Genomic DNA, 142,814 nt, shown 5'->3' with positions numbered 1-142,814 from the left:
GCCTCGCAGTGATCCTTCTGCTACTGCGGGACAGTGGTGCCCAGCAGGACACCAGTCCCAGGCTCTACCATGGCTGGAGCAGTGGGATGCCCAGGAGTTACTGCCAGCTGCCAGCTGCATGTGACTGCATGGCACATGGGAAGCAGGAACAATGAGCAGAGAACACAGTGGAAGGGTCAGTGGGGTTGCCTTACATAAGCTCCCCCGATAAACAACATGTGTTAGGAATTTCAGACAAGATTGCAAAACCCCAGTGGTTGGGCGTGGGCGAAAACAGTACTGCTCCCCCTGGGCCTCTCTGCAAACTACAAGCCTACCCTCCCAGCAGGGTCCTGTCAATCCCTGTGTCCACTCAGCAAAAGCACGGGGCTCATGCAGGGGCTTCTCTCCCTCCTGAACATTCCTGCCAGTCACCACTCTGCCTGGCCTGGAAACATCCCAGCCCAGGCTGCACGGGATGAGCTCCCGACACAGCACACATCAAACATGGCTCAGCCTTGCTAAGCAGGTATATTCCTCAACCCCAAGGTCTCTATCCCTCTTACAGAGCCAGCTCTGTGGGGAATGATGCATACTGGTGTGTCCTCTCGCTCTCCCCCATCCCCTTCCTCGGCGCGTGGCCAGCCCGAGGTGTTTGGGAAGCCCCTGGCACATAGGGGAGCTAGTATGAATCAGTAAATAACAACAGCACAATTGGGGAACACGGTTCCAACGTGCTTTGGTTGCATCTGCCCTGCAGGACTGGAGCATGTGTAACCATGTTGCGGTGCTGTCATATCATAGCTGGGTCCTGTGACACAGTAAATGGGACCAATGGGTGGGAGATTTGGGTTCTGTTCAGTGCATGCTCCTGGGCTCACTGAGCTGTGGCTTGTCCACATGGGGAGGGTTTTGCAGATGATCATATGGACTTTTGCAGAATAACTAATCCAAAAGAAGAGGGGCCATGCAGCCAGCCTTGACCCATCTCTCCCTGCATCAGCTCACAGCATTCTGGGCATGTGTCGCAAGGTGCATTGTCCCACTGATGGGCGCTATTACTCTGGGATTCTTCTCATAGTGTATTGTGGGATACCTTCAGAAAACCATTGGAATTCTGGGACTTCGGGTCAAACTAGCACAGTCAAGTGATTCCGCTGTCTCTTTGGGGAGGAGGAGAAAGGGCTGGACTAGAAGGGCACAGTGGCAGGTATGTGGGTGAGCATCTGGGACTGGAATCCATCACTGGATGAGCTGTAACTTAGGGCTGGCGACAAGGGACACAGGGATGGCGCCAAGTTGTGTGCAGGGGGGCAGGAAGTGAGTGGCACTGTCATGCTGAATAGGGCTAGTGCCTCCACGTGCAATGCTGGGTCTTCTCAGCTTGCCCTGCAGGTGGCTGGTGTCTCTGCAGAGGATGTGGTGCATGGCTGGTACTGCCCAAAGCAGCTGGTGCTGCTATGGAGAGGCACAGAACAACTTGCTGCATGTCTGCAGGAGATGCCCCATGGGACTGGCACCTCTGTGGATCCAGTACAGTGGCGGAAGGGCTGCATATGGCTGGAGCCATGGAGCAGGGGACTGTGGCACTTCAGGGGAGGGGGCTGCACATGGCCAGCATCATGCGGGGGGGGGGGGGGCTGCACATGGCTAGCACCCACAGTGCAAGGGGCTGCACCTGGTTGGCAGCACGGTGAAGGGGGCTGCCACCAGGGGAGGGGGTTGCACGTGGCCAGCACTGCAGCCGTGGGTACAGGGTACCAGTTACATGCCTGGGGTCGCTCCGGATGCTCTGATCTAAGTGGCAGCAGGGGTCAGAGTGGTAGACGGGTCTGTGCAGCGCACAGAGGCCCAGCTGGGTGGTTGAGCGGGGCCCTGATGCCATGGGGTTTCTCCTTTCAGCTTCAGCCCCTTGGCATTTAACCCCACGTGGGACTCTGGCTGAATGGACGTGTGTCCCCAAAACCCGGCTCTTCCCCAGATCAGCTGTTCAAGGCGTTGCAGGGGAAGTGCAGGGTGCCGCAGATCAGCCATGTTCAGGGACCGAAGCAGTGATAAGGGGACATGGCCGGGGCTGGGACCCACCCAGCCAATAGGGCAAGGGGCAATGGAGGCACCGCCAGCAAACCGGGTTGCTGAAGGGCTGCAGACTTGCTCATGCCTCCTGCCCCACAGGGTGAATGGCACTGAATGGCACAATGCTCCTGCAAGGAATGTCCTGCTGGGGCAGCAGGAATAACTCTCACCACAGGGGCTGGAACTGTATGGGGCCCCTGCAGGGGAGAATCCCACCTGCCCAACCCTCCTGGCACACTTGTGTCCTTTTCCCATCTGCAAGGAGCACAGGGGCCTCCCCAGCCTGACCAGCGTTTATTGTGGATTCCAGAGAGAGAGCGCGAACTGGGCATCTGCACCATGCCAGTCTGCACTGAGCCCAGCACAATGGGCACAGCCAGGCAATTGACAGGGGCAGTGCACAGGAGGTGGAAGCTGAAGGGTTACACGGCCATACTGCAACAGTGTAAGGAGAGCAGGGCTTCCTCATGGGGGCCCACAGCCCCTCTGGGGACAGCAACAAGAGCAAGCACCGAATCAGGTAAGAGGAGCGAGGCAGTAGCAGTGAGGTGCAGCTGGGCAGGGGATCCCGCAGGAGAGCATGGGGGCAATGATTGATTAGCCACTGGGCCAATGGGGCCCATGCCCAGGGGCCCTGGCCAATATGGGGTCCCCAGAAAAATGGGTGCCCTTGTGCCCTGACCCGCTCTGCCTGCCTGGTGCTCTTGCTGGCCGCACCCCAATCCCACTCCTTGGCAGGAGCACGGAAGGGGTTGGGGAGGACTGCAGGAGGAAGGGATGGGGAGCGGGCCCCACTGCTCTAGCGCAGGACCCCACAAAACCCAAATCCGCCTTTGTGTGGTAGTATCATGTGGAAGAGACATGAGCCTGGGGAGTGAGGGGGAGCAAGGGCGGGGAGTGAGGGGGAGCAAGGGCTGGGAGTGAACAAACACTAGGGTTAGGGCTACAGAGGAGACCCCAATCCCACCCCTTCATCACTCCCTTGGCCCAGCGTCCACCTGGAGCTTCCCAGCACTGGCTGAATAACTGGGCCACAGAATTCACTGGCAGCTCCCATGGCCAGGCCCCTGCGCTCAGTATGCCTGCAGACATGGCTGGTTGGCTCCCGCAGTCTCTGGCATTTCCCTCTTCACCTAAATCTTCGTTTCTGGAAAGCAAATAGAGAGGGGCTGAGGGGAGGGGCACCACCTGGGCACTGCCAAGGGCTGCAGCCACCTTCCACTGCCCTTCAGTCAGTTTTCCTCTGATGAGATAAGAGACGTCCTTCAGAGCCAATGATGGGGACTGGAGAAATGCCTCCTTATCCCAAAACATTAATGAGAGGGGTATGAGCCCCCTGCCCTGAAACGGACCCTGTTTCCCCCCTGCCAGGGAGCCCCCATCTCATGTGATCCTGTCCCCCATACTCCAAGGAGCCCCACCTCTTCTGACCCTGTCCTCCACGCTCCAGAGAGCCTCCCCATCTGACCCCATTCCCCATACCCCAAGGAGTTCTACCCCTTTTGACCCTGTCCCCCATGCCCCAGGGAGCCCCCTCATCTGGTCCCATCCCTTACACCCCAAGGAGCCCCACCCCTTCTGACCCTGTCCCCCATGCCCCAGGGAGCCCCCTCATCTGGTCCCATCCCTTACACCCCAAGGAGCCCCACCCCTTCTGACCCTGTCCCCCATGCCCCAGGGAGCCCCCTCATCTGATCCCATCCCTCACACACCAAGGAGCCCCACCCCTTCTGACCCTGTCCCCCATGCCCCAGGGAGCCCCCTCATCTGGTCCCATCCCTTACACCCCAAGGAGCCCCACCCCTTCTGACCCTGTCCCCCATGCCCCAGGGAGCCCCCTCATCTGATCCCATCCCTCACACACCAAGGAGCCCCACCCCTTCTGACCCTGTCCCCCATGCCCCAGGGAGCCCCCTCATCTGATCCCATCCCTCACACACCAAGGAGCCCCACCCCTTCTGACCCTGTCCCCCATGCCCCAGGGAGCCCTCTGTGACATTCTATATCTTGGGGGCAGGGTCGCCCTTAGGATTTATGGGGCCTTATGCACTATTATTAAACTGGTGCCCCTATGCTCCACTGAAGGCTGTCCCCAGCCGGCGCCGCTGACCCCAGTGTGTCGAGGGGGCACAGCTACCACCCCCGCCCACGGATCCCCAACCCCCCCACCTCTGCCATTGCTGACACACACGGAGCTTCATAGGCAGCAGATGCTGCGGTAGAGGCTCAAGGCCGGCTTCGCGCTGTCACATGGCGGCTGCATCTTGCCACAGCCCACGTCCCTCCTGCAGCCCCTTGCCACCTGGCTCACCACAGCATTTTGGCAGGAAATACCAAGCAGTAATAACATCAAAAATAATGTGTGTGTGCGTGTGTGTGTGTGTGTGAGAGAGAGAGACAGACAGACAGTGTGTTGGGGAGTGTGAGACTGTGTGTGTGTGACAAAGTGTATTGGGGGACTGTGACTCTTGTATGTGGGTGTGAGAGCCAGTCTGTGTGAGAGAGACAGAGTGTGTGTGTGTTAGGGAAGTGTGAGAGACAGTGAGCGCACTGTCACTTTAAGTCTCCCCCTGCCTAACATGGAAGTTTTGCTCCTCCTGTCCTGGCAGCGCCAGTCCTGCCAGAGACCCAGCGGCGCAGGCAGGCAGGGTCCAGGGCGGACTCCTCCAGGCGCGGTGGGCCGAGGCCGGGGCTGGGCCGCTGAGGAGCGAGGGAGGGAGCAGGGGAGAAGCCCGCCGGCCTCGTGCGGGGCAGGGGCCGGAGAAGGGAGGATTCCAGCCATGGCCAGTGAGGGGAATGGGGCCCCAGATTTTCGGATGCCCTCTGCAGCCATATATGCTGCGTATGCCGAAGGCCGGCCCTGCTTGGGGGAGAGTCCTGTAACCCCCATAGTCCTCATTTATACATAATTGTGATCTTGCATATAAAGCATGCCATGTAAGGTATCAGGTATCTGCTGAATGCCATTGTTCTATCTAAATCTGTGTATCATCAATGCATATGAAATTATATGAACTGTGTTGTATGGTTGTCACTAAAACATGCTGTGGTTTGGGAAGCACCCAGATACTAGCTCTCCAGGGTCAATGACAAGGGAAGAGGTGTGTGTGTGTTGCTTCACCTTGGGACTCAGCAACGCCCCCCAGACGTGCCTGGACTTGTGTTCTCCAAGCACATGGACTAAGGATGTAAAACAGAACACAGGGGCCCACTGCTGGGTCTTTCTCCTGCCCCCAACTTACAGGGCTGTCCCTAGATATTGTGGTCCCCTACACAGCCCCCCTGCGGGGGGGAAGGGGGCTGGCCCCAGGCCTCTGCAGGGGGGCATCCTCAGGCCTCTGTGCTGCACTCTATCGGAGGCAGGAGCAGGCTTAGGGGCATGGGGGAACCACCCCCCCCCAGCACGAGCTGGCGGAGCAGGTTGGGGCCGGGTTGCTCCACTTCCTGCTGCCCATTGTTTGCAGGTTGCGCCCGACTCCTGCTGCAGTCCCCCGGGGGCTGGAGAGGAGCAGGGGTGGGAAGAGGCAGGGCGGGGGTGCGGCAGGAGCAGGGGCAGCTTTCCTGGTGGGCTCAGCCAGCCAGGGGATCAGGCTGGCCACTGGAGCAGCACACAGCTACGTAGGGCACCAGGAAATTTGGGGCAATTTAGTGCTCCAAATTTCCTGGTGCCCTGTGCAGCTGCGTAGTTTGCGTATGGGTAAGGACGGCCCTGCCAACTTATGCTGCAAGCAACAAGGACATTCTGAAGACTGAAGACTCCAACAGAGGAGACTGGCCCCCCCCACATCTCACCCCATCCCCCCACCCCAGGGAGTCCACTCAGACACCAGTTTGTGGTCCATGGGGGAGCTGCCTGAGGCTGGCATTAGGTGACAGGAAGGAGACTTTTCCACTTCCTTCCCTCTGCTCTCCCTGCTGAGTTGGGGCTGCACAATCCTATCCCACCCGCTAGGCCTTGCAGGCTGATGGGGGACGTGGGGGGCACTTGTCCTGCCGGCCGGGTCTTGGGGGGTTGTAACTCACCATCGAGCAGATGAAATTGATCTGTGGACTCACAGAACCCTGCAACAAAGGCCACATGTCAGTGTCTAGCACCCCACCTGTCCCCAAAGCACAGGGCAGGTCCACTGCCCCACGCCTTGCGCTGATGTGAACTGGCATCGCTGTATTGAAGCGAATGGATACCAGCTACACCCATTTACACCTGGCCCATGGATGTGAGGGGCACACTGGGCTTTCATGTCAAGAGACCACGGGTCAACTGATATAGACCACAAGGCAAAGTGCCAATGAGTTGTCCCTAGCTCATGGGCACACACCCCTTACAACTCGGGCACACTCAGTAGCTCCTCTCCCCGGGAATTCCCAGGCTGGAGCAAATCCTGCTGTTTCCTGCCCACCTCTGCACTAGTGGGTCAGGGCTCCTTAGCCCACACCTCTCACAACCGCTCGCAGCAGCCTCTGGGCCTGCTCACCTGCTGCTGCTAAGAAATCATTGTGCTGCCCCATGCAGGCCTCGAGCACATCCTAAAAGGGCACAGTAGCTCAGGGCCATGGGAGCTTGGGGGCTCAGCTTTACCAACACCTCCTAAAATCGGCGTCCCAACTCCCTGACCAGCTGTCCTGCCACAACCTCCTTCTGCTTCTGTCTGGAAAGATGCCCACCAGCAACGACAAGTTCCCCAGTGCCCCCCACCCCATCTGAGTCTACACAGTGCCCCACAGAGCCTGCACTGCTTTAGACTCTGAGCTCTGGCAACCTTCTGTTTGGCCAGGTCCAGCATGACCCTCACCAGGGCCTTTGGGTGCTACAGTAATAATGCTTTACAGGGTGTTTCTGGGCTTTGATGACTCCCAGACTGCAGGTGGCCAAGCTAAGCTAAGATGGGTCCTCAAGCCCATCTTCATAGACTCACAGACTAAGGCCAGAAGGGATCATCCTTGTGATCATCTAGTCTGACCCACCGCTCATCACAGGCCACAGAACCTCACCCACCCACTCCTGTACTAGGCCCAGAACCTCTAGTTTAAAGCAGCAAATCACTCATGCCATAGGTGCCGACTCTGTGGGTGCTCCAGGAGCACCCACGGAGAAAAATTAGCAGGTGCTCAGCACCGACTGGCTGCCAAGCTCCCCCCTCTCCCACACGCCCCCCAGCACCTCTCCCCTGCTGGTGGCCCTGCTGATCACTCCCCCCCTCCCTCCTAGCGCCTCCTGCCCACCGTGAAGAGCTGTTTCACAGTGTGCAGTGCAGGTTGGTTTCAGGAGAGAGGGGGAGGAGCAAGGATGGGGGTGATCAGGAGAGAGGGAAGAACGAGGTGGGGAAGAGGTAGGGCGGGGGAGCAGGGGTGGAAAGAGGTGGGGCGGGGGCTTGGGGGAAGGAGTGTAGTGGGGTGGAGCGGGGACGGAGCAGGGGCAGGAAGGGGTGGCGTGGGGGTGGGGCCTGGGTGGAAGCGGGGTTGAGCACCTTCCGGGTAAAGGGGAAGTTGGCGCCTATGACCCATGCCCTAAGTTCCTTCTAAGCTGCGCGGCCGCGCAGCAAGCTATCAAGGGCCGTGCAGATGCATAGCGGGGAGAGGTGCCTCTCATCCAGCCCTGGAGCTGCCTCGGCCAGGGAGAGGCACCTCTCATAGAATCTCAGGGTTGGAAGAGACCTCAGGAGATCATCTAGTCCCACCCCCTGCTCAAAACAGGACCAATCCCCAACTAAATCATCCCAGCCAGGGCTTTGTCAAGCCTGACCTTAAAAACTTCTAAGGATGGTGATTCCACCACCTCCCTAGGTAACGCATTCCAGTGCTTCACCACCCTCCTAGTGAAATAGTGTTTCCTAATGTCCAACCTAGACCTCCCCCACTGCAACTTGAGACCATTGCTCCTTGTATTGTCATCTGCTACCACTGAGAACAGCCAAGCTCCATCCTCTTTGGAATCCCCCTTCAGGTAGTTGAAAACAGCTATCAAATCCCCCCCTCACTCTTCTCTTCTGCAGACTAAACAACCCCAGTTCCCTCAGCCTCTCCTCGCAAGTCATGTGCCCCAGCCCCCTAATCATTTTCATTGCCTTCTGCTGGACTCTCTCCAATTTGTCCACATCCCTTCTGTAGTGGGGGGGACCTAAACTGGATGCAATACTCCAGGATGTGGCCTCACCAGTGCCAAATAGAGGGGAATAATCACTTCCCGCGATCTGCCATGGCGGGGAGAAACTCTCTACCCCAGCCCCAGGCTGCTGTGGCGAGAAAGGGCTGGGGGGGAGTCCTCTCTCCCCATCACAGTCCCAGGGCATCTCGCTACCCAACCCCCTCATCCCTGGCCCCACCCCAGAGCCTGCACCCCCAGCCAAAGCCCTCTCCCCTGCCCGCATCGCAATCCTCTGCCCCATCCCTGAGCCCCCTCCCACACTCCCAACCCCTCGGCCCCACTCCCACCATACATCATCTCCATATCAGTGCACATAACAAAATTCTTTCCACACATGGATATAAACATTAGAGGGACCATTGCCTGTGCCCCAGGCTGCAGAGGAAGACGAAACCCCCCCATTGCACTGAGTAGTGTGACGACCAGGACTCACCATAAGTGGGGAAGTAGTAGGTGAAGTCCTCGTTCATGTTCATCTCTGTGATGCGCTGCTCGAATTTACCCATGATGGCGTCACTGACCCGGATGCTGCGTCCTTTGGGAGGGGTGAAATAAAGAGAATCCAATGGCAGGCACTGTGTTTGGCCCCAGGACACCAGTGACTGTGGAGAGTGGGTCAGGAACCATTCCATGGAATGTTTCTTGTCAGAAATGCCAATTTGTTGAAAGCGAAATTTTCCCAGGGAAAGGGGCAATTTTGACAAATATTTCCACTAAGAAATTTTTTTTTAAATTGTTGAAATGTTTCATTTTGATATTTTCTAAAGAAAACATTCCAGTTTCTCTGTTTCAAAGCAACTCTACATTTAGAGGTATAATCTACTTATACTAAAGAAACCCACATTTTAAATAGTCAAAATTTAAATGAAACATTTTGATTGATGCAGTCGACATTTTTTTCTGATGTTTAGTTTGTGAACATTTTCGAGATTTCCATTTTTTATCTCTGTTCTGGATGGGGCCATTTTTCAACATTTCAAACATGTTTGTGGGGCAGGAAAAGCATTTCAAGCCCAGCTCTAGCCCTAGGCTAGTGATCTTCCATCCAGTGTCTGGAGCCACCAGACCAAATTCAGCCCTCACATGAGCAAGTGTGATTCCTACTGCACAATTGAGCCCAGCCTCAAACCAAGACATTTGCAGCCTCCAGGAAGTATTGCTGCCACGTGAAATAGAATCAGCCCCAAAGCCCCACTGCCATCACATCGTCTCACAGCAGAGCCCTACCCCTCCGGCACAGTGCCACCCCTATGTGCGGGGAGCAGCTGGAGCACGAACAGTGCTGGTTCTGGACCCCATGGCTATAGCCCTGAACTAGGAGGGAGCAGCCTGGAGGAAATGCCCTATGACACAAGATGGGGTGCTGAGCAAAGTCACCCCAATCTAACCTGTAAGCAAACAAAACTTGGGGCAGCTTGTCTGGGCCCTACCCAATGAGGGCCACTAGTGCCTGCTGGGTCCAAACATTCCCCCCAGTCTGACAGCCTGCCCCACTGTGCCTCAGTGCCCCACCATGGGGAGGCAATTCCCCAGGGAAGCTAATGGCAAGGCCATGAGCCTGCACACCCACCATAGAGCTTGATGGAGATCTTCCGGAGCTTCTGGTAGTACAGGATGGCATAGCTGTTGTAGTCTGTCTCCCCCACCACCACATCCACGTTGCTGCCACGGCCTAGGAGCCAAAGCCATGGGATAGCGAATTATGGATTGGTCTCATGGTAGTGTGTAGGGACCCTGTGCAGGGACCAGGGACCAGGGCACCATTGTGCTAGACTCTGTACTAACTGCAGTGACACTAGCTAGACAAGAAAGGCTGGCCAGGGAGAGAAAGGGTGGTTCAGTGGTTACGGCATGTGCTTAGGACTCAGGACACCTGGCGTTGAGGCCCCACCCCACCCTGTGCTTTATGGGTGCCCTTGCACAATACAAGTTAGGGGCCCAAGTACTTTAAAACCCTGGTCCTTAGCCTGACTGTGCCTCAGTTCCCCATCTGTACAATGGGGTAATAGCCCAGCCCTGCCTCCCAGGGATATGTGAGGAGAAATACATGAAGAACTGTTGCAGAGTTGTTGTAGCTGTGTTGGTCCCAGTGTATGAGAGAGACAAGGTTGTGGAGGTGATTTATTGAACTAGCATCTGGTGGTGGAAGGGACAAGCTTGCAAGCTTCACAAGAAGAGCTCTGTGGAGCTCGAAAGCTTGTCCGGATAGGCCCATCAGTAGATGGAGGATATGGTCATCAGTGGCTATTAGCCAAGATGGTCAGGGACAAAACTCCATGTTGTGGCTGTCCTTAAGCCTCTGACTGCCAGAAGCTGGGAGGGGACGACAGGACGACTCAATGATTGTTCTGTTCATTTCCTCTGAAGCTCCTGGCATGGGCCATTGTCGAAAGACAGGATACTGGGTTAGATGGACCACTGGTCTGACCCAGTATGGCCATTCTTAGGTTCTAATACAAGCTACCTCCTTGTCTTTTCCATTACAGATTGTGAGATGTTCACATACTATGCTGATGGGGGCCAGAGAATTAACACGGGCCTCTCCATCCACAAGCTATGCCCTGATCATCAGCTGGAGTCCCTATGGGAACAAACATCAATAGAAGGGCAAACAACAGCTTGGCGAAGCAGAATTGCCCCATGCTCGCTAGCCTCCATATTTCCTGCCATGCTAATAACAGGCAGATCTGGGAGCTCAACCAGCACATGCCTTGCCTCTTCCAACCCCAGCTCCTCACTCACCTTTCAGGAGGAATTGCCCCTTGGCCTTGGTGGAGTGGTATTGCTGCTTAATCTCCCAGCATACTCCATCTCTGTGCATGTAAAGGGAGAAAGACAGCATGTGTGTTAGATTCCTCTGACCCAGCCAGAGAAAAGCCACCGCTTGGCAAGGACCTATCAAAGAGCAAAGGTTTCAGATGTGATGCATTCCACTCTCGTGGCTGCACCATGCTGCTGTTTTCTTTATTACCCTGGTTTACGTATTACTCATTTGCTGGTGTTACTTTTACACGCTCAAAACGTGTTACAGGGAGAGTCAATGCAGGGGGCAAGGTCTGTGTTCTAATATTGACTCAGCACTGTGGGAGCTTGGGTAAGTTACATAGGGCCAGAGTTTCATCTGGGTGCTGAGCTCTTTGGAAAATGCGTCTGTCATAGTGGGAGCTGCTGGGGGCTGAGCACTTGAAAACTCTGGCCCTGAGTTCTGAAATCTGGCCACACTGGCCTCTAAGTTAGTTCCCTCCATCCTGGGTGCCCAGCTTTAGACACCCAGGTATCTAATATCAGACACCTAAATCTCACCCAAAGTGAGGATGTGTGCCTGATCTGTAAACAGAGGCTGATAAGCCTCCCCCACTTTGCGAAAGGGCCTCAGGGACTATGGAGGCAGCTGTGCAATGAAGTGTTAATATGAAACATTGTTACGTTCCTCCTTTCTAAGTGCGTAGAGCACTGGGCTGGGACTCAGGAGACCTGGGGTCTGCTGCTGGCCTGTTGTGTGACTCTGGGCAACTCACTTTCCCACTCTGTGCCTCAGTTTCCCCCATCTGTACAATGGGGATAATGATACTGACCTTCTTTGGAAAGCGCTTTGAGCTCCATGGATGACAAGTGCTAGATGGCAGTGAGGTGGTATTACCTACCTGCCAGCATTACCCACACACTGTGGACAGCCTTCATTTAAACAATAGAACTGAAAGTGCCAAGAAATGTGGGTTTCTGAAGCAGCCATCATTTTGACACCCCTTATGGGATGGGGAAGGGGGCTGGGCTAGGTGTCTGGTGACAGTTTAGGCGAAGAGAGTCATAGAATCATAGTATCTCAGGGTTGGAAGGGACCTCAGGAGGTCATCTAGTCCAACCCCCTGCTCAAAGCAGGACCAATCCCCAACTCAATCATCCCAGCCAGGGCTTTGTCAAGCCGGGCCTTAAAAATTTCTAAGGATGGAGATTCCACCACCTCCTTAGATAACCCATTCCAGTGCTTCACCACCCTCCTACTGAAATAGTGTTTCCTAATATCCAGCCTAGAGCTCCCCCACTGCAACTTGAGACCATTGCTCCTCGTTCTGTCATCTGCTACCACTGAGAACAGTCTAGATCCATCCTCTTTGGAACCCCCTTTCAGGTAGTTGAAAGCAGCTATCAAATCCCCCCCCATTCGTCTCTTCCGCAAACTAATCAATCCCAGTTCCCTCAGCCTCTCCTCAGAAGTCATGTGTTCTAGTCTCCTAATCATTTTTGTTGCCCTCCGCTGGACGCTTTCCAATTTTTCCACATCCTTCTTCTAGTGTGGGGCCCAAAACTGGACACAGTAGTCCAGATGAGGCCTCACCAATGCCAAATAGAGGGGAATGATCATGTCCCTCCATCTGCTGGCAATGCTCCTATTTATACAGCCCAAAATGCCATTAGCCTTCTTGGCAACAAGGGCACACTGTTGACCCATATCCAGCTTCTCGTCTACTGTAACCCTTAGGTCCTTTTCTGCAGAACTGGTGCCTAGCCATTCGGTTCCTGTAGCAGTGCATGGGATTCTTCCATCCTAAGTGCAAGACTTTGCACTTGTCCTTGTTGAACCTCATCAGATTTCTTTTGTCCCAATCCTCTAATTTGTCTAGGTCCCTCTGTATCCTATCCCTATCATCCAGCATATCTACCACTCCTCCCAGTTTAGTGTCATCTGCAAACTTGCTGAGGGTGCAATCCACACCATTCTCCAGATCATTAATGAAGATATTGAACAAAACCGGCCCCAGGACTGACCCTTGGGGCACTTCGCTTGATACTGGCTGCCAACTAGACATGGAGTCATTGATCACTACCCATTGAGCCCAACAATCTAGCCAGCTTTCTATCTACCTTATAGTCCATTCATCCAGCCCATACTTCTTTAACTTGCTGGCAAGAATACTGTGGGAGACCATATCAAAAGCTTTGCTAAAGTCAAGGAATAATACGTCCACTGCTTTCCCCTCATCCACAGAGACCTGTTTCAGGGCCTAGCAAGTCATACACTAGCTGGCTCTAAATTAATATCCACAGCTACATGGTAGTGAGTTCCAAGCTAAACTCCCACTGAGGTCAGGGTCACTAGGGAGTATAGGCTTTTGGGTGAAGTTCTGGGCTCACTGAAGTCAATGGTTTTTTCATTGACCTCAGTGGGCCCAGGATTTTAGCAATTGTTTTTATCACATTACATCAAACATCCCAGGGAAAGAAGTGACCACATGTATAGCCAGGCACTGCCTGACCTCTGGCTCACTTGCCAGCTCCGAACCAAAGATGAGCCAGAAAGTGCCCGGAGGCAGTGCCCTGTGCGCTCACGCAAAAAAAAGGGAAAGGTCAGAGAAAGGCACGTTTGGGGACACTATGAAAGGGAACGTGGCCAGGAAATAATGAGCAATCCCCCTCCCCACCCCCAGCCAAAGCACTGAAGAGAATCAGCCTGCAAGGCCTGTGAGTGGGTATGACATTCTGTATCTTGGGGGAGCACCCTCTAACCCCCCCATATTCCTCATCTGTATATAATCGTGATCTTACGTCTAAAGCATGCCTTGTAAGGTATCAGGGGAAAGGTTATGATCTGCTGAAAGTCATTTATCTATCCATAGATGTGTATCATTAATGCATATGGAGTTATGAGATTGTGTTGTATGGTGGTCACTAAAACATGCTGTAAGTTGGGGAATCAGGCAGATGTTAGCTCTCCAGAGGCAACAGCAAGGAAAGTAACCAACAGCCGGGCAGGATGTCAAACAACCCATCAGCAGCCATTGTCCAGCAAAAGAGCTACAATTCAATGACTGACCTGCATGAGGCTACACCAGGGATATTATTCAACCTTGCCTGGAGACTCAGCAATGCCCTCCAGACATGCCTGGACTTGTGTTCTAAAAGCACATGGACTGAAGGTATAAAACTGAACACACGGGGCCCAGGCTTGATCTTTCTCCTGCCCCCACCTACGCTGCAAGCAACAAAGGCACTGCGAAAAAGACTGAAGACTGCAACAGAGGAGACTGGCCCAGATTTAAGGGACAAATCTGTATATTAAGGACTGCAATACCAGTGGGGTGAGAAAAACTCCTTAAACTAGTTGTTGCCCAGTCTAATTGGGTTGAGAGGTTAGGCTGCTTGGTTATATTTTATTTCTTTTGGTAACTAACTCTGACTTTTTGCCTATCACTTAGTATCACTTAAAATCTATCTTTTATAGTCAATACATTTGTTTAACTGTTTATCTTTACCAGTGAGTCTGTATGAAGTGTGTGGCAAATCTGCTCCGTTTTGCAAAGGCAGGTGTATGTCCACTTTCCATTGATGAAGTGGGGAACCAATTAACAAATTTGCACTATTCATCTTGAGCAGTTCAAGCTGGTATATTCCTGGGGTACAGTGCTAGGAGCTGGGGGATTTGGCTGGTGCCTTTCTCTGTGTGATTCATGAGTGACTCTGGGAGCATTCATGCAATCTAGCTGGGTGTGGGGTCTCCACATGCGGTGGTGCTGAGTGATAACAGCACCTGGAGGGGTTTGCTGCTGGTCACCAGCAAGGAGTGTGAGAGACAGCCCAGCTTGGAGAGAGTTCAGGGAGCACAGCGATCCCACAGTCCCAGGCTGCAGCCAGGGATCCCATCACAGTGGGACTGTACTTGAGGTGTATGCCTCAAGGGGACAGATGCCTGCCTGCAGCATCACCACACTACACACAGGAGTAGGCTGAGGCTTTGGGGGAAGGGTAGTGCGGTGACTCCTTTGGGCCTGAGTTTTCAATGTGTGTGCCTGTGCACACATGTGTGTTCATGTGAATGCGTGTGTGTGTGCCATGGGTAGCATCGTTAGGCCCCCAAGCTGCAGCGTCTCCTCCCTTACCAGGGATAGTTTTTTCTCTCTCCTCATATTCCAGGTTCTCTCTGCAGGCAAATACTCACCAGCAACCACACACCACACAACAGAACCACTAACCCAGGAACCTATCCTTGCAACAAAGCCCGTTGCCAACTCTGTCCACATATCTATTCAGGGGACACCATCATAGGGCCTAATCACATCAGCCACACTATCAGTGGCTCGTTCACCTGCGCATCTACCAATGTGATATATGCCATCATGTGCCAGCAATGCCCCTCTGCCATGAACATTGGTCAAACTGGACAGTCTCTACGTAAAAGAATGAATGGACACAAATCAGACGTCAAGAATTATAACATTCAAAAACCAGTTGGAGAACACTTCAATCTCTTTGGTCACTCGATTACAGACCTAAGAGTGACTATTCTTCAACAAAAAACTTCAAAAACAGACTCCAAGGAGAGACTGCTGAATTGAAATTAATTTGCAAACTGGATACAATTAACTTAGGCTTGAATAGAGACTGGGAGTGGATGAGTCATTACACAAAGTAAAACTATTTCCCCATGTTATTCCCCCCCCCCCACACACACACACTATTCCTCAGACGTTCTTGTCAACTGCTGGAAATGGCCCACCTTGATTATCACCACAAAAGGTTTTCTTCCTCCACGCCCCCTCCTGCTGGTAATAGCTCATCTTAAGTGATCACTCTCTTTATAGTGTGTATGATAAAACCCATTGTTTCATGTTCTCTGTTTCATAGTAGCAGCCGTGTTAGTCTGTATTCACAAAAAGAAAAGCAGTACTTGTGGCACCTTAGAGACTAACAAATTTATTAGAGCATAAGCTTTCGTGAGCTACAGCTCTGTGTGTGTGTATATAAATCTCCCCACTGTATTTTCCACTGTATGCATCCGATGTAGTTCATGAAATCTTATGCTCAAATAAATTTGTTAGTCTCTAAGGTGCCACAAGTACTCCTTTTCTTTCTGCAGGCAAAGGGGCTGGGAAGTGACTGAGATTCTCCTCTCCATTTCTAATCACGCCAAAGCAGCCTGGTGGGGTGGAGGGGAATCTTGCCTTAGCAGGGTGGGCAGCAGGTAACACACTGGCCCAGTGCTCCCGGGCTGCAACGCACTCTCTGCATTACCAGCTCAGCAGTGACCCCATGTCTTGCCTTCAGCCTTAATGGAGGGCTTTGTTGCTGTGGGCCCCGAACAAGCCCAGTTCTTAGCCACGTGTGCTTGAGCCCACTGAAGTCAAGCATGTGCTTTGTAAAATGGGGCTGAGTCCTTTTGCTTAAAGCCAAGTATGTGCTTAATTGCTGTGCTGAATCAGGGCCACACTTCCCAACCTCACCGCCTTCCCTTCCAGTTTGTTCTTCTTTTCCTTGAATGAGGAGCTCCCTGCAGAGGAACTGCAAAGGCGGGCCGAACCCTACACACTGGGCGGGAATATCTTCTGGGTAGAGCCAGACAGAAGCTGTTTGCAGGCCCTGCCATGGGGCCCCCAGACTGCTGACTTCACAATAGAGGTCCCTTCGCTGCAGAGCCGCTGCCACCCACAGGAGACTCAGAAAAGCTGACTGGAATTAAGAGCTTTAATTACAAGCTTTATTTTCAAGCAAAGTTCACAGTTTTCCCTTGGCACTGGTGCGAGGTAAGGAGGTAGCCACCTGTCTTGTAGTAATTGAATGGAACGGGTGAGCATAACTGCAGTACCTATTTGAGAACACTAGGAGGTGCTAAGGAAGCTGCTCAAAGGAAGCAGAACAAGCTGCAGTGGAGCTGCCAGTGCTTTGGAGACGGGGCACTGGGGTAGCACGGCACCTCACACAGACAGGCATCAGCACCACTGAGCTGTTGGTGCTCTCACACGGGGAGTCAGGCCTGGTCGCCTGGGGTGAGGAAGGGCTGCAGCTGAGCCCCAGGGGTCATAAAGCAGGTCCTACAAGCTGGGCTCAGAGCACACAGCATGGGAGGTCAGGGTGTCTGATCCCAGCTCAGCCTCCCAGCCCAACACATGTTCCTCAATGGGCCACTTACAGTTTCCGGAAGGTACTGATGGCCAGCGACTTTCCTTCAGAGGCAGACACCACCATGGTTGTTGCTTCCAGCTGGTGATTATATTCTCTTAGGTAGTCACATTTGGAGGCCACACCAACCAGGAACCACTTCCCTGAAAACTACAAGAGAAGGGGGGTGGCACAATGCAGTCATCTTTGCCCCATCCCTCCCGCAGCAAGGCAAAACTCTGGCTGCTGCTGGGTCTTGAAGCAAGGATCCTGAGGAGCCAAAGGCAGGAGCTGCAGCATCTGAGCTGGTGGAATCTCTCCCTCTCATGGCTGATGGTGGCAAAAGTGCTTATTGGTGACTATCCATCGGGGCAAGACCCTGACATATAGGCTCCGAGCTCAGCTCCACACACTTACACAAGGAGCGGTTTTAGGGCACCGTAGTTTTGGCGGAGGTGCTGTCCCCATGGGCTTAACAAGTGCCTGCTTCCCCAACTGCCAAATGAATTACACAAGGAGCAATGGATTGGGTGCAGGTTACAGTTAGGCAAAAATGCAGAATTCTTTTGGGTGACATTTGCAAACAATATTTATAGTTTTGTTCCTGGCTACTTCGCAGCCCCCCAAATTTTGTTTTTTGACCCTGCACCTCCAACGTGCTCATGAAATGACACTTCTGGCATCAAAACACATAGACACGCCGCTGGACACTGAACCATAATTTCTACATCTGTTCTCTGAAATGCTGCAGTTTTTGTTTGAGTGTCTAAATTACAGAACTGACCAGATTCTGAGCAAAAAAGTTAAATTTTGTGAGATTTCAGCTACATTTATCCTATTTCTCAAAATAGAAATTAAATGCACAGATCTGATGTTATGACACATACATAACAGTAGCAGCTGATACCCTCCCTGAGACGAGGCCCCATTGAGCATGGGGCTGTACACGCCCAGGGAGAGGCAGTCCCTGCCTCAAAGAGCTCACATTCAGGGAAACAGGGAGAAGAGCTGCCTAAGCTCACAGGGCACAGTAGGAACTACCACCTGGATCTGCTGTCTCAAAGACTAGTGCCTTGCCCACTAGCCCTGTGCAGAAACCCCCCCCCCCGGGGGTGATAAGGTTATCGGGGGGCTCAGGGCCGTGGCCAGCCAGGTAGGGCAGGGCAGCAGTGGGGAGAACGCGCAGGCCTGGAAGTCCCCAGTAGTTGGGGCAGGGGTACAGCCCAGCCCTGCCCCAGCAACAGGATTCCCTGCACTCTCCTTGCTGCTGCCCTGGCCTGGCCCGGATACCCTGCCAGCCCCAGCCCCAAGTATTTTAACCCTCCGCAGCCTGTGGGAGTGAGAGGCTCTTGGCAGGGGGAAGGGCAGGTGAGGAGCCCCAGGCCACTCTGCACCGTGCTGCCATGGGCTCCTCCAGGGATGGAGCCAGACAAGTCCTGCTGCTGCCCTGGGTGTGAGCTGTCTGCACCCCTTGGTGAGTCACTTTCTGCCCAGATTTGAGGAGGCTGTTCTGTGACTCCCATGGAGAAGGGGGTGCAGCAGAAAAAAGTTGGGGAACCTATGCTTGAGGCCAGTCTGCTTGATAAGACAGGCCTGATCAGTATGGCGCTGGGGCCCCAGTTATCAATGTTGCCCTCTGGGTGGGAGTGGGGGTGTCTGGGCAAAGGGGGGTCCATGGCTGGGCTCTGGTGGGCAGATATCTGGGCAAGGGGGGGCTGTGGCTGGACTTTGGCGGGGAGAGACATGGGTATCTGGTTCGTGGGGGCCCTGCAGCTGGGCTCTGGGGGTTAGGGGGTTGGGTGTATTGGCTTGGGGGGGCATGGCTGGGCTCTGGGAGGTGGACAAGGGGGCAGAGAAACAGGAACTGGGTTGTCATAGGGTTTTCTTTAACTCTCTACTCCTGGGGAGTTGTTGTGTGTGTGTGTGTGCAGAATTTTTAATTTTTTGACCCAGAATGCCCCCAGGAGTAGGCATATAGTGTGGCCAGGGCTTGGGAAGCCTATTGCTTGGGCTGGTGGCCAGCCCCTGGCATAAGGGCATCACAGTGGCCTCAGGGCAGCTTGTGGGGACTTGGATTCCCTTCCTCCACCCACAGCTCTCCAGCACAAAGCCCTTTCCCTGTGGCTTTGTGGAGGGAGGTTGGATCTGGCCCCATGTTTCTATAGCATCTCCCAGCTGTAGCTTTCTAGGCACCTCAGCAATCACACAGGAGCTCCCTAGGGACTGCAGCAGGTTAGCTGTTGAGATCCAGAAGCTGGGGCAGGGGAAAGCGCTGTCTTTCCACATGTCCTTTCTCTGTTTGTCCTCAAGGGCACGTGCACCCCGCTGCCCGCCTAAGAAACACCAGGCTGGATCAGGAGTGCTGGAGACTGGGCCCCTGGCTGGGGTTCTCTGCGGATGGGCATACCACAAACAGCAGCAGAGTGAACTCCCCTCCTAACCAATCTCAGACCCCTGCAGCACACACACACACCTAATGGCCCCCTGAGTACTTAGAGTCTCTGCTGAGGCTATGGGGGGGAAACTGGGTGAGACTGCAGACCACTGAGTGTTCAGCATGTTCAGCTTGAGGAGCCTTGGGACCCTTCACTGACACCCTGCTGAGGTACCCCCAGTGCATCACAGCCACAGAGGAGATTTCAGCCCTCCTAAGCAGTCCAGAATCTTTAGCATTCACTGTAGCAGCTCGTGCTTTTCACTCTGGAGGTCCCCGGTTCAATCCTGATTGAATATTGTCCAAGATAGCAGCCATCACCCAAGTCCGTCTCTTCGGGCTGGGCACCAGAGCAGAAGGGCAAACCCAACCACCTGCCTGGCAAGTTATGGAGCAGGTGAGCAGCTCTAGGACAGAGGACCCCCTGGGGAGCTGTGCCAGTGCCTGGGATGCCCAGCGTTCCCTAGTCTCTCCCTCACCTGCTGGAGGTCAAAGTTCTCCTGTATCTTGATCTTCTCAAAGTGACTCTCCAGGGCTGGGGGCCTCCTTTGTCTCTTCCCAGGAGCAAGTGAAGCAAGAAGGAGCATGAGGAGCAGGATGGGTGCAGCAGACACCATGTTCTCTCCCCAAGACCATCTAAGCACCTTGGTAAATCCGGCTGTGGTTGGTGAGGCCCGGAGGGAGGGGAGGGCTGGGCTGGTTGGTTATTAAGCCACTCTGCTTCTCTTACTGGAAGTGACCAGAAGCAAATCTCTAGGCTGTTTACATAGCGGGGGACTGTGTTACTAAAACTCCACCATCCCCGCAAACTATGACCTGCACAAGGGAACAGCCGTGCAGTCCAGGAGTCCCTGAACATCCAGGCAGCTCTCCCAACCCTTGGTCACGTGTCTCAGGCCTCTCCCCAGCCCAGCATGCCAAAGGTAACATCCCATAATGCACCTCCCTGTGCAATACTCTGGTAGAGCCAGAACCTGAGTTACCTCGTGCAGAGGGAGAGCTGAGCAGCGAGAGCCATGCTGCTGCACACTGCGAGAAGACCGGGAAGAGCTGACATTGACTTCCTACAAATGACAAGTGACAGAGAGACCACCTGGGGAAAGGGGCTCACCTAGCAAAGCCAGAAACTGGGCTGACTTCCAGCAAGCCTAAGGCCCACACTCAGCAAAGCACTTCAGCACATGCTTCAATCCAACCCTAGTCAGCACTTAAGCACATGCTTAACTGTAAGCACTGAAGGTAATGGGGCTTCTTTGCTGACTGGGATCCTTCTAGCTTTCACTTCAGTAAAGCAAATTTTGCTCCACCTTCCTGGTATTTTCTCTGAATTACTCTTCCTGGTATTTTCCTATATTACTTCCTGATGTCTGGTCAGCTTTATGCCAGGAAGCATGAGGACTGCTAACCTGGAGACTTATCACTCAGGGGTGGCAGGTTTGTAGAAATTTTGGTGGTGCCCAGAACCCGCCCCCACCCAAACTCCACCCCCCACCTGCCCAAGGCTCTGAGAGGGAGCTTGGGTGGAGGAGGAGGTCTGGGGTTCATGCCCTAGGCTGGGGCAGGGGATTTAAACAGCCTGGCTGTTTAAAAATAGCCGGAGCCTCGCGAACCAGCTGAGCGGCAGCGAAGCAGCGGAGCAGCGGGGACAGCAGAGCAGCTCACAGCAGGAGTTTGCCTGGGAGTTCGCCTGGAGCGAGCCCAGTGAGGCTTACATCTTGCCAACGTCTCTGAGGAAGCTCCGTAGTAGGTAGGTGATATGGAAGGGGGGAATTCAGCTGTTGTGACCTGCACTGGATGTGCCATGTTTGTCTTTCTTCCACAGGACAGAAGCGACTTTGTCTGTACAAAGTGCAAGCTGGTCTCCATATTGGAAGAGAAGATTGAAGGTCTGGAGCAACAGGTAACGACCCTGCGTTGTATACGAGAGACTGAGGATTTTCTGGACCAAACTCAGGATAGCCTTCTAGGGGCACAAAGCTCTAAAGATGTAGAGCAGGTTACACAGAGGAGCCAAGAGGCCAGTGAAGAAGCTTGGCAACATGTGACCTCCAGAAGAGGTAAGCGGAATGTCCGGGTTCCAGTAACACAGACACAGGTAACTAACCGCTTTCATGTTCTCTCCACAGGTACCAATGCGGAGAGTGGACCAGATGATATGTCTGGGGGGAGAAAGCAGAAGGAGACTCCGCTGGTTGGGAGGCATGAGATGCGATGTCCTGAGGTTGGAGGTTCCACGACCACCACTCCCAAGAGGAGAAGGCGGGTGGTGGTGGTCGGGGACTCTCTCCTCCGGGGGACTGAGTCATCTATCTGCCGCCCTGACCGGGAAAACCGAGAAGTCTGCTGCTTGCCAGGGGCTAAGATTCGTGATGTGACGGAGAGACTGCCGAGACTCATCAAGCCCTCGGATCGCTACCCCTTCCTGCTTCTCCACGTGGGCACCAATGATACTGCCAAGAATGACCTTGAGCGGATCACTGCGGACTATGTGGCTCTGGGAAGAAGGATAAAGGAGTTGGAGGCGCAAGTGGTGTTCTCGTCCATCCTCCCCGTGGAAGGAAAAGGCCTGGGTAGGGACCGTCGAATCGTGGAGGTCAACGAATGGCTACGCAGGTGGTGTCGGAGAGAAGGCTTTGGATTCTTTGACCATGGGATGGTGTTCCATGAAGGAGGAGTGCTGGGCAGAGACGGGCTCCATCTTACGAAGAGAGGGAAGAACATCTTTGCCAGCAGGCTGGCTAACCTAGTGAGGAGGGCTTTAAACTAGGTTCACCGGGGGAAGGAGACCAAAGCCCTGAGGTAAGTGGGAAAGCGGGATACCGGGAGGAAGCACAGGCAGGAAGGTCTGTGAGGGGAGGGCTCCTGCCTCATACTGGAATGAGGGGCGATCAACAGGTTATCTCAAGTGCTTATATACAAATGCACAAAGCCTTGGAAACAAGCAGGGAGAACTGGAGGTCCTGGTGATGTCAAGGAATTATGACGTGATTGGAATAACAGAGACTTGGTGGGATAACTCACATGACTGGAGTACAGTCATGGATGGTTATAAACTGTTCAGGAAGGACAGGCAGGGCAGAAAAGGTGGGGGAGTAGCACTGTATGTAAGGGAGCAGTATGACTGCTCAGAGCTCCGGTACGAAACTGTGGAAAAACCTGAGTGTCTCTGGATTAAGTTTAGAAGTGTGTGCAACAAGAGTGATGTCATGGTGGGAGTCTGCTATAGACCACCGGACCAGGGGGATGAGGTGGATGAGGCTTTCTTCCGGCAACTCACGGAAGCTACTAGATCGCATGCCCTGATTCTCATGGGTGACTTTAATTTTCCTGATATCTGCTGGGAGAGCAATACAGCGGTGCATAGACAATCCAGGAAGTTTTTGGAAAGCGTAGGGGACAATTTCCTGGTGCAAGTGCTAGGGGAGCCAACTAGGGGGAGCGCTTTTCTTGACCTGCTGCTCACAAACCGGGTAGAATTAGTGGGGGAAGCAAAAGTGGATGGGAATCTGGGAGGCAGTGACCATGAGTTGGTTGAGTTCAGGATCCTGACGCAGGGAAGAAAGGTAAGCAGCAGGATACGGACCCTGGACTTCAGGAAAGCAGACTTTGACTCCCTCAGGGAACAGATGGCCAGGATCCCCTGGGGGACTAACATGAAAGGGAAGGGAGTCCAGGAGAGCTGGCTGTATTTCAAGGAATCCCTGTTGAGGTTACAGGGACAAACCATCCCGATGAGTCGAAAGAATAGTAAATATGGCAGGCGACCAGCTTGGCTTAATGGTGAAATCCTAGCGGATCTTAAACATAAAAAAGAAGCTTACAAGAAGTGGAAGGTTGGACATATGACCAGGGAAGAGTATAAAAATATTGCTCGGGCATGTAGGAAAGATATCAGGAGGGCCAAATCGCACCTGGAGCTGCAGCTAGCAAGAGATGTCAAGAGTAACAAGAAGGGTTTCTTCAGGTATGTTGGCAACAAGAAGAAAGCCAAGGAAAGTGTGGGCCCTTACTGAATGAGGGAGGCAAGCTAGTGACAGAGGATGTGGAAAAAGCTAATGTACTCAATGCTTTTTTTGCCTCTGTTTTCACTAACAAGGTCAGCTCCCAGACTGCTGTGCTGGGCAACACAAAATGGGGAAGAGATGGCCAGCCCTCTGTAGAGATAGAGGTGGTTAGGGACTATTTAGAAAAGCTGGACGTGCACAAGTCCATGGGGCCGGACGAATTGCATCCGAGAGTGCTGAAGGAATTGGCGGCTGTGATTGCAGAGCCCTTGGCCATTATCTTTGAAAACTCGTGGCGAACGGGGGAAGTCCCGGATGACTGGAAAAAGGCTAATGTAGTGCCCATCTTTAAAAAAGGGAAGAAGGAGGATCCTGGGAACTACAGGCCGGTCAGCCTCACCTCAGTCCCTGGAAAAATCATGGAGCAGGTCCTCAAAGAATCAATCCTGAAGCACTTAGAGGAGAGGAAAGTGATCAGGAACAGTCAGCATGGATTCACCAAGGGAAGGTCATGCCTGACTAATCTAATCGCCTTTTATGATGAGATTACTGGTTCTGTGGATGAAGGGAAAGCAGTGGATGTATTGTTTCTTGACTTTAGCAAAGCTTTTGACACGGTCTCCCACAGCATTCTTGTCAGCAAGTTAAGGAAGTATGGGCTGGATGAATGCACTATAAGGTGGGTAGAAAGCTGGCTAGATTGTCGGGCTCAACGGGTAGTGATCAATGGCTCCATGTCTAGTTGGCAGCCGGTGTCAAGTGGAGTGCCCCAGGGGTCGGTCCTGGGGCCCGTTTTGTTCAATATCTTCATAAATGATCTGGAGGATGGTGTGGATTGCACTCTCAGCAAATTTGCGGATGATACCAAACTGGGAGGAGTGGTAGATACGCTGGAGGGGAGGGATAGGATACAGAAGGACCTAGACAAATTGGAGGATTGGGCCAAAAGAAATCTAATGAGGTTCAATAAGGATAAATGCAGGGTCCTGCACTTAGGATGGAAGAATCCAATGCACCGCTACAGACTAGGGACCGAATGGCTCGGCAGCAGTTCTGCGGAAAAGGACCTAGGGGTGACAGTGGACGAGAAGCTGGATATGAGTCAGCAGTGTGCCCTTGTTGCCAAGAAGGCCAATGGCATTTTGGGTTGTATAAGTAGGGGCATAGCGAGCAGATCGAGGGACGTGATCGTTCCCCTCTATTCGACACTGGTGAGGCCTCATCTGGAGTACTGTGTCCAGTTTTGGGCCCCACACTACAGGAAGGATGTGGATAAATTGGAAAGAGTACAACGAAGGGCAACGAAAATGATTAGGGGTCTAGAGCACATGACTTATGAGGAGAGGCTGAGGGAGCTGGGATTGTTTAGTCTGCAGAAGAGAAGAATGAGGGGGGATTTGATAGCTGCTTTCAACTACCTGAAAGGGGGTTTCAAAGAGGATGGCTCTAGACTGTTCTCAATGGTAGCAGATGACAGAACGAGGAGTAATGGTCTCAAGTTGCAATGGGGGAGGTTTAGATTGGATATTAGGAAAAACTTTTTCACTAAGAGGGTGGTGAAACACTGGAATGCGTTACCTAGGGAGGTGGTAGAATCTCCTTCCTTAGAGGTTTTTAAGGTCAGGCTTGACAAAGCCCTAGCTGGGATGATTTAACTGGGACTTGGTCCTGCTTTGAGCAGGGGGTTGGACTAGATGACCTTCTGGGGTCCCTTCCAACCCTGATATTCTATGATTCTATGATTCTATGATTGGGGTGCAGGCTCTGGGAGGGGGTGTGGAGGGAGGGGGTGCAGGTTCTAGGAGGGAGTTTGGGGATGGGAGGGGGCGCAGAGGTGAGAGCTGTGGGGTGTGGCTGCAGATGAGGGGTTTAGGGTATGGGATGGGCTCTGGACAAGAGTAGGGGTATAGGGGTGAGGACTCTGGAGCTGGGAATGAGTGCTTTGGGATGTGGGAGGGGTTCAGGGTGAGAGGAGTGTGGGGGGTGAGGGCTCTCTGTGGCTGAGGGGTTTGGGGGTTAGAAAGGCTCAGGGCTGGGAGAGAGGGTTGGGGTCCAGGGGGATGAGGGCTCTGGCTGGGGCTGGAGATGAGGGGTTTTTGGTGTTGGAGGGGGCTCACGGCTGGGACAGAAAGTTGGGGTGCAGGTGAATGATGGCTCTGGCTGGGACTGGGGATAAGGTGTTTGGGCTGTGGGAGGGGCTCAGGGTTGGGGCAGAGGGTTGGGGTGCAGGGGGACGAGAGCTCTGGCTGGGACTGGGAATAAGGTGTTTGGAGTGTGGGAGGGGCTCAGGGCTGGGGCAGAGGGTTGGGGTGTGGGGGGATGAGGGCTGGGGCTGGAGATGTGGGGTTTCTGGTATTGGAGGGAGCTCAGGGCTGGGGCAGAGGGTGGGGTGCAGGGGGATTAGGGCTCTGGCTGGAGTGTGGGCTCTGGGGTGGGGCAGGGCTGGGGATGAGTTTGGGGTGCAGGCAGGCTGCTCCGGGACAAGGGCCAGAGAGGAGGACTCCCCCCAGCCCTTTCCCTGCCGGCAGCAGCAAGCTCTGGGGGAGGACCCCCCCTTTCCCGCCCCCCATCAGCACACTCCCCCCCCTCCACTGTCACTGCACGTGCTCCTAGGGCCCCTCTCAGGTCCAGGAATCTCCCTCGCCTCCCCCAGGATGGGTGCCAGGGGGAGCTGCATGTGCCTCCTCCCCTGCTGTTGCCCCTGCCTGTAGCCTCACTGGGGGCAAGGGATGGGGCTGCCCCTTTCCCAGTGTGGGGCAGGAGTGGTGACTGCGGGCGGAGGAGGCCCTTTACTGGTGGAGGGTCCCACCCGAAAAGGGAAGGGTCTGAGGTGGAAGGGCAGGCTCAGAGCCAGTCTGCCCTGGCAGTGGTTCATGGGAGGCACTAGGACCCTGCATTAACTGCTGCTGCAGGGAGGCAGCATGGAGCTGCAGGGGAGAGGCAGAGACGCTCTGCTCCAGGGCCGGGGGCAGCAAGGGGGGGCTGGGGGACACTCAGGGGCGGCAGGTAAGGCGGGGGGGACACCCTGCCCCAAATATGGGTAGAGCTGGTCCCCTGGTCTCTAAATATTGCTGGTGCCAAGGCACCACATGGAGATATAACTTGCCGCCCCTGCTGTCACTGTTATATTTTGACAGGTTTCAGAGTAGCAGCCGTGTTAGTCTGTATCCGCAAAAAGAAAAGGAGTACTTGTGGCACCTTAGAGACTAACAAATTTATTTGAGCATAAGCTTTCGTGAGCTATAGCTCACTTCATTGGATGCATACAGTGGAAAATACAGAGGGGAGATTTATATACGCAGAGAACATGAAACAATGGGTGTTACCATACGCACTGTAAGGAGAGTGATCACTTAAGGTGAGCTAGTACCAGCAGGAGAGCGGGTGGTGGGGGGGTGGGGAACCTTTTGTAGTGATAATCAAGGTGGGCCATTTCCAGCAGTTGACAAGAACATCTGTGGAACAGTGGCGGGTGGGGGTGGGAATAAACATGGGGAAATAGTTTTACTTTTTGTAATGACCCATCCATTCCCAGTCTCTATTCAAACCTAAGTTAATTGTATCCAGTTTGCAAATTAATTCCAATTCAGCAGTCTCTCATTAGAGTCTGTTTTTGAAGTTTTTTTGTTGAACGATAGCCACTCTCAGGTCTGTAATTGAGTGACCAGAGAGATTGAAGTGTTCTCCGACTGGTTTTTGAATGTTATAATTCTTGACGTCTGATTTGTCTCCATTTATTCTTTTACGTAGAGACTGTCCAGTTTGACCAATGTACATGGCAGAGGGGCATTGCTGGCACATGATGGCATATATCACATTGGTAGATGCGCAGGTGAACGAGCCACTGATAGTGTGGCTGATGTGATTAGGCCATACGATGGTGTCCCCTGAATAGATATGTGGACAGAGTTGGCAACGGGCTTTGTTGCAAGGATAGGTTCCTGGGTTAGTGGTTCTGTTGTGTGGTTGCTGGTGAGTATTTGCTTCAGGTTGGGGGGCTGTCTGTAAGCAAGGACTGGCCTGTCTCCCAAGATCTGTGAGAGTGATGGGTCGTCCTTCAGGATAGGTTGTAGATCCTTGATGATGCGTTGGAGAGGTTTTAGTTGGGGGCCAAAGGTGATGGCTAGTGGCGTTCTGTTATTTTCTTTGTTGGGCCTGTCCTGTAGCAGGTGACTTCTGGGTACTCTTCTGGCTCTGTCAATCTGTTTCTTCACTTCAGCAGGTGGGTATTGTAGTTGTAGGAATGCATGATAGAGATCTTGTAGGTGTTTGTCTCTGTCTGAGGGGTTGGAGCAAATGCGGTTATATCGTAGAGCTTGGCTGTAGACAATGGATTGTGTGGTGTGATCTGGATGAAAGCTGGAGGCATGTTGGTAGCAATAGCGATCAGTAGGTTTCCGATATAGGGTGGTGTTTATGTGACCATCGCTTATTAGCACCGTAGTGTCCAGGAAGTGGATCTCTTGTGTGGACTGGTCCAGGCTGAGATTGATGGTGGGATGGAAATTGTTGAAATCATGGTGGAATTCCTCAAGGGCTTCTTTTCCATGGGTCCAGATGATGATGATGTCATCAATGTAGCGCAAGTAGAGTAGGGGCATTAGGGGATGAGAGCTGAGGAAGCGTTGTTCTAAGTCCGCCATAAAAATGTTGGCATACTGTGGGGCCATGTGGGTACCCATCGCAGTGCCGCTGATTTGAAGGTATACATTAATTTGCAAACTGGATACAATTAACTTAGGCTTTAATAGAGACTGGGAGTGGATGAGTCATTACATAAAGTAAAACTATTTCCCCATGTTATTTCTCCCCCCACCCCACCCCTCACTGTTCCTCAGACGTTCTTGTTAACTGCTGGAAGTGGCCCACCTTGATTATCACCACAAAAGGTTTTCCTCCTTCCCCCCCCCCCCCACTTCCTGCTGGTAATAGCTCATCTTAAGTGATCACTTTCCTTACAGTGTGTATGATAAAACCCATTGTTTCATGTTCTCTGTGTGTGTATATAAATCTCCCCACTGTATTTTCCACCGAATGCATTCGATGAAGTGAGCTGTAGCTCACAAAAGCTTATGCTCAAATAAATTTGTTAGCCCCTAAGGTGCCACAAGTACTCCTTTTCTTTTTTTGCGAATACAGACTAACACGGCTGCTACTCTGAAAACAGTTTATTCCTGCCCCAGTAACAGAGAAACTGGGGCTCCTACAGCAGCCAAAGTGACCATCTAGGCAGGGTGGATGTGCCTATGCAAATGAGATCAGCCCCTGAAGTTCTTTTCCACAACCCACCATGACTCACCACCAGACTTCAGGGTAGAGCTCATCCTGACTCTGTTTACATCATTCTCCCAGGGGATCCTGCCCATCAGTTAGATTCATAGATACTAAGGTCAGAAGGGACCATTCTGATCATCTAGTCCGACCTCCTGCACAGCGCAGGCCACAGAATCTCACCCAGTTCCCTGAGGTTGTCAAAGTCTGCTTTTCTGAAGACCAGGGTCCATATTCTGCTGCTCTCCTTTCTTCCTTGTGTCAGGATCCTGAACTCGACCATCTCATGGTCACTGCCTCCCACGTTCCCATCCACTTTTGCTTCCCCTACTAATTCTTCCCGGTTTGCGAGCAGCAGGTCAAGAAGAGCTCTGCCCCTAGTTGGTTCCTCCAGCACTTGCACCAGGAAATTGTCCCCTACACTTTCCAAAAACTTCCTGGATTGTCTGTGCACCGCTGTATTGCTCTCCCAGCAGATATCAGGGTGATTGAAGTCTCCCATGAGAACCAGAGCCTGTGATCTAGTAACTTCTGTGAGTTGCCAGAAGAAAGCCTCGTCCACCTCATCCCCCTGGTCAGGTGGTCTATAGCAGACTCCCACCACGACATCACCCTTTTTGCTCACACTTCTAAACTTAATCTAGAGACACTCAGGTTTTTCTGCAGTTTCATACCGGAGCTCTGAGCAGTCATACTGCTCCCTTACATACAATCCCTCACCTTTTCTGCCCTGCCTGTCCTTCCTGAACAGTTTATATCCATCCATGATAGTACTTCAGTCATGTGAGTTATCCCACCAAGTCTCTATTATTCCAATCACATCATAATTCCTTGACTATGCCAGGACTTCCAGTTCTCCCTGCTTGTTTCCCAGGCTTCTTGCATTTGTGTATAGGCACTTGAGATAACTTGCTGTTTGTCCTGCTTTCTTAGTATGAGGCAGGAGCCCTCCCCTTTCACGTTTTCCTGCTCGTGCTTCCTCCCGGTATCCCACATCCCCACTTACCTGAGGGCTTTGGTCTCCTTCCCCCGGTGAACCTAGTTTAAAGCCCTCCTCATTAGGTTAGCCAGCCTGCTTCTGAAGATGCTCTTCCCTCTCTTCGTTAGGTGGAGTCCATCTCTGGCTAGCACTCCTCCTTCTTGGAACACCATCCTGTGGTCAAAGAATCCAAAACCTTCTCTCCGACACCACCTGTGTAGCCATTCATTGACTTCCAGGATTCAACGGTCTCTACCTGGGCCTTTTCCTTCCATGGGGAGGATGGGTGAGAACACCACTTGCACCTCAAACTCCTTTATCCTTCTTCTCAGAGCCACGTAGTCTGCAGTGATCCACTCAAGGTTATTCTTGGCAGTATCATTGGTGCCCACGTGGAGAAGCAGGAAGGGGTAGCGATCCAAGGGCTTGATGAGTTTCGGCAGTCTCTCCGTCACATCATGAATCCTAGCTCCTGGCAAGCAGCAACTTCTCGGTGTTCCAGGTCAGGGCAGCAGAAAGATGACTCAGTACCCTGAGAAGAGAGTCCCCGACCACCACTACCCGCCTCCTTCTCTTGGGAGCGGTGGTCGTGGAACCCCCATCCCTAGGACAGTGCATCTCATGCCTTCCAATCGGTGGAGTTTCCTTCTGTTCCCTTCCCTCAGATTTATCATCTAGTCCACTCTCTGCATTAGTACCTGTGTAGAGAACATGAAAACGGTTGCTTACCTGTATCTGCACTGCTGATACATGAACGCTCCCCTTTCTTTTTCTTCTGCAGGTCACATGCTGCCAAATTTCTTCACCGTCCTCCTGTCCCCGCTGTGCAGCCTGCTCTGAATCTTCAGAACATTGTGCCCATAGAAGCATATCCTGACATCTGTCCAGGAAATCTTCAGGTTCTCTTATGCAACACAGGGTCGATACTTGTTTCTCCAGACCTTGAACCTTCTCTTCCAATATGGAGACCAGATTGCACTTTGTACAGACAAAGTTGCTTCTGTCCTGTGGAAGAAAGACAAACATGGCACATCCAGTGCAGGTCACAACAACTGAACGCTCCCCATCCATATTACCTTCCTTCTACGAGCTTCCTCAGGAGTTGTAGTAACTACTCAGAGAAGCTGGCAAGATGTAAGCCTCGGTGGGCTCTCCCCAGGTGAACTCCCAGGCAAACTCCCTCTGTTAGCCTCTCTGCTATTCACTGCTCACTGGCTTTTTATAATAGTCAGGCCCACTCAAGGCTCACCTGGAACAAAGCACTCCCAATTCACACTTTTCAAACAAACAACCAATCAAGCACACTGTCAAACTGTCCCCACAACAGACACTCAGATAGTCACCAACACAGCCTCCCTAATGCAGCCCTTAACGTACCTCCTCTCAGACAGATCCCAGGCAAACTCCCTCTGTTAGCCTCTCTGCTGTTCGCCGCCCAGTTCTGGAACAGCCTTCCAAGGAAAGCAGTGAGGGCAAAAGACCTATCTGGCTTCAAGATTAAACTTGATAAGTTTATGGTGGAGATGGTATGATGAGATAACATGATTTTGGCAATTAATTGATCTTTAACTATTCATGGTAAATAGGCCCAATGGCCTGTGATGGGATGTTAGATGGGGTGGGATCTGAGTTACTACAGAGAATTCTTTCCTGGGAATCTTGCTGGTGAATCTTGCCCACGTGCTCAGGGTTCAGCTGGTTGCCATATTTGGGGTCGGGAAGGAATTTTCCTCCAGGGCAGATTGGAAGATGCCTTGGGGGTTTTTTGCCTTCCTCTGTAGCATGGGGTATACATCACTTGCTGGAGGATTCTCTGTACCTTGAAGTCTTTAAACCATGATTTGAGGACTTCAATAGCTCAGACATAGGTGAGAGATTTATTGCAGGAGTGGGTGGGTGAGATTCTGTGGCCTGCATTATGCAGGAGGTCAGACTAGATTATCACAATGGTCCCTTCTGACCTTAACATCTATGAATCTATGAGTCTATTAGACTCAGCAAGGTATGCAAGGGCACGTGACCAGGCCACATGACTCATGACTCCATTTTGGGATGTCTGTATTTTTCCACAAACTGGTCTAGGAACCAAGTTTAAAACAAAGGGTTCCCACCATACGCTAAAGCTATAAAAGGCTGGGAGTGATATCATCTGTTGTTCTTCACTCCCCACAGAAGAGGACTCCTGGAAACACATGAGGAACAGAGATGGAACTGGGGGAAGTGCTGGACCCAGGCTAAAGAAATTTATAGCCTGTGTATGGAAACTGGGGAAACCCAAGCTGCAAACCAAAGGCAGCTTGTGCCTTGAGAATCTGTGAGCCTGCTTGTATCATCACTCAGGGTGAGAGACTGTTAATTCAAATCCTATCCTTCTAGCATGTTAAGCTTAGTTTGTGTTTTTATTTATTTGCTAAGTAATCTGCTTTGATCTGTTTGCTATAATTTATAATCACTTAAAATCTATCTTTTGTAGTTAATAAACTTATTTTATGTTTTAATCTAAACCAGTAAATTTGGAGTGAAGTTTTTGGGAATCTTAGCTCGAGGGACAGGGGCTGTTGCATTTCCTCTCCACATTGATGAGGAGGCAAACTGGATAATAAATTCATACTGGTCAGGGTTTTGACAGCTCTGGGGTTCTAGACTGGGAAGCTGATGGTTATTTTGGCTATAGCATCTCTATTGTTGGTTCATGCAGCTGCTGGTCAGCCTGTGTGGGTCCCTACCTATGTGAATGCTGGTGGAAGTGTAGGACTGGGAGTGAGCCTGTAGCTTGTCACAGCAGCACAGTGTGAGAGGGAGCCGAGACTGGTGAGTCAGAGGGCTCAGTGGTACCCCAGTTACAGTTGGCACCCCAGGGAGAACCCATCACAACTGGAATGTGCATTTGATTTTTTCTTCCTAAGTGAAGAGCTTTGCACTTCCTAGAATAGAATATCAGGGTTGGAAGGGACCTCAGGAGATTATCTAGTCCAACTCCCTGCTCAAAGCAGGACCAATCCCCACTTGTCTTTATTGAATTTCATCTTGTTGATTTCAGATCAATTCTCCAATTTGTCGAGGTTGTTTTGAATTCTAATCCTGTCCTCCAAAGTGCTTGCAACCCCTCCCAGTTTGGTGTCATTCAAAAATGTTATTAGCATACTCTTCACTCCATTATCCAAGTTGTTAATGAAAGCCCTGAGCTATTTGGGATTCTGAGCTATGGAGAACCATTGCAACTTCAGAGCAGAATACTTCTCACATGGAAGATAGGATGGGTCCAGTACTGCTATGGCGCTGCAGGGCGTCTTCCCACTCTGCGGGATTTAGTGGCTGAGGTTTACAGTGGCACTATCTTCTGTTATGCCAGTAGCATCTAGAGGCCTCAGCCAACAGCATGGTCCCATTGTGGCAGGTGCTGTACAAACACAGAGTGAGAGACCATCCCTGCCCCAAACAGCTTGCAATCTAAATAGACAATACAGACAAAGGGTGAGGGGAAACAGAGGCTCAGAGAGAGGAAATGACTTGCCCGTGATCATTCAGGAGCTCCATGACAGACCCAGAAACAGAGACACTATTACTGAGATGCTTCTCATTCCTTATAGACAGGTTATTTTTGAGAGGGCCCCATAACTTGGTCCTAGAAGAAGTGGTTTGAGAGACTTTGAAAATAGATATAAGGGGTTAGGCTGCCAGCTGTCCTGCCCAGCAGGAGTCACTGTTGGACAGGCCAGCTTTGAGTATCCCGACCATTGGCTGTAGATGTGGGAGCAGAGACTCCTACAATGTATATGGTCCATCAGATGTGATCCTCCAGCAGGCCTGTAAGTTACAGACATTATACCGCCCGCAGCCCCACCACTGTGTATTGGGCTGCAGTTAGAATGTATCAGATAAGTAGCCATGGGCCTGGGCAGTTGGTGGAAAGGAGGCCTCACCTGGCTATTCTTGTCTCTCTTGAATTAACACTCGACTCTGGTGCTATTGGAGATCTGCTAAGATCCTGATTGTTAATAATTGATAGCGCTTTTCACGTAGTATGAACTGTGAGTTCTTGTAATAGTATTCTTACTCCTGAAATCCCTGGTAGTTTCAGTAGCAGATGGTATGCTTCTGAATGTACTGTTTTACAATATTACATAGTGTTGCTGTGCGCTGTTAAATAGCTCCTGTATTCCACCCCAGAGATGGCTGCAATCCAGTGTTTTCCTAAGTGAATTGATTAACTTTTGCAAAGTGCTTTGATTACCCTGGCTTAAAGGTGCATTGTTATTATGATTACTCCAGAGTTCCACACGATGGCGCCTGTGTTCTGGCCTCTGGACTTCTGTCCAGGCCCCACTGGGAGAATGTTACCAGAGAGTTTGTAAATAAAAAACCTAGCATGGGATTATTATTGGTGCCTTGTTATCCACGGGGACTTGGGCTGCACCACCAAGTAGAAACAGCATTAGAAAAAAAGGGAAAGGAATGTGAGATTTTATTCTACGTTGCAGCCGCAGGCCACAAAGTGCCTGTATTCTGCATCTTGTGCTGGCCCAAGCACATTGTCAGCACTTAATAAAAACAGAATTAATAATAAATCATATGACTTAATAATAAATGAAATTTAGCTATGACTCAATAATGCACTTTTTATCAGGAGATTTCAAAGCACTTTACACAGGAGGTTGGGCTCATTATCCCCATTTTACATATGGGAAAAACTGAAGTACAGACAGGGGAAGTAACTTGCCCAAGGCCACCCAGGAAGTCAGTGGCAGAGCTAGGAATAGAACCCAGGTCTGCCAACTCCCAGTCCAGTGCTCTAGCCCTTAGAAGTGCCCCTCCCCTGATTGACATTATACACGTGCCTACCCAGCTGGCCCCATCTGCCCACCTCCCTGACATCCACAATGCTGCCCTCCCTCTATCCCCACCAACCCAGCTGCCCCTAGATTCTCCCCCAAGCCAGCTAGCAACCCCCTTGGGCATTCCCACAATCATCCACTGTCCCCCTCGGGTGCCACCCAAGCTCTGCCCCCCAACTTTTCCCAGCCACCATCCTCATCTGTCTCCATCTTCCTCCCTTTCCCTGCATAGCACCACAGTCAGCTTTCTATCCTACTGCTCCCCCACTGGCCCCTGGATACCTCTACAAGTCCAGTGTCCCTTAATTGCCCCTGGCTTTCCCCAGCTACCTCTCCCCATATAGCCCCCCAATTACCCCTAGTTTCTGCCCGGGTACTTCTACAAACCCATCTGCCCTAGCTTTCTCTCCCTGCAGCATGCACCAAGCTGCCAAGTTTTGTGCAACTCCCTGCCTTCTCCCCGGGCTCAGGCAGGGAATATTACCCTTAAACTATAGATTTATACATTCTGAGGCCAGAACTAAGGGACCATTGTGATCATCCAGTCTGACCCCCTGTATAACATGGGCCAGAGACATGCTCTGAATTCATTCCTGCTTGAACCAGAGCAGAGCTTTTAGAAGAAAACATTTCTGATTTAAAAACTGACAATGCTGAAGATTCCACCACAACCCTTAGTAAGCTGTTCCAATGGATAATTCCCCTCCCTGTCAAAAATGTACATCTTACCCCAGTCTGGCTTCAATTTCCAGCCATTGCATACTGTTCAACCTTTCTCCGCTAGACTGAAAAACCTGCTGTTATCAAATTTCTGTTCCCCATATAGGTACTTACAACAGTCACACCTCTTCTTAAATTAAATAGATTGAGCTCCTTGAGTCTATCTCTATAAGGCAGGTTTTCCAATCCTTTAATCATTCTTCTGGCTCTGCTCTCAACCCTCTTCAATTTGTCAACATCCTTCTTAAATTCTGGGTACCAGAGCTGGACACAGTATTCCAGCAGTGGTCACACCAGTGCCAAATACAGGGGTAAAAGTAACCTCACTAGTAAAATGTTTTTAATCCTCAGTCCCAATTATCAGTCATAGTTTTCTGTTTAAATTCTTTCTCCCATCTGATTTGGCTCATATTGTTTTCAGTTTTGTGAAACTGGCCCTTTTAAAGCACCAAGTATATGTATTACTGGCTTGGACTTTATTCTGTTTGCATGTAATATAAGTTTGCATGTAAAGTACCACTAATATTTAGTTCTGTGATAAATTCCTCTTTATCTCCCAAGATAAGGTCTAATATAAAAGAATTTCCCCATGTTGGATGCAACACTTTTTGAATTAGGAAATTGTCATCTATATAAAGGCTAGAAATTCTGCAGATTTTTAGTACTGTCTGCATGAGCCCTCCAGCATGTCACTCAGATTGAAGTCCCCCATGATCACATAGCTTTTTTCCCATTATAGTTAGGTGCTTAATGAGCAGGTTGTCCTCTTCCCTAGTATGATTTGGTGCTTTACAGCAGACAACAACTCGTACCCCTTGTGATGCTGGCAGCCCAGATGCCAGCTCTTGCCCGGGCTGCAGACATTCGCTAAGAACTGACAACCTCAGAACTGGAGACCAGATCAAGTCACCTGTGTGTTGCTTTTGCTCAAAATAGATATTAATCTTTTAAGAATGTATTTAGTGTTTTAAACTCTGAAATGCTTGTGTGTTGCTGCCTGCATTAATCTCACTGATAATATCTATATCCCCTGTTATAAATTTAAGTGTTTGCTCTGAAAATGTAAACCCTCCCCCCAGTCAGGAGAGACACATTGGCAAGTGTAAAATACTAGTTTGACAGAGGTTTTATCTTCTGCCCAACAAAAGAAGGCCCATAGACACCAGACAAGCCCTTGTGAAACATCAGAGGAGAAAAGACTTTGTGTTTGCTCCCCTGCCCACCGTTGAAGAGCAGAAGTATAAGTGAACTCATCTCATCATCCTGAACTCTGGGAGAAGGCTCTTCCAGCACTGTAAAAAAACTACCCCAAGGGGAGTAGCTACCAGCACTGGGCCCAGTGCTGGTGCACTGTCTACACTGCCACTTTACACACTGAAATTTGCAGCGCTCAGGGTGTGTTTTTTCACACCCCTGAGCAACAAAGTTGCAGCACTGTAAAGTGGCATTGTAGATAAGCCCTAAGAATAGACAGATTACTACAATGCTGTCACTTTTAGGCTCTAGATGGTTACTCATTTGTGTGTGTTAGGTTGCTTTAACGGGTAAATAACTCTCTTATTCCTTTCTCCTAGGTAATAAACCTTTCGACAGCTTATTACAGGATTGGCTACAGGTGTTGTTCTTGGCATAAGATGTAGGGTACTAATTGGTCTGGGGTAAGTGACTGGTCTCTTGGGACTGGAAGCAACCTGAACGTGGTGTGATTTTTAAGTGACCATTTATCACTAAGTCCAGATTGTCTGGGTAGCAAGATAGATAGGAGAGTACAAGGCAATGATCCCCAAACTGTGGGGCACACCCCCCCAGACAGACATGGAGAAACTTTTTTGAGGGGGTGGGGGTGCACAGCAGGGCCAGGGCCAGCCCCCACAGGAGGTGGGGAAAGAGCATCATGCTTCCAGACCCACTCCGCCCCCAGCCTCACTCCTGTTCCCCAACCCCATTCGCCCCCAGCGCTGGGCCTCCAGGCCCAGCTCCACCCTCATTCCTTCAGACCAGCTCTGCCCCCAGCCACAGCTCCACTCCACCCACTGCTTCAGCCCCAGCACCACTCTGCCCTCAGCATTCCCTCTCCACCCTCAGACCAGCTCCCCCTCTAGCCCCAGCTCCTCTCCCATCCCCAGTTCCGCCTTCTGCCCAAGGTTGGTTGCTGAAGAAACCTTGGCTATGCAGTAATCAGGGGTGGGGCATGGACAGTTTCCGTTATTGGCATGTGGGGTTGTGACTGAAAAAGTTTGAGCACCACTGGTCTAAGGGGATTGTCTGTGACTCCAGGGTAAGAAGTTTGCCCATGAACTTTCCTAAATAAACACCTAGCTCTTGGGCAGTGCTTTTCATCACTGCATCTCAAAGCACTTAGAGGAGAGGAAAGTGATCAGGAACAGTCAGCATGGATTCATCAAGGGCAAGTCACGTCTGACTAATCTAATTGCCTTTTATAACGAGATAACTGGCTCTGTGGATGCGGGGAAAGCAGTGGACATGTTGTTCCTTGACTTTAGCAAAGCTTTTGACACGGTCTCCCACAGTATTCTTGCCAGTAAGTTAAAGAAGTATGAGATGGATGAATGGATGATAAGGTGGATAGAAAGCTGGCTAGATTGTCGGGCTCAATGGGTAGTGATCAATGGCTTCATGTCTAGCTGGCAGCCGGTATCAAGTGGAGTGCCCCAAGGATTGGTCCTGGGGCCAGTTTTGTTCAATATCTTCCTTAATGATCTGGAGGATGGTGTGGATTGCACCCTCAGGAAGTTTGCAAATGACACTAAACTGGGAGGAGAGGTAGATACTCTGGAGGGTAGGGATAGGATACAGAGGGCCCTAGACAAATGAGAGGACTGGGCCAAAAGAAATCTGATGAGGTTCAACAAGGACAAGTGCAGAGTCCTGCACTTAGGACGGAAGAATCCCATGCACCACTACAGACTAGGGACCGAATGGCTAGGCAGCAGTTCTGCAGAAAAGGACCTAGGGGTTACAGTGGACAAGAAGCTGGATATGAGTCAACAGTGTGCCCTTGTTGCCAAGATGGCCAATGGCATTTTGGGATGTATAAGTAGGGGTATTGCCAGCAGATCGAGGGACGTGATCGTTCCCCTCTATTTGACATTGGTGAGGCCTCATCTGGAGTACTGTGTCCAGTTTTCAAAAAGAAAAGGAGTACTTGTGGCACCTTAGAGACTAACAAATTTATTAGAGCATAAGCTTTCGTGAGCTACAGCTCACTTCATCGGATGCATTTGGTGTTGACAGATTTCCACTCTATACGGCTAAATTCAGTGCCTTGCATAATCACAGGTTTCAGAGTAGCAGCCGTGTTAGTCTGTATTCTCAAAAGAAAAGGAGTACTTGTGGCACCTTAGAGACTAACAAATTTATTAGAGCATAAGCTTTCGTGAGCTACAGCTCACTTCATCGGATGCATTTGGTGTTGACAGATTTCCACTCTATACGGCTAAATTCAGTGCCTTGCATAATCACAGGTTTCAGAGTAGCAGCCGTGTTAGTCTGTATCTCAAAAAGAAAAGGAGTACTTGTGGCACCTTAGAGACTAACAAATTTATTAGAGCATAAGCTTTCGTGAGCTACAGCTCACTTCATCGGATGCATTTGGTGTTGACAGATTCCACTCTATACGGCTAAATTCAGTGCCTTGCATAATCACAGGTTTCAGAGTAGCAGCCGTGTTAGTCTGTATTCTCAAAAGAAAAGGAGTACTTGTGGCACCTTAGAGACTAACAAATTTATTAGAGCATAAGCTTTCGTGAGCTACAGCTCACTTCATCGGATGCATTTGGTGTTGACAGATTTCCACTCTATACGGCTAAATTCAGTGCCTTGCATAATCACAGGTTTCAGAGTAGCAGCCGTGTTAGTCTGTATTCTCAAAAGAAAAGGAGTACTTGTGGCACCTTAGAGACTAACAAATTTATTAGAGCATAAGCTTTCGTGAGCTACAGCTCACTTCATCGGATGCATTTGGTGTTGACAGATTTCCACTCTATACGGCTAAATTCAGTGCCTTGCATAATCACAGGTTTCAGAGTAGCAGCCGTGTTAGTCTGTATTCTCAAAAAGAAAAGGAGTACTTGTGGCACCTTAGAGACTAACAAATTATTAGAGCATAAGCTTTCGTGAGCTACAGCTCACTTCATCGGATGCATTTGGTGTTGACAGATTTCCACTCTATACGGCTAAATTCAGTGCCTTGCATAATCACAGGTTTCAGAGTAGCAGCCGTGTTAGTCTGTATTCTCAAAAAGAAAGGAGTACTTGTGGCACCTTAGAGACTAACAAATTTATTAGAGCATAAGCTTTCGTGAGCTACAGCTCACTTCATCGGATGCATTTGGTGTTGACAGATTTCCACTCTATACGGCTAAATTCAGTGCCTTGCATAATCACAGGTTTCAGAGTAGCAGCCGTGTTAGTCTGTATTCTCAAAAAGAAAAGGAGTACTTGTGGCACCTTAGAGACTAACAAATTTATTAGAGCATAAGCTTTCGTGAGCTACAGCTCACTTCATCGGATGCATTTGGTGTTGACAGATTTCCACTCTATACGGCTAAATTCAGTGCCTTGCATAATCACAGGTTTCAGAGTAGCAGCCGTGTTAGTCTGTATTCTCAAAAAGAAAAGGAGTACTTGTGGCACCTTAGAGACTAACAAATTTATTAGAGCATAAGCTTTCGTGAGCTACAGCTCACTTCATCGGATGCATTTGGTGTTGACAGATTTCCACTCTATACGGCTAAATTCAGTGCCTTGCATAATCACAGGTTTCAGAGTAGCAGCCGTGTTAGTCTGTATTCTCAAAAAGAAAAGGAGTACTTGTGGCACCTTAGAGACTAACAAATTTATTAGAGCATAAGCTTTCGTGAGCTACAGCTCACTTCATCGGATGCATTTGGTGTTGACAGATTTCCACTCTATACGGCTAAATTCAGTGCCTTGCATAATCACAGGTTTCAGAGTAGCAGCCGTGTTAGTCTGTATTCTCAAAAAGAAAAGGAGTACTTGTGGCACCTTAGAGACTAACAAATTTATTAGAGCATAAGCTTTCGTGAGCTACAGCTCACTTCATCGGATGCATTTGGTGTTGACAGATTTCCACTCTATACGGCTAAATTCAGTGCCTTGCATAATCACAGGTTTCAGAGTAGCAGCCGTGTTAGTCTGTATTCTCAAAAAGAAAAGGAGTACTTGTGGCACCTTAGAGACTAACAAATTTATTAGAGCATAAGCTTTCGTGAGCTACAGCTCACTTCATCGCATGCATTTGGTGTTGACAGATTTCCACTCTATACGGCTAAATTCAGTGCCTTGCATAATCACAGGTTTCAGAGTAGCAGCCGTGTTAGTCTGTATTCTCAAAAAGAAAAGGAGTACTTGTGGCACCTTAGAGACTAACAAATTTATTAGAGCATAAGCTTTCGTGAGCTACAGCTCACTTCATCGCATGCATTTTGGTGTTGACAGATTTCCACTCTATACGGCTAAATTCAGTGCCTTGCATAATCACAGGTTTTCAGAGTAGCAGCCGTGTTAGTCTGTATTCTCAAAAAGAAAAGGAGTACTTGTGGCACCTTAGAGACTAACAAATTTATTAGAGCATAAGCTTTCGTGAGCTACAGCTCACTTCATCGGATGCATTTGGTGTTGACAGATTTCCCACTCTATACGGCTAAATTCAGTGCCTTGCATAATCACAGGTTCAGAGTAGCAGCCGTGTTAGTCTGTATTCTCAAAAAGAAAAGGAGTACTTGTGGCCACCTTAGAGACTAACAAATTTATTAGAGCATAAGCTTTCGTGAGCTACAGCTCACTTCATCGGATGCATTTGGTGTTGACAGATTTCCACTCTATACGGCTAAATTCAGTGCCTTGCATAATCACAGGTTTCAGAGTAGCAGCCGTGTTAGTCTGTATTATCAAAAAGAAAAGGAGTACTTGTGGCACCTTAGAGACTAACAAATTTATTAGAGCATAAGCTTTCGTGAGCTACAGCTCACTTCATCGGATGCATTTGGTGTTGACAGATTTCCACTCTATACGGCTAAATTCAGTGCCTTGCATAATCACAGGTTTCAGAGTAGCAGCCGTGTTAGTCTGTATTCTCAAAAGAAAAGGAGTACTTGTGGCACCTTAGAGACTAACAAATTTATTAGAGCATAAGCTTTCGTGAGCTACAGCTCACTTCATCGGATGCATTTGGTGTTGACAGATTTCCACTCTATACGGCTAAATTCAGTGCCTTGCATAATCACAGGTTTCAGAGTAGCAGCCGTGTTAGTCTGTATTCTCAAAAGAAAAGGAGTACTTGTGGCACCTTAGAGACTAACAAATTTATTAGAGCATAAGCTTTCGTGAGCTACAGCTCACTTCATCGGATGCATTTGGTGTTGACAGATTTCCACTCTATACGGCTAAATTCAGTGCCTTGCATAATCACAGGTTTCAGAGTAGCAGCCGTGTTAGTCTGTATTCTCAAAAGAAAAGGAGTACTTGTGGCACCTTAGAGACTAACAAATTTATTAGAGCATAAGCTTTCGTGAGCTACAGCTCACTTCATCGGATGCATTTGGTGTTGACAGATTTCCACTCTATACGGCTAAATTCAGTGCCTTGCATAATCACAGGTTTCAGAGTAGCAGCCGTGTTAGTCTGTATTCTCAAAAAGAAAAGGAAGTACTTGTGGCACCTTAGAGACTAACAAATTTATTAGAGCATAAGCTTTCGTGAGCTACAGCTCACTTCATCGGATGCATTTGGTGTTGACAGATTTCCACTCTATACGGCTAAATTCAGTGCCTTGCATAATCACAGGTTTCAGAGTAGCAGCCGTGTTAGTCTGTATTCTCAAAAGAAAAGGGAGTACTTGTGGCACCTTAGAGACTAACAAATTTATTAGAGCATAAGCTTTCGTGAGCTACAGCTCACTTCATCGGATGCATTTGGTGTTGACAGATTTCCACTCTATACGGCTAAATTCAGTGCCTTGCATAATCACAGGTTTCAGAGTAGCAGCCGTGTTAGTCTGTATTCTCAAAAAGAAAAGGAGTACTTGTGGCACCTTAGAGACTAACAAATTTATTAGAGCATAAGCTTTCGTGAGCTACAGCTCACTTCATCGGATGCATTTGGTGTTGACAGATTTCCACTCTATACGGCTAAATTCAGTGCCTTGCATAATCACAGGTTTCAGAGTAGCAGCCGTGTTAGTCTGTATTCTCAAAAAGAAAAGGAGTACTTGTGGCACCTTAGAGACTAACAAATTTATTAGAGCATAAGCTTTCGTGAGCTACAGCTCACTTCATCGGATGCATTTGGTGTTGACAGATTTCCACTCTATACGGCTAAATTCAGTGCCTTGCATAATCACAGGTTTCAGAGTAGCAGCCGTGTTAGTCTGTATTCTCAAAAAGAAAAGGAGTACTTGTGGCACCTTAGAGACTAACAAATTTATTAGAGCATAAGCTTTCGTGAGCTACAGCTCACTTCATCGCATGCATTTGGTGTTGACAGATTTCCACTCTATACGGCTAAATTCAGTGCCTTGCATAATCACAGGTTTCAGAGTAGCAGCCGTGTTAGTCTGTATTCTCAAAAAGAAAAGGAGTACTTGTGGCACCTTAGAGACTAACAAATTTATTAGAGCATAAGCTTTCGTGAGCTACAGCTCACTTCATCGGATGCATTTGGTGTTGACAGATTTCCACTCTATACGGCTAAATTCAGTGCCTTGCATAATCACAGGTTTCAGAGTAGCAGCCGTGTTAGTCTGTATTCTCAAAAAGAAAAGGAGTACTTGTGGCACCTTAGAGACTAACAAATTTATTAGAGCATAAGCTTTCGTGAGCTACAGCTCACTTCATCGGATGCATTTGGTGTTGACAGATTTCCACTCTATACGGCTAAATTCAGTGCCTTGCATAATCACAGGTTTCAGAGTAGCAGCCGTGTTAGTCTGTATTCTCAAAAAGAAAAGGAGTACTTGTGGCACCTTAGAGACTAACAAATTTATTAGAGCATAAGCTTTCGTGAGCTACAGCTCACTTCATCGGATGCATTTGGTGTTGACAGATTTCCACTCTATACGGCTAAATTCAGTGCCTTGCATAATCACAGGTTTCAGAGTAGCAGCCGTGTTAGTCTGTATTCTCAAAAGAAAAGGAGTACTTGTGGCACCTTAGAGACTAACAAATTTATTAGAGCATAAGCTTTCGTGAGCTACAGCTCACTTCATCGGATGCATTTGGTGTTGACAGATTTCCACTCTATACGGCTAAATTCAGTGCCTTGCATAATCACAGGTTTCAGAGTAGCAGCCGTGTTAGTCTGTATTCTCAAAAAGAAAAGGAGTACTTGTGGCACCTTAGAGACTAACAAATTTATTAGAGCATAAGCTTTCGTGAGCTACAGCTCACTTCATCGGATGCATTTGGTGTTGACAGATTTCCACTCTATACGGCTAAATTCAGTGCCTTGCATAATCACAGTTTTCAGAGTAGCAGCCGTGTTAGTCTGTATTCTCAAAAAGAAAAGGAGTACTTGTGGCACCTTAGAGACTAACAAATTTATTAGAGCATAAGCTTTCGTGAGCTACAGCTCACTTCATCGGATGCATTTGGTGTTGACAGATTTCCACTCTATACGGCTAAATTCAGTGCCTTGCATAATCACAGGTTTCAGAGTAGCAGCCGTGTTAGTCTGTATTCTCAAAAGAAAAGGAGTACTTGTGGCACCTAGAGACTAACAAATTTATTAGAGCATAAGCTTTCGTGAGCTACAGCTCACTTCATCGCATGCATTTGGTGTTGACAGATTTCCACTCTATACGGCTAAATTCAGTGCCTTGCATAATCACAGGTTTCAGAGTAGCAGCCGTGTTAGTCTGTATTCTCAAAAAGAAAAGGAGTACTTGTGGCACCTTAGAGACTAACAAATTTATTAGAGCATAAGCTTTCGTGAGCTACAGCTCACTTCATCGGATGCATTTGGTGTTGACAGATTTCCACTCTATACGGCTAAATTCAGTGCCTTGCATAATCACAGGTTTCAGAGTAGCAGCCGTGTTAGTCTGTATTCTCAAAAAGAAAGGAGTACTTGTGGCACCTTAGAGACTAACAAATTTATTAGAGCATAAGCTTTCGTGAGCTACAGCTCACTTCATCGGATGCATTTGGTGTTGACAGATTTCCACTCTATACGGCTAAATTCAGTGCCTTGCATAATCACAGGTTTCAGAGTAGCAGCCGTGTTAGTCTGTATTCTCAAAAAGAAAAGGAGTACTTGTGGCACCTTAGAGACTAACAAATTTATTAGAGCATAAGCTTTCGTGAGCTACAGCTCACTCATCGGATGCATTTGGTGTTGACAGATTTCCACTCTATACGGCTAAATTCAGTGCCTTGCATAATCACAGGTTTCAGAGTAGCAGCCGTGTTAGTCTGTATTCTCAAAAAGAAAAGGAGTACTTGTGGCACCTTAGAGACTAACAAATTTATTAGAGCATAAGCTTTCGTGAGCTACAGCTCACTTCATCGGATGCATTTGGTGTTGACAGATTTCCACTCTATACGGCTAAATTCAGTGCCTTGCATAATCACAGGTTTCAGAGTAGCAGCCGTGTTAGTCTGTATTCTCAAAAGAAAAGGAGTACTTGTGGCACCTTAGAGACTAACAAATTTATTAGAGCATAAGCTTTCGTGAGCTACAGCTCACTTCATCTGATGCATTTGGTTTTGACAGATTTCCACTCTATACGGCTAAATTCAGTGCCTTGCATAATCACAGGTTTCAGAGTAGCAGCCGTGTTAGTCTGTATTCTCAAAAAGAAAAGGAGTACTTGTGGCACCTTAGAGACTAACAAATTTATTAGAGCATAAGCTTTCGTGAGCTACAGCTCACTTCATCGCATGCATTTGGTGTTGACAGATTTCCACTCTATACGGCTAAATTCAGTGCCTTGCATAATCACAGGTTTCAGAGTAGCAGCCGTGTTAGTCTGTATTCTCAAAAAGAAAAGGAGTACTTGTGGCACCTTAGAGACTAACAAATTTATTAGAGCATAAGCTTTCGTGAGCTACAGCTCACTTCATCGGATGCATTTGGTGTTGACAGATTTCCACTCTATACGGCTAAATTCAGTGCCTTGCATAATCACAGGTTTCAGAGTAGCAGCCGTGTTAGTCTGTATTCTCAAAAAGAAAAGGAGTACTTGTGGCACCTTAGAGACTAACAAATTTATTAGAGCATAAGCTTTCGTGAGCTACAGCTCACTTCATCGGATGCATTTGGTGTTGACAGATTTCCACTCTATACGGCTAAATTCAGTGCCTTGCATAATCACAGGTTTCAGAGTAGCAGCCGTGTTAGTCTGTATTCTCAAAAGAAAGGAGTACTTGTGGCACCTTAGAGACTAACAAATTTATTAGAGCATAAGCTTCGTGAGCTACAGCTCACTTCATCGGATGCTTTGGTGTTGACAGATTTCCCCTCTATACGGCTAAATTCAGTGCCTTGCATAATCACAGGTTTCAGAGTAGCAGCCGTGTTAGTCTGTATTCTCAAAAAGAAAAGGAGTACTTGTGGCACCTTAGAGACTAACAAATTTATTAGAGCATAAGCTTTCGTGAGCTACAGCTCACTTCATCGGATGCATTTGGTGTGACAGATTTCACTCTATACGGCTAAATTCAGTGCCTTGCATAATCACAGGTTTCAGAGTAGCAGCCGTGTTAGTCTGTATTCTCAAAAAGAAAAGGCGTACTTTGTGGCACCTTAGAGACGAACAAATTTATTAGAGCATAAGCTTTCGTGAGCTACAGCTCACTTCATCGGATGCATTTGGTGTTGACAGATTTCCACTCTATACGGCTAAATTCAGTGCCTTGCATAATCACAGGTTTCAGAGTAGCAGCCGTGTTAGTCTGTATTCTCAAAAAGAAAAGGAGTACTTGTGGCACCTTAGAGACTAACAAATTTATTAGAGCATAAGCTTTCGTGAGCTACAGCTCACTTCATCGGATGCATTTGGTGTGACAGATTTTCCACTCTATACGGCTAAATTCAGTGCCTTGCATAATCACAGGTTTCAGAGTAGCAGCCGTTAGTCTGTATTCTCAAAAAGAAAAGAAAAGGAGTACTTGTGGCACCTTAGAGACTAAACAAATTATTAGAGCATAAGCTTTCGTGAGCTACAGCTCACTTCATCGGATGCATTTGGTGTTGACAGATTTCCACTCTATACGGCTAAATTCAGTGCCTTGCATAATCACAGGTTTCAGAGTAGCAGCCGTGTTAGTCTGTATCTCAAAAAGAAAAGGAGTACTTGTGGCACCTTAGAGACTAACAAATTATTAGAGCATAAGCTTTCGTGAGCTACAGCTCACTTCATCGGATGCATTGGTGTTGACAGATTTCCACTCTATACGGCTAAATTCAGTGCCTTGCATATCACAGGTTTCAGAGTAGCAGCCGTGTTAGTCTGTATTCTCAAAAGAAAAGGAGTACTTGTGGCACCTTAGAGACTAACAAATTTATTAGAGCATAAGCTTTCGTGAGCTACAGCTCACTTCATCGGATGCATTTGGTGTTGACAGATTTCCACTCTATACGGCTAAATTCAGTGCCTTGCATAATCACAGGTTTCAGAGTAGCAGCCGTGTTAGTCTGTATTCTCAAAAAGAAAAGGAGTACTTGTGGCACCTTAGAGACTAACAAATTTATTAGAGCATAAGCTTTCGTGAGCTACAGCTCACTTCATCGGATGCATTTGGTGTGACAGATTTCCACTCTATACGGCTAAATTCAGTGCCTTGCATAATCACAGGTTTCAGAGTAGCAGCCGTGTTAGTCTGTATTCTCAAAAAGAAAAGGAGTACTTGTGGCACCTTAGAGACTAACAAATTTATTAGAGCATAAGCTTTCGTGAGCTACAGCTCACTTCATCGGCATGCATTTGGTGTTGACAGATTTCCACTCTATACGGCTAAATTCAGTGCCTTGCATAATCACCGGTTTCAGAGTAGCAGCCGTGTTAGTCTGTATTCTCAAAAAGAAAAGGAGTACTTGTGGCACCTTAGAGACTAACAAATTTATTAGAGCATAAGCTTTCGTGAGCTACAGCTCACTCATCGGATGCATTGGTGTTGACAGATTTCACTCTATACGGCTAAATCAGTGCCTTGCATAATCACAGGTTTCAGAGTAGCAGCCGTGTTAGTCTGTATTCTCAAAAAGAAAAGGAGTACTTGTGGCACCTTAGAGACTAACAAATTTATTAGAGCATAAGCTTTGTGAGCTACAGCTCACTTCATCGGATGCATTTGGTGGTTGACAGATTTCCACTCTATACGGCTAAATTCAGTGCTTGCATAATCACAGGTTTCAGAGTAGCAGCCGTGTTAGTCTGTATTCTCAAAAAGAAAAAGGAGTACTTGTGGACTTAGAGACTAACAAATTTATTAGGAGCATAAGCTTTCGTGAGCTACAGCTCACTTCATCGGATGCATTTGGTGTTGACAGATTTTCCACTCTATACGGCTAAATTCAGTGCCTTGCATAATCACAGGTTTCAGAGTAGCAGCCGTGTTAGTCTGTATTCTCAAAAAGAAAAGGAGTACTTGTGGCACCTTAGAGACTAACAAATTTATTAGAGCATAAGCTTTCGTGAGCTACAGCTCACTTCATCGGATGCATTTGGTGTTGACAGATTTCCACTCTATACGGCTAAATTCAGTGCCTTGCATAATCACAGGTTTCAGAGTAGCAGGCCGTGTTAGTCTGTATTCTCAAAAAGAAAAGGAGTACTTGTGGCACCTTAGAGACTAACAAATTTATTAGAGCATAAGCTTTCGTGAGCTACAGCTCACTTCATCGGATGCATTTGGTGTTGACAGATTTCCACTCTATACGGCTAAATTCAGTGCCTTGCATAATCACAGGTTTCAGAGTAGCAGCCGTGTTTAGTCTGTATTCTCAAAAAGAAAAAGAGAGTACTTGTGGCACCTTAGAGACTAACAAATTTATTAGAGCATAAGCTTTCGTGAGCTACAGCTCACTTCATCGGATGCATTTGGTGTTGACAGATTTCCACTCTATACGGCTAAATTCAGTGCCTTGCATAATCACAGGTTTCAGAGTAGCAGCCGTGTTAGTCTGTATTCTCAAAAAGAAAAGGAGTACTTGTGGCACCTTAGAGACTAACAAATTATTTAGAGCATAAGCTTTCGTGAGCTACAGCTCACTTCATCGCGATGCATTGGTGTTGGACAGATTCCACTCTATACGGCTAAATTCAGTGCCTTGCATAATCACAGGTTTCAGAGTAGCAGCCGTGTAGTCTGTATTCTCAAAAAGAAAAGGAGTACTTGTTGGCACCTTAGAGACTAACAAATTTATTAGAGCATAAGCTTTCGTGAGCTACAGCTCACTTCATCGGATGCATTTGGTGTTGACAGATTTCCACTCTATACGGCTAAATTCAGTGCCTTGCATAATCACAGGTTTCAGAGTAGCAGCCGTGTTAGTCTGTATTCTCAAAAAGAAAAGGAGTACTTGTGGCACCTTAGAGACTAACAAATTTATTAGAGCATAAGCTTTCGTGAGCTACAGCTCACTTCATCGGATGCATTTGGTGTTGACAGATTTCCACTCTATACGGCTAAATTCAGTGCCTTGCATAATCACAGGTTTCAGAGTAGCAGCCGTGTTAGTCTGTATTCTCAAAAAGAAAAGGAGTACTTGTGGCACCTTAGAGACTAACAAATTTATTAGAGCATAAGCTTTCGTGAGCTACAGCTCACTTCATCGGATGCATTTGGTGTTGACAGATTTCCACTCTATACGGCTAAATTCAGTGCCTTGCATAATCACAGGTTTCAGAGTAGCAGCCGTGTTAGTCTGTATTCTCAAAAAGAAAAGGAGTACTTGTGGCACCTTAGAGACTAACAAATTTTATTAGAGCATAAGCTTTCGTGAGCTACAGCTCACTTCATCGGATGCATTGGTGTTGACAGATTTCCACTCTATACGGCTAAATTCAGTGCCTTGCATAATCACAGGTTTCAGAGTAGCAGCCGTGTTAGTCTGTATTCTCAAAAAGAAAAGGAGTACTTGTGGCACCTTAGAGACTAACAAATTTATTAGAGCATAAGCTTTCGTGAGCTACAGCTCACTTCATCGGATGCATTTGGTGTTGACAGATTTCCACTCTATACGGCTAAATTCAGTGCCTTGCATAATCACAGGTTTCAGAGTAGCAGCCGTGTTAGTCTGTATTCTCAAAAAGAAAAGGAGTACTTGTGGCACCTTAGAGACTAACAAATTTATTAGAGCATAAGCTTTCGTGAGCTACAGCTCACTTCATCGGATGCATTTGGTGTTGACAGATTTCCACTCTATACGGCTAAATTCAGTGCCTTGCATAATCACAGGTTTCAGAGTAGCAGCCGTGTTAGTCTGTATTCTCAAAAGAAAAGGAGTACTTGTGGCACCTTAGAGACTAACAAATTTATTAGAGCATAAGCTTTCGTGAGCTACAGCTCACTTCATCGGATGCATTTGGTGTGACAGATTTCCACTCTATACGGCTAAATTCAGTGCCTTGCATAATCACAGGTTTCAGAGTAGCAGCCGTGTTAGTCTGTATTCTCAAAAAGAAAAGGAGTACTTGTGGCACCTTAGAGACTAACAAATTTATTAGAGCATAAGCTTTCGTGAGCTACAGCTCACTTCATCGGATGCATTTGGTGTTGACAGATTTCCACTCTATACGGCTAAATTCAGTGCCTTGCATAATCACAGGTTTCAGAGTAGCAGCCGTGTTAGTCTGTATTCTCAAAAAGAAAAGGAGTACTTGTGGCACCTTAGAGACTAACAAATTATTAGAGCATAAGCTTTCGTGAGCTACAGCTCACTTCATCGGATGCATTTGGTGTTGACAGATTTCCACTCTATACGGCTAAATTCAGTGCCTTGCATAATCACAGGTTTCAGAGTAGCAGCCGTGTTAGTCTGTATTCTCAAAAAGAAAAGGAGTACTTGTGGCACCTTAGAGACTAACAAATTTATTAGAGCATAAGCTTTCGTGAGCTACAGCTCACTTCATCGGATGCATTTGGTGTTGACAGATTTCCACTCTATACGGCTAAATTCAGTGCCTTGCATAATCACAGGTTTCAGAGTAGCAGCCGTGTAGTCTGTATTCTCAAAAAGAAAAGGAGTACTTGTGGCACCTTAGAGACTAACAAATTTATTAGAGCATAAGCTTTCGTGAGCTACAGCTCACTTCATCGGATGCATTTGGTGTTGACAGATTTCCACTCTATACGGCTAAATTCAGTGCCTTGCATAATCACAGGTTTCAGAGTAGCAGCCGTGTTAGTCTGTATTCTCAAAAAGAAAAGGAGTACTTGTGGCACCTTAGAGACTAACAAATTATTAGAGCATAAGCTTTCGTGAGCTACAGCTCACTTCATCGGATGCATTTGGTGTTGACAGATTTCCACTCTATACGGCTAAATTCAGTGCCTTGCATAATCACAGGTTTCAGAGTAGCAGCCGTGTTAGTCTGTATTCTCAAAAAGAAAAGGAGTACTTGTGGCACCTTAGAGACTAACAAATTTATTAGAGCATAAGCTTTCGTGAGCTACAGCTCACTTCATCGGATGCATTTGGTGTTGACAGATTTCCACTCTATACGGCTAAATTCAGTGCCTTGCATAATCACAGGTTTCAGAGTAGCAGCCGTGTTAGTCTGTATTCTCAAAAGAAAAGGAGTACTTGTGGCACCTTAGAGACTAACAAATTTATTAGAGCATAAGCTTTCGTGAGCTACAGCTCACTTCATCGGATGCATTTGGTGTTGACAGATTTCCACTCTATACGGCTAAATTCAGTGCCTTGCATAATCACAGGTTTCAGAGTAGCAGCCGTGTTAGTCTGTATTCTCAAAAAGAAAAGGAGTACTTGTGGCACCTTAGAGACTAACAAATTTATTAGAGCATAAGCTTTCGTGAGCTACAGCTCACTTCATCGGATGCATTTGGTGTTGACAGATTTCCACTCTATACGGCTAAATTCAGTGCCTTGCATAATCACAGGTTTCAGAGTAGCAGCCGTGTTAGTCTGTATTCTCAAAAGAAAAGGAGTACTTGTGGCACCTTAGAGACTAACAAATTTATTAGAGCATAAGCTTTCGTGAGCTACAGCTCACTTCATCGGATGCATTTGGTGTTGACAGATTTCCACTCTATACGGCTAAATTCAGTGCCTTGCATAATCACAGGTTTCAGAGTAGCAGCCGTGTTAGTCTGTATTCTCAAAAAGAAAAGGAGTACTTGTGGCACCTTAGAGACTAACAAATTTATTAGAGCATAAGCTTTCGTGAGCTACAGCTCACTTCATCGGATGCATTTGGTGTTGACAGATTTCCACTCTATACGGCTAAATTCAGTGCCTTGCATAATCACAGGTTTCAGAGTAGCAGCCGTGTTAGTCTGTATTCTCAAAAAGAAAAGGAGTACTTGTGGCACCTTAGAGGACTAACAAATTTATTAGAGCATAAGCTTTCGTGAGCTACAGCTCACTTCATCGGATGCATTTGGTGTTGACAGATTTCCACTCTATACGGCTAAATTCAGTGCCTTGCATAATCACAGGTTTCAGAGTAGCAGCCGTGTTAGTCTGTATTCTCAAAAAGAAAAGGAGTACTTGTGGCACCTTAGAGACTAACAAATTATTAGAGCATAAGCTTTCGTGAGCTACAGCTCACTTCATCGGATGCATTTGGTGTTGACAGATTTCCACTCTATACGGCTAAATTCAGTGCCTTGCATAATCACAGGTTTCAGAGTAGCAGCCGTGTTAGTCTGTATTCTCAAAAAGAAAAGGAGTACTTGTGGCACCTTAGAGACTAACAAATTTATTAGAGCATAAGCTTTCGTGAGCTACAGCTCACTTCATCGGATGCATTTGGTGTTGACAGATTTCCACTCTATACGGCTAAATTCAGTGCCTTGCATAATCACAGGTTTCAGAGTAGCAGCCGTGTTAGTCTGTATTCTCACAAAGAAAAGGAGTACTTGTGGCACCTTAGAGACTAACAAATTTATTAGAGCATAAGCTTTCGTGAGCTACAGCTCACTTCATCGGATGCATTTGGTGTTGACAGATTTCCACTCTATACGGCTAAATTCAGTGCCTTGCATAATCACAGGTTTCAGAGTAGCAGCCGTGTTAGTCTGTATTCTCAAAAAGAAAAGGAGTACTTGTGGCACCTTAGAGACTAACAAATTTATTAGAGCATAAGCTTTCGTGAGCTACAGCTCACTTCATCGGATGCATTTGGTGTTGACAGATTTCCACTCTATACGGCTAAATTCAGTGCCTTGCATAATCACAGGTTTCAGAGTAGCAGCCGTGTTAGTCTGTATTCTCAAAAAGAAAAGGAGTACTTGTGGCACCTTAGAGACTAACAAATTTATTAGAGCATAAGCTTTCGTGAGCTACAGCTCACTTCATCGGATGCATTTGGTGTTGACAGATTTCCACTCTATACGGCTAAATTCAGTGCCTTGCATAATCACAGGTTTCAGAGTAGCAGCCGTGTTAGTCTGTATTCTCAAAAAGAAAAGGAGTACTTGTGGCACCTTAGAGACTAACAAATTTATTAGAGCATAAGCTTTCGTGAGCTACAAGCTCACTTCATCGCATGCATTTGGTGTTGACAGATTTCCACTCTATACGGCTAAATTCAGTGCCTTGCATAATCACAGGTTTCAGAGTAGCAGCCGTGTTAGTCTGTATTCTCAAAAAGAAAAGGAGTACTTGTGGCACCTTAGAGACTAACAAATTTATTAGAGCATAAGCTTTCGTGAGCTACAGCTCACTTCATCGGATGCATTTGGTGTTGACAGATTTCCACTCTATACGGCTAAATTCAGTGCCTTGCATAATCACAGGTTTCAGAGTAGCAGCCGTGTTAGTCTGTATTCTCAAAAAGAAAAGGAGTACTTGTGGCACCTTAGAGACTAACAAATTTATTAGAGCATAAGCTTTCGTGAGCTACAGCTCACTTCATCGGATGCATTTGGTGTTGACAGATTTCCACTCTATACGGCTAAATTCAGTGCCTTGCATAATCACAGGTTTCAGAGTAGCAGCCGTGTTAGTCTGTATTCTCAAAAAGAAAAGGAGTACTTGTGGCACCTTAGAGACTATGAAGTGAGCTGTAGCTCACGAAAGCTTATGCTCTAATAAATTTGTTAGTCTCTAAGGTGCCACAAGTACTCCTTTTCTTTTTGAGAATACAGACTAACACGGCTGCTACTCTGAAACCTGTGATTATGCAAGGCACTGAATTTAGCGTATAGAGTGGAAATCTGTCAACACCAAATGCATCCGATGAAGTGAGCTGTAGCTCACGAAAGCTTATGCTCTAATAAATTTGTTAGTCTCTAAGGTGCCACAAGTACTCCTTTTCTTTTTGAGAATACAGACTAACACGGCTGCTACTCTGAAACCTGTGATTATGCAAGGCACTGAATTTAGCCGTATAGAGTGGAAATCTGTCAACACAAATGCATCCGATGAAGTGAGCTGTAGCTCACGAAAGCTTATGCTCTAATAAATTTGTTAGTCTCTAAGGTGCCACAAGTACTCCTTTTCTTTTTGAGAATACAGACTAACACGGCTGCTACTCTGAAACCTGTGATTATGCAAGGCACTGAATTTAGCCGTATAGAGTGGAAATCTGTCAACACCAAATGCATCCGATGAAGTGAGCTGTAGCTCACGAAAGCTTATGCTCTAATAAATTTGTTAGTCTCTAAGGTGCCACAAGTACTCCTTTTCTTTTTGAGAATACAGACTAACACGGCTGCTACTCTGAAACCTGTGATTATGCAAGGCACTGAATTTAGCCGTATAGAGTGGAAATCTGTCAACACCAAATGCATCCGATGAAGTGAGCTGTAGCTCACGAAAGCTTATGCTCTAATAAATTTGTTAGTCTCTAAGGTGCCACAAGTACTCCTTTTCTTTTTGAGAATACAGACTAACACGGCTGCTACTCTGAAACCTGTGATTATGCAAGGCACTGAATTTAGCCGTATAGAGTGGAAATCTGTCAACACCAAATGCATCCGATGAAGTGAGCTGTAGCTCACGAAAGCTTATGCTCTAATAAATTTGTTAGTCTCTAAGGTGCCACAAGTACTCCTTTTCTTTTTGAGAATACAGACTAACACGGCTGCTACTCTGAAACCTGTGATTATGCAAGGCACTGAATTTAGCCGTATAGAGTGGAAATCTGTCAACACCAAATGCATCCGATGAAGTGAGCTGTAGCTCACGAAAGCTTATGCTCTAATAAATTTGTTAGTCTCTAAGGTGCCACAAGTACTCCTTTTCTTTTTGAGAATACAGACTAACACGGCTGCTACTCTGAAACCTGTGATTATGCAAGGCACTGAATTTAGCCGTATAGAGTGGAAATCTGTCAACACCAAATGCATCCGATGAAGTGAGCTGTAGCTCACGAAAGCTTATGCTCTAATAAATTTGTTAGTCTCTAAGGTGCCACAAGTACTCCTTTTCTTTTTGAGAATACAGACTAACACGGCTGCTACTCTGAAACCTGTGATTATGCAAGGCACTGAATTTAGCCGTATAGAGTGGAAATCTGTCAACACCAAATGCATCCGATGAAGTGAGCTGTAGCTCACGAAAGCTTATGCTCTAATAAATTTGTTAGTCTCTAAGGTGCCACAAGTACTCCTTTTCTTTTTGAGAATACAGACTAACACGGCTGCTACTCTGAAACCTGTGATTATGCAAGGCACTGAATTTAGCCGTATAGAGTGGAAATCTGTCAACACCAAATGCATCCGATGAAGTGAGCTGTAGCTCACGAAAGCTTATGCTCTAATAAATTTGTTAGTCTCTAAGGTGCCACAAGTACTCCTTTTCTTTTTGAGAATACAGACTAACACGGCTGCTACTCTGAAACCTGTGTCCAGTTTTGGGTCCCATGCCACAAGAAGGATGTGGAAAAATTGGAAAACATCCAGCGGAGGGCAACAAAAATGATTAGGGGACTGGAACACATGACTTCTGAGGAGAGGCTGAGGGAACTGGGATTGTTTAGTCTGCGGAAGAGACAAATGGGGGGGATTTGAAGCTGCTTTCAACTACCTGAAAGGGGGTTCCAAAGAGGATGGATCTAGACTGTTCTCAGTGGTAGCAGATGACAGAACGAGGAGTAATGGTCTCAAGTTGCAGTGGGGGAGGTTTAGGTTGGATATTAGGAAAAACTTTTTCACTAGGAGGAGGGTGAAACACTGGAATGCGTTCCCTAGGGAGGTGGTGGAATCTCCTTCCTTCGAGGTTTTTAAGGTCAGGCTTGACAAAGCCCTGGCTGGGATGATTTAGTTGGGGATTGGTCCTGCTTTGAGCAGGGGTGGGACTAGATGACCTCCTGAGGTCCCTTCCAACCCTGAGAGTCTATGATTGTATGAAAACTCAGTATTATTATCTCCATTTTACATTGGGGAAACTGAGGCATGGAGCAGTTAAAGTGACTTGCACAAGGGCACTGGTACCTGCTATATAGGCAGGAATAGAACCTAGCTCTCCTGAGTCCCACTTGAATGCACTATCCACTCGTCCTCACTGCCTCTCACAGAGCAGGCTCTAACCATTGACTTTAACATTCCAGTCATGCCAAGCTTCGCATCGGGTTGCAGTAACCTCAGCTAGGCCACACACAGGAGCAGCTCCAATTCCCCTGGCCCCTAGCAGTGGTGCCCAGGCCGGGAAAGCATTTCTTCTCGTCTTGCCCGCGGTGTCTTAATTTCGCTCTTGACGTCCCGATTGTGTGCGAAACGCTGCACCTTTGTGTCCCCTTTTCCCCCTCCCCTTTGGGGGTTACTTTACGGCCGGGGTTCTGATTTGCATACTTAGACATTGATATGCACAGATGCCAGCCAATGAGCAGCTGTGCACCAATGGGCCAGGCTGGGTGCCCGAGCCCTCTGCCCCCAGCCCGGGGCCCAGGCGGGAGACGCAGGGAACGACAGGCTTGTGCCACGTGAGTGCCTGCGGGCATGGGCGATGCTGGGCTCCATTAGTCCGGCCTGGGCAGGGTGGGGCCTCTGGGATGGAACCATCTGGCCTGGGGGGGCGGGGCTGCGGACCATAGAGAGGGGCTAGAGTGGCTCGAGCCGCTCGGCCGGAGCGGAAGCGAGGAGCGGGAGGGCCGGAAGCCAGCGGCGTGGGGAGGAGCTGGGGCTGGAGCTGAGGTGGGAGATCCGGCCGGGGGCCTGGCTCGTGGGCGGGGGGAGCCTGGGACGAGGGGGATCCTGATTTGGGGGCTGGGGCCTCTTCCGCCCTAGAGGGCTGGCTGGGGGGCTGGGGCCAAGAAATGGCCGAAGTGGGGGGTGCCGGGGGCCCTGGCGGGGCCCAGAGGGGGCAGGCGCCTGCCTGCCTGCCTCGCTCTCTGCCCCTGGCACGGAGCTGCCAGACACGCCGGGGCCGTGTGTGTCAAGCAGCTGGCAGAGCCAGGAGCTGGCTGAAAGCAGCAGGGTGGGGATTGGTGATTTAAGGGTTCAGCTCATGAATTCTCCCAGGGCAGGCTGGAAATGGGAGAGACTGTGTCGGGTTAGAGGGACCCCAGGAGGAATGGGAGCTCAGCATCTAATCTCCCTAGACCACTTCTCTGTAGTGGGGATGCTAAGACATAGACACACTTGTACCCGCGTTGGGGCGAGTGGGAGCCCTACTGTAGGCTGGGTTCTGGTAGCTTGGGGCATTTTCATCACTATCTTAATTAAGCCTGCTGAGCTGTTGGAAACATCTCTATACAGCTCCCTAGTGGAGAGGTGGTCTCTGGGGCTCCTTGCATCTTGCGCCAAGGCCATGCTGTCTGCATCTGGGGTCATTATCTTATCATGTCCCTCTTTCTACCTGTAGCCCGGTATCCGTGACCACTGCTCTCCTGGCTACATGCCCAGGAGAAGATGAGGTTTTTCTAAGTACTACCACAATTCCAAGCTTCTGAGGGGTTGTTACGAACTGTGAGTCAAAGGTATATATGCTGTTTAACCTGTTGTTCCGGGTTACAAAAAGTTCTCAATTGGCTACAGCCTATATTTACAGTCCATATTCTCGTTTTTGAAATCCACCTGTAGTCCATCAAGATGAAAGAGCAAAGAGGGAATATTGTCAGGTGGCTATAGCAGGAGAATAGTTTTGCTTCTGATTTATTGTATGGCATTAGCCAATTCACTGGTTTGTGCCTCAGTTTCCCCAGCTGCAAAATGGATACCTTCATCATAATACCTGTTTCACAAGAGGGGGGGTGAGAATTAATGAATGTTTGTTTGTAAAGGTCTTTAGGATCCCAAGATGAAAGGTGCTATAGGCATGCACACTGTTATTAAAGGATAGTGTGGTGTTAATGCAGATAATTGAAAAAGACTCGGGGCTCAATCCTTCTCCCAGTGAATTCAGTGGAAGCAGGAGCAGGCCCTAAAAGTGAAGCAGCAGCAGCAAATTCTGGCTACGTGCGAGTACCCCATTGAAGTCACAGTCCACCATGGGCCATCAGCAGTGTTTGAACCTGGAACCTTCAGCACCAAAGCTTAGATGTCTACCTCCTAAGTTAAAGGACAAGGTCCATTAATTATCAGCAGTAGCAGGCTGTGCCTCTTCTGTGGACCGCTCCCAGAGCGAGAGACACTGCCCACTTTACAAATGTGTTCTATGTTATCCCCCCAGCAGGGTAAGCCTCTCAAGAGTGTCTGAGCTGGCCTAGAGTTTGGGTCTGTTTAGATGCCAGTTCTATAATAGCCTCTGCTTTGGGCCAATAGCTGGGGTTGAAACCCAAAATATAGACCTTTACCCTTCTCTGAGGAGGAAAGATAACAAGGTTGTAAAGGGTGAGTAATTGCTCTTATTGGACCAATTTCTATTGGTGAGAGAGACAAGCTTTTGAGCCACACAAAGCTGCTCTTATGGAAGTCTTATCTACCAGTAAAAGATATTACTTCCCCCACTTTGTCTGGCTAATATCCTGGGACCAACACCCTGCATTACCACCCCACCCGGGGTTGGCCCATGCAGAGTGTAGCTGCCTCCTACTGCCCCCAGCTAATAGATCTTGTTCTTTAGCTGACGTACTAGAAGCTGTGCTTTTGTGCTGAAAGTCCCAGGGTCAAATGCTGCTGACAGCCTGTGTTGGGGGGTCACTGTATGAATATGTGCATGAATACAGCTAGGCCCGTATGTGAGCATTTGTAGTGACTGATCTTTCACATGTGAACAATTTCATAATAAATGTTAGTATCTGTCTTGGTACTATGGAGCCTTAAAGAGTTGCTACATTAAAAAATAAAAGTAGAAAATTCATTAAGAAGCCATTTCTGTTTGTGGACAAAAAAATAGAAGAAAATCATTAAGTCAAAGAGAATTTTTAAAAAAACAGCAACACAGCACACCACCAAATGTTATGGTACAAACGCCAGTGATTGGTAATGTGAATTTTAGAAATCTCTCACTTTCCCTGTGCGGTTGTTTGCTGCTTCCTGTAAAAAGCTGCTGTTCCTTCCTTCTATGACTCTGAATAAGTTTGTTCAGACAGGAGAACCTTGCTACTCTGCATGACCCCAAACTGGGATGTTTCTACCTTCTGTGATGAGCAGGCACCAACTTCCCCACTGTGTTTATTTTCAGAGCCCTTTGGTGACAGAATGACAGTATGGATGTTGGGGATAGTCCCTGTCTCCCAGACTGCATCCTCTATGAGATTTTCCTGTACCTGGACCACGTAGATGTGCTCTCGGTGGGGTTGGTGTGTCGGCAATGGCATGCGGTGGCCCGGGATGAGTTCCTGTGGAAGGAGCTGTTCTATAGATACTACAGGGTCTCTCGGGAAGTGCCACGGCATCCAGGTCTGGTATTTTTAACTATGTTTAGTAAGTTATCAATTTTGCACTGTTGAAAAGGGCTGGGTTAGCTGACTGATAGACCACAGACCTGTTAATTCCCAAAACAGGAACAGCATTGGCAGCAGCACAAGATTTCCTCCATGCAGCCCTGCCAATTTGCCCCACTCTGACCTATAGGGACCCCATCTCTGACTGATGGTATTCTATAAAGGCCCATCCCTGGAGAGCTAAGCACCAAGATGTGTGCGGGACATACAGCTCCCCGTAAATTATTTAATCCTTGGCCTCTTGGACAGGTCAGATGTGACATGGACACTGGTCCATGTGACATGAACAAGGGATTGCAGTCCAGGGAACATCAGCCATCACATAGTGACCTAGAGGGGAAAGGGTCTATTGCTCATCAGACCCTGTTGAAAAATGTGGAATGGAATTTGCTGAAAATTCAGAATTCCCCTCCCCCCTATCCACGTCTAAAATTTAAAGATTTTTTTTTTTTAAACCCTTCTGCAGACTGTCAGTTTCTTACAATACCTAGACTAGGCTGCTGGGTAATTATTGTCCCTTTAAGAAGGGCATAAGCAGGTACAACGAATCTCATGTTTATGGTGGTGGTGTATTATCCACTTTCAAATGTGTGTCTCACTTGGCCTTGCACCTGAACATCTGCAACCACTGGTTGAGGACTGGCCAAGGAAGACAACAGTGGTCCTTAACCATGGATCACCAGCTCATGTTCCTAGTGTAGAAAGATCCTTGTTGCTGAGAGGACTCAGGGACTGGGCATTACCAAGATGCATACAAGTACCAGCTGGGAGGTGCAGGCTTTATCATGATTCTGCAGAACTCTGCTCCCCACCGTGTGACATGTACAGCAGCCATGTGCTCATCCTTCAGTTCCACTCCCATGGAAGAGAGTGGGAAATCAAGCGGATGCAGAGGCAGAGAATGTCTGACCTTCCAGCTGTGTGAGGCAGGAGAGTCATGCTGTAAAGAATGAGTGAGCAAAGAACCCATTCTTGGGGGAGGGAGAATGAAGTACAAAACTGGGACTGCAAAAATCCACTTGGCTTCAACCCTGCAGCCTTTAGGATGTGTAGCTCCAGCATGGGGCTGCTGCCTGTTTTCTGAAGGTGTATTTAATATTTCCATGTTAGTTTTGTTTGACTTGTGCATGTGCTCCTCTAATTCCTGTTTACTCTGTGGCCATAGCTGGCAAACCTGTTTGTTAGCTGCTGTTATGTCATTGGACCCATTAGTGCGGTAGAGCAAGTCCAGGAATTTGGTTGGGTACTTCCCCAGCTGTGCAGGGAGCTGAAAACAAAATACCTGGAGCACTTGGTGCACTGGCCTGTGCTGCTTTCCCCGTGTGACATACCTGTGACAAGAGGCGGATATTAAAGGATACTGCCAACAAAATGAGTGGCTGAACTGGAGTTTCAAAGAGATCATCCACCCTAGGGGACTGATGGAAAGGAGCAGAGCCCCCCAGTCTGATCAGTAGGTAGATCTGCCTGTGTCAAGCTGCCCCGTTGAGAAGGGACTACAATATCAGGGTTCCAGTTCAAACCTAGGGAGAAGCATCATGTCTGTAGGCTCAGTAAATGGGATCCAGGGGCTGCTGTGACTAGGAGCATTAGTGGAATGCCAGATTAGAGCTGTGACCCATCTAGCCCGCTCTTCTGTCGAGCAGGGGCCAGTGCTGGATACTACAGAGGAAAGTGGAAGATCCCTTAATGGACAGTTGTGGAATATGCTGCCCATGAGTTTCTTCCTAGCCCTCAGTTAGTGGCTGCTTCATACCCTGCAGCGGGAGAGTTGATATCCCTAACTTTTGAACTCCTATCTAACATAACTATGGATGTTCTCATTACGTATATAAAGGTCAACTCCTCCTCTGAATCCTTGGCCTCGTCAGGCCTCAAACTGGCCTGTGGAACTCACTGCCACAAATTATGCATTTGTATAAAAAAAAAATCTTACTTTTGAGTCTTAAGCTTGTGACCTTTCATTTTCACTAAATGTCCCCAGGCTCTTATATTGTGAGAGGTCCTGATGTATTTTTGTGCACCTCTGTCGCATCTCCTCTCTAAATTAAACAGGCCCTGTTCTTCAGTCCCACTTCATCTAGAAGCCTCTTCAGACCATTTCTGGAGTTCTCATTTTTTCTATCTTATTGTTGGCAGAGGGAACAGAACGGAACTCAGCATTTCAAATGAGGGTCCCCAATTAATGTATATAGCTACCCCAACAGTAGGACAATGGCACAGACGCCTAGGGAAGTCATGGAAGCTCCTTCACTGGAGGTTTTCAAAAGGAGGCTGGACAGCCATCTATCTTGGATGGTTTAGACACAACAAATCCTGTGTGTTGGCAGGGGGTTAGACTAGCTCAGTGGCTCTCAGCCTTTCCAGACTACTGTGCCCCTTTCAGGAGTCTGATTTGTCTTGCGTGCCCCCCGATTTCACACACTTAAAAAATACTTGCTTTCAAAATTGGACACAAAAATACAAAAGTGTCAGCCACACTATTACTGAAACATTGCTTCCTTTCTCATTTTTACCATATAATTATAAAATAAATCCATTGGAATATAAATACTTCCATTTCAGTGTATATAGAGCAGTATAAACAAGTCATTTTATGAAATTTTAGTTTGTACTGACTTCGCTAGTGCTTTTGATGTAGCCCGTTGTAAAACTAGGCACATATCTAGATGAGTTGATGTACCTCCTGGAAGACCTCTGCATACCCCCCTGGGTTAATCGTACCCTTGGTTGAAAACCACTGGACTAGATGACCCTTGTGGTCCCTTCTAATCCTGTGGTTCTATGATGATGTAATATTCTTACTAATGTCTATCCCTTCCTTATGCATCCTAACATGTGGTTTGCACCTTAACCTCTGCTCAGGGCTCAACAATAGGCATTCATTGGACTCTCCATGGTGATCCCTACATCTCACTGTGTGGCTGAGAACCCACCAATGTTTCTGAATTAAAATCCTTCCAATAGATGTTTCCTTGTATTAAGATGGTCAGAGAAAATCTGATTACCAATGGCTGTGGCTATGGCAGCCTTGTCTATACTTGGGCTCCTGCCATTGCTAACGCTAGTGAGAAATGTTGAGTCCCTGTTATAGACAAGTCATGTGGCTTTATGGCTTCCACTTATGCTGAGCTTTGACTCCTCCCTCCTATCCGCATGTGTTGTAGCTGCTGTTTCCTGGTACGAGGACTTCCAGAGGCTCTATGACACCATCCCCTGTGTTGAAGTGCAGACCCTGACGGAGCACAATGACCAGGTCTTGCACCTTAGCTTCTCCCACACAGGTTACCTGTTTGCATCCTGCTCCAAGGACTGCACAGTTAAGGTAAAGGGCATGCAGCTGTTGTTCTGCGGGGTTTATTCACTCATCTAGGCTGGCCACATTCAGGTTCCAGCTGTGAAAATCTTCCATTGAGCTCTGATATGCTGACCCTCTCTGGTTAGTGCTGTCAGGCCTTCTAGTCAGGAGCTGTGGGGAGGGATTCTGGGGCTGAAACTTCTTAGTGTCCAGAAAGCAGAGAAGGCATGATGGGCAGGTCAGGAGCATCTGAGTTTGTGGGGCTTTGGGTCATCCGGACTGCTCAATCTGTCCTTCTCCGAGTGGCTGGTTATCACTGCAACTTCTGGGACTCCTTTACTAGACCTCTTTTTTGCTTCCTTTACAGGGCTTGGTGCATTTCTTGTATGACATGGCTCTCCTAAATGTATAGGAAATCAAGGAGGGGAAGCAGGGGTTGTGGAGGTTATGGGCAGGTTGCACAGGGACAAGGGTTTGGCTGGGGAAGGAGTGGGAGTTGGAAGTGGGTTTGCAAAGCAATCTCTGGATACCATAGACTGTAAGGCCAGAAGGGACCATCATGATCAGTTAGTCTGACCCCCTGCTCATCACAGGCCACTGACCCTTCCCCACCCACTCCTGTAACAGACCCCTAATCTAATTCCCTTGCCTGAGCTCTCCCTCGCTGAGATTTCTGACCTAAGCCCCAAGCCATGTGCTGTCACCCCAGCATGAGCAATGATTGGGCAGGGATTAGGAGAGTAGGAAGGGGACCCAGGAAACAAGTGAGACATAGACATAGAATATCAGGGTTGGAAGGGACCTCAGGAGGTCATCTAGTCCAACCCCCTGCTCAGAGCAGGACCAGTCCCCAATTTTTGCCCTAGATCCCTAAATGGCCCCCTCAAGGATTGAACTCAAAACCCTGGGTTTAGCAGGACAATGCTCAAACCACTGAGCTATCCCTCAGTGGTGTGAACAGTTTTGTGGGTCTAGGTGTCAGGGCTCCTGACTCTGCTACTGACTCGCTGTCTCTGTGGGTGGGTCATGTCCCCTCCCTGTGCCTCATCTGGGGGGCTCTGCACATTGACTGGGTTCACTTGGCCTTGACCTGGGGAAAGCTGGCTGGGTGCATCGGGGTCCAGCCTGACTGTTGAGGTGGCCAGTGGCGATGTGGAGGTTGGAAGGTGGACTAAGTTAAGGCCTGGTGTCCCTACCTAGACACCAACTCCATTGCCAGGAACCAGGGGAGTCCTGTCAGACTGCAGTGACTTCTGCTAGCATAGGGCCTGGGCCCAGCTCCAATTCCACTCGCATTGCACTGGGGCCCAGTACAGTCAGAAATGAAGATAGTCACAGGCCCTTCCCCCCAGCCGGGGGATGTGACCAGTGTTCCCTCTTATTGCTTACGCCCATGTGCGGAATGAGTTTTGTTATGGACACCAATATGGAGATGATGTGTGACATGACCCTATGTGACACATCACCTTCATATTGGTGCCCATAACAAAATTCATGTGCTGGGCGTGGGGCCGAGGGGTTCAGAGTATGGGAGGGGGCTCAGGGCTGGGGCACAGGGTTGGGATGTATGTGGGGGGGGGTACAGGCTCAGGGTGGGGGTGGGGATAAGGGGTTTGGGGTGCGGGAGGGGGCTTTGGGCTGAGGCAGACGGTTGGGAAGGGTGAGCAGGGGTGCTCTGGGGTGGGGCCGGGGAGGAGGGATGCAGGCTGCACTGAGGCCGCAGTGGGAAAAGAGGACTCTCCCCAGCCCTTTCTCACCTCAGCAGCTCGGGACCAGGGGAGAGGTACTTCTCCCCGGCCCCAGCAGCTCCAGTGGGGCTGGGCTGGGCTGAGAGAAGGGCTCCTCTCCCTGGCAGCTCCGGCAGGCCGAGGGAGGGGCTCCTCTCTTCCGGCTGCGGCAAGTCCACGGCAGGTCCACACTGGGTTCAGTGTGGAGGGGCGCCTCTCCCCGCCGCAGCCCCGAGCCCCTGCACATGGCTTAATAGGGGGCTGCACAGTTTAGAGGGAACCTAGGATCTGACCCTAAAATGAACCAGGAGGCAGACCTGAGCTCTCAGAGGAACAACTGTCCTGGGTGCTGCAAAGCACCAGCCCTTGGAGGCTGAGGGAATGATAGTAACGGGGGCAGTGCACTGGTTGGGGCCAAATTCATCGAAGATCTTCATAGCAATGACTGCAAACCCTCCAGTTCCCTTCTGAATGGCTTTCTGGCAGCGAGGCTGGGGTTAGCACATCTCCATCTGTTTGCTTCCATGCCTCCTGACTGGTACTCTGTGAATCCTGGTTATCTAATGACATGCTCTGAGTGAAACAGCCTGCCCTGTCCCCTTTCTCCTCAGATCTGGAACAACGAGCTGGCCATTTCCCTGCTCCACAGCTCCAACATGAGGCTGTACAACTGGAGCTACACCCAGTTCTCCCAGTTCAACTCGGATGACTCCCTCCTCCTGGTGTCAGGGGTCTTTGTGGGGCCTCGCAACTCCTCATCAGGAGAGATCGCTGTCATTAGCCTGGGTAATGCTCATTTCAGCTTGGCTCTGCCTTGGTGTGAGTGTGGAACTGGCTGGATGGCCGCAGATTCAAATTGCCCTAGGAAAGCTGAAGGTGGCAATATGGAGGGGTTGTGATTGACCTATGGCTTGGAAAGGGAATGGATGGGTTTTTCATGTCCCTTTTTAAAAGGGACCTTTGGCAGACTCTAATGCTGTTGAAAGTGAGGCACTGATGCCATAGTCAGGCAGCAGGAGAGCAGGCAGTGGGCAAGCTTTCCCCCACAGCTCAGTCCTGAGGCCACCCCATCTCTGCCAATAGCCCCTGAGTCACAAAACCATTAGCTGGTCTTTTCCTGTCATCACACACAGCTTTGCTGATGCATATCCCTCTTGGCCTGGATTGCCCTCTGCTGCTCCAGTCCTGGGACCATATTAGTCTTGAATCACAGTATCTCATGGCACCTTAGAGACTAACAAATTTATTAGAGCATAAGCTTTCGTGAGCTACAGCTCACTTCATCGGATGCATTCCGAAATGCATCCGATGAAGTGAGCTGTAGCTCACGAAAGCTTATGCTCAAATAAATTTGTTAGTCTCTAAGGTGCCACAAGTACTCCTTTTCTTTTTGCGAATACAGACTAACACGGCTGCTACTCTGAAAAGTATCTCATGCTATCTCTATCCTGGGTTCCCTACCCAAGTGGAGGGTTCTTACAGGGATGGATTGGCTCAAAACCTGTGGGTCCTTGTTAATCGACAGGGACGCTCACTGCGTCGAGAAAGAGAGAGAGCCCCTATATGATCTAGACGAATATCTTGGCTGCTAGTTACCACAGAGCCACTGAAAGGCAGAGTGTGTCGGGAATCCACACTGATAACAAGCTGTAAGAGGGACCATCCATCTTTACATCCACTCTGCTTCAGGGATCAGCTGGGCCTCTGACTTGAATCCCTGTCCTGTGTGTCCTGTCTCTTGCTTCACTGGGGTCCTTTCCGTGGAGCTATATTATCCTCCCCCTTTCTCCTTCCCTACAGAGAACTTCACACTCCTCTCCAGGGTGAGGAATAAGCCCTATGATGTCTTTGGCTGCTGGCTGAATGAAACCAACTTGATTTCCGGCAACCTGCACCGAATTGGGCACATCACCTCCTGCTCTGTGCTGTGGCTGAACAATGCCTTCCAGGTGTGTCCCAGGGCCATGCTTCTCCAGGCTCTGGGTTGTTTAATAGCCTGGACAGTTCCTGTCAGCTGGGTGTGAGACATTGACTCTTTGACGTCACTGCTGAGGCTCCTTTTTGGGGGATGATGCCTTAGAGAAATCTGGGCACTGCCAACGGGTGAGGAACAGAGCGCTCTCCCACGATCATGCCTCCTGTAGTGGGAGTTAGGGTCATTCTGGGAGCAAATACAGTGATAACATGAACTTGGGAGAAGGTTAAGAGAGGTGGAGAGCTTAGGCTCAAGGTAGAGTTGGCTCAAGGCGGCCCTCCAGTACCCAGCTGCCTCCCTGGCACAGCACCCGTTGCAGTGGGCACTTCCCATGTGGCTCTGTGCTGTCTGCTTCCATGCACTCGTGTCGTGTTAATGGGAATGGAGACGAGTCCAGCCCAGGGTCTCATTCTGGAAGGGACCAGAGGATGAGCCACGGTGAGCAGGTGGGTTAAGAGTCATTGGATGCCTTGATGGGTCCTGTGAAAGCTGGGTGCCTGGGGCTGCTGGAGTCTGTCAGCTGTTGCCAACCTGCCATCATATCTGGGTGCTTGGCCTTATGGGACATGGGTGCTCACTGGACAGGGAATTAATATGGCCACAGATGGGCCAAAGAATCCTCCTTGCTAGAGGAAATGAGGGAAGTGAATGACATGTGACTTGTTGGAGGAAGTGCCGTCTCGCACTTTGTGGCTGCCAATGAGTGGGATCCAAGCACTGCTCCTGCTCTGTCACGAGTTCTCTGTGACCTGTGGAATTTACTTACCCACTGTGCCTCAGTTTCCTCCTTGGTGAAATAGGGAGAACAGTTCCTCCCCCTGGGGGGGCAGGTGTTGGATAGGGAGGTTGAGCTCTTGTCTGCTTGTTGCGCTTTGAGATCCTCGTTTGACAGGCACTATCTGTTTGTACAGCTCTCCTCACTGAGCCTTACTACAGCAGGCTCTTCTATTGGCAGGCTGACCCCTTGCTTCTCCATAGCAGACGGGAGCATTATTATTAGTTTGCCACTTGTGCCCTTCCCCTCAGTTCTTTAGGCTCACGCATGCTCTATTCCATCTGCCACCTCTTTCATTAGTTACTACAAACTGCCCCGGAGAAGGTGGACAAACAGTGCCTGGCAGCCCATCACTGTCTTGTTGCTGGCCCTGGCAGCCCTATAGAATGAGAATAGCTCCTTCATCTTTCACTGGGTGCTATGAAACCTCAGTCTTTATTATACAAGCACCAGGGAGCTCTCAGTGCTGAGCAAACATTGAATTGTTAATCCTTGCAGCCCCTAAGAGGTAAGGATTTAATTCCCCCGTTTTACAGATGACGGAAAATGAAGCCTGGATGTTGAGTTGCCCAAGTTCTGAGCCAGACCCTGCAAGTCCTTTCTCTACCCATTAGCCTGTGCTCCCTTTTTAGTGGTGTTGACAATTTGCATGCCCAAAGAAGTGGAGCATTCATGTCACTAGCAGCCTATGTCAGTGCAGATTGCGAGATGAAGCAGCTTGCAGGATGAAGTAGCTGCAGTGAAATTCTCCCAAAGGAAGGAAATGGAGGAAACAAACTCTAGGAAGCAAACTGGTAATTGTTTTTCTGCTCCTAGAATGGCCAGTCAGCTGGCACCAATCACACTGAACCTGTGGTCAGAATAGAAGCTTTGTTCCTGAACCTATATTTGTTAGGACAGGCGGTGTCAGCTAGAGGACTAAAGCAGAGAACTCTGGGTTCTATTCCCAGCTCTGCCGCTGTCTGGCTGTGTGACCCTGGGTAAGTCACTTCCCATCTTACAGGTGGGGAAACTGAGGCACAGAGGGGAACTGCTATACTGGACCATCTCCAGGGGGCTCCATTCACCATCACTTGTAAAGTGCTTTGACAGCCTCTGTTGAAAGGCCCTAAAGGGCACAGTGCTGTTTAGAGAGGGTTCTCTTGAGAGGGTTTGGGACTCCTATGAAGTCTGTTGTAGAAGTGATCCTGAGCTCTTTCGTGCTCTCTGGTACTGTTTGGTCACAGCGAGAAGGCATCTGCGCACTCTCTTCCCTCTGTTAACAGGGCATAGAGTCTGAGAATGTGAATGTAGTGAAGAGACTATTCAAAATCCAGAACTTGAATGCCAGTACCATCCGGACAGTGATGGTGGCAGACTGCAGCCGCTACGACGCCCCGGATCTGCTCCTGGACTACAAGGAGCAGCTGGCTGCTGCCACCTCTCCCTACCAGGTCTTTGATCTTGGCAGTGACAGTGAGGAAGAGGAGGTGAAGCCCAAGCAGAAAGTGATGCCAGAGCCAGTGGCGCAGGCATCGCTGGATGGTGGGAGCGGGACAGCAGAGGATGGGCTGCAGCAGTTCCTGGATGACATCCTTGAAGGCCGTGTGATGCCCGTCCTGAGTGAGAGAGAGCTGGAGACAAAGGTGGCAGAGCTGCTTGCTAGGAACCGGACTAAACCACCTGAGCTAAACCAGCTCCCCACAGAGGCCAGCAACAAGAAGAAGTACTTAATCTTCACCACAGGATGCCTCACCTACTCTCCACATCAGATAGGTGAGTAGCAGAGCTCTGCCTTGCTCGGGCTCCCACTGGGCTCTGACGTTCACAGCACAGTCTGAGGGAAAAGCTGGGCAATGACTGTCCACTTGCTAACTCAGTGCCTTATTGTAAGTGAGCTGCTGTTTTAGTGAAGAGGCTCTGGTCACCTCCTAGCACAGTGGATTTCTGTTAGGTGCCTTCTGTAGTTAAGGTTTCAAAACTGCTTCCATTATAACCCCTTTCCAAAATGCTTCCCACCAGGCTTTATTTTTCTAGGCTTGGTCACTGGCTAAAGGTGAAACTTTCTGGGAAGTTTATGCAAAATCCTGTCAGCTGTTTTGAGATAAAAAAAAATTCAACTCCCTAGAACTTTTTTTTTTAAATAAAAATCTAGCCACCCCTTTTATTTAGTTGCAGCTAGAGAAAAAATGTCTGGGTTTGAAATGTAAATCTCGTCATAGCCATGGACCTGTCTGAGGGCTCGAGCCCTTGCTGGGTTTAAGAGCTCCGAGCATCTGCAAGCTACATACCGAGCATGCTCAGCAGATGTATTTTTATTTTTTCTTTCTGTGGTACTTAGAAAACTGCAGGTGCAATCAGTTATATGGGAGCTCTTGGCAATACTGACAGCTAATATGTCTCTGATTCTCCCAGTTTGGCTTGTTCAGAGATCCCATTGAAACTCAGGGCAGGTTGGAAGAGGATCAGCTCAGATCTGAGTGCTCAGGCCTCCAGCATATTAGGGCTTTGCACATTCAGCCAATGCTTGCTTTAAAGCATTCCCACAAACAGCACTCTCTAAAGTCTGGATCCCCACTTTTAAGTGGTCTAATTGTAGAAGGTTCAGTGATTTCCAGCCCCTGCCTCATTTCCTCGCGGAGACGCAGCCACAGCCACAACACTAGCCCTGGTGGCTGACTGCCAGAGTCCTAGGTGACAGCCTCTTTGGAAGGGGTCTTTCCCTCCACTTTTCCATCCATGCTGGAGCCTTGAGTGGGAAGAGCCCTGGGGAGCTAGGGCAAATGCTAGAGCAGTGAGGAGTGTCACCACCAGGAATGGGAGTGGGGACAGCTGATCCTCCCCCCACCTATCCCCCAGCTTCTTTTCAAAAGGTCCCTAAGAAACCGAGCCTAAGACCAGGGAGGAACCAACCATGTCTAGTACAAGCAGAAGGGGAGGGAGCAGGAAGCTGCTCTTGGTCTCCCTGCTCTGCATCTGTTGTGAAGCCACCAGGGTGAAGCGAACTTTGCATCTTCCTGGTTCCTTCCCCTGCCTGCACTCCCCAATTCAACCTCCATCCCCTCCTGCTGCTGGCTCTCCTGGCTCTGATCTGATTTTGCCACCTGCCTGAGCCAGAAGGAAAGGCTTTCCAGGTTCTAAGTTTGTAGAAAATAGTTAAGATGAGCCATTTGGGAAATAGTCTTCGATCATATAATTGAAGCCTGACTCCTAGTGCATGGTATACACAAGGGGACGAGTTAAGGTCATGTGTCCAACCCTAGCTTTGGCATTTTGTGACTTTACCTGTGCACTGTAACACTGCAATAATGTAGATCTAGCATCTCTAGGTTTCACCACCACCACCAGCAGGCTGTAATTGTCTGCCATCTGGTCTTGTGTTGGTGTTGAGAAAAGTACAGCCCATCCTCCAACCTGGCCTGACATCACCTTTTCAGCTTGGGCCCTGGTGGCTACAGGATGCTCCATCTGGATGTGAGCAGTCAGGTCCCTTGGATCAAGGCTGCATATTGCATGCTGGGACCTGTAGTTTACATAGGCTGAAGCACCATGTGAAAAATGGAAAACAACTGCAAATTATGTGCAGTCCTTGGGCTCCTGTAAAGCTGCCAGCATAGCCCTCTGTTGGACAGTTATGGTGCCTTTGAATTAAAGGGATTTCTTAACTTGGAACTGTTGCCTAAAGCAGAGAGAGTGATCCTATACCAGGGCAAACCACTGGCTTCTTCCTCTCCCAATGGCAGGCATCACAGAATATTTGCTGAAAGGTTTGTGTGTAGAACAGGCCTCCTGCATCTGCTCTCTGCCCCAAGGACTTGGTATTTAAATTTACTCGCTGCATGTTTGGAGCACACCGCTCCGATGGGTTGGGTGCACTATTGAAAGTCCTACATGCCCCACTGGTATGTCATTGACTCACGTGAGACCAGAGTTTAGTCCTGCTACCAAAGGTCTCGGCTTCACTCATCTGACCTGTGCTGCTCTCCGGCAGGGGCTTTGGTGGCTTCCCTTTCCTCCCACACTGCAGGATTTCTCTGCCAGACCTAGCTTTGAATCCAGGAAATGTGCTACTTAGTCTAATATTCAAATGAAACCTGTCACAGGAGCCAGGGAAGCCACTTTTCTTATTGAGCTCCAGGCAGAGTTGTGAGCCAGGGCCTGTTATAGGCTCTCGGCTGTGTCTCATTTGGGCTGCTGGGATGGATTTCCCCAGCCACCTCCCAGACAGGACCTCAAAGCTGGAATTCAGCTGTCATGGTGCTGTGCTCATATGGTAAAACATCCCTTAGGGAACCTATTTGGTGCCCCTTTATGGCGTACAGAAGACAGGTGTGACTGGGGTCCTAGTGGGGGCCAGCTGTGGTCACTCAATTAGGGTGAACCGCAAAGAACGGGACAGACAAACCCCCAAAAGCTGGTGGATATTCCAATACTTAGATTTACCAAGCCAGCATAAAACAGCTTCTTTATTACCTTACTGGTTACTCAGAAGTCCAAACAACACAGTTCCCTTAAAGTGATCCAGCGTCAGGCCTCCATCCAGGTACCCACATCAGATATGATGAAATTAATGTAAATCTTACTTCATCATATAAAAGAAAAGGATCTACCAATCCCAAAGAATCGGACACATTGTCTCCCAGGTTAATGAATATTCCAGATCTTACCCAAATACACGCTACAGCCAAGTCTTGTTAACTAAAGTTTATTAAAAAACGAGAGAGAGAGAGAGAGAGAGAGAGTAGGGTTAAAAGACCGACAGACAGACAGGAGTTCAATTCATTGAGGTGCAGATTGACGGCAGAGATGGTGAGCTTCATAGCTGCAAAGAGTTCTTTCAGAAATAGGTTATAGTCCAATGACCTCTGTCCAAATATCATATTCAGGGCGTTCCAGCATAACTGGGACCTCAGTCTTGCGACTCAAACTTCCCCTGATGAAGCCTAAGCAGATCTGAGATGACAGAATCGGGACCCAAGGACCTTTTATGCAATGTCATGTCTTTTGACAAGTTGGAGTTCAAAAGGTTATTAGCAGACTTTGAAGGAGGTCCATCACCGGTACTTAGCTATAGAATTAACATAAGGCAGTTTGTTGTTCCTCCACCATTCACAGTACATTTCAAAGAGAGATGAATACCGAGATATCCCATGTTTACAATTCATTTAAATGCTAGGATGTTCTTTTGACCTCTGAATTATCTGAATACAGCATAGGCAGGGACTGTTGATTATGTTGTTGACCCTACTCATACATATGTAAATACACAAAAACACAAACATTCTCTCCCCACATGTCATATGAGGGTTATTTATTTTGCAGGACATTTAACCCTTTCTAGCGATGTGTCACAACAGGCCTTTCATGTGACTCTTGTCCTGCCCACAAGCTGATGCATTGTGGGCACAATCATTGAGGGCTTGTAAATTGCCTTGATCGACAGATAAAAATCACCAGGCACAACCAGTGTCCCTTAATTTAAATAATAACAATAATGCCAGCTCTTACAGTGCTTTTCATCAGCAGATCTCAAAGCACTTTACACACCTGGTCAGTATCATCCCCATGAGGAGTGAACTGGAAACATGGCCCGAAAAGGCTGGCAATTGGGGCACTTCCACACTTCTCTGTGCTTCTCTACACTTAAAATGCAGCTGTAGCACTTCAGTGAAGATACTACCTATGCTGATGGCAGGGGTTCTCCCATCCACCTCCCTGAGAGGTGATAGCTATGTTGACAGCGTGAGGTTGATGGGAAATTCTCCTATGCGAACCGGTCAGTATAACTGTCACTCAGGGATGGGGATTTTTCACGCCCCTTAGCAATGTAGTTATACCAATCTAATTTCCTAGTGTAGACAGGGCCTCTACCTCTAGAAGGCCTGAAGTGTGTTTACTGAGAACTGATAATGGTGTCGAGTGTGATCGTCCCAGGACTGATCCAGCTTGGAGGACTCAGAGCTGTGGCTTGGGATCTTTCTGCCAGTTACTGAAGGGGTTGGTGCGAGATCCTTAGCACAGAGCTGCTTCTTTCAAGAGTGAGTTTAAAAAGGTGTAAACCAAATGTCTGACTACACCCCCCCTCCCCCAACTCTATCGTCTCTGCATACAGGGACTGTCCTGCTATATTTGCCTTTGCAGGACGCCTCTGAGGAATCTGTTGCAAATGACTAAGGTTAAGATTCTGTCATAGGTATTTTTAGTAAAAGTCTAGGGCAGGTGTGTGACATTATTGACATGAACTGTGATCATATAGATCGTTGTTGCAACCAAGGTCATGTAGTGGCACCAAATCTTGTACAAAGAAGGTCAAGTAAGATGTCTATGAAAAGGTTATGATTGATTATGGTATCTGTAGGCATGTATCATTTTTGTATTTAAAGTTGTAAGTATCGGCTCTATACTGTCTGTATTTCAAACTTGTGCTATGCTTCTGGGTGACACCCCCAGCCAATTTGGCATCAGCACTGCCTAGCCTGCTTGATGGCCCATTAAGGCCCATCAGCTACACAGCTGACCCACTGAGAAAAGAGTGACTCAGCAGGGCATGCAAGGGCCTGCCTATGGACAGAACTCTGAGGTTTTTCCAGGCCATGTGCTGGGCAGCTTGTGTTTGGAACAGAGGAAGCACAAGCCACGTGGCAAAAGGACTATAAAAGGCAGCTGCATCACCTCCATTTTTTTTCTTCAATCCTGCTTCTTACTCCTGGAGGAACTTTGCTCCACTGAAGCTCTGAAACACCAGTAACCAAATCTGTCCTTAGACCCTGAAGCAAAGCACAAGGTTGAAATACAGACAGAGCGAACACTTAACTTTAAATACAAAAATGGTACATGCCTACAGATAGCATAATCATAACCAGCAAATCATAATCTTTTCATAGACACCTTACTTGACCTCCTTTGTACAAGATTTGGTGCCACTACATGACTTTGGTTGCAACAACGATCTATATGGTCACAGTTCATATTAATAACATCACAAGGTGTGAGCAATAAACAAAAATTCACAGAAGGCTGCATCCTGTCCCTGACTTTTACTAAGATACACTTGGGGGGGGACTAACAGTCAGAGCGCTGCCAGGGGCCAAACTCTGGCAGCTGCTCCAGTCCCGCCACTGCTCCTGTGGCAAGGGCTGATGGCTGCCGCTCCAGCCCCATGGGAGTGGACCCAGCCCCACAGGGCTGCAGCTCTAGCAGCCAGCCAGCCAGCAGCTCTGCCACTCCGGGGCCAGCCACCACTGTGGAAGCAGTCAGAGGTCCTGGAAAGTAATAGAATCCATGACCTTCATGACAGAATCGTACCCTTACAACTGAGTTTGTTCCCAGGCAGCAGGGAAGGGACCTTCTCTCAGGACTGCATCAGGAAACCACCACTGCAGTAACTGTCTGGTCCCGGTTAAACCTAGTTCCAAGGAGATTATAGCCATTGAAAGGAAGTGTTTTGTGTTTACTTTTGGAATTGCTCTGGCTGTAAACAGTGGGAGTGAAGAGACTAAACACCCCCATCCTAGCTGCAAACCTCACTGGAAGGGCACAAATGATGCTTTGGGCTGGTGCCACAGGAATAGCCAGCAAAAGAGAGAGTGCCAAGAGACTGATGCCCTGTACTGTGCCATGACTCTCAGTCCCCACCCGAGCCTTGTCATAAGGGAGTCAGTTCCCAGCCAGGGTCCCCCATGTGGGTTTCCTCTCTCCTAGCAGCTTGTAATAAGGTTTCAGAGGGATGCTCCTTGCTCTGGAGCCTGTGGGAAGCTCCCCTCAGTCCTTTGGCTTTTGCATATTACTTACGAGTCAGGCAGCAGCAGTGCCCTATTGCAGAGCAGACTAATCCCCCTTTCTGCCTCCCTTTCCCCTGAAGGGATTAAGCAGATCTTGCCTCATCAGATGACGACTGCTGGACCGGTGCTTGGGGAGGAGAGACGTTCGGACGAGTTCTTTGATTCACTGGATCATGTCATCGACATCCACGGTCACATTATTGGGATGGGCCTTTCTCCTGATCACAGGTGGGTGTGGCGGGATGCAAGGCACAGCAGAGCAGAGGGTCTGCCATGGGGATGGAGCCACTGGCCACCTGATGATCACTTCAACTGTAGTTAGTATGTGGGGGGGGGGAGGGGCCAGAGTTTGGTGACTTATTTAAGAAGAGCAAAGGGATTGTCCCCTGCCTCCATGCGTGTACACAGGCACAGACTAGATAGGCCCTTGGTATTTGAGATCTCTTCTCCCGCCCCCTGGCACAAAGCAAAATGCATGGAACTTAATGTGTCTTTTAGCAGAGTGATAAGCCAAGTTGGCTCTGCTGGGGTCTAACCCTGGGGTCTGAAAACCATCAACTACAGCACTGTGCAGAGGAATGCCTCCGTTCCAGCAAGGAAGTGACCCTGCAGCCAGGCAGAGCATGCCTAAGCTGCTCCATGCCAGAGGCTGCAATAATGGGGCACTGGACCCAGAGGGTGTTTCGGAGCATAAATGGCTCTTGCATGTAATCATGGTGGTGCTTTGCTCACGTGCACAGAGTTAAACTGATCACAGGATCTGGGGTCAGGAAGGAATTCCCCTCTCAAGCAAATCAGGGAGAGAGTTGAGAGGACTCTCCATTAGCTTAGCTGAGTGTAGCTTGCTCTTGAGTGCAGGGACTGGGGAGCTTGGGCTTTCCTCGTCTTGTGTTTCTGTTTCGTGTGTGTGTGACGGGGGGGAGGGGCACTTGGTTTAGCCCCCACCAGGGAAGAGGTGGCCAGGAGTCTTGGCTGGGAGGGATAGGAATGGAATTGGGGACGAGCTAGATGCTGATTTTAGTAACTGCATGCAGGAGCCCCCATCTGGAGCATCTGCATGCAGGAGCCCCCCCATAAGGAGATGTGTTTTCCCCATCTGTGTGCTCGTGCTCTGGCTCTGTACCTGGGCCAGGCCCTCGGAGTGGCTGGCTCGATAGAGGAACTTGGTGTATAAAATGAACTCTCCTTGGAGTTTCTCAGCAGCATGTACTTAAAGGCCCCTTGTTAGGCCCCTGGGGGGTTCCGACTTGCAGGGCTGGAAATGGCTCAATTGAAATCTTAAAAATAATTCATATAAACGGCTGTTTCCAAAACTCCAGCCTGCTCCTCCTCCTCCAGAGTCTGTAACCCAAACAACACAGCTGCGAGCTTGCACTGGAGAGCCAGGCAGTGAAACCAGCCAGTGCCCTAGCACAGTCACGCCAGAGTGGTTTTCTAGACCGGATGGTAATGCAGTTACTGGAGCAGTGACCCAGCAGTGTAACCTCTCCTCTCCTGTCCCCTAGGTACCTGTATGTGAACAGCCGGTCCTGGCCGCGGGACTGTGTGATCTCTGATCCCATGCAGCCACCCCCCATCGCAGAGGAGATTGACCTGCATGTGTTTGATCTGAAGACTATGAAGGAGGTGAAGCGAGCCCTCCGCGCGCACCGGGCCTACACCCCCAACGATGAATGCTTCTTCATCTTCCTTGACGTCAGCAGGGACTTCGTAGCCAGGTGCCCAGTGGGCCCGTCTCTCTTGGCCGCAAAGCTAGTGGGATGGGAGGGGAGAGAAACCCAGTATCCCTGACCTCTGTACTGTGCTCCTTGGGCCCCTGGGTTTGTTGTTATAGTGCTAGGTCTGTGGCTGAGATGGGGTAGATTCTGCAGCACAAGGCATAGCCTTGGAGGCACTAAGAGGGCAATTCCTGCAGCAGCATGACTTACCTGAAAAACTGTAGGCTTGTACCAAATGGGATGACTGGCAACCACATGCTCAGTGCAGTGACTAGGCTAGCACAGTCAGTATATTATGCTGTCCCCATGCTCTTGATTTGACAGTGCAGTACTGGATGAGGGAGCTCTGGAAGGTGGTATCTGGGGAGGAGATAATCGAGGCTTCTGGTGGTTTGGGATTGTGGAAGGAGCATGTTGATGTGTAAGTTAACTCTGAACCCTAAAGATGACCCATTGAACTGAGCAGCACAATTCACACCAGCACTACTGCAAACTCAGGCAAACACCCTTGCATCGATTCCCCTTGGCTTCTTCTTGGAAAGGTTTTCCTCACAGCTGTGAGGGCTGGACACAAGCTGGGTCAGTATTTTGGGTGTAACCCCAGGCCTTATGGAAGAGGCACCTGTTTCCTCCATATATTTTTGTGAGGCTTTTGGGGAAAGCGGGTTAGGGCCCCTTTCCCTCTGGCCAAGCTGGGTTCTTACTGGTGTCTTCTGTTCAATGCAGTGGGGCAGAGGATCATCATGGCTACATCTGGGACCGGCACTATAACATCTGCCTGGCCAAGCTGCAGCACGACAACGTGGTCAACTCGGTGGTATTCAGCCCCATTGAGCAGGAACTGCTCCTGACAGCCAGTGATGACACCACCATCAAAGTGTGGCGCTCCCCCCGCACAGTGCGCATCCACCAAGCCAGGAACCCTAAGCCTCGGAAGCTGCTCTTCTCCTGGCTCATGAACCAGAAGAGCTGAACCAGGCACCTGCTCATGCTGCTGCCTCACTCCAGCCACACCCTTTATTGTGCTTTGGACAGTGGGAGCGTAGATGGAGTAGCTGTGTGCAAAAGGCCCTGGAAGGATCCTACCCCAAGAGAGAACCTCATGCTCCCACCAATGGCTTGCATCTGACAAAACTGTTACAAGCTACAGCCTGTGAGCTGGGTCCGATCTGGGCCTTAGCAGGTCACTGCGGGGCAAATTCCCCATCCACATCTCACCAGTGCTGCTAGTCGGTCATGCTGCTTGCAGCCAAGCTTTGATCACTGATCAGCACAGACTCGGGTGGCTTATTTTTCTTCGAGAGCTTGGGATCTAGCCTCACTGAGAGCTGCTGGCTGCAAAGCAGTTGGCCAAAGGGAAATGTCGCAGCACTGCTCTTGTCACAACAGGACTGTTTTAGTAGCTGTTTGTTTGTCCCATGTAGGAGGTGCTGACAGTGGTACTGGTTAGCTAGGTCCTGAATACAAACTGGGGAGTGAAGAGACTTTCAAAAGAGGCTCTCGCTCTAGAAGTGCACAGCATTATGGCATGGGTTTTGGCTTGCCAGCACTAAGATTCTGCTGACGGCAGCTAGCAACTTTCTGCCCCACGTCTCCACCTCGGGCCTACCAGAGCCCAAGGCAAGTCTTGGTCGCTGCTTTCCATTAGCTGTGAGCCTGTGCATCTCCACCACTGGCTTCTACACAAGGGTACGTGGAGAGCTGGTGAGTCACATGGTACAGGCCTTGGTGAGCTGCTAAATAACATTAAGATGCTACAGTTGCATTGCCTAATGTAGTGTTTTCCAGGCAATCCGCTGCAGTGGTGATCACAAAGCTGAGGTTCCCCCTTCAATGGGTCAGAGTTGGCCATGAGTGTAGCTCATGCTGTGACAGTTGGAAACTCTTGGTATTTGGTCTGCAGGACATAGCAGGCGCCTATGCCATCCCAGCTGATGCCGAGTTGCTCACTAACTGCTACCTGGCTGAGACCTGTCCAAGTAATCTTTCACTATGGGTGACTTCTCCCTGCCATGGTACTGGCCTCCCCAAGCGCCTTTAAGTTCTCATCTAACAAATTGTCTAATGAAACAATGAGTCAGTCTTTGCTGTGCTCTGTCATGCTGCACTCCTAGTCTCACCCAAGGCCGCTGGAGCTGAGTGTGATGAGGCAGCCTGGGAAAGCCAAGACTGATGGGGGCTTCTAAAACTGGCAGTGGGAGATGAGGGGAAAATGTCTCACTTCCAGTAGCTGGACCTGGTCAAAGCTGATCCCTCTTTAAGAACTAGTTTGTCTTTGAAAATAGCCCTAGGATTTTAACTGAGTGAGCTAGGATCCAAATCCACAAGCCAGGATTTCTGAGGTGCTGGTAAGCGCAGCTCCCAGTGCCTTCAAGCTGCATGTCTCAGCAGCTTTGGACACAGCAGGCTGGAATTTGGAGGCCTCTGAACTGGGAAGCAGTGGTCGTGGCCTGCGCAGCAGGGGCAGCAGAGAAGGTTGCATACTTGTTTGTACGCTCTGCTCAAGTAGAGGCACAAGTCAAACTAAATGGTGCTTCTGCTGCTGTCTGTCAGTCCTTGGGGCTGTTGCTACCCTCCTCCAGCAGCAGGCTCCAGGGGCTCCACTCTCATCTCCTCACCTGCAGTTCACATACCAGGTCTGTCTGTCACTAGCAGCAACAACTGCCCCAGAGAGCAGGGAGGTTTTGTCTGCAAATGGTTCGGAAAACATGGATGCTTCCCTTGGAGCTGTTTGACCACTAACAAAACTAAATTCACTCCCCCAGCGTGGGGATTTTTTAAATAGTTGGGAGATCGTGTGAACCCTTCTCCTGCTTGCTGCGTTGGGCTTACGGCCGGCTCCACGCTGCCTGGGCACGGCCAGGACCTGAGCGCAGCAAGATGGTCTGTCTGCTCAGGCATTCTGCTCCTCGCTGCAGCAGGGCTCTCTACTACACCGGATCCAAGCTAGAATAGTCAGACGGCCTCATCTTTAGATGAGGTACAAGCCCATGTTTGTAACTGCCCCAAACAACCCCCTATAGCCAAGAACTCTAGTACAGAGGCAATACGCTAGGATCCCCCAAGGACTTGAGCATTGTACTGCTGACTGGGGCAGGGCCTGGAAAAAGCAGAGACCCTCCTGACACCCCCCCCCCCCACCGTGAGCCACAGAGGGTGGGTGAGGGGCCTAGGTGCCATCTGCCCATTCAGCGTAGAGAAGCACACCTTAGACCAGCACACTAGGCAGGGAGATGAACCTAGGTCTCCCATAGCCCAGCTGTGGCCTAACCAGGGCCTGAACAGTTAAAGGGGGGCAGCGATAGCTGCTGCTGTTCCTGCAGTCAGATTTTGAATGGGACCTACTCACGTAGCCAAGCCCCTCGGCCTGCCATTTACCCTGGGCTGTGGGGCTTAGGCAGCAGCTAGGCATCTGGCTGCCTAGAGAAAGCCAACAGGGCTAGCAACTTTAAGCATTGAGTGAGTTTAAGCTTCTACAGCTTTTTGTGGGAGTTTCATAGATTGCTGTGGAGCCCAATGGGGATTTAGGTACCATGGGTGGAGCTTGGTGTCAGTGGCCAATGTTAGGCTGGGGGGTGATGTGTGGACAGCAGGGAGGGCTGGAGAAATGAGCATGGTTGTGGGAGCTGAAAGTAGTATGCTGAGGGGCTGGGAGTCTGAGCTGTGTTCTTGCCCCAGCATAGCCACAGCCCCATGATGGTGATGGCTGCCTGTTTTCCCTTCTCTGAAATGGGGGCAATACATGTACTTCACATAGGCCATGAGCATCTGCTGGGGCAGTGCCAATGAGCCATGACTCACAGGGGCAGGTTTTCTTTTGAAGAAAAGCTTTAGACTGGTGGGGTTTTAGTCAGGTGAGCCCCTTTCTTCCCAAAAAGAAAAGGAGTACTTGTGGCACCTTAGAGAGTAACAAATTTATTTGAGCATAAGCTTTCGTGAGCTACAGCTCACTTCATCAGATCCCACATGCATGTGTTGCAAAGTAAACTTGCCAGGGTAGGGCCTGCGTCTGAACAGCTCTCAGCACCTCCAGGACCCAGTATGTGCTACCACAGTAAGGGGGTGGGGGGAAGGGTTATTTGTCCTGTTCTTTAGCAAAGTAAATAGAATGGAAGGAGGCTGTGGCACACAAGGGGTCCCACTTTCAAAGCCTCCAGCCCATCAGTTTCACAGGAACAGTTTCTAGTTCCCATTCTTGATGGTGCTGCATGTTGTCCCCTTACTGTCCAACCTTCCCTTACGATACAATACTTTATTAATGGTCTCACTCATACAACAGCACAGAGGACACTTCATTTCACATTTAGAGCCTGTGCTGTTTGGACACATCCATGAAAGGTTCAAGCCTAGTGCTTGTTCTAGGGAAGGTGTTGCAAAGCTGCTAATGGAGGAAATATTGTTATGGCTAAGCTAGCACACAGCAATCACCAACCAGATCAGGCCCCTGGAAGACTCATCAGCTACATCAAACTACAGGCATTTCCACAAGTGCCAAACACCCACACCCTGAGTTCTAAACATGGTCATGCCTCAAAGGAGACACTCTGCAGAAGTAAAACACCATCTTTGATTTAGCTCCCTTTGGGGGTGAGGAAATGCTATGATAATGAAGCCACTTCTGTATAAATCGTGTAAAAAATGGAAGTGTGGGGGCAACCTTCATGCCAGGCCTCATTCCTGCTAGCTGTTCACACTGCTGTTGTCTGTTGGAAAGCAGTGTGCCAATCCTTGGGGCGAGCTGTAAAGAGCTGTGTTAGCATCTCTAGTCAGAGAGCACCCGCTCTGTCTACGTAGTGCTAATGCAGCTAAACAGGAGGACCAAAACTTATACAGCCCCTCTCACCAAACTTGTCCCTTCATCATAAGGCCACCTCCTCTTACCCTGAGCCACACACTAACTGCTTGCAGATGGCCTGACACCTGAGCCCCTCACGCAGAAACCGGCCTACTGCACTTCTGTTTGATTAACTGTGGGCATGATTTGTTTGCTTTTGAGTTTTGCTCCTGAGCAAACCTACCATAACAAGCCCTCAGCACTGATTTCTCTCCCCCATGACTAGTGTACTAGCCTAAGGTTTCTTTCCCTCACAGGATTGTGAGTAAAGAGGCTTGAATTTTACAAGAATCCTCCCCGCATGGCTTAGCAAAAGACTCCTGGATTAAGTTTAGAAGCGTGAGCAACAAGGATGATGTCGTGGTGGGAGTCTACTATAGACCACCGGATCAGGGGGATGAGATGGACGAGGCTTTCTTCTGGCAACTCACGGAAGTTACTACATCGCAGGCCCTGGTTCTCCTGGGAGACTTCAATCACCCTGATATCTACTCGGAGAGCAATACAGTGGTGCACAGAAAATCCAGGAAGTTTTTGGAAAGTGTAGGGGACAATTTCCTGGTGCAAGTGCTGGAGGAACCAACTAGGGGCAGAACTCTTCGTGACCTGCTGCTCACAAACCAGGAAGAATTAGTAGGGGAAGCAAAAGTGGATGGGAACCTGGGAGGCAGTGACCATGAGATGGTAGAGTTCAGGATCCTGACACAGAGCAGCAGAATACAGACCCTGGACTTCACAAAAGCAGACTTTGACAATCTCAGGGAACTGATGGGCAGGATCCCCTGGGAGAATAACATGAGGAGGAAAGGAGTCCAGGAGAGCAGGCTGTATTTTAAAGAATACTTATTGAGGTTACAGGGACAAACCATCCCGATGTGTAGAAAGAATAGCAAATATGGCAGGCGACCAGCTTGGCTTAACAGTGAAATCCTTGCTGATCTTAAACACAAAAAAGCTTACAAGAAGTGGAAGATTGGACAAATGACCAGGGAAGAGTATAAAAATATTGCTCGGGCATGCAGGAGTGAAATCAGGAACGCCAAATCACACCTGGAGTTGCAGCTAGCAAGAGATAAGAGTAACAAGAAGGGTTTCTTCAGGTATGTTAGCAACAAGAAGAAAGTCAAGGAAAGTGTGGGTCCCTTACTGAATGAGGGAGGCAACCTAGTGACAGAGGATGTGGAAAAAGCTAATGTACTCAATGCTTTTTTTGCCTCTGTCTTCACAAACAAGCTCAGCTCCCAGACCACTGCACTGGGCAGCACAGCATGGGGAGGAGGTGACCAGCCCTCTATGGAGAAAGAAATGGTTCGGGACTATTTAGAAAAGCTGGATGAGCACAAGTCCATGGGACTGGATGCGCTGCATCTGAGAGTGCTAAAGGAGTTGGCGGATGTGATTGCAGAGCCATTGGCCATTATCTTTGAAAATCAGGGGAGCTCTCGGATGACTGGAAAAAGGCTACTTTAGTGCCCATCTTTAAAAAAGGGGAGAAGGAGGATCCTGGGAACTACAGGCCAGTCAGCCTCACCTAGTCCCTGGAAAAATCATGGAGCAGGTCCTCAAGGAATCAGTTCTGAAGCACTTAGAGGAAAGTGATCAGGAATAGTCAGCATGGATTCACCAAGGGCAAGTCATGCCTGACTAATTTAATTGCCTTCTATGATGAGAACTGGCTCTGTGGATGAGGGGAAAGCAGTGAACATATTGTTCCTTGACTTTAGCAAAGCTTTTGACATGGTCTCCCACAGTATTCTTACCAGCAAGTTTAAGAAGTATGGGTTGGATGAATGGACTATAAGATGGATAGGGAAAGTTGGCTAGATTGTCGGGCTCAATGGGTAGTGATCAACTGCTCCATGTCTAGTTGGCAGCCAGTATCAAGTGGAGTGGCCCAAGGGTCGGTCCTTGGGCTGGTTTTGTTCAATAGCTTCATAAATGATCTGGAGGATGGTGTGAATTGCACCCTCAGGAAGTTTGCAGATGACACTAAACTGGAAGGAGAGGTAGATACGCTGGAGGGTAGGGATAGGATACAGAGGGACCTAGACAAATTAGAGGACTGGGCCAAAAGAAATCTGAGGAGGTTCAACAAGGACAAGTGCAGAGTCCTGCACTTAGGATGGAAGAATCCCATGCACTGCTACAGATTAGGGTCCGAATGGCTAGGCAGCAGTTCTGCAGAAAAGGACCTGGGGTTACAGTGGACGAGAAGGTGGATATGAATCAACAGTGTGCCCTTGTTGCCAAAAAGGCCAATGTCATTTTGGGCTGTATAAGTATGGGCATTGCCAGCTGACTGAGTGACGTGATCGTTCCCCTCTATTCGACATTGGTGAGGCCTCATCTGGAGTACTGTGTCCAGTTTTGGGCCCCACACCACAAGAAGGATGTGGAAAAATTGGAAAACGTCCAGTGGAGGGCAACAAAAATGATTAGGGGACTGGAACACATGACTTCTGAGGAGAGGCTGAGGGAACTGGGATTGATTAGTCTGCAGAAGAGACGAATGGGGGCGGGGGGGGATTTGATAGCTGCTTTCAACTACCTGAAAGGGGGTTCCAAAGAGGATGGATCTAGACTGTTCTCAGTGGTAGCAGATGACAGAACAAGGAGTAACGGTCTCAAGTTGCAGTGGGGGAGGTTTAGGTTGGATATTAGGAAAAACTTTTTCACTAGGAGAGTAGTGAAACACTGGAATGCGTTACCTAGGGAGGTGGTGGAATCTCCTTCCTTAGAAGTTTTTAAGGTCAGGCTTGTCAAAGCTCTGGCTGGGATGATTTAGTTGGGGATTGGTCCAGCTTTGAGCAGGGGGTTGGACTAGAAGACCTCCCAAGGTCCCTTCCAACCCTGATATTCTATAATCCTGTAAATGCTGATATGATACTGCCCAGGCAGATTTGCTAGTGTCTTTCAAGGCGGTGGTGGGAAACAGACAGCTGTAGCTGTGATACAGCTATCCCATTACTGACTGGACTCAGAGGGGAAGGTTGTCTGAGGCTAGGATCACAGGCCATCTCTGGTCTGTCTCCCAGCTAAGAAGCAGGTATGCACAGTTGGCTCGGTGAAATACACATACAGCACATTTTAAGCTGGTAGTTCTCAGTGCATCCATGCACAAAACAGCACCACGGGAGGCGCTGGTGCACAAGCCTCAGTTACCTTCCACCTGCCTCGTCCATGAGCACTTTACATCCGCTGAACAGCAGCACCGGGGAAGGAACAGCCACGCCTCCACGGGCTTTGCAGCCCCCACCTTTTCACAAAGTGGGTGCTGCATGGCATAGGTGGCATTTAGCCTCTCAAGCACTCTGGAATTTTGTGGACACAGACCCTGCTGAGCTGAATGTATCATAGCCACCAGCAGGGGAAGCCGATCAATTCCACTGAAGGTAATTGAAGGGAGGCAGTAAGCTGAAAGGAAATAATTTGGCGGGGGGGGCGGTCCTGCAGGGAAAAGCCATCAACCTTAGCACAGCTGGTAAGCGATAGGGTGGGACTCCTCTGGAGAGCAACATGAAAAGCAGGAAATCTTTCAAGTGACTTCCTCAGTAACTAGGACCCCTTCTCTCCCCCTCCACTCTGCTGTGCTTAAACGGGCAGCAGCCCAGCTGTGCCCTCAGCTGGAACAGGCTTGCTCATGCAGATAGGACCCTCTTCCATGAGATGGATATAACAGGTGGTTCCTTCTGTGCCAGAGCTGGGCTCCTCTGGTCAATATTACAGCCTGGATGGAACCAGGGGGCCCTCTCCAGCATGGGAACACTGGGGCTCTAGCAGGAAGCCAGTGCAGGCTGTTGGGTGAATTTATACTATTAGGGAAAGTGCAGCAGTGACAGCACAAGCATCCCCCAAGACTTTGTGTGTCATACAGAGATCAACGGGGCCTCCACTAACAGCATCCATGCCAGTGCAGCATGGCGCAATCGCTTGCTAGAGCCACACTTTGCACAAAATGTGGTCTAACAAGCACAGCAGCAGCCAGAGGCCATCTTGCTGCATAGCAGCCCACTACTGCCACAGCACAGAACAGCGGGGGAATCTGGATGCTGCTCCAGATTTGGAGTTCTCTCCCCCCACTGTTTAGGATAGCAGCTCCTGGGGGAGGGGCCCATCACATGTCTGTGAAGTCCTCAGCTGTGAAGTCCTCAGCACGATGTGGAACAGGGCTGCTCCTGCAGCCACAGTCACAGCCATCCTGAGTAGGCTTTGAACCTTGGCTAAAAACTCATCCCAACACCTCTCCACAGGGAGGGAGAGCCAGACAGCTCCAGCACAGCACCTTGGTCTCTCCTGCCACAAGCACTATATGGAGTTGGCTTTGGGTTCCACTCCAGCCACCAGACTGAATCTTGGACTGAACCCACAGCAGATGCCAATATACAGTATGTGCCAGAGACGCCTTTCAAACCTCAGGGTCCCTGTTAGGGCTTTAGGGCTTTGATGGGACCTGGGGCCCAGGACCCCTTTCCCAGAAATCTCCACTTGTCCCCTTACTGCTCAACCCCCCAAAGGCAGCTGTACTCTAAATCCCTGGAGCTTGCTGTCGAGGGACAAGCCCAGCAGTGACACTGATGTTTCTCAAAAAGCAAGCCCCGGCCACTGAAAACAAAGCTAATGCTTCCCAAACCAGGGGAGAGCTCACCTCCCCCTGCCTTCTGCTTCAGCAGTTTAACTCTGCCATGACCTTGTCAGTGGACCCTCCCAGGGCTGGAGGACAGTAGTACAAAGAGTCAGGCTGGCCCTTGCAAACAGCCAATCAGCTGCTCAGTCTACAGGAATGTGTAGTCTCCAGCCTCCTCAAGTAGGGAAACCACTCTTAGCAAGTGCCCAAAGGAGAGTCACTGCAAGGGGGAGTTGGAGAGTGCACATAACAGAAAACAGGCTCCTGGCATCAAGGGGAACAGGTTGGAGAAACAGCTAGTTCCTGAAGGGTTGGGCCCCATCTGCACATAGTGTTCTGAAACTGAACAGCCCCAGGCCCGTTGCCACTGGGCATGCAGCAGCACTGCCTCAGGGCAGGGAACAATGGCTGGAGTCAATGCAGGGCGGGGAGAGCAGAGAGACTCAGACAGCTTGCTGTGGAGTACTGTACAGACTGGAAGCCTGGGGAGGTGCAGGCACTCAAACCCCAGCCTGCTTCAGTATCTAGATGTTGGTCTTTAAACTAAGCTGATTTAATTCCCTTTGGCTCCCATGGAGCGGCTGTTTTACATCTGTTTATTGGCAGCTGGAGATCATGGAATTGGCACCTCTTTGGATGGGGAGTTCTGCACATAGATAATCCTTTCCCTGCTCTCCATCCCTAGAGAACCAGCCACTGCTCCTGGCCCAGAAACGAGACACGTGTAAATAACGGCTCAATAATAGTGGCTTCTCAGCTGGGGAGCAGTGCAGTGCTGGAGACCCCTGCTGGCTTACTTCTCTGTGGGCACTAGCCAGTACGCACCCCTTTAGTCCTAGCAGAAGCTTCCCATCACCCTAGCCTGGAATCAAAACTCATCTCCACTGACTGATTTCTGACCCCAGCTGAGGAAGGGCTGGGAGGAGCATGGAGCCAAGTGGACTGAAGCAGGCCGCTGCCTACACTTGAGTGGTGGCCTACAATGAGACAGCCTGTCACTGATCCGAGCTAGGACAGCGTGAAGGCAGAAGTGCCTCAGCTCTGCAGACCAGGTGGGGGGAACACAATTTCTCTCTTTAGAGGACACAACAGTGGGGCTATGGCCTTCCTCCACGGAGAGGGCCACAATTTCACAACCCTGGATTCCCCTGCATTTGCTAACTGGTGATCGTTCCACAGAGAATTCCTTCCCCTGCACACAGGCAGCGGATTACTGATGCTAACTGGAAGTGGAGCTGTTGCTCTCTGGGGGCTCCAGCCAACCACCGGGAGCACCTCTGACATGGGCAGCAGGGCCGGCCTCTTTGCCTGTCCTCCAGGCCAGAAGAGCAGGGGAAGAGTTGGACAGGACTGGGACAACACCTGAAGGATGGTTCAAAAAGCAGCTAGCTGGGTGCTTTGGCCAAAGAGAACCTGAAGGTTTGTAGGGATGGGAGAGAACAGGACCCATGGGGAGAGGAGACAGAAAACCACAAATAAGGCTCCAAAGTGGCTAATGGCCACTCTGGAGTTAGAGGTGACCACCACAGAATAACTCTGAGGGGCCAATTAGCCACAATGGCAACACACTGAGGGGGACCCATTCTCCACGAAATAGAAAAACAACGGGCCACAGTGCAAGGAACTCAGGGAGGGAAGACTACACAGGGAAAGCCCTAAGACAGTTTCTAACCAAGCAGCTGCAGACTGGCTGGCTGGAGAGAGCACACTGAGCTGGCCAGGCTGCTCTAGAGAGCATGACTGCGAAGGAAGCCACCAGTCTGTGCTACTGAAAAGCTACAGGCAGCAATCAGGGCTGCAGTGCTGGTGAGGCTGTTAGACCTCCAGCGTTGTAAACAACTAACCCCCCTTGACAGAGTGAAGAGCCCAAGAGTTCACATTCAAGATTTGCTGCCGCCTGGGGGAGGATACTCAGTGGGGGACCAACAACTCCAGGCGAGGGAACACCAGAAGGGGCCTGCCTGCAAAGGCAAATGAAGAGATGCGCTAAGAGCCAGGATGAGAGCCGTGGGGAAAGGAGCTAATGAGCTTACCCCCTCAGCTAAACCCTCATTCCTGGGGTGATATCCAGCTCACACACTGGGGACCAAGGCTGTCCTACCCTAAGCCCAGCTCCCGGAGTTAACCATTAATAGGCAACAAATTAGATTCCAAGGCACCTTTCTGACTAGGTCAGGACCCGCTCCAGAGAGTTACAAGACTCATCTGTTTGGTCATTAAAAACCCAAGCTATGCCAAAGGCACCTGGAGCACCGGAGCAGTAGGTTCTATAGGACGCCTACACTGAAAGAAAGGAGGAAAATATTCCTCAGGTGCTGTCCTCCCTCACTCTACACTTCCCCTCCCATCAGATCACTTACAGATAAAACCCAGGCAGGGCTTTGGGTCTTTGACATGGACACTGGGAACAGCTCCCTCTTGCCCTGCTGACATATGGCCCCACTCAAAGTGCCTCTGCAGCTGTGTCTGCCAAAGAAAGGCCAGTGAGACTGTGCTAAACTGTCTCTGCCGTGCTAAGCCCACATACCTCCTCTGTCTGCTCCTAGTCCACATCTTCCCTCATACCCTCATGTCAAAGATCAAACCAACCAGCAACACAGAATTACAGAACCTTTAAGCAAAAACACCAGAGAGAAACCAGCTCCCTCTAACACGGAGCTCTCCTAGGAGAATGAAAGGGCCTGGCCAAAGGGAGATGTGCAGTGGTGCTCTGGGCAAGCTGAATGCCTGTTCCATTGTAGGAGTTGTGCATTAAACAAGTACATAAGAGCTGCCTTCGTTTTAGCTTGAAACCCGGGTGCAGGGAGCCCTGGTAGCTGATTCCTGCAGGGGATCATCCAGTCCCCATTGATCATGGATCAAACTCAAACTAACTTCAACACAAGCCTCTTCTCAAGGAAGATCTGCACTAGAGCAGCTGGTGTTTTGATACCAAGGGAGGGTTCCCATCAGACACTGCATTTCCACTCAGCGGAGCAGGTCCCTTCAGGGACGGGGCCAGGTCTGGACTTTGCCCCTGCTCTGGAGCATGCTGAGGGTACAGCACAGGGCGAGCCCTGGTCGGCTAACTCTGTGCTCAATGCTCCTGGTGGGGAGGAGGCTTTAGAGGCCTGTGAGATCTACGATGGCTTTAATAAAGATGGCGTCGTCACGCACGTAAGAGTTCTTGGCCTCCATCTTGGAGACTGGGCAGAAGAGTGGGCAGCCACTGGCAACATTCATCTCGGTGACAGGTCGCTGGAAGGATGATGACATCACATCAGGTCGGAAAGCGTCGATAATGTGCTCCCGGTTATTCTGATCCAGCAGCATCAGGGTCACCTAGAGGTGAATACAAAAGAGAAAGAGCATGAAGCAATATGGCAAACAAGCAGCCCCCTGTCTGTGATTCCCATTCATTTTAGCCTTTTGAAAACTGCAGACACACACACAACCTTACGCATTGATGTGGCAGCAAGCTGGGGTAATACCTGCATTCAGGCTCAATTCCAAGCCCCAGCTAGGTCTACACACTGCAAGAAGGCTCCCTGCTTTCTCCCAGTCTCTGCTGTGCCACAAGGGAAATTCTACACTTGGTTCAGATGGACTGACAACTAGGGACTTTGCTAAATTCAATGCGAAAATGAAGTCTGCACAACAGCCTGGGTAGCCAGCAGCTGCAGATTTTGATATTCAATTTGATCCTGCCTCATTGCATGCATGTCCCTTTGAGATAAGCAAGGCATATCACACTGCTCCAATGGGTCGTTTCAAGCACCGCATCAGTGTATACCTGATTCTTATTTTTAAGGTTTTCTTCACAACTGCCAAGGTTTAGAAATTTAATTTAGAAAATAAAGATGACAGCTCAGATTAAGGGAGCACAATTCAGGGTCCCTGAATATCGGAGAACACAGAACCTGGTTACTATGAAAGTTCTGCTTATTCTCCAAACACATCACCACTCCACTCCTGACTGTATCTTTGTCCTTCTTCCCCTTCCCCTCTGGGCCTCTCTTGTAGTATCCTGGGCTTTCATCATGACAGGAGCCTGCATTGAAGAGCTCCTCCAAATGCAGCAATCCTCAAACTGTGGGTCGGTACCCCATTTTAATGGGGTCGCCAGGGCTGGCTTAGACTTGCTGGGTTCTGGGGTGGAAACTGAAGCCTGAGCCCCACCACCTCGGGTCAAAGACGAAGCCCGAGGGCTTCAGCCCTGGACAGTGGGGCTCAGGTTACAGCCCCACCTCCCACCCCTCAGGGTGGCAGGGATTGGGTGAGTGGGCTCAGGCTTTGGTCTCCCCTCCTGGGGTCGTGTAGTAATTTTTGTTGTCAGAAGGGGGTTGTGGTGCAATAAAGTTTGAGAACCCCTGGCCTAGTGTCAATGATTGCGTTCTCTGCCTCTGCTTGCTGGACGTGCCAGCTCTCTGGTGTCTAGGAGAGCAGGCATCTGAGGGGCCAAGTGGGGCTAAAGCCAAGGGAAATACATCAATAGGCCTGGCAGGCCTTTCAGGCACCGGGACTGGCTCTGCACTCACTCCCAGCACCTACCTTCTGATTGAAGGGCCATCGCAGAAGCGCATCATTGGGTCCTTTCATCACCACAAAAAACAGAGACAAGTGGGTCCCACGTCCAGTGCCGTCCCCGTTTAGGTACACACGCAGGCACATCCTATAGCCATATTTGCTTGTGTAGAAGGCTAAGTGATGCAAAACATTGAGAATAAACAGCTGTGCAGAACAATGGCTAGGGCAGCAGGGGAGCCCAGATGGTTCCCAAACAATTTCAACTGTCTATTGACTTCGGCTTTTGAAGCATAAGTAGGAGCAGGCTCCCTGAGCTGGAGTCCCACAGGAGCAGCTCCGTTGGGTGCAGATAAAGGGGGTTAATAAATGATGGCACATGACTTTAAAAGCACACAAGACACAAGGGCCCCAGTACATGAGGCACTATGCCCAGTTAATCTGCGTCCACTGTTACAGGACAAGAACAAGGAGTCTGCTGACCTTTAAAGGATTTCCCTCCACTGTTCTCCTGCCCTGCAGAGACAACTCCACTCTGAGAGACAGAGTTGGAGCCTATACCTGCTTCGGAAACAATCCCACTGCTGCCTACATTCCAGTGACAGGGCCAGTCACACTTGTGCAACCCCATTAAAGGGAACAGGGCTGAACAAGTGTCACTGAGGGCCTAGTCTGACCTACTCCCCTTCATTACTAGCAATGAGTGTACAAGCAGGAAAGAACCCAAACTGTGTCTGAGATCTCAGGCTGGCAGACAGAACACTCGCTCAGGCATCTTCCTACTTGTAAACTAACTACCATTGACCTGGAGTCTGGGGCCCAGATACTGAGCCCCACCGTGCCAGGAACGCTCAAGTTACTTTAAAACAATGCAGAGGTGTAGTTTTACATTCAGCCACCACCTTTCGTTCCCTCTTTCTTTAAGCTATGCATCTCCTTTTCCACAGGAAGGGGAGAGCACACTGCGCATAGCTGCGGCTATATTGCACAGTGTGCCTTTGAAGGAGTCATGCAGGGAACAGCCCATTCATAAAAATGCACCCGTGTGGATACACCAACATGCTAACGCTGGTAGAATGTGAGGGGAATGGGTAGCTTGTGTGTACATGGAAGGTAATGCGATCAGGCCCGTCCCTAAGGGGCTGAGAGCACTGTTAAGATGGGATGCAGAGGGGCAGTGTGGTCTAGTGGGTCAAACACCAAGCTGGGACTTAGGAGAGCTGGCTGCTACTCTTGGCTCTGGCACTGACAAGTCACTTCATCTCTGTTCCCCACTGCTCCGTCTGTCTGTGCAGACTGTAAGCTCCTGGGGGCAGAGCCTGTCACTTTCACTATGGAGCTGTGCAGTACTCGGCACAATGGGGCCTGAGCTCAGCTGGGGCCTCCATGCATTACTGAGATGTTCATAATTCAAAAACAAACTGAGGGAAAAAGGGGAAGGACAGCTGAGCAAAGTACAAGGCAAGCTCAGGTGAAGACAGACCAGCCAGCAAAGTACCAGAGACACGTATGCTAGAAATCTGCACCAAGTGTCCAGTTAGGTCAGTAAGGAAAACTACGCACCTACAAGGCAATTTTTAACCAATCCTAACCTCTGTTTCTCTGCCTCATATCTGCATTGCTAAAGCAGCATCAGGACTGCAGCTGCCTGCCTGGTGCTGGGTCTAAGTAACATGCAGGAAACACAAACCTTTGAACTCAGGTACTGGCAGGTAAGTTTTTCCTTCCCCATAAACATTCTCTTAAGTGTTTTTCCATGAAAAAATCTCTCTCTCTCTCTCTCATTTCCAGTCCCTTTCAAACCAAGCACAACACACTGCTTTTCTGTGGGCCTTAGGGCTTGAACAAAAAAAACCCAAACCCTGTTTGTAACAGGATTCACAAATGTCTATACTTCCTTTGTTGCAGCAATTTTAAAAAAAACTGTTCCCACAGCTGTGAGATAATCAGTGATCCTGGCTCATTAATAAAGATGTGACACAGGATGTAAGAATTAATATCTTATATAGCATCTCACTCCAAAGTGTTTTCTACTAAAATGCAGCCACTTCTGGGGAAGAGGAAAGGCATCAGCCAGCATATAGCATGTTACACAAGAAGGGAAGTGGGGGTGAGAGAGGAGACATTTAGGCCAAGGAAACTGGGTCAAACCCCTCCAGGGCTGTATGAGTTTAGTGCCCAGAGAGCAGACAGAATGTAAGATTTTAAGGTCTCATCTCAAAGGCGCACACAAAATGGCGTGGAACTCGGTGTGTCTGCTTCAGAAATACAAAAGGCAGAGTTGACCCTGCTAGAACGTGGAGTCTAGGGGGTTTCAAGGCTGATCACTGTTTTTAAGAGGAAGCCTTACTAGAGCAAACACAATTATGGGAAAGCTTAAGTTCCACTGAAAAACTGGAGAAAAGGGATTTTCCAAGGGGCAAAAATGTTTTTGATAGAGAATAAAAAAGACCCCATTCAATATAAAAATAACCACAACTGGTGATGTAAAACAGTTCTTTAGATTGTCCATTTAAACTAGTCTGTCTCTGGCTTATGTGCAGTTCCAAGGTCTGGCTGCTTTAAAAAGGAATCATCCTGCTGGTTTAGAAACAGAGCTGTTCCTGTTGGCACAGACCCAGATTCCATAACCCTCAACTATGGCACTAGCACACTCCAGGGCTCACTTAGTACTGACATCCTCCAAAGAGATGGTGTCTGGAGTGCTGGGATGCTGCTGCTTTAGCAAGTTCACAGCTCAGACAAGAACAACATGGGTAGTGATCTGAAGCCTCTCTTTAGAAGATCTGGAATGCTGCCTGGCTGGGGTGAGCATGCTGACTTTATCTGAAGAGCAGGCAGCTGTGCAAGCCTCGCTAGAGATGTGCATGTTTCTTGATCCCTGTGTAGTAACACAGTTTAGTCTTTGGACACACTGTATATTGTCATGTTATGCTCTAGGTACCTCGATTCCTTCCCTTGCTTACCATGTCCCCGATGGCCCTAATTTCGGTTGTGCTGTGTAAAAAGGGCTATTATTGCAGGACTATTTCTGGGCCTAAGAGGGCTACATTTCCTGATGGGAAAGAAAAGTCTTCTGTATGCAAGGAAAAAGGGATATCTTATAGCAATGCAATTTCACTTATCTCACTGTAAAAAAAATCAGTCTACTGCATTCTTGGGGGGTGAGGGAAAGAACTTGGAAGGAACAATCTCTGCATGCCACATGCCCATTTCAACACTACGCAAATGATTGGGCACAGCTGGAGCATGGAAAGCCTTGCAGTATTTTGCTAATTTCTAGGTAACAACCTGGAGAGAAGATGGCAGGACAACGGCCGGCTATCGCCTCCTGACGTTTTCTGGCAAAGTCTGTAATCTTCCAGATGAAAATGCCATCATAGGTGGAAGCTTCCATGTCACGGATCTTTTGCTCCATGTCAGCCATGGCTAGATCTTTCAGTCCAGTGCTCCTTTCCAGTTGCCGGACCTGATCAGTGGAATACACAGTGCACCTTGTTTAGAAATATAAGTTGGTAAGGGACCCAGGAAAGTCAGGGGATCCTGTGAACCTCATTCAGGCCTGATCTTTGGTGGGGAATGTTCTCCAGATGTGATGGTGGCCAGGAGAGGGAAGAAATCCACCACTGTTGGCGAACTCACTAAAAATAATTTGAGATTGCCCTGCTGCTCTTGAGCAAACAGTTAACCAACATCTCTCTTCACTGCCAGAGCAGGGCACTTTCTAGCTGTGGATGGCAGAATCCGGCCAATGAAGGATGAGACGGCCTAGAGCCAGACAAAGACTGCAGAGCATACTGTAGGGGATCAGTTTTGTATTGGTAGAGGATGACCTACATAACAGGTCTTTTCCCACTCTAACATGTATGTGGTTTTGAAATGGCATCTAGATCAATGGTTCCCAAACTTTAACAGCCCACGAAGACTTTTCACTAAATTGTGAAATCTCGTGAAGCCCCCCCTAAAAATGAATATTTCCAGGGATTTAAATTTAAATTTCCTCCGCACTCTGTGGGGCTCCTGCTGCTGGACCCCATTGACCGCACTGGTCAACTGAGCTCCATTGAGCTCAGGCTGCAGGTCCTGCTGACCACTGGGGCTCGGGCTGCCAGCCCCAACTGCTTGGCCCCGCTCTCCCTGAGGCTCGGGCTGCAGCCCCACGTGGAGTGCTGGGGTTCGGGCGGCCAGCTCCCCTGCTGACGGGAGCAGGGCTCAGGCTGCCAGCCCCAACTGCCCTGCCCCACTCTCTCTGGGGCTCAGGGCTGTCTGCCCTGCAACTGGGTCCCACCTGCTGCCTCCAATGCCAGGGGTCCTCTGGCCGCCATTAGTGAAATTTTTCTGGTGAACTGCCAGTAATGTTCTCAAAAAGAAAAGGAGTACTTGTGGCACCTTAGAGACTAACAAATTTATGTGAGCATAAGCTTTCGTGAGCTACAGCTCACTTCACTGCCAGAGCAGGGCACTTTCTAGCTGTGGATGGCAGAATCCGGCCAATGAAGGATGAGACGGCCTAGAGCCAGACAAAGATTGCAGAGCATACTGTAGGGGATCAGTTTTGTATTGGTAGAGGATGACCTACGTAACAGGTCTTTTCCCGCTCTAACATGTATGTGGTTTTGAAATGGCATCTAGAGCTTATGCTCAAATAAATTTGTTAGTCTAAGGTGCCACAAGTACTCCTTTTCTTTTTGCGAATACAGACTAACACAGCTGCTACTCTGAAACCAGTAATGTTCTGCGAACCTCCAGGGGTTTGCGAATCCCAGTTTGGGAACCACTGATCCAGATACTAGGGTGATGGACACTCTGGAAAAGTCTAAGACTTAGTCTACACTCAAAATGTTATACTTGTGTAACTATGTCAGTTGGAGATGTGAGTTTTTACCAATATAGTTATACCAGTATAACCTCTAGTGTGGACACATGTACACCAGTATAAAGATGCCTTATTAGCTTATTTTGGTTCCCAAAGCAGAATAAGCTTTGACAGTATAACTGCATCCACACTAGTGTGGGGCGGTGGGAGGTTTGCTGCTTTAACTAGACTGGAACATTTAAAGCAGAAAACCTTTCTAGAGTAGACAAGCTGAGGATGCAGGCAAGACTGCAGAAAGTCAGGTTCTCCCACTATAAGGGTGAGGAGCTGACCAGGCTCAGAGGTCATTACAAATACAGGCGGGATCTTTCAGCATCCAGAAAGCTGAAATGCTGCCTCCTCTGTACATGTCCAGGAGTACGTGTCCAGAGAGCTTTTCCTCGGAACATCTCAAATATACTCATAGCTTGGCTCCTGATAGTCGTGAGGTCACATCACAGACCCATGCACACATTACACCTGCACTAAAGCTAAGAACTTTAATTACTGGGACAAATGATTTGAAAGGTGTTCATAGAACACAAAGAATCAGAAGCCCAAAGCCAGAAGTTACAGACCTTGTTACTGAGCATTTCAATTTTCTCCTGATCCAGCTGATGTTGCCGGCTATACGCCTCCACTGTCAGAGACACCCTTTCCACTTCCCGATTCAGCACACACACAATATTTTCAAATGTGATCGTCTTCCTCTCCAGGGCCTCGCACCTCCCCTGCAGCTCCAAGGACTCAGAGAGCTCTGATTCAGAGCACAGCGAATTGGTTGTTAAGAGCATGGAGTTGTCCTGCATTGACCCAAGGGTTGGGTGGTGCTTTAAGTCTCCAGACTCAGCCTTGAGGCTGAGCACAAAGCCCAGCAACATATACAGATGCTCCCCCACACATTTGCTTTCGTGCTCCAGCAGCTTTTCATTTTCCACCTGCAGAAAAAGAAATACTCATTCCCATTTGCAACAGGTTAGCTTCCCACTATGGCACGAGATCCACAGGACCGATTCATCCCCTCCGATTTACAACTGTAACTAACATAAGCAAAGGATAATGCAACAAAAGACACAGTTACAAACTTGTTGTTCAACAGCAAGCAGTTTTTTTGTAAAGGAAAATTCTAATCTTACACAATGACAGATGTTGAACATTCACCCCATTGTAAATATGATAAAGCTTTGCCCCCCTTCTATAGCACCTTCAGTCCAAGGATCCCTCAGAAGCACTTTATAAACACTAGTGAATGAACCCTCTCGAAACCTCTGGTAATAATTACTACTATTATCCCCAAGCTGCAAAGAGAGGAAGTGATTTGCCAAAGTGAGAACCCATGTCGGCTGATACCCTGTCCTGTGCTTTACCCATTAGCTCAGTCATCACACAGAATCATCAGGAGTCATTTGTTTATAAAATCACATCTGTAATAACACCATACTCTCAGCTATTCCGGAATTACATGAAAGCCGTCTGAGACCTACTCTTTGGCATGTTCTGAATGGAGGTGTTTACTATTCTCCCAATTCTCAATGTCTGAAGAGCCCACACTATGAAAGACTGCCCCATCCCTCCCACACACACACCCGAGCATGGCTTACCCCTCAGGCATTACCAACCTCCTTTGGCACTTGCCTGCAGTAGTGTGCTATGGCATGCTACTGCATAGCTGAAAGTACCACTCAGCTAAATTGCTGCAGGCAGATGCCAAAAGCATTCCTCTGGGTTCTGGCTCCAACACCAAAAGGATCTAATAAACCAATCCTGGTCCTGATCCAGGAAGCCTCCTTTATTGAACTCCGGCTGATTTGTACTTTCAGCTCCTAAAGGCTGCTGGGCTACCTGGTCTTGGATCTAATGAGTTACCGACAGGCTGAAATTATTTGCAGTTGTGTAGGGTCCACTGGAGGGTCGTGTGCAAACTGCTTGCAGGTTAGGGCCCAGAATGAAAAATGTGTCCTATTCCCAGGGCGATATGCCTCATTGGGCAGAGCCTCACAGTCTTTAAAGGTAGATTATCAGCGTGGTTTGGCATCCAGGAGCAGCAGTCTGACTTTAAGCACAGGGAGTTTGCTATTCACCACCCTGAAGAGCTTACTGAACGGCTTCTCTTCCATTCCCCACAACACCCGGCTCCAGAGACAAGAGTGACTATTAGCCTTCATTGGCCAAGCTCAGAAGCCTGGACACACTTCCCCACAAAACAGTCTATAAGACCACCCCTGAACCACGCTCCCAGGGAACAGGAGCGCCTGCTTTCTCTGTATATTAGCATTCTGCTACAAGGTATTTTTCTGCACTGAGGAAACAATCACTTCAAATCAATTAATTCTCTAGATACATCCAGCTCTGGATACTGGACAGAAACAGAATCTCAGACATAAGTTGCATTCCCACTGCTTAGCTAGAGCATCAGCAGCACTCAAACTTCAACCTCCCACCCCCACCACATGCCAGCTACATTTCACTTCACTCCATCTAGAGCTCTGTGTGTGTGGATGCAAGACGAGCTGGGGCGACACTCAAGTTATACCAAAAGCTAACACTGCAGCGAAGACAAGGCCCTAGACAAATATTAAGAAACTGGCCTTACCATCTCAGTGCAGCCGACAACCTGAAATCTGCAAGGCACTTTACATTTGCCACAAGTCTTCACATGGTCCTGAAACTACAGAAAAGGAAAAAACAACATGTCAAATATAAGCCTAATTCTTCCATTTTACACACCCCAAGAAACTCCACGCCCTACACCCAAGACAAGACAGGAAGGTGAAGATGAACTAGAGGATAACTGACCCTTTACTGATCATGACACAGTTGTGGTCCATGAAGCTGATCCAACAGTGCTTAAGGGCCAGAGAGTCGATTCACCCAATGGTATTGATCGGGCACTTCCTCTTTAGGTGCCCCAACAGCACAGGACACAATGCAGGGATTGGCAGGGCCCAGGGGGAGCAGGGATAATCCCACCTGCCACTTCTGCATTTGCTCCTTAGTGAAGATACAATTGACCATCGCCTGCATAATGAGATCTGTCTTCAGTGACTGTCCAAGGGAACAGACAAACATGGCAGCCTAGAATCTGGCCAAACAAAGCTGTACAGGAAGCCCTGGGATTACTTTGAAGTGGCCGGTTAAAACAAGATGCCACCTACTAAAGGTGGGGGCCTCATTGCAGCTCTCATCATAACTCAAACATTCCTTTGCAACTGAAAATGAAGCTCCTTTTTTAAAAAGAAAGGCTTCCCAGGAGCACATACAAAATGTGCCAGATCAATGGGGATTAGTGTGATCAATGACACACTCTTTCAAAGTGATGCCATATGGCAAGCCCATAAGCTTTGTCAGAGGTGGAACAGCCATTTTGGACAGATGGACATTCATTCAACTTTGTGCAGGTTTCACAATCACGTAACTGAGCAAATAAAAAAGATAAGCCAACAAAAGCAAGGAAGTTTCAAGAGTAAGAGTGACATTCCACCCTTAGCGGTCCTGCTGCTGCTTGCAAGCACTGCATGAAGCCACGGGAGTCCCAAAGTTTCCCCTCTCCCCCGCATATTTTCCAGTTCACTTCTTTGGTGTAACTGTGCCTGTGGGCTGTTTGAGATGATGCATTGTATCAAATCCATGACTTTATACAATGATGGCTCCCAAGGCAGTGTGCTGAGATCACATCACAGCTTGATATTTTTATTTCCAGCTAAGCATTAAAGACCTAAGAACTAGGAGCATGTTCATGTTATTTCTTGTTTGAGTCCTTACTGCAAACACTTTGCCACAAGCAGGTGCCCTCTTTTTGGGTCCACTAATCCTCTGTGGAGACAGGAAACACTGTACCTCAAACACACCAAAATCTGCTACTTCTCAGCATGGCAATGGCTTTTTGGTAGCTGCCCTCCAGGACCATGCATACCCTTTGGAGGGAAGCACCAACAGCTACACTTGAGCATGGAGTTGTTAGTGCTAATCATACCCATATCGGGCACATGGGAGCCCGAACAGGCACTGGCACACATCCTGTTTTCAAATCTTCCTTCTACCAATTAGATATGCTGGGCTTTTACTAGATGACAATTCACAGCCACATGCTTCATTATGTGGAAATGAAAAGGGGTTTGATTAATTTGACAAATACTCCCACACCCAGGTGACTCACTCACTTAGGGGGCTTGTCCACACTGGTACATTGTGCACTAACTGGCTGTATGGACCCTATTGGTGCACACTAAAAGTGCTCTAATGCACACTAAAAGTTCCCCCCGAGATCATAGTGTAATACCTAGGGAACTTTTAGTGTGCAACAGCAGGGACAAAGAGGACCAGTTAGTGTGCAACATGCTAGTGTGCACTAGAATTTACACCCCTCTAGTGCAGACTAACGTACCAGGTAGATAAACCCTTAGTGATTCAAGTTATTCTCTGAGTTACACGCAGCAGCATGGTTACGCTGGGACAATGTCTACTGTGGAGCAACAAAAAAATTGGAGAGAAAGGAAAGAGAGAAGAAGTTAAAACTTTAAACAACTGAAAGTCCTGCTCTGTATTGGTACAATCTGGCTCAGCTGTAATGGCTTCAGATTTCAGACTCAGGCAGATTGGCGTCCAATGATCACAATGCCAGGGCTATAGGACAGAGGTGGGCAAACTATGGCCCACAGGCCACATCTGGCCAGTGGGACTATCCTGCCCAGCCCCTGAGCTCCCAGCCAGGGAGGCTAGATTCAAGCTCTTCCTCCGCTGTCCCCCCTCCCTCGCAGCCACGCAGGCAGCGTGGCTTGCACCCACCCATCTCCCAGGCTTTCCAATAAGCCTGTCCTGCCGCTCTGAGAGGCACAGTAAGGGGGCAGGGGAAGAGGGGGTTAGATAAGGGGCAGAAGGTCTCGGGAGGTACTCAGGGGGCAGTTGGATGGGGCAGAGGTTCGGGGAGTGTCGGTCAGGAGACGGGGATGTTGGATAGGGAATGAGGTCCCAGGAGGTCAGGGGGTCCCGGGAGGGGCGGGACAGGGAGCAGGGGGGCTTGGATAGGGGGTGGGGTCTTGGGGGGGCAGTCAGGGGACAAGGGGGGGAGGGTTGGATGGGTCGGGGGTGGGGGTGTGGCTAGGGGTCAGGGCAATCAGGGGACAGGAAGCAGGGGGTGTTGGATAGGGGGTGGGGTCCCGGGGGGACGGTTAGGGGCAGGGGGTCCCGGGAGGGGGCTGGTCAGGGGACAAGGAGCCGGGGAGGGGGTTGGATGGGTCAGGGTTCTGAGGGGGGCAGTCAGGGGGCAAGGAGCGGGGGGGGGGGGGTTGGATGGGTCAGGGTTCTGAGGGGGGAAGTCAGGGTGCAAGAAGTGGGAGGGGGTAGATGGGGGTGGGGGCCAGGGTGTTTGCAGAGGTACAGCCTTCCCTACCCGGTCCTCCATACCGTTACGCAACCCCGATGTGGCCCTCGGGCCAAAAAGGTTGCCCACCCCTGCTATAGGTGTTGAGGCCTCTGCTACTGTCCACTTTGAAACCTTCTTTACTCAACTTTTCAGACTCTCTCCTTTTCCCAGTGGGAAGCCCATCCATTTCAGCTGCCTCAAGGCAGCTTTCAGTTATTAGATGGGAGAGTGACTGAGGGGTACACTTTTCCAAGGTGACTCACAATAAGGTTTTAGAACTTCAGTGCCTCATCACTTGTCCCAAGAGTCACTCTTTGGGCAATAAACGTAGAGTCCAGTGCTAGGTCTGAAGGGTTGTAGGTCTTTCATTTAGTGGGATAGCGGTGTTCCTTCCCTACTAACTACAGCAGTTAACGTAACTGTATCATCTAGGATACGTGTTGTTGTGGCCATGTTGATCCTAGGATATTAGAGAGACAAGGCGGGTGAGCTAATATCTTTTATCAGGTCACCTTCTCTTGGTGAGAGAGACAAGTTCTGAACTCTGTGTAAGCTTGAAAGCTTGTCTCTCTCTCCAACAGAAGTTGGTCCAATAAAAGATGTTTACCTAGGATAAGTTATCCACTATGCAAGGAGGAGAGAGTCTCTCTGGTCATTGTGGTTAGCACCCAAATACAGCATTAATCAGAGTCTGATTTAGGTGGAGTTACTCACTACTCATGGAAAAGGATCAAGTAATGATAGTGCATCACAAATTGAGACAACACCAGTGCTAAGAGCCTTATGGAACATTGTAACTGGGTGTGAATGGCAGCTGCCTCAAAATTAAATGTGGTTAATTGTTTTCCTTCACTCCTCAATACAGACTAAACATTCTCATGGGCTAGCTCAAGGGTCCCTCTTCTATGCTCATAGAATTCAAGTCACATTCTGTCAGAACTCAAACCACATGCAGCATGTGCTATGAAACAAGAATGTTCAAATACCTTCTCTCTTGGAATCTTCTTTTTCCCACAGCCCTCACAACTCAGTGGAAATTTAGGGCAGATCTCATCGTGAGCCTGTAAAAGAAGTGACAAGAGGCCATTTGTACACCTAAAACAGCTTTGATAAGGCCACTGTGAAGAATGCAACTCAATGGACCCAATATTTTATTACGAATACATTTTACTAGCAAAAGGCCTGTCATGTGACAGCACATAAATCAAATCCTGACCTAATCGTGATGTTTCTGCATGTCAAGTCACGTTTCTACATTGCAGTTTCCAGGCTGTTATGGTATTTGAGTGCCTTTGTGCCTTTCCAAGTACTCAGCCTTGATTTAAGAGTGTTAGTTTCAGCTCATACTAATAGTGAGAAAAATCAAATAACTTCTTTGATGGAATGACATAATCAAGAGGAAACTACAGTTGTAGCTTTGGCTGGAAAACATACGTTCAGGAGATTTATGTGAAAGAAACCACCCTCCTGATAAGAAGTTTCCATGATCTACCAATCGTAACGGACACCAGTTGGCTGAATTAAAACCCCAAAGCCACACTTGACAGCTACAGATCATGAGCTTTCCAGTGTTGCCTCCCATGTCCAGATCAGTTCACCAAGCAAGTGCTTCTCAACCAACCAGACAGAATCATATTTTAAAGATAACAATTTTTTAAAAACCATACATTTGTTCTGCAGTAAGAACTTTGTTTTAGGACGGAAAAGAGAATACACAAAAATGACCTTAGAAACCTGATTTTCTGACCCCTCAACAGATAAAAGAAACTACCAGTAAAAATTAAAATGGGAACTCTTAACACCTTCCTCTCATCTTTTCATATCATTCCTATAGTGCTGAAATCCTCTCTTCCTACATTAGTTCTTTGATAAGCAAAATGTCTAATCACTTGATCTTGTGCAAGTTAAAATCTCCTACCCAAAAGGGAAAGCTAGACAACGTCTTTTAGTACTCTTCTTATGTGCCAGATAGGTTATGTCATCTTTCTGATATTCTACTGGAGTTCTATTGCTTATATGTATATTGCAAGTCAGATTAAAACAGATTAAATATATAGAATTGTTCACTTAGTACTAGAAACTCATTCATTTTAATGAACTTCCTTTTATAAATACACAGTTCTTTCTGTTGTCTAAAATCTGAACTATTTGGGAACCTTGCAGGTCATGTTCATACTGTACAAAACTCTCACTCTTAAAGACTTGTTTTGTTTTTTAAACCACTAGCTACATTTCTACCACCACATCAGAAACGGAAAAGAGAAATCCATTTGCTAACTCATATTCATGTTTCACTAATTACTCTTTCCCTTCCATAGATTAAAGGAACAGTATTTGATCCAAGAGAGCAGCTGCAATGTCTTTGGAGATGCGAATGCTACGATCTACTGACAGTTCAAACAGGCTGGATTAACTGTGTACGTCAATACCAAGGGTTAGTGGAATTCTGTAAAAGTTGGTGTGGGGGTGTGTGACCTCAACCCACTCAAAACAGAGGGGTTGATTCTCTCCCCACCCAGCAATTGCTCCTATCGTAAGAGGGCTCCAGACAATTTCTTCATTCCCTTCCTTATCCCATAAAATCCTGGTAACGGCACCACTTCACTTCAGTAAAGGGAGGAAGGTTTGACCTCAAATGCAACTATTTCAAAAGGGAGGTCATATACCATAGAAGATCTGACAGGGTGGAGCTGTAGACTCCCTCTAGTCTGCCATTTACAAACAAGTCTCATTTCTACCACTCTTCCCTCCAGCCACTCTCCCTTCCTAGCCCTCTCATTCAATCCCCACCCAGCTCCCAACCAGTCTAAGACTGCTGCACAGCATTTACCTTTCATGAAGGAAACAACATTTATGTTCTAAGTAGCAGCCGCAGATAGTGCATATTCAGTAGAGTCTATCTGAGAGATGCACTCTGTTCATGCCGGCAGGAAGGGAAGTACTGACTGAGCACAAATCTGCTGTTATGCTGTAAATGAAACTGCACTGTGCTGTATCTCTTTAAGACATCTACAAATATTAGCTTTAACAGGCACATTTCAAAAAAATTCCATACAAATATCTGAGTTCTTTTCTGGATTCTCAACTGGTTTGCCTTGCACCGTATCCTTCGCCGCTCGCAGCATAGGTACCATGGAAAGCTGTTCAAAGCAAAGCTATTTTTTTACTTCCTATAAAAGGAAGCCACCCCACACTTGGGCCAAAGAGGCAGAGGGATGTCATTCAAGAATGAAAAAACAAAAGGAGTACTTGTGGCACCTTAGAGACTAACAAATTTATTTGAGCATAAGCTTTCGTGAGCTACAGCTCACTTCATCGGATGCACAAAAGCTTATGCTCAAATACATTTCTAAGTCTCTAAGGTGCCACAAGTACTCCTTTTCTTTTTGCGAATACAGACTAACACGGCTGCTACTCTGAAACCATTCAAGAATGATGCATTACAAAATCTAACCCCACAGGGATGGAGCAATCATGGCATTTACAGCCCCCACCAGCTGGCAAGGTATTCTGCCACAAGGACAAATCTGTCTTTTTAACTTGAATGTTCAAGGTTTCATCTCCATCACTTTTAGGCAGCTTGCCATTACTCTCAGAGTGGGCTGTATAACAACAAAGTCTCCTTTCCCATTACATTATCGTCCTGCAAGCAGATTGGGAAAACCCAAGAGAACAGAGGGGAGTGGAAAGGCTTTAGTCTTGCTTAAACACTAAGGGGCTGATCTTGCAGCTATCGAATTCCAATCAGTCAGTGGCAAAATGGCACACATTGTGGTTTCATATCAGACCCTAAGAATGTAACTGAACCAACAGTACAATGACAACACTGGATAAAGTTAGCATCTTGCAAAGCAACATCTAGCTCCTCTCATTCAAGTAAAGCCTGAAGTATTCATTAGTTTGCAAATAACTTCCTTTCCCTAAAAGCAACAGCGAAACAGCCCAATGATTGCTCCATTGTACAAGCCACTTCGAGGATCTATACACTGGAGTTTGTGGTCTTCTTTTATCTTAACTGATTGCCAAGTCACTCAGGATACTAAGACCCTTGGAAGTGCCAATCTAGACACTTTATGAACATTTGTTCAGGACACAAATGATTGTGATTTACCCTAGCAGCTAGTTAAAACAGGACCATAAATTTCACACTAGACAGATCTTTGCTTCTCTCAAGAAGTGCTAATACAATCATCTACCCCAATGGAGAGTACTCCACACTTGCTCACTTGCCTCAGGGTGCTTGTCTAGATGGGTCTCGGGGTAAGGATACCTGAAGTGTGTTTATGCTGTGACTCTCATACCTTAATGTCTGGAAAGTAGAAAAGCGATTTGCAGTATTTGCAGTTGAGGCTTCTCTCGGGGCATTCCCGCTCCGAATGGCGCTCCTTTTCATTCAGTTTGATCTTTCCCTTACATGCCAGGCACTCAATCAGCATGAACGGGCAGTCCCCTGCATGGCTGCTCTGTGACAACAAGAGCAGCACATTTCAATACAACTGTACCAAAAAAACCCACAAATGCAGATGCTTTGAGATGCGTAAAGCCCATTTCCTAATGGATCTCAGGATGAAAGAGTCTTCTGAGCCTGCACAAAGAGGGCAAAGGAAACTAACAACTTAATTCTATTTTCACTAAGACTATATCTACACTATGCACCTTTTGGCAACACATCTGTGCCGCTACATCTGTGCCACTAAAAGGCACGCAGTGTAGCTGCTGTTTCTTGGCAGGAGAGAGCTCTCCTGCTGGCAAAATCATCCACCCCCAACAAGCGGCTCTCCTGCCGACTAAGTGCTGTTCACACCGGCACTTCATCGGCAAAACTTTTGTCATTCGGGGAGTGTGCGTTTTTCTCACACTCCCAAATGACAACATTTTTGTCATTCAGGTTCCAGTGTAGACAAAGCTTTCAGTGTCTTATCCGAGTGTTATCCAGAATGGGGGGATGCCAGAGGCACACTGGACACAGTGGGGGTGGAGTAGGCTGCATAACCCCCAACGCCACTGCAAATGTTCTCCCCCAGCTGCAGGTTGCTCCTTGAAGGCCATACTGTGCTGCCCTTGGAGTGTCCTACTGTAGCTGTCCACAAGAACAGCCTGCATACAAAAAGCTGCAGGCTCTGCCAGCAACCCGATGGCCCAAGCTTCTCTTCTCTGCTCCCATGGCCCTCAGCTCAGCCATGAGATTACTAGAGACCATGTGGCCTTCTGGAGAGGCTGGGGAATGCCATCAGGAGCAGAAGCCACCATGGGAGGGAAAGAGGGAAAGCAATAAAAGAGGAAAGAAAATAAACAGAGATTGCAAGCGATATTCTGTATATTCACCCCTTTGGCAGAACTGTTCTCCAGAATCTCAGCTTTTATTTTAAAAGTTTCTAGTCCATATAACTGTGGAAAAAAATCTTGAAGTGGTGCCAGTACAATCTGCAGATAGATGTCTGCCTTGTTTGTAGAGAGGCTGAAGCAATAGCTCTACGAGGTGGGACCGGCCTCATTTATCACAATCAGGGCTCCAGAGTCTCCAAGATTCTCTGGCTCTGGAATGTGGCATTTTTCCCAAGATGCCAAAAAAAATTCAGCATTTTTGCCATGGCATTTGCCACTCTGCTACAGCCAGATGACTGATGCTTTATTTTCTGTCTCCCTCCTTGCTGTGGCTGCCTCTCCCACTTTCCTCATAAGTGGGTATTAACTGGCTTACAGTGCATACTCCTGACACTGCTCCATGGAGCCTGGCAGCAGGCGGTTGGCAAGCTGGAGCCCAGCTTGCAGCCAGAAGTGTTGGCTGGTGAATGCGGCTACCTAGAGAACAGCAGCATAGCAGCTGATACCAGTAACAAGCTCTCCTTTCCCTGGGGCACTTAGGGGAAGAAGACTGTGGGCCAAGCCACTTGGAGGGCATGACGAAGAAACCATCCTCCGAACGAATCACTGTCAAAAAGAATTGAAGATTAATTTTATGTTGTGTTTTCTACTGTGAGCTTTGGCTGTGTGTGGTAGGGGGATGGAAATGGGTCTCTACCTATCAGAGGACTTTACACTGCCACCTATCACTGTAGGATCTGAATGCCTTCCATGCAACATTCAAAGCAACAACCAAGTTCATAGTAAGAAAAGGAGTACTTGTGGCACCTTAGAGACTAACAAATTTATTAGAGCATAAGCTTTCGTGAGCTACAGCTCACTTCATCGGATGCATTTGTTTTTTTTCCACCAAATGCATCCGATGAAGTGAGCTGTAGCTCACGAAAGCTTATGCTCTAATAAATTTGTTAGTCTCTAAGGTGCCACAAGTACTCCTTTTCTTTTTGCGAATACAGACTAACACAGCTGCTACTCTGAAACAAGTTCATAGTGGATTTCATGAAGTCTCTGGCTCTCCCTTTTCAGGGTATACACTCTGATTGGGAAGGATTTGGGTTTTAATTTTTTAGATTTTATTGATTTATTTTTAGATTGACTTTTGGTATAGGGGGCTTTTAGGTTGGTTCAGGTTTATTGGACACAAAGGAGTTTCAGCACTTTAGCGTCCTTCTCACACGGAAAAGGCCTTTTTGAAGAGGATGGGTTTTGCAGCATTTCCCAAAGTCCGTCAGACTCTGGATTTGCCTAATCTCCACTGGAAGTTTGTTCAAAATTAGGATCCCCTTGACAGAGAATGCTTTGTCCCTAGCTCTCATGTCCTTTGTCCTGGGTTTTATGATCTACATTGTCCCAGAGGAATGCAGCTGTTGCAGTGGTTCATATATCAAAACATGGTCTTGAACTCGCTGGAGTTTGATCCATGAATTGCTTTGAAGCTTAGGACCAAAACCTTAAACTGAAGCCGATTAGGAGCCAGTAAAAGGACTTGAGCATGGGCCTGATGTGGACATGGTGGCCTAAATGAAGAAGGTAGGCAGCTGCATTCCGTACCATCTGGAGCCTATGCATTGTCTTCACATTCAGCTTCAGATACAGTGAATTTCATTTCATGGCAAAAGATTAAATTAACCTTGCTAAGAAAATTGGGAATCAAAGCCATGGAGTACACAAGGCCCTGGATATAGGACATAGTAGATAGCACCCATCCATCGCCTGACTGAGCTCCAACCAAAGATATTGGGAACTACTGGTCTAAAGGTACCTGCTCTGCAAACCATCACCTTGGTTACATTTAACAGCTACAGATCACGGTTCTTTGGAGACCACCATCTCAGTCTCTCCTTTGTTGCTAATGAGGACAGTCCATTCCCAAGATTCTTCTGACGGCACCGATATTTCTCACACTGCCACTTTCTGGTTTTAGCTCAGTATTCAACGGTTATCTCCACCAGCCAAACAGTATAGCTTAAAAGCACCCAAATACTGCAACTCTGAGGGGTACATGGTCAACTTGCTGAAAGCCCAACAGCCCTGCCTGCTTTGAATAAAGGAGCAACCCTCCTCTTTTAAACACAGAGGATACTCCAGGCCCAGCACACAATGCTTCATCTTGATTGAAGCTGCTAAGTCACTTGAATTGAATTGGAGTATTCCATGCTGGCACTTTTCATCTCTATTGGTTGACCTCTATACGAAAGATGAGGTCACCAACAAGTCATAAATTAGAACTCTGTGGACCACATCTGGCCAGCCCTGACAGGACACAGCTCCCACCTCCCTTCCAATTTTTAGGGAAGGATGTGGGCAAGGTGAATCAGCCAAATCTGTGTCCCAAAAGTATGGGAGTTTGGACATTAAATATTAATTTTGTTCTTACTTTAGTCTGAGGACGGAGGGGGCTTTCAGGAAAGGAAATGTGTGAGGGAAGAAAATGCAAACATAGTCAGGACCAGTGCCTTTTACACACTGGAAAATCCGCACCAAACCAGGTTTCCCTCAAACAGGGTTTACTTTAGATCTTGATCTTTTGAGTTTCTTAAACATGAACCAAAAGCACCAATTAAATTCCATCAGTTTTTACACAAAAGTGTGTGATAACAGCCTTGACATTTCTCTGAAGAAAGTCTCTGAGAGTCCAAAAATGTCAATTCCCGACTGTTAAATGTTGCCTGAAAACTTAAACAGAACTGTGCTCAAACTAAGGTTGCAAGGTGGGGTTTCATCAACGCTTTAGAAGGGTCATGTGACTGATCTGAATGTCCAAGATACTGAATTACAGCTTTACATTTTCAGAGAGCCACATGCTAGAAGTATTAATTAGCAAAGCCACCACAATATCACTGAATTGTTTTGAGAAGTAAACACTGACATATCAGACCTTTTCAGATGGGGATTTCCAATCCCCTCCCACACACATTTTCTGGCACTCCTTGTAGCTTACCTCCCATAGAGCAGGTTGGACAGGAAACAATCTACATCTAGGCAATCAGCTATGCAATCTTTACCTCTAGGACTTTAAGGGAGGCCAGTGTTCAAGTCTGTGGATTTCAACCCTAGCTCTAGACTAGAAGTATCCAATCACTAGACCAGGGGTGGCCAACCTGTGGCTCCGGAGCCATATGCGGCTCTTCAGAAGCTAATATGCGGCTCCTTGTATAGGCACCAACTCCAGGGCTGGATCTACAGGCGCCAACTTTCCAATGTGCCAGGGGGTGCTCACTGCTCAAGCCCTGGCTCTGCCACAGGCCCTGCCCCCACTCTACCCCTTCCTGCCCCCTACCCTGAGCCTGCCATGCCCTCGCTCCCCCCCCGGCCCCTTGCCTCCTGCATGCCATGAAACAGCTGATCAGGAGGCGCAGTAAGGGAGGAGGTGGCATTGATCAGCGGGACTGGGAGCAGTGGGAGGCTCTGGGAGCGGAGGGGGGCTGCTGACGCATTACTGTGGCTCTTTGGAAATGTACATTGGTAAATTCTGGCTCCTTCTCAGGCTCAGGTTGGTCACCCCTGCACTAGACCTTCTCTCCAAAATAGGACTTCCTCTAGCCATCTCTAACTACAAGTACAGGGCACTGCAACAAACATTTCCACTCAGGAAAGTGGGATCTGACTCCCTTGCATACAACTTTGATCACCATTTTCAGCCTATGAATTGGCTGAAAATGGTGCCCCAATGTTATAATCCAACTTGGAACCAGAAGCTTCCAACAGGGAAATATAACAGAAGTTTCTTCCTAATTTCAAAGACAGAACTCTGGTGTCCTGCCCAGCATCACAGAGTGCTCCAATCACAAAGCTTTAGCTGCAATATCTTACTATAACAAACACAGACAGTGTTGCAAAACCTCCAATATTAATTCCCAAGGAGGAAAGAAAAGGAGGTGAAGCAATTCCAAGGGCCAGCAGGTCCATACTACATTCCAAGTAAAGACCATTGAACTAAGACTCCACCAAGAACACTGAAATCTCTCTAGCAGCAAGACTGCTACAAAATTTCAAGAAGTAATCCTGAAGCCTGAACCCTGTGGGATGGGATGTTAGCTTCCCCTCTACCGATTGAATTAAATTCTGGAGGGGGAGCCTTTGCTGCCCACCACAGACATTCAACTGGATGTTTTTATTCACTTACACAGGTTGAGCTCTGATGAAAGGCTCCAGGCCTACAAAACTGTTAGTAATGCAAAGTCCAGGGTATTAACAAGAAACAATTTGAATCTGGACCAGGACAGGTTATGATCCCAACAGACAAGAAAGCTCATCTATACTTATTAGCTGAACTCAGCTGACAAGGAAGGTTGAGTCTCTTTTAGACCAATTTACTGGCTTCTCCCTCCTGGCCTCTATTTTATCTGAAAACAGACCAGCAAGCCACAGAACTCCCTGGCAGACTAATCCAACCTCTCATTTAGTCTATTTAAATATTGCTCTCAGGATTAGAAGGGCAGATCCTGATGCTCCACTCAGGTCTCCCTAGCCTTCAAATGACCCTGTGTTCCCCAAGAAGGAGTCTAAATTAAAGCAAGCCCTTATGTCCCTGTCAATTTATTTTAAAATCCTGCTGATGATTAAGAAAGTCTCTCTCAGAAGCTGAAGAACATTCACTTCCCTCATCACTCTGTTGCAAGGTGGGAGAGAAATTACATTTCATGTATTTTTAAAGTGCCATTTTATTGCTGTGTGAAGAGTTGGGGACTTAGATGATCCTTAGGAGTCTGTCTGTACCTATTCTAGGTACATATTTGGCTCCCAGCACCATCACATCTGAGCACCTGGAAGTCACAAGGATATATTTTCTTGGTTATTTCTCATGCTCCAACTGCCTAACTTCACAGTCTTTGCATCTCTCATCTGTGATTTTTCCCCCTTTCTGCAAAGCACCTGTTTTTAAAAACTCTTTACCATAGCACACTTTCTATCTACACACACACATTGATCCGATGAAGTGAGCTGTAGCTCACGAAAGCTTATGCTCAAATAAATTTGTTAGTCTCTAAGGTGCCACAAGTTCTCCTTTTCTTTTTGCGAATATAGACTAACACGGCTGCTACTCTGAAACCTGACATATTGATCAGTGAGCTTTCATGTGGAAACAGCTTTTAGTGCACAAAAGAAAAAATCTCTTCTGAGGCAGCGTCCACATGTTCCAAGCATTTACCAGCATATTCAAAACACAGTAAGAAGAAAATTGTATTTAAAAATTCAGCTGTCTTCTGACAGGGCTGAATATTTTAATACTTTTCACAATAGGAAGAATTGAAACAGACAGCATGAACTTTGCCCACACACTCAGTTTTAAAAACATGCTGCATTTGAAACAAGACCTTTAGTAGCTTAAACAGGAAACAAAACTTGGAGAGCTGAGGAAGGACTTTAAGGGCGAAGGGCTGAAAATTTTCAGCTGCAGAAGCTGGTCCTCTTCCTCTCCCACCCCTGTGAAATTACTAAAATGCCAGTGACACAATCTCCTAATTTATAATCAGAGGGCAGTCAAATGAGTTTCTCTTGATGCTAGTGGCTGCGAGCTTTTAAAATGAACAAACAGTGAATTATCTTTTAGGTACTTTCCATGGTCTGTCTGAAATAGCACAGCAAGGGGCTTTCCATGGTGGGAGTGTTGCTGCTGCTGAAGGCAGCAACACACATTGCTGCTTTCAGATGACACAGCACAACTTTAGGCACGCTATACAGAAGAGCTCTGACACCACAGCACCCTTCTGCAATCCCTGCTCACCTAATGACTGTATCGGTACTAGCCAGAAATGTACACAGGTATGTAGTATGCTGGTTGGACCCTGCTTTGACATATTTATTTGGCACTTCCCTTCACTCTCAGTAACACTCAATCCAACACCTTGCCACAATGGGGAAGAGATATGAGGTATCAGATAAATCAACTACTACAGCTGCCATAATCCCTCTCCAGTTCCCTACAGACACAACAGTCACTACTACCATGCCCACAATCCTTGCTTTACTCCTGGGGGAATTCTGAGCCATGCAGAAAACATGTCCACCTGCAGATTTCCTTGCTTCCTTGCAGAAAGTGATGGAAAAGCCAAGGGAAGCCAGGTGGGGTGGGAGAGGCAGGGCATGCCCATGGGCGTAGTTTGGGGAGGCATTGCCCCCCAAACAGAGGCGAGGCATGGGGAGGCACACAGAGTCACATGCCACTGCCCCTCCCCTCCGTTTCTGCAAGCACAGAGCTGCCTGGCTGAAAGAGGGCGCCACTCAGTTCAGCTGACTTTGCAGCTGGTTGCCGCCTCCTGAGTCCTAGTGCCAGTTGTGCTTGCCTTCTGTGTGCTGGGAGATATCGTGTTTTCTGTATAACAGTGAGTGCCTGTGCTGGGGCAGGGAAAAGGGGCTGGGGTGTGGGAAAGGAGCAGTGGGGAAGGAAGGGGGATGAGATGGGAGAGGGGGGCAGGGTGAAGAGAAGGAGATAGAGGAAGCAGGAGCCCGGCATGTGGCATCCCCTTGGCAGCAGCTGAAGTTGGGGCTCCCCTGTTAAGCAGACCCATCAAACTCCCACCCCAATGAGCCCCACCACCCCTGCACGTGACCACCCCACTGAGCCCCAACCAGCTATAGCCAGATCCTCACCCTTACGAGCCCTTCCTCCCTTGCATCTGGACACCCCGCTGAGCCTCAACCACCTTTGCCTGGACCCCCCTGCAGAGTCCCATTGCCCCTGCATCTGGACCTCCCCCAACAAGCCCCTGTGCATTCAGATTCCCCACTGAGCCACCCACACCCAGACTGCTCCACACCTGGATCCCCCACACTAAACCCTTCTACACATGGATCCTGCTAGGCTCAGCTTGCCTGCTCAACCACACCTAGTGTGCCTGGTGCAGAGCCCAAGTTGTTTCTGGGGCAGGGTTGGCCCTTGCGCTGTGTCAGGGTTGGGTGCAGCCTCACTGCTGAGTCCCTGTCTGGGACGGGGAGCAGAGTGCTGGAGGTGGGAGATCACCTTGCATGCAGCTAGTGACCTGCGCTCCCCACTGCCATATTGGAGCCTCCACATTTATGTATTGACAAATACCATTTTCAGAATGTTGAAGAATTTTAAAATATTGTGCATAAAATTTTTATTTTTTTGGCGCAGAATTTAATTTTTTGGTGCAGAGCTCCCTCAAGAGTATTGCTTGTCCCTCAGGATAGAGTTCCAGGCTCAGAGCTGCACAGCATGGCAGCCCAAGATGCTTCCACTGGACTGCCTCAGATGGACTTGATTTTATTTTAGCAAAATAATCTTCAATGTTTTCTGATTGTTAAGAGCAGAGTAAAGGAGAAGGCTAGTGCTTGTCAACTAATATCTCACATGCATACAGCACATTCCATTCAGAAGGATCCCAAAGTGCCCTCTCTGCTCCCCCACCCATGAATAGCTTCTCTCACTACTGGAGCACAGACACCTCTCGGGTGAAGTGGGGTAGTGATCTACAGTCCACAGCAATACTACAGAATAGTTTGGGACGGAAGGTGAAGAAGAATCCTGTATTCCTCTTTACATACAAGAAGGAATTAAGAAGATAGAATTTAATTACCCAACTTGGATTTAATCAGGACACCAAGCCTAAAACCCCTAATCTTGCAAGAATGCTATACGATTTTTAAATGGCTACCAGAGGTCAGATCTTCAAGTGAATGTCTTATCCTAAAGAAGTTACTTCCAATAGCAAGTACTCCTTATCATGCTAGGTTTTGGTGCAGCACTGACTGGCAAGGAAAAAAGCTCTCTCATGAATAACCAACAACATGGTATGTGGCACCTTTTCCTTGGAGGTGTCTCGTCCAAGTAGTGATCAAGCCCAACCCTGTCTAACTTGTGAAATCTTACAAGATCACACAGACACATGGCTACAGAGGATACTTCTTTGGCCCTGCAGAAACTGCCCTCATGCCCTTTTTTGGAAATCCAATGGAATTAAAGTTCTCAAACAGTCTCTCAAACCTATTTCCAAACTAGTCAGTAGCTGTTTAAAGTGAGGAAGCTGAATACCTTCCTGCCAGGCGTAGCTCCATTTACCTTAATTGAGCTGGGCTCACTTATGCCACAGTTGAATTTGGTCCCACATGTTAAATTGGGGCACAAAATTTCATGCTAACAACTGCCAGTCATACAGCACATAATTGAACTCGGAACCCAGCAATGCTAAACTGAATCCTCAGTAAACACACTGGTATCCTGAAACTGCTATCTCTAATCTCCTCCCTATAAATTAGAAACACTACCAACAAGCAGTAGGGTTAGATCTTGAATTTAACATTTATTTCAGTCAATTGCATAAATACCCCATGACACTCATAGATCTAGGGGTGAGCTTTTCAAAGCAGTCTAAGGGAGCTCAGCACCCAACTCCCACTAAATTTCTAGGCTGAAATCCAATCTTAGAAGTATTAGAGTATTGGCCAAATAGAGTATTGTCCAAAGTGCAAATAAAGTTCTCTACTAGTGGCCACAAAAGGCAAACCAGAGGACTAAGACAAAATCAGAAGTAAACGTAGTTCTTCCTGCCTCCCTGTAACGGCATTGCTAATAGAATCAAGATGTCACATTACACAGATTGACCTTAAACGCTTTGTCAGGAATAAAACATCACTTCCTCACACCAACTCCTCAGGAGTCACCAACTGCTATTATCTCAGTCTCTTCACTCAGTGATTTTCACGGTCTGGGCTATGATTCCAGTGTTTCCAGAGGGTTGTAAAAATTTCCCAACAGACCAAGTTTTCTTTTATATTTTTTTAAGTTGTTCCTAACCCATCTGATTGCAAATAAATCCTTACAATGCAAATTACTGCAGTAGACTCTATTCACTACAGAGTGCTGGGAAACGTGCCATTCATGAAATTTTCAATGAGAACGTATTTTTCTAATGAGATCAGTATCATATGTATGTATATGTGCTAATGGTCACATTCACTGGGCCATAAAAACTGCAGATGGCGCTGAACACAGAATTGGTGAGGTTCCAAGGGAAAGAGGGGGTACAGAGGACATTTTGTCCAGCAAGCTGATGGAAGAGGTTATTGTGGAGCACACCCACTGAATCCATAACTCTATTGTCCTCTTGACCAGGCCTCCTGTGTGTTGCAGGATGGCCTCACCTTCCCAATTACCATAGGCCCTAGATGTAAAAGAGCAGTGGGCAGGACAAGAACTATATCCACTCCACCATCCCCAAAACAAATCCATTTATTCACGCCTGAAGATAAATGCCTATTTTGACCATAATATATGACAGAGACAAATTGGAGAGAATCCAGAGAGCAACACAAATGATAAAGGATTTAGAAAACCTGCCCTCTGAGGAAAGGTTAAAAAACCTGGGTATATTTAGTCTTGAGAAATGGAGACCGAGGGGGGACCTGATAACAGTTTCCAAATATGTTAAGGTCCATTATAAAGAGGACAGTGATCCATTGTCCTTCGTGTCCACTAAGGGTAGGACAAGAAGGAATCAGCATAGTTTGAAGCAAGGAAGATTTGTGTTAGATATTAGGAAAAACTTTCAGAGTAGCAGCCGTGTTAGTCTGTATTCGCAAAAAGAAAAGGAGTACTTGTGGCACCTTAGAGACTAACAAATTTATTTGAGCATAAGCTTTCATGAGCTACAGCTGCTGTAGCTCACGAAAGCTTATGCTCAAATAAATTTGTTAGTCTCTAAGGAAAAACTTTCTAACTCTAAGGAGAGTTAAACTCTGGGAATAAGCTTCCAAGGGAGATTGTGGAATCCCTACCATTGGAGGTTTTTAAGAACAGGGAGAAAAACACCTGGCAGGCATGGTCTAGGTTTACTTGGGCCAGACTCAGCCCAGGTGGCTCAACTAGATGGCCACTGGAGATCCCTTCCAGCCCGATATTTCTGACTACAGTTTTTTGAGGAGTTTTTTTGGGCTGATGCAGCAAGAAGGATTCTGGGATATGGTGTCTTGGAAGTAAGAAGTGAGTGATTTTGGAGTTCATAGAAGGAAAAAGTGGTTGGTTTGAGGGATCATACAAAGTAATTGAAAACTTCTCCAGTCAGTCTACATCCTCACTAGGATACACAACCACCTAGGTTAGACTGGAAATCTCTGAAAGCTCCAGAAGGCCAGATCTTATCTAGGATTGAATTAGAGCAACTGAAAGCTCAGAGGCTGAAAGCTAATGCAAGCAGGAACTCATTTAATTCCCAGTGTCTTGCCCATCACCACTCACATGCAAAAGAAAGGAGAAAGCACAATGAAGAGATGCATGGAGAGACTCTAGTCTTTACCTCATATTCTTTAATAGTCCCTTTCCATGGGCAGCCATCATTAATACAGACAGCCGGCAGACTTTCCACCTCCCGACGAGCTGCGTTATCTGGGAAAGCCTCAAATGGGAAAAATCAAAGACAAGTTACTCTGGGATTGCAGCTTTGATCTAGTCTCCTGATTCTTCACACGCCATTGCTAAGAAACAGTCTTCCCAAACTTGTTATCCCACAATACCCTTAGAGATGCATCTTGTAAACCAGCTCCAGCCAAGGCCGTAGGAGTTAACTAAGATAAACTCATAGCTGGAAACCAAACCAGCTCACCTGTATATTAGTGTTGTTCAAAACAGGCATTAGTATTATAAGAATGTATTTAGCATTTAGACTCTATGAAATGCTTGTAAATTGCTGCATGTACTAATCTCACGTATGATGTCTGTATTCCAGGCTATAAGGAAATATGTACGTTTTGCTTCATAATTTTGAAAATATTTGCTCTGAACTTGTGAACCCACACACAGGAATCATGCCCCCAATCCATTAAAGAGGCCTATCAAGATTAAACGGGCCATTAAGGAACATAATGCACAGGATTGGTGAACAGCCCTATCACACCTTGGAAATGTACATGAAAGGGAGTTTGTCTCTTGGACTGGAAGGCTAAGGCAGCGTCTACACTAGCAAGTTTACACCGGCACAGCTGTACCAATAGAGAGAGGTCTCCCGTCGACATAATAAAACCACCTCCACAAGTGGCAGCAGTTATGTCCACAGAAGAAGCTCTCCCAGGGCCATAGATGCCAGTGAAACCTATGTTGCTCAGAAGAGGTTTTTTTTCACACCCCTGAGCAACGTAAGTTTTGCTGACATCAGTGGTAATGTAATGCCCTAAACGTAAAAGATAAAACAGGGTCACAGTTCATTTCTTTGCTGTTTGAACTCTCACACTAAACTAAGGCTATGGCTACAGAGCTGACATTGGTGCAGCTGTGCTGCTGCTAATGCAGATGCTCTAAGTCGACGGGAGAGCTCTCCCATCAACTCAATTACTCCAGCTGCCACAAGTGGCAGTAGCTGTGCCAGTGGGAGAAGCTGTCCCACCAACATAGCGCTGTCCACACCAGCGCTTAGGTTGTTGTAACTTACTTTGCTCAGGGGGGTGGCTTATTCACCCTAACTTATACCAATCTAAGCTGTAGTGTGTACATAGCCTTAGGCAGACATCCCCAGGGGTTGCCCCTTGGCCTCTCCTGAATGACATTTTGAATTGACAGATTACTACATCTCTGTCACCTTTAGGAACCATAGATGATAACTCATTTGTGTGTATATGCTTGCTTGCTTTAACCTGTAAATAACTGTTATTTCTTTTTCCTAATTAATAAATCTTTAATTAGTTTACTACAAGATTGGCTACAGGTGTTGTCTTTGGTGTGAGATCTAAGATACCCCAGAACAATTTGTAAGTGACTGGACACAACCTGAGTATTTTGTGATTTCTGAAGTAAGTGGCCATTTATCACTAAGTCCAGCTTGCCTGAGTGGCAAGATAGACTGGAGAGCCCAAGGGGACTGTCTGTGACTCCACAGTAAGACTGTTACAGTGATCCAGGAGTTCACATTTCTTACTGGGTTGGTGAAATCTAATTATAGAACATACCACCAGTATGGGGTAAGTACCCTGGTTTTGATAGTCTGCCCTGAGGCAGGCATTCATGTTCATGAGCCACTCCAGACTGTGTGACAGCATCTATGACAAATCTTTATTGCAGAGTTTAAACAAGTAAACTGTGTTGTAAGATGTCCTGAATTTTAGAAGTTGGAGAATCAACTGCAGCACTAATCATAACACTTGGGATACTGAATTCACACCTGTTAGATAATGGATTCCATCATTCTTAGGTACCAGTCTCTGGCCTCTCACTCTAAACAAAAACAGGAAATGTTTATGAATGACTTCAATGTTCTCTGCTTTGGAGCGATCTTACTTACCGAATTTGTTTCTAAAATAGAAACTCCTTCTTCATATATTCCTTCCTGAATACAGGCTGCACACTTCTGAGGCCCAGAGCTAATGGGGTGGGGAAAAAAATCAGCCACAAAATAAAAAGATTCATGCTGAATTTGTGATTCAGTGACAATAGAGGCTTCTCAAGAGATCCTTCAGAGCCAAAGAAGGTTTATTTACACAAGTATATTTTTAAAACAGCAAATGGAGCCATTTACTAACATACATTTTGCATTCATTGATTGATCCTTTTAATGGATATACATTTCTGCTCTATTTTAGTTATTTCTTCCTTGTACTGATCTTTATTCTAGTTTTCTTCCTCTCATGATTAGCTGTTCTTATATTTAAACTTTCCCCCATGCCCTTAAAAGTGAAGGCAGAGAAATTAAGAAGGTCAATTGAAACTTCTTTTGCGATCATAAAATGTATTTTTACATTTCGCACATGTGGCATTATTGCCAAGCAGGGACCTCCAAGGAACAAATTCTTTATACGGCCCCGATAGTCACTTACAACAGTACTTAATTAGAGTGGATCAACCTAGACGGACCACCTGGTCTTTGTCACACCCAATAATCTCCTGGGTTTCGGCTTGACCATACCACCTGCAGAACACAACAAACTCAGGAAACTCTGGGTATGTCTACATAGGGTTTTGGAGCCCACGGGAAAGAGCCTTCCAGCCCAGATCAACAGACTTGGGTTAGCGGGGCTTGTGCTATTGCTCTAAAAATAGCTGTGTAGACAGTGCTTTGAAGTTACAGCTGGGACCGAAGCTCAAGCTCTGAAGTCTGGAGAGAGCAGGCTTCAGAACCCAAGCTCCAGCCTGAGCTGCAACTTAAAAGAGCTGTCTACACACTATTTTTAGAGCGCTAGCGCAAGGATTGCTAGCTCGAGTTGGTTGACCCGGGCTGGGAGGCTCCTTCCCGAGAATGGCAAAATGCTGTGTAGACATACCCTCTAGGGCAGTGGTCACCAACCCATCTATCATGATCAACTGGTCAATCCTGGAGCCTCTGCCAGTCAATTGCAATCTGCAGGTCACTAAAAGTCCGGCAGTGCAGCAGGGCTCAGGCAGGCTGCCTGCCTGCCCTGGCCCCATGCCACTCCTGGAAGCAGCTGGCTGCTAGCTCGTCTCTGCGGCCCCTGGGTGGGTGCAGGGGAGGCAGCTCCGCACACTGCCCCCATCCCCAGCAGTGTCCCTGCAGCTCCAATTGGCTGGGAACCAGGGCTGCAGAGATGTGCCAGCAGCCAGCCACTTCAGGGAGCGCCATGGGGCTGTGGCAGGCAGGCAGCCTGCCTGAGCCCTGCTGCGCTGCCGGCTGGAAGCCGCCTATGGTAAGCGCCTCCCAGCCAGAGCCTACATCCCTCACCCTCTCCTGCACCCCAATGCTCCACACCAGCCCACAGGCCCATCCTGCACCAAACTCCCTCCCAGAGCCCTCACCCCCTCATGCACCCCAATCCCCTGCCCCAGCTGCACCAAACTCCCTCCCAGAGCCCACATCTCTCACCCTCTCCTGCACCCCAACACTCTGCCCCAGCCTGGAGCCCCTTTCTGCACCCAAACTCCCTCCCAGAGATTGCACCCCTCACTCCTGCACCCCAAACCCCTGCCCCAGGCTCAGCCCGGAGCCCTCTTCCACACTCCGAACCCCTCAGCCCCAGCCCAGAACCTGCACCCCCTCCCACATCTCAACCCCCTGCCCCAGTGCGGTGAAAGTGAATGAGGGTGGGGAAAAGCAAGCGATAGGGAGGGGGAAATGTAGTGAGAGGGGCAGGGCTTCAGGGAAGGGGCAGGGTAGATCCAGGGTTGATCTTAAATTCAAAAAGTGATCTTGTGTGTAAAAAGGTTGGAGACCACTGCTCTAAGGCCTGAAGAGAACCAGATGCTGAAATTAAGAGACAGACATAAAATGTGGCCTTCACTCACAATCCACTGAAAATAAGACTGTATTTCCTTTTTTGCTTTCCTTTGCTTCTAATCATTTTGTTTCAGACTGGAGAGGGATAAATTACCTTATAAGTTTCTTCAGGCAGTAAGAACAATAGCGGTGTCCACACTGAGCTTGAAATGGCCTCCTCAGAATATTCTTGCACTCGGAGCAGAGATATTTGCCCTCCAATTTAGTCCCCAGTATCTCCTTTGAAAATCCAGGCTGGTTTAAATCCAAAGAACCAGGTGGAGTCGAGTTTGCTGCTGCCATGTGAACCAAAAACCCCAGATGTGCCTCAAGAGCCTGAAAAAAGAAAAATGTTTTGTCCCATTTGATTATCTTGTTCTCAGTTGGACAAGCTTCACCTTTCACTACCTTAACTGCATTTATCACCTGGAAGCCACCGCTATAGCTAAGCTTGTTATTCCTAAACACAGGTTTGCAGTGTATTATACACACTGATTTTTGTATTTATACACAGTGAAACAGCCACCTGGGCAGATTTTGTCTTCTGGCACTTGCCGGGGCAGGGGCTCTAAAGTTAAATCCGAAACAAGGAAATGGGTGGGGTAACCTTGCATAGTTCCCCACCCACCTTAATTATGGAAAAAGGAACTTTGGACAAATTGCTGCCTCCAGTCCAAAACAAGAGAAACCCAAGAGGAGAACACTTGCCTAATGTCAAACTGATCAAGAGAATAAACAAACAGCATACTGAAAAATTCCTACACATCAAGTGACACAGCCATGATCCAGTGCCACATACTTCCATTTCTGTCAGTTGTCAAAATTCACTGTGATTCTATAGACGGCTAGTGGCTCACTTGGGTCACAGGTAGAACCTGTTTGAACAGCCGAGAGCCAAGATTTACAAACATCTAGTCAGGTGTCTGAGGGTTCCAGGTTTCTTTGAAGGTTTGCAAAATGAAAAGGCAAAAATGGTATAACCTAATGAAAGGAGTAATATACTGGGAATAAAAGGCAATTTGGTGATTTATTTTTACTGTGTGCGCCATTCAGAAAACCTCCCTCCCAATGCTGCCATGTACAGACTAGACCAAAAGGTGCGTTAACTACATGTATGTTATCTTTGTATCAAAACAGCCAAACAAGCTCTAAACCGGGGTTAGACTGAGTTTCAAGCATTTAAATCTGATGTATTCTGAGGCCATATTTACACTACAGCCACGACACCGACACAGGTATAGTGCTGAAGCTGTACTGTCGTAGCAAAAATGCTTCCTAGTTAATGAGAGGCGGTAGCTAGGTTGATAGAAGAATTCTTCTGGCAACATAGTCGTGTCTATACTGGGGACTAGGTCAACCTAACTACAGCCCCCAGGGTATAAACTTTTTCAGCCCTGAGCAACATAGCTAAGTCGATCTAACTTTTCAACATAGACCAGGGCTTAATGTCATTGTGTTGCCCGATGACTGACTTTAACCAGATGTTTTTAATGTAGTCTATATTTATTAAGAGAAGTAACTTGGTGTAAATGTTGGCTATTGACCATCGACCAAGATTGTAAAAATGCCTCCCTGAAATATAAATTAACAGTTCTAGAAAAGTTGAGGGCATCTTGCAGGATCTCTCCCTCCACAAGTGTCCAATGGCACAAAAGCAATTAAGTGTAGCTGGACCATGGAGAAGATAATGAAGGGGGATGGAGTGGGGCGTGTATCCAGAACACTGGGAACAAGCTACATAAAAAAGAATGCATGATGCGTAATTGAATCATTACGTGACCCAGCCAGTCTTTGGAGCAGTGGTTCTCAACCTGCAGCCCAATCAGCACACAGCTGCGACCCATGTGACATCTTCAGGGCCATACAGATAATATTGGATGTGGCCCACATAACATATTGAGAACCACTGCTTTAGAGGAAACCAATTTAGGTCAAAATCCTGCTTCTTCTGAGGCAGTGGTGCCTTGGGGAAGACAAGGAGTTACAACCAGCAATGCCAGGAGGCATAACTCCTCCACAGGTAATAAGCGGAAGATTGCTGGATATTGCCTCTCACCAGCTCAAGACCCTGTCCTTGTTCCAATCAGAAATCCTCCCACTTTGTGGACAGTGAACACTGCCAACAACGGCAGCCATTGCAAATTATGGATGAGTGCGGGGGCAGGGAGGAGGAAGGAAGGGGGGGACAGAACGAGAGGAAGGCTCCTTCTGATTGCATGCAATTATGTAGGCCAGAAGAAGGGTAAAGCTGTGCATGTAATGCCCTAACCTCAGTGCCAATATTCACTGACAAGAGAGCCGACATCAGGGCAGGTGAAAATGCTCTTGGTTCACAGACTACATTATACGTTTGCAGCCAGACTTGAATAATCACAGTCTCTCTGGAGAAAAAGTAAAATTTCAACAGGAATGTTCCCAATGCAGAGGAACCAGTGTATGAAAAATTAAGCACACTGATCTCAGAATAGTATATTCTTAAGAGTACCTAAAGGGTTCCAAATGGCTACAATTTGACCTGGAGATTTGTATACATGACTGGAAATCAGCAAGTCTAATCCAGGTTATATTCCTGGCTCTGCCACAGACTGAAAGTCTGACCTTGAACATATAAATCCCCCTCTACAGCTCACATAATGACAGGTTTCAGAGTAGCAGCCGTGTTAGATTGTATCTGCAAAAAAGAAAATCAGTACTTGTGGCACCTTAGAGACTAACACATTTATTTGAGCATAAGATTTTGTGAGCATCCGATGAAGTGAGCTGTAGCTCATGAAAGCTTATGCTCAAATAAATTTGTTAGTCTCTAAGATGCCACAAGTACTGCTTTTCTTTTTGCCTCTACACCTCAGCTGTCAAATAGAGTTACCAATACTTTGCTACTACCCAGCAGAGTCCTGAGGGTTAATTTATCAATGTTTATAAAGTGCCCCGAGGGCCATTGCTGGATGGTACTCTATAGGATGTGGAGACCATTATTTATTACCGTGTTCCAAGTGGGCTAACAGACCACTGGTTTCCTTCCCTCTACTCCCAGTAAAACTACCATAACCAAAAGCAAGGCGAATTCCACCTGGCCTAGATACAGTAGCTCCTGTAACTACTATGACTTCTGGGGAGAAGAGGCATAACTTATAACCAATCACTTTTAGTTTTGCTGCCTTTTTCCCCCCTCTGCAAGACAAACTCAATAGCACAGCTTGTTAAAAAGCTTTCCGGATTGGCCAGGCATTACTTTGATGGAGTAGTTCATGTAAATTCCACATAACCCAGAATCACTAGCTAAGAACAATTCAGAAGTCAGTCTGATATAAGAGCAATAAGCCACTCCACTGCTGGCTGCATTTAATTTAGCCAAGAATTTCAACATTCACCTTCAGTGAAAACCCAGGCTGTTTCAGGAAGGGAAAAAAATATGTTCTGGCTCAATCACAAGATATGGTCTTGATGGAGGAATTACTGGGTGATATCTTTTGGCTTATGTCATACAGAAGGTCAGACCAGATTCTCTTAATGGTCCCTTCTTCTGGTCTTAAAGTATATGAGTCTGCACTTCCCTCTAAGGGAATACTTAGCCAGGAATTAAAGGTGGTCAGGGACTTTTCTACAAAATGGTTTTTCACCAGAAATGCCAATCTATCAAAACGAAAACTTTGTGTGGTAACAGATCAGTTTCAATGAAACTTTCTTCTGAAAGGTTTCTCGTGTCCAGGACAGAATTTCTGGTCAGACAGAAGCTACCCACCAGAATAGCTTGATAGTTAGATTAACGTCCCTGCTCCAAATTAGGTAGAACAGAGACTTGAACCTCGGTCTCCCACATCCCAAACAAGTGCCATAACCATCAGGCTTTTCTGGAGTGAGTTCTCTCTGACTCTCCATGAAACATTTCAAAAGATTTTGGGTTTGTCCCAATAAAGAACAGAAAAACTTTTCAATTCTCAAAACCGTTTGACAGCCATTTCCTGTGCAGCTCTACCAGTGACCTAGAGCAGGGATAGGCAACTGGTGGCCCAAAGGACAAATCTGGCCTGCTAGATCATTGTAAGGGCCAGGAAAGGCACAGGGCTTTGCAGGGGGCAGGTCCTGCCTGCGCACAAATGTGCGCATCAGATAACGCTGTAACAGGAGCCAGCAAGCCAGAGCAGGGAACCAGACCCAACTCCATGGGACAAGAACTGTTTCTGTGGAGTAAGCACAGGATGGGCTCTTTCTCCAGTTCTGCACCAGGACCAGATTTCCCCCTCCCCACAACCTCTCAGGGCAAGACCCAATTCTCCGCCACATCACACATCTCTGCTAGCTAAAAGATTTTAGTGGATTTTGTAGCCTTCTACTACCTTAAAGTTACCCATCCCTGACCTAGAGAGATGCTAGAGCACACCATGCTGCACTTTACATATCAGCTGAGATCTAAAAAATGCTCATTGCCTGTGGTCATCAAAAGATCACAAGGCAAGCTTAAAGAGCAGGTGGGTGAATGCATTCTCATGTGTTCAATTTAAAGTACAGGGGCACCTGTGGGACATTGTAACCATAAATAAATGGATTTGTACATTTTATCCTTTATTCACGTTATGCTTATCTAAACATCTGTACTGTGCTCATCAATAGAGTAGCCATATCTTTCTTCTACACCCCACTCAATTATCATCATGGAAAGACTAGATCAGCAAAGCAGTTTTTTACATTCTGATCAGAAGAGTGAAAGAAGTGCATTAATTCTAACTCTTCTAAGAGTAAGTTCCCACAATCATGGACCAATTACTGAGAAAACTGAGTCTCACACTTGAATCTCACTCTGCTGGCATTATTAACCACTTCCATTCTTTCAGTGGAATACAGCTAGAATGGAAGGTGATAGCCTCGGAGAGCAATATGATCCCTTGGGTTAATCCCATGAAAAGCTTTGAAGACAAGGACTGAAACTCTGAGCAACACATGCGTTAATGTTCAGGTCTAGTTTAATTATAATATAAATTAGTGTCCTTTATAGACAGAGTAACTCACAAAAAAGTTATTTCTGCTAAAAGTACCAGTCATGTTAACGACAATACTTAAATACATTATAAAACAGCTGCATAGAAAACAAAAAATTAGTGGGGCTGGCAAGTGAGGGAGAGAATGTATAGGTCTATTGCACTGCAAGAAAAGCTCTCATTAATAAGAATGTAGTCCTATTACACCAACATATTCATGTGCCTACAGTGGTTGAACAAGAGTAATGTGAGAATATGGACTCTAAAATCCATACGGAAAGATTATTTTTCATTGTTTTCCTCTTTTATAATTTTCAGGTGAATTTCATACTTGAAAACTCTGAAGGCTGAGTGTCTCCAGGCATCCGCAGGACAGCAGTACTTCAGGATCCCCATCACTGTGTTTAACCACTGAAACAATGTAACCCATGGTTTCAGAGTAGCAGCCCTGTCAGTCTGTATCCGCAAAAAGAACAGGAGGACTTGTGGCACCTTAGTAGTCTAGGTGCCCCACGTACGCCTGTTCTTTTAACGTAACCCATGACCGTGCTAAGGAGAATGCCAACCAGGTGCCAATAAATGTTTTCCACATAGGTTTCTGCAAGGCCATCTCCTCCTATCTGCTGGGAACTAGGCTGACAGTCACCCACTACATTTAAAAAGCCCTTTAAGGTTGCCAGGGACTGTTTTGACAAGTATAGTTCTGTATATTTCCCGCAGTTGTATTTCCCAGCATTTTGGGCAAGGTTTAGTAGGATGTGAGGCCAGCGGGAATCACGCAGAAGTGGCGAAGTATCAGTTTTTGTTGCCGAGACCACATTACTGTACCTACTGGTCGGCATTTAGGTGAACGGGCTCTGTCGTATTCATGGAGAGTCTCTCTGAGTAACAAGGAGCGGCTTAATAAAAGCAAGCCCTGACGTGAGTCATTCAGTCTGATCACGAAAGCACAATTCAATCCGAAAGAGAAACAAACCTGGGGCAAAGGTCACAATTAAAGGCCTTTCCCACGGGCTCACAGGCGCCACGGCCAGGAAGCCAGAGCGAGCCACCGGCCAGGCTCGCAAGGGGATTTCCCAAGCGACCAGCGCCCGGGGCTGCCACCCCTGGAGTCCCCCCCGCACGTCCCGTCTCCGCTTCCTCTCGCCGACGGCACTTGCTCAAACGCCCCGACTGCCCCCGAGGCCACCGGCCGGGCTTCCCCCGCCGGGCCCGGGCCCGAGCCCGAGCCCGAGCCCAGCCCCCGGCCGCTGCCCCGCGACGCCGCCCCGGCCCCGGCCCCCGCAGCCCCGCCCCGGGCCGGACACGAGCCGGACGCCGACCGGCCCGAGCCCGCGGGCGGCCGGGAAACCGCCCCACTCACCGGCAGCCTCGCTCCGCTCCCCGCCAGCCGCACCGGAAGCACCGCCAGAAGCCACGCCCCCCGGCCCCGGCCCCCGGCCACGCCCCCTGCCCCCGGCCCCGCCCCCTCGGCTCCGGCCCCGCCTCCGCTCGCTGGCGCTGCCACAAGTGGCCGTTGGCGGCGGTTGAGGGGCGGGTTGGGGGTCGGGCGGCAGCCGCCACCTCCCGCTCGGCCCGCCCGGGGCCCAGAGTCTCGGCCCCTCCCGCCCCCGGCCCCGCGCCTCCGTCACCCCCTGCCCCACCGCACCCCGGCCCCACCGTCACCCCCTGCCCCCACGCCACCCCGGCCCCCCGCCCCCTCCCCCACACCACCGTCACCCCCTGCCTCCCCGCCCCCCTCCCCCTCCCCCTCCCCCACGCCACCGTCACCCCCTGCCCCACCGCACCCCGCCCCCCTCCCCCCATCACCCCCTGCCCCACCGCACCCTGGGCCACTCCCCCGGCCCTGCGCCTCCGTCACCCCCTGCCCCACCGCACCCCGCCTCCCTCCCTCTCCCCCGCGCCTCCGTCACCCCCTGCCCCATGCACCCCGCCCCCCTCCCCCCGTCACCCCCTGCCCCACCACACCCCGCCCCCCTCCCCCACGCCACCGTCACCCCCTGCCCCACCACACCCCTCCCCCACGCCACCGTCACCCCCTGCCCCACACACCCTGCCCCCCTCCCCCAGCCCCGTGCCTCCATCACCCCCTGCCCCACCGCACCCTGCCCCCTCCCCTGGCCCCGCGCCTCCATCTCCCCCTGCCCCACCGCACCCTGCCCCTTTCCCCCGGCCCCGCGCCTCCGTCACACCCTGCCCCACCTCGTGTTTATCCGTCCCTGTGCTAAGGCTGTCTTGGATGCAGATCATAGTTCTCTCCCCAGATCTCCCAGGAAGTATGTTCTCTACTCCTTCCTCAGAACAACTAGGGGGTTCTTAAGAGGATGATCTAAATCCCCCTTCCAACCTGCTGCTCCCACACACAGATCTCCAGCCTCATTGAGAGCTCCTCTAGAATGGAGGAGACGGGAGAGCTGTGTGCAGAGTCCACCACTTCCCGCACACATCCAGAGATGGTCCCCCAATCTCCACACACAGTTTGTAAGCTCCTCGGGGTTGTCTCCTTTCATTTTGCTGAGCTGTAAGTGCCAGGCACATCCATTTTGCCACAGAAGTAGATAATACTAAGACATTAATAAAGCTTTTCAAAAGTCCCGACTGTCATAGCTTTCCCCCCACTCTCCACCCCCTTGCTTCAAGTTAATAAAGAATCACAGAAATTCCGCTCCCTGCACTTACCGTAATCAGACACCTCATGCAAAACACTGCTTTGCCTGACGGGGCAGCTGAGGCAGCCACAGCTCTTCCCAGCATCGTTCAAAAGAGAACCCCTCGCTAGACAGAATGAAAGTGCGTGCTGAGGTCTCTGTTTCATTTCTCAATTCCCTGGTGGATGATAGTTTGGGGAATGAGATGCTGTTATCTGAGACAGCCAGACTCAAAAGAACACCTGGGTACTATTATTTCCATTCATCCCAACCTCAGCATGATGGGATCCCAACGCCTTACAGAGGTACAGAAATGAAAGTACTTCCTAAAAGCATGCAATCTTACAGAAACCAAGGTACCCAATAGCACAGAGTCAACAGCAGAGCTGGGACTATAACTTACATCTTGTGTCCCCCAGTCCTGATCTGTAATCACTAAATGTACTACCTCCACCCTGCAGAGGCCCACAACTTTTACTCTGTGCTTGAGAACAGCATGCCCTTATTGAAAGCCCATTGAAGTCAATGGAGACTCACACAGACTTTGGATCAGGCTCATTCTATAATCCCCCAGGGCGAAATCCTGACCCCACGGACTTCAATGGAGCCAGGATGTCACCCCTACAGTACATGTGTGTAATCCTTCAAAACAACAGACTTTTCAAATGAATTCTTCAGACTGCTAGAAAACCTTAGTCCAAGCCTTTCAGCCCAAGGTTCCTAGGTCAAATCCAGCCCAGTGTGGCAGTGGTTCAAAATCAGTGACTCCTGTCAAATGAGTTGCTGATCTCAGTCCAATCCTTAGTGGACAGGTCGGTGCCTGCACCACACAACCCACCACCATGGGCGGCTGGTATCAAAGGCCGAGGCAGGCTAAGCCTCCACTAACCCAGGCCATGGTCCCACCCATGGTCTACCCTGAGGCCTTGCCTCCCTCCCCCTCTCCCCTGAAGCCAGTAGAGACTTAGCTCCAGCTGGCAGCCTGGAGCTGGGCCCTGCCAGGGTCGGCCCGGGGCTGGGCCGGCTGGACCAGGGCTCCACCAGCCGTGAGGGGAGGGCGCGCCTCCTGCTGTGGGGGGAGGGGCTAGCCTCCCCAAAGGTGGGGTTCATGCCACCACCATCAACTGGCTGCTGTTGGCAGCCTCAGCAGAGGGGTCCATGGACTGCATGGGCACTGGAAAGTACTTACCCCCCTGAGGTGGTCTTTAGAGGTCAAGCTGATTAGCAGGGCAGTTTAGCTTCTATCCAATCTATCTGTATAGGCATCTGTATTGCATCAATAATGCTGCAGCCCGTGCTGTGCCTGTTGGCTGGGTACATGATGAATTTCACTCCTCGTAAGACAATCTATCCCCCACTTGAGGCTCCCCACTAAGAACTCTAGGCAATGCACATCTTCTCCATGCCATACAGAACACCTGCAGCCCACTCTGAGGCATGTGGGCTAAGCCCCAGGATGAGGACTGGCCTCCAAAGGCTCTTTAACACACTTGATTACCTTAAACAAAGCAGCAGAGCTCCCTTACCTTTGAGAAGAGTGACATTGCTCATTCCAGCTCTGAGAATCAGCTCTTGGCTGGGCGGTGGTTGCTTAGAACAGAAAGTGGAAGTGAGATGCATGCCTAGAGGAGAGTCAGCAGGGGGCTGGCTTCGTTTTAATAAGAACTGAGGAGAAGGGAATTGAAAACCAGAACCCTGTGTGAAGTTCCAGGCCAAAAATAGCCACCCACAGGTACTTTCACAGGGGGAACTTGGCTTTGCTAAAGGTCAGGCCAAAAGACCTGTGATTTTTACAAAGACAGGTATACATTTCAAAGAAGATCATTCTATTCTGCCTCCCTAACCACCCCATAGAGATCATTTGATACTTAGCTTAGCAAATCTAAGTCCTTTTTGGGCAGTGCAAGGGGCTCGTGGGTCTCTTCATTGTGTCCCCACCCTCAAGAATACCATGTCTCAGTGCCACAGGGCTGAGGTCTTCCGTGCTCTTTACGCTAGCCGGGTGTGAAGTAGTCAGATTGTCCTCTTCCCAGGGAGTTCAGTTCACTTGGAGCAAGGAGAGTCCCCAGCAGGCACAGACCTGGCATAGTCAGGTCTACACCACTGCCCTCATGGGAGCCACTGGTGCAGGGGGATCTATGCCACAGCTATTCCCAGGTGTTAGATTGGCTCAATGGAAGGGGCGGGGGGAGGGGGCATTGCAGCTAGAGTGCAAGTTATGGCAGTCCCTGAGGCAGCTATAATCTACACACTAAGGACTGAATTGGCCCCTGGCAAGCCCTGGGACAGCGCTGCTGGTCCCCACACTGGGGCTTAGTCCAGAGTGGGAGTCACATACACACACCCCAGCTCCTTCAGCATCCAAAGGGGACTGTGTGCTACTCTGGAGCTTGTCAAGAAAAGCTGCTTCTTGTAGGGCTGGGCCAAGCAATTCTGGGGCCTCCCACAAAGCCCCTAGTTGCAATGCTCCAGGTTCAGTGTGCAACCTGCTCCCCAGCTGGTGACAGGAGCAGGTACCAGGCCTGCAACTGAGGGAGCTGATAGATGACAGGGAGAGTGATTAGCCAGAATTGGGGGGTGTTTGTGCAGTGAATTGGGGGACTAGTGGATGGAAGTTTTCTGTAAACGGGGAAAGCCTCAGCCAGGGTTCCTTGCCTCCATCACCCCACACTGGCTGGACTGACCCCGCTGTGGGAATGCACTTGTAGGTTTCCCACTCTCAAGTCCCAGGCAGCTGGCTTTACAGAAAAGGTTGGCCAGCCTCCTTTGGGGCCCTCTGTGTAGAGCAGGCAGGGGGCTTTTGCCCTGCTATAACCTGCTTCCCCGCCTCAGCTGTTCTCCTCCCACTGCTGTGTGAGGGTACAGCCACACCTGGAGCAAGGGGTGTAATGCCCAGCTAGTGAAAACATCCTCTCGCTAGAGTGCTAAAGGCAGTGGTAGCACAGGCAGCAGCGAGGGGTAGCACCCTGAGTACAAACCCACTTGGACTCTGTGAGTACATACTCAGGGTGGCTAGCTCGTGCCACTACTTGCAGCTGCCCAGGCTACTGTGGCTACACTACTATTCTTAGCGCACAAGGTTGGTGAAAGTTAGTGTGAGTCTGTCTGTGTGAGCCAGGAATCATCCTGTGATGGGTTAGAACCCTTAGGAAGTCACCTGATGTGCTGAGATACTACTGAGTCTACCTGTTCTGCCAGCCTGGGCCCCCTTTTACCTGTCTTGCTAAGCCAGGCTCTTAAAAGCTCCTCTAACACACACAGGCAGGGCCATACCCAGCTGCAGATCAGCTCTGGGAAGACTCAGCTTAAGGGACTTGCTCCAGCACCCAAAGATATATTATATTTGCCTCTTCCCTCAATATGGAAGAGGGTATGCACAATTTCTCACACCCCTCTCTCCCCAATAGAAGTCACATAACCTCTGTTGTATTGTAAGCCAGACATAAATTTATTAATTATAACAGGTGTATTTTAAGTAGTTAAGGAGGTAGCAGACAGAACAAGGCAGATTACTAAGAAAATAAAACAGAGCACGCAAACTAAGCTTAATACACTAAAGAAACTGGTTACATGTGAGTTCTCACCCTAAATGTGGTTCTAATAATCTTCTTCACAGGCCACATGCCTTTCCAGTCTGGGCTTAGTTCTCTCCCCCTGTTCAGTCTTAGTTGTTTCCAGATATCATCTTGGGTGGCGTAGCAGGAGAGAACTGACAATCAGGATTACCTCACTTCCCACCCTTAAACAGGATTTGCATAAGGCGGGATCCTTTGTTTCCTAGTTTGACACACACACACACACACACACACACACACCCCTTCCCTTACAGTGGAAAGTTCCAAGACATCTCAGGCAATGTTTTAGACAAGACAAGACCACCTGACTCTGGTGGGGCCATTGTAGCCATTCTTCACAGGCTGAACCCCATGTTTATAGGAAAACTAAACTTTTTTTACAGTCCATTGTCCTTGTTGATGGGCCATCCACCCTATCTGGCTTTTCCATTGTTGTACCTGAAGTATTGGCAATGGGTGTCACCCAAAGTAGCATAGTTGAAATACAGATATATAGTCAGTATACCTAACTTCAGATACAGAAACGATACATTTCAGAGTAGCAGCCGTGTTAGTCTGTATTCGCAAAAAGAAAAGGAGTACTTGTGGCACCTTAGAGACTAACAAATTTATTAGAGCATAAGCTTTCGTGAGCTACAGCTCACTTCATCGGATGCATTTGGTGGAAAAAACAGAGGAGAGATTTATATACACACACACAGAGAACAATACAGGTACACAAATAGGATAATCACATTCAGTAAATCATAACCTTTCCAATGATATCTCACATTAGCCATCTTGCATACAATATATTTCAGTTGTCATATTCATAATCATATTTTTATAAAGCATATAGAATACAACATCACACACACCTCAGCTCCAAGGGTCTAGGTAACTTGAGACCGCAGATTGGGGCAGAGGCAGGAAGAGTAATCAGAGAACAGGCAGAAGCTGCCTTTCTGCTGTCTAGTGATCAGTGGAGCTGGGAGAGCCCATGTTCCTTGGAGGGACTGTTATGCACACACACCAGAGCAACTGGGGACTTGGGGAGCTGGACTGGAAGCAGCTCAGGGCAGGTCTACCTTGAAACACTGCAGTGGCGCAGCTCCGTAGAGCTTCAGTGAAGATGGTGCTCAGGGCATAACCTTACACTCTGTGGGTCTGCAGGGTCTTTTAACAGTGAAAAAGCCTTACATGGAAATATTCTACTTAACCTTTTGTGATGAAGTGGGGTTTCCCCCTTGTTATGTTGCATGTGAATGCTACTGTCCTGTATTAATACTGTGTGTGCCTCGGTGTCCCTGTGTACTGTACCAATGGCTAGGTGGTAGGAATAAGGGTGTGTGGCTTTTGCTAAGACCCTTGGGGGCAAGTGAGGCTGCCCAGATGCCTGCACATAAGCTGTGGCCAATGCTCTTCGTAACCAAAGCATCAGGAGAGGGATGCAACCAGGTGACATTTTGCCCAGGAAGCAGGACAAACCCTCAGGGAGGAGCAACGTGTTTTTTTGGAGGCCAGGCAAGGGGGTCTAACTCATGCTGCTATGAGGGACTTGAAGAGGGGGAAGACCAAGGTGTCTGGCCTGAGGTTCCCCCCAGGATGGACTTGGCTGAAAGTCACTGGTCAACTAATAAACCTTCCGGCTAAGAGTCACAACTGACTGAGGCGCTGGGGTGCAGGGCCCTTTGGCTTTGGCCTCAAGAGCCCCGCTTAGCCAGACTCGCTGTGGAAAGTGCATGGTGAACCAGGGTGCTGAATGCTCTGAGGTCAGATCCAGGAAGGCTGAAGTTGTGGTGGCTTCTTGCCCTGGCAACACACACCACTCCCAATAAGGCAGATGAACTTTTCTTGATGGCCAGTCAGAATCAGGTCATCTAGGGAACTCCAACTTCTGCATGGTGTCATTAGCAGAGTGTTGAGGTCTGGCAGTTTTGATCATGGGGCTAGGGCCTGGAGTTGGTTCCCAAGAATTTTCTTTTGGACCCCAATTTATATAGTGAAATTTGAGTCTTGCTTAGCTGTACCTTAACCCACCATTTTACTAAATTACTAAACAATTTTCTAACCAATCCTAACATATTGAAAAACCATTCTTTAACCAATCCTATCCCACCACCTTAATTGATTTATACCTAGCAAAATTAGTTATGCAACAGACAAACAATTAAAGAACCAGGTAGAGACCCTACAGGTAAACAATAGAGAAACTAGAACCATTAAGAAAAAACAATAAAGAAGTAGGGATTTCACAACCATAACTTGCTGATAAGTGATTTCTCACCAGACAGAACGCCAGCAAACAAAATTTTCTTTAAGCCATCTTAAGATTTGTTTCTTTATCTGGTGATGATGGGTAATATGAGGACAGGAGCCTTCTTAGCAGCTTGATACTACATTGTTTTAATGTTATTTAGATGGAATATGAGGATGTAAAATTCTGCTTTTTAGCTCATGGCTGCTGCTCTCCTAATATGGCTGCAGACAAGGCCTCAGACCTTACAAATGGCTATGGGAAAAGGCCTTATCCTTACAGTCCAGTCCTTCATGACGTTTTTACCAAAGCGATCATTACTCAGACCGCTGAGCTTGGGCTTGCCTCCTGGGTATAATTAACAAGGGCCTCATTTGACTTTACATGTCAATTTCCTGAATTCTCTGAGCCATTCTCTTCATCCAGCAAGCCAAACCTATTATGCTTACTAACAAAGCCAATTGGATTCTAATCACCACCACAATGGAGTGAACCATTATATTTAGCATACCACTTGAAGAAGCAAAAAGAAAAGGAGTACTTGTGGCACCTTAGAGACTAACAAATTTATTAGAGCATAAGCTTTCGTGAGCTACAGCTCACTTCATCGGATGCATTTGGTGGAAAAAAAAAAAAAAGCTTGAAGAAGGTGACCACCCTAATCGTGTTTCCCACCAAGGTAATGTCTTGCATCTGTCATAGTTCTCAGTTCATGAGTGATTTCTGAATCATCATGCTGTACTTCAATATGTATGTGTTCTGTTTGTGCAATATATTGTAAATGCAAATGTATCATAGGATGGATTAACAATTTTCTTAACATGGTCATATACATGCCCAAGGTTACAGGCATTCATCACAATGTAAGTTTAAACCACAATTGTATCACAACTTTTAGTCTTTGTAATATTGCAAAAACATCTGTTAACTAAATAAGTGTAACCCCCAAGGAGATTACCTACATTCCTGGGGCTCTGTCTGCCGGCAGCTCAGGGAGAGGCACACTGTCCCTGGTAGGGAAGAGGAACCATGACAAACTCAGAGTTTGCCCGGCAACCAATAGGGAGTGAGATGCCCTCCCAGGGAACTCAGGAAAGGGGCGAAGCCATTTTTGAGTCCGTCTGGAGCCAGCCAGGGCAAGGGCAGCATTGGCTGTCTGGGGAGCTGGGGCGTCCCAGGCCAGCATACAGGGTTCCCCCTGAGAACTGGCCTCTAGGGACCTGAAAGCAAGATCCCTCAGCTGGGATTTCCTTCTCCACTGGTGACTCCTAGTTTGTAGAGTTTTGTAGAGTTCCCCAGCCAGGGTGAGTTTGCCCTCTAGCTCCCTAGGTGAGACCTGTCACCACATGGTCAGATCTGCTCTGGCTGCTAGTTCAGGGCTACTGCCTGCTGTGTTTGTGTCTGGACACTGGGCTAGGAGACTACAGTTTGGATTTTAGTACAGTTTTGTAATCTGCACCTTGAGCCCTGCACCCCTTTGTGGTGAGGGGAAATCCTGGGACCGAAGCAGCCTGATTCCTGCCTGAGGAGCATTCCTGACAGCAGAGATCAGCCCCTCTGCAGTGACTGAGAAGTCCAGAGTCGTCTCTGAACCTGAGGATCATTCATGGAGTTTATGAGTGCACCATCTTTTAGTTAGTCAGGGAATTCATTTTGGGGACCCCCTGCTCCCTGAACTTTGTCCTCAAGCTAGGGAGTAAAGGTTTGGGGATTTTATAACCTGCTGCATATTAAACCTATGGAGGAATTTACCACCTTCTCCCTCTTGTGAATCCTTTGGGCTGTACTGAACCCAGTCAGCCACACTGCTAAACCACTGCAGAGAAGAATTTTGTGGTCATAGGTCATCAAGGACCCCAACAAAGTATGCGTGTCAATGGGACGCTAATCTTACATTTGCTACATCAAGTCACATGACTGGGGAAAGTCACAGGTATTTGCAGCGTGGGCACTGGTGAATCTAAAAATAGTGTTTTACCCTGTTCTGTTATATTTGTCTCATGTTTAACATAATTATTGTGTTTGTGTTATTTCTTGGACGTCTCCATCTATCTGGCAAGTAAGTGGGGATTACCCTGTGGTTAGAATTTTCCTCCCAAGCTGCCCTGGTGACCCTGCCAGGAAGAAGCAAGATGGGTGGAGGCACCACCAAATAAATTCATAGGAAAAAATGAAGATACACCCTGCTGAGTGGGTGGCAGGATCCAGAAGAACCCAGACCTGTCCATCAAAACCTGTAAGCAGATTGACATTAAAGAAGGTAACTGGGTGGAGAGGGGGCGCTACATAAGTCATAAAATACAATCCCATATCATCTACTACTACCATTGACAGTGACTCCTAAGACAAACACATCCCCTTCCTGCATATACAACAGCTAACTTCTGTTCAGTGAATATATTAAACATACAGCTTTGGGTTCCTTTGTCTTTAACATGGAAAGTCATCTCTTTCTTGTTAAATTTGATCCTCACACACGTCCCAAATTTTCATGGGCCACCCATTGAAACATGTCATTGGTTTTCCACTGTTGTTTTTCTTTATATGCCCAGGAATTATAATCAGTGGACTACATAACCAAAAATTTTTTGTTAACTGGATTCCTACAGGTACTACTGGACATATATCAGTAGCAAGACTAGGGTGTACAGTTACTACAGATGCTCCTAGAACCATTTGATCTTTATTTAGTGTAAAGTTTATCAATTTACACCATGCCATTAATTGTTTCTCCCTTTCTGTAACATTTTCCCACAAGAAACTTTATTTCCAAAGGCAAATTTCCTTTTATGCCTTCCCAGATTATTTCAATGACCCACTGATGATTTGTTTCTCGAGCCTGTGTATAGGCAAACGCTCACATATTTTCTTGTCTTGATTCCATAGTTCCTGCTAAGAGTAACAAATCCTTTTCACCTTGCAGTTGCCACACTGGCAATATTTTAGAAAATGATTGTTACCCCATTCCTAATTTTGACAAGGATGCACTGATAGGCTTTCCCAATTCTTATATTTCAGCTGCAACATAACTCAGTTTGCCATTACCTCTATGTTAGTAGCATTCAGTTCTTTAACTTCTAATTCAGTTTCACTCAAAACAGTTTCCAATACACTCCTTGGAAGCCTTTCCTTTAAGATACCCACCCCTCCTGGCTGCCAAGCAAATTCAGTAACCTTCAGTAATTCACATTGAGCTAGTGTTAGGGCAGCTATACATTCACTGGGTCTTTTCTGTACTGCCCCTTATAGTAATCAAGGAAGGTGTTGTAATAGCCTTCCTTTTCTTACATCCAATTTTATACAACACTCAGGTACATTCAGCTGGGCTTACATGCTGGAAGTTGATTAAGACTTACCAATTACTGATTTTTTTTTTTCAGTATCTAATGTTTTCACATACCCATCTTTTCCTTGGTAATTTCACTGCGTGCTTCAAATTGTTTATGTCCATCTTTTCATTCCCACCAAGAGATAAACCTTGTGTCCCATGCATATTTTGCATTTAAATGTGCCTTTACCACCTGTAGACATTTCCTTGTTAAGAGACCTCTTAACCTCTTGACCTCTGCTCTTCTGCAACTTTGGTTTCTGTAACTACAGGTAAATGCTCATTGATCCTTTTCTGCCTAATGCAGTATCCTTTTATAAAAAACACAATACACAACCATGCTAGCAACACCACCACAAAGCAAAAACACAAAACACAATCTTTGTCACGACAGTAGATCCATGGTATTCTGGGTTGCTCTTGTGACAGGATCCCCATAGAGCAGCCTGGGACTGAGAGACAGCTTAACTCTCCAGCCTGGGCTGTCTCTCTCAGTGCTTTGCTAGTGACAAGCAGCAAACCCTTCCAGGCACTGTTATTACTCAACACCACCGCATGTGTAGCCCCACATCCAGCTAGATTGCATGAATGCTCCCAGAGCTACTCATGAATCACACAGAGAAAGGCACCAGCCAAATCCTCCCAGCTCCCAGCCTTGCACCTCAGGAATATCCCATCTTGCACTGCTCAAGACAAGCAGTGGAAATTTATTAACTAGTTATCCACTCCATCAATGGAAAGTGGATTTACACCAGCCTTTGTAAACCTGAGCAACTTTACCAAACACTTCAGGAAAACTCACTGGTAAAGATAAATAGTAAAACAAGTTTACTGACTACAAAAGAGAGATTTTAAGTGATAGGCAAAAAAGTCTAAACAAAAAGAGTAGTTATCAAAAGGAAATAAATATAAGCACACAATCTAAACTCTCAACCCTATTAGACTGGGCAACATCTAGATTAAGCAGTTTTTCTCACCCCACTGGATATTGCAGTTCATAGTACACAGGTTTCACCCTTGAAACCTGAGCCAGTCCCCTCTGTTGGAGTCTTCTGAGTAAGAACATGCTTGCAGCCTAGGTAGAGGGAGGAGAAAAGCCAAGCGTGGGGCCCTTGTGTTCTGTTTTATACCGTTAGTCCATGTGCTTGAAGAACACAAGTCCAGGCATGTCTGGTGGGCATTGCTGAGTCACAAGGTGAAGCAATACTCCAGTGTGTCTCCTGTGAGCGAAAAGAAAAGGAGTACCGGTGGCACCTTAGAGACTAACAAATTTATTAGAGCATAAGCTTTCGTGAGCTACAGCTCACTTCATCGGATGCATTTGGTGGAAAAAACAGAGGAGAGTGAAGTGAGCTGTAGCTCACGAAAGCTTATGCTCTAATAAATTTGTTAGTCTCTAAGGTGCCACCGGTACTCCTTTTCTTTTTGCGAATACAGACTAACACGGCTGCTACTCTGAATCCTGTGAGCGAGTCATTGAATTGTAGCTCCTCTGCTGGACAATGGCTGGTGATGTCTGTTCAGCACCAATCTGGGCGTTGGTTGCCTCCCTTGTCATTGTCTCTAGAGAGTTAGTATCTGGGCGCTTCCCAAACCCACAGCATATTTTAGTGACAACTACATAACACATTGTCATAACTTCATATGCATTAATGATATACATATTTAGATAGAAAAATGACTTTCAGCAGATCATAACCTTTCCCTGATACCTCACACGGCCTGCTTTATATGCAATATCACAATTATATATAAATGAGGAATATGGGGGTTACAGGACATCCCCCCCAAGGTATAGAATGTCACAGCTCTTCAGCTGGTGCCAGCTTTTCCTGAAGTTCTGAAAGACAAAAAACATGTTTTTATCCCCTTTGGGGAGGGCAGCAGATTATTGCTTAAAATGTCCCTTCTTTTTAGACATTTCCTTCCTGATTGCAGGCAAAACAGAGGAATTACCACCATACTTTCCTGTGTTTGTCATAGAATCATAGAAGATTATGGTTGGAAGAGACCTCAGGAGGTCATCTAGTCCGAACCCCTGCTCAAAGCAGGACCAACCCCAACAAAATCATCCCAGCCAGGGCTTTGTCAAGTCAGGCCTTAAAAATCTCTATAGATGGAGATTCCACCACCTCCCTAGGGATCCCATTCCAGTGCTTCACCACCCTCCTAGTGAAACAATGTTTCCTAATATTCAACCTAAACCTCCCGCACTGCAACTTGAGACCACTGCTTGTTCTGCTATCCACCACCACTGAGAACAGCCTAGCTCCATCCTCTTTGGAACCCCACTTCAGGTAGTCGAAGGCCGCTATCAGATTCCCCCCTCACTCTTCTCTTCTGCAGACTAAATAAGCCCAGTTCCCTCAGCCTCTCCTCATAAGCCATGTGCCCCAGCCCCCTAATCATTTTTGTTGCCCTCCGCTGGACTGTCTCCAATTTGTCCACAGCCCTTCCGTAATGGAGGGACCAAAACTGGATGCAATACTCCAGATGAGGCCTCACCAGTGCTGAATAGAGGGGAATAATCACTTCCCTCGAACTGCTGGCAATGCTTCTACTAATGCAGCCTAATATGCCGTTAGCCTTCTTGGCAACAAGGGCACACTGCTGACTCATATCCAGCTTCTCGTCCACTGTAACCCCTAGATCCTTTTCTGCAGAACTGCCGCTTAGCCAGTCAGTCCCCAGCTTGTAGAGGTGCATAGGATTCTTCCTTCCTAAGTGCAGGACTCTGCACTTGTCCTTGTTGAACCTCATCAGATTTCTTTTGGCTCAATCCTCCAATTTGTCTAGGTCACTCTGTATCCTATCCCTACCCTCCAGCATATCTACCTCTCCCCTCAGCTTAGTGTCATTTGTGAACTTGCTGAGGGTGCAATCCATTCCATCATCCAGATCATTGAAAAAGATGTTGAACAAAACTGGCCCCAGGACAGACCCCTGGGGCATTCCGCTTGATACCGGCTGCCAACTAGACATCGAGCTGTTGATTGCTACCCGTTGAGCCTGACCATTTAGCCAGCTTTCTATCCACCTTATAGTCCATTCATCCAACCCATACTTTTTTAACTTCCTGGCAAGAATACTGTGGGAGACAGGTTTCAGAGTAGCAGCCGTGTTAGTCTGTATTCGCAAAAAGAAAAGGAGTACTTGTGGCACCTTAGAGACTAACAAATTTATTAGCTGTAGCTCACGAAAGCTTATGCTCTAATAAATTTGTTAGTCTCTAAGGTGCCACAAGTACTCCTTTTCTTTTTGGGAGACAGTATCAAAAGTTTTGCTAAAGTCAAGATATATCACATCCACTGCTTTCCCCATATCCACAGAGCCAGTTATCTCATCATAGAAGGCAATCAGGTTGGCCAGGCATGACTTGCCCTGGGTGAATCCATACTGACTGTTCCTAATCACCATCCTCTCCTCCAAGTGCTTCAAAATGGATTCCTTGAGGACCTGCTCCATGATTTTGCCGGGGACTGAAGCGAGTCTGTAGTTCCCCAGGTTCTCCTCTTCCCTTTTGTAAAAATGAGCACTTTTTTTTGCCTTTTTCCAATCGTCCGGGACCTCCCCCATCGCCACAAATTTTCAAGATAATGGCCAATGATTCTGGAATCAGATCAGCCAACTCCCTCAGCACCCTCGGATGCATTAGATCTGGACCCATGGACTTGTGCATGTCCAGCTTTTCTAAAGAGTCCTTAGTCTGTCCTTTCACTACTGAGGGCTGCTCATCTCATCCCTATATTGTGTTGCCCAGTGCAGCAGTTTGGGAGCTGACCTTGTCTTTGAAGACCAAGGCAAAAAAAAAAAAAGCACTGAGTACTTCAGCTTTTTCCACATCATCTGTCACTATGTTGCCTGCCCCATTCAGTAAGCATCCCACACTTTCCCTGCCCTTCTTCTTGTTGCTAATATACCTGTAGAAACCCATCTTGTTACCCTTCACATCCCTTGCTAGCTGCAATTCCAAACATGCCTTGGCCTTTCTGATTACACCCCTGCATGCGCAAGCCATATTTTTATACTCCTCCCTAGTCATCTGTCCAAATTTCCACTTCTTGTAAGCTTCCTGTTTGTGTTTAAGCTCAGCGAAGATTTCACTGTTAAGCCAAGCTGGTCGCCTGCCATGTTTGCTATTCTTTCTACACATCGGGCTGGTTTGTTCCTGCACCCTCAATAAGTCTTCCTTAAAATACAGCCAGCTCTCCTGGACTCCTTTCCCCCCTCATATTAGCTTCCCAGGGGATCCTGCCCATCAGTTCCTTAAGGGAGTCTAAGCCTGCTTTTCTGAAGTCCAGGGTTCATATTTTGCTACTCTTCTTTCTTCCTTTTGTCAGGATCCTGAACTCAACTATCTTATGGTCACTGCTGCCTAGGTTGCCACCCACTTCTACTTCCCCTACCAATTCTTCCCTGTTTGTAAGCAGCAGGTCAAGAGGAGCATGGCCCCTAGTCAGTTCCTCCAACACTTGCACCAGGAAGTTGTCCCCAACACTCTCCAAAAACTTCCTGGATTGTCTGTGCACTGCTGTATCGCTCTCCCAGCAGATGTCAGGGTGATTGAAGTCCCCCATTAGTACCAGGGCCTGTGATCTAGAAACTTCAGTGACTTGTCCGAACAAAGTCTCGTCTAGCTCCTCCTTCTGGTCTGGTGGTCTGCCCGCCATGACATCATCCTTGTCGCTCTCGCCTCTAAACTTAACCCAAAGACTCTCAACAGGCTTTTCTCCACTTTCAAACTGGAACTCTGAGAAATCATACTGCTCTCTCTTACATACAATGCAACTCCTCCACCTTTCCTCCCATACCTGTCCTTCCTGAATGGATTATATCCATCCATGACAGTGCTCCAGTCATGTAAACTGCCCCACCAAGTTTTTGTTATTCCAATCATGTCATAATTTCTTGACTGTGCCAGGACTTCCAATTCTTCCTGCTGGTTTCCCAGGCTTCTTGCTTTCATGTACATGTATCTAAAATAACTAGCCAATTGCTGTGTTTTCTCAGTATGAATCAGGAGGCTTCCCGTCTTGTACCCTCCTCCTTGTGTTGTATCCCACTCCCCCACTTACCTCTGGGTTTAGGTCATCATCCCCCAGCAAACCTAGTTTAAAGCTCTCCTCACTAAGTTAGCAAGCCTGCCTGCGAAGACACTCTTCCCTCTCTTTGTTAGGTGGATCCAATCTCTTCCTAGCAATCCTTCTTCCCGGAACAACATCCCATGGTTGAAGAATGCAAAGCCTTTTCTCCGACACCACCTGCACAACTAGGCATTTACCTCCACAGTTCGACGGTTCCTACCTGGGCCCTTTCCTTCAATAGGGAGGATGGATGTGAACATGACTTGCACCTCAGACTCCTTTATCCTTCTTCCCAGAGCCACGTAGTCTACAGTGATCTGCTCAAGATCATTCTTGGCAGTATCATTGGTGCCCACGTGGAGAAGCAGGAAGTGGTACCGGTCCAAGGTCTTGATCAGTTTCGGCAAACAGTCCGTCACATCCTGGATTCTAGCTCCAGGCAAGCAGCGCACGTTTCGAGTCTCCCAGTCTGGTCGGCAGATGGATAACTCCGTCCCCCTTAGAAGGGAGTCCCTGACCACCACCACCCATCTCCTCCTCTTGGAGGACCTTCAACCCCAGGACAATGCATCCCATGCCTTCTAGCCGATGGGGTCCGTCATGGAGTGTGGGGGAGTCTGGGGCCTGCACCCCTCTTCCTGGGATTCACTGTGACTCTCAGCCAGCCAGTAAAACGGAAGGTTTATTGGACAAAAGTAACACAG

General features: G+C 48.2%; 3 protein-coding genes across 20 annotated transcripts; 1 reads left to right on the top strand and 2 right to left on the bottom strand.

Annotated features, from left to right (window-relative positions):
* Positions 1 to 1,789: 1,789 nt before the first annotated feature.
* Positions 1,790 to 20,876, bottom strand: C8G (complement C8 gamma chain). The gene is made up of 7 exons (XM_038374873.2): positions 19,985 to 20,876; positions 17,103 to 17,242; positions 10,943 to 11,013; positions 9,771 to 9,872; positions 8,634 to 8,735; positions 6,079 to 6,117; positions 1,790 to 3,202 (listed from the first exon to the last, which is right to left on the bottom strand). The coding sequence occupies exons 1-7, from the start codon at positions 20,120 to 20,122 to the stop codon at positions 3,189 to 3,191; spliced, it is 606 nt and encodes a 201-aa protein (XP_038230801.1). The 5' UTR covers positions 20,123 to 20,876; the 3' UTR covers positions 1,790 to 3,188.
* Positions 20,877 to 56,471: 35,595 nt separating this feature from the next.
* FBXW5 (F-box and WD repeat domain containing 5) lies at positions 56,472 to 79,660 on the top strand. Of its 10 annotated transcripts, none has more exons than XM_038375020.2 (10): positions 56,472 to 56,622; positions 57,293 to 57,407; positions 59,054 to 59,271; positions 62,483 to 62,640; positions 64,952 to 65,126; positions 66,141 to 66,289; positions 68,356 to 68,845; positions 74,931 to 75,078; positions 76,356 to 76,568; positions 77,295 to 79,660. In XM_038375020.2, the coding sequence occupies exons 3-10, from the start codon at positions 59,079 to 59,081 to the stop codon at positions 77,539 to 77,541; spliced, it is 1,773 nt and encodes a 590-aa protein (XP_038230948.1). In that variant the 5' UTR covers positions 56,472 to 56,622; positions 57,293 to 57,407; positions 59,054 to 59,078; the 3' UTR covers positions 77,542 to 79,660. The 10 variants fall into 10 exon arrangements, with proteins under 10 accessions (XP_038230948.1, XP_043354976.1, XP_043354972.1 ...); XM_043499041.1 differs by having other exon boundaries at positions 56,519 to 56,622; positions 57,293 to 57,396; XM_043499037.1 differs by having other exon boundaries at positions 56,528 to 56,622; positions 57,293 to 57,396; positions 59,054 to 59,295.
* Positions 79,661 to 80,809: 1,149 nt separating this feature from the next.
* TRAF2 (TNF receptor associated factor 2) lies at positions 80,810 to 129,520 on the bottom strand. 9 transcript variants are annotated; one of them, XM_038375024.2, is made up of 11 exons: positions 129,414 to 129,520; positions 120,379 to 120,599; positions 118,341 to 118,419; positions 116,367 to 116,465; positions 105,048 to 105,209; positions 101,733 to 101,807; positions 97,978 to 98,052; positions 95,963 to 96,322; positions 93,821 to 93,998; positions 90,557 to 90,705; positions 80,810 to 89,347 (listed from the first exon to the last, which is right to left on the bottom strand). In XM_038375024.2, the coding sequence occupies exons 1-11, from the start codon at positions 129,429 to 129,431 to the stop codon at positions 89,129 to 89,131; spliced, it is 1,635 nt and encodes a 544-aa protein (XP_038230952.1). In that variant the 5' UTR covers positions 129,432 to 129,520; the 3' UTR covers positions 80,810 to 89,128. The 9 variants fall into 9 exon arrangements, with proteins under 9 accessions (XP_038230952.1, XP_038230955.1, XP_043354977.1 ...); XM_038375027.2 differs by lacking the exon at positions 129,414 to 129,520 and adding an exon at positions 129,077 to 129,346; XM_043499042.1 differs by lacking the exon at positions 129,414 to 129,520 and adding an exon at positions 127,587 to 127,800.
* Between the last annotated feature and the right edge of the window lie 13,294 nt (positions 129,521 to 142,814).

Source organism: Dermochelys coriacea, chromosome 16 (genome assembly GCF_009764565.3).
Source record: "Dermochelys coriacea isolate rDerCor1 chromosome 16, rDerCor1.pri.v4, whole genome shotgun sequence".
Classification (NCBI taxonomy): domain Eukaryota; kingdom Metazoa; phylum Chordata; order Testudines; family Dermochelyidae; genus Dermochelys; species Dermochelys coriacea.
The sequence above is the reverse complement of the archived record's forward strand: the minus strand, read 5'-3'. Positions and strand labels throughout refer to the sequence as shown.

Bases quoted from the DNA above. Each gene is read 5' to 3' on its own strand.
- C8G (XM_038374873.2), bottom strand. From the start codon at position 20,122: ATGGTGTCTGCTGCACCCATCCTGCTCCTCATGCTCCTTCTTGCTTCA. The intron at 9,873-10,942 runs GTGAGTGAGGAG...TTTGGCTCCTAG, and splicing joins GGGGCAATTCCTCCTGAAAG to GCCGTGGCAGCAACGTGGAT. The intron at 8,736-9,770 runs GTGGGTGTGCAG...CCCCTCCCAAAG, and splicing joins GATCTCCATCAAGCTCTATG to GACGCAGCATCCGGGTCAGT.
- FBXW5 (XM_043499037.1), top strand. From the start codon at position 59,079: ATGGATGTTGGGGATAGTCCCTGTCTCCCAGACTGCATCCTCTATGAG. The intron at 68,846-74,930 runs GTGAGTAGCAGA...TTTCCCCTGAAG, and splicing joins CTACTCTCCACATCAGATAG to GGATTAAGCAGATCTTGCCT. The intron at 76,569-77,294 runs GTGCCCAGTGGG...TGTTCAATGCAG, and splicing joins AGCAGGGACTTCGTAGCCAG to TGGGGCAGAGGATCATCATG.
- TRAF2 (XM_043499042.1), bottom strand. From the start codon at position 127,619: ATGAGGCTGGAGATCTGTGTGTGGGAGCAGCAG. The intron at 120,600-127,586 runs GTTGGAAGGGGG...TTCTTTTTTCAG, and splicing joins TCTGTGTGTGGGAGCAGCAG to GCTCTTGAGGCACATCTGGG. The intron at 98,053-101,732 runs GTATTTGAACAT...CCTTTTCTGTAG, and splicing joins AGAAGATTCCAAGAGAGAAG to TTTCAGGACCATGTGAAGAC.